The sequence below is a fragment of the Bubalus kerabau genome, chromosome 7 (assembly GCF_029407905.1).
Source record: "Bubalus kerabau isolate K-KA32 ecotype Philippines breed swamp buffalo chromosome 7, PCC_UOA_SB_1v2, whole genome shotgun sequence".
Lineage (NCBI taxonomy): Eukaryota > Metazoa > Chordata > Mammalia > Artiodactyla > Bovidae > Bubalus > Bubalus kerabau.
The window spans coordinates 101,435,863-101,580,041 of NC_073630.1; the positions used below are offsets into that span (position 1 = coordinate 101,435,863).

The window sequence follows — 144,179 nt, forward strand, 5'->3', positions numbered from 1 at the left end:
AAAATCCCCTAGAGAAGGAAATGGCTATCTACTCCAGTATTCTTGCCTGGAGAATCTCACAGACAGAGTAGTCTGGTGGGTTACAGTCCATGGAGTTGAAGAGTCAGACACAACTGAGCAACTAACACACACACACACACACACACACACACACAGAGTGGGGCCCTAATCCAGTGGGATTTATGTCCTTATAAGAGGAGGAAGAGACCCCAGAGAGCCCTCACCAAAAACTGAATTGGCCAGAACCTTGATCTTGGACTTGCCAGCCTCCAGACTGTGAAAAAATAAACTTCAACAAGCAGCCTATGCTTTTTTTTTTTTTAAACTGCTGCTTGAACTAACACATAGGTCAAAGCAAACAGCCACAATTCTCAACAAATGGGGTCCATTTTTCTGCTCTTACCTGTACCAGAAATATAGGCTGTTACTGTCAAGGCCACCCTTGAGCCTGGGAGCAGGGCTGGGACCAAAGAGTTAAAACACCACCACACTCTCTGTTTTTACTGAGATTCAGCTGTTTTTGCCTTACGCCTTTCCCTCTGGGCTGCTGCAAGGTTTTACTTACTTTCCAGGATTTTGAAATAGTTGATTCTGACAGGTTTTGCCAGTCTATTTGTGCTTCCTTGGAAGGAAGGACTTGTTTTGTAATTAATTAATGTGTTTATTTGGCTGCACTGGGTGTTAGGTGCGGCATGTGAATTCTTAGTTGAGGCACGTGAATTCTCAGTTGCAGCATGAGGGATCTAGATCTCTGAGGAGGGATTGAACCTGGGACCCCTGCATTGCATGCTTGGAATCTTAGCCACTGGACCACCAGGGAAATCCCTTGGAGGGAAAGACTTGAGGTTCCTTGTGTGTTAGTTGCTCAGTCATGTCTGACTCTTTATGACCCCATGGACTGTAGCACGCTAGGCTCCCCTGACCATGGGATTCTCCAGGCAAGAATACTGGAGTGGGTTGCCATGCCCTTCTCTGAGGTATCTTCCCGACCCAGGGATCGGACCTGCGTCTTCCCACATTGCAGGTAGATTCTTTACCATGTGAACCATCATGGAAGCCCCATACTGTCATACCAAAAATAACACTTTGACCCCAACGTGATTTAAACACACAACCTTCTGGTCTGGAGTTAGATTCGATATTGTTGCTCCAGGAAGCCTTGACTTACTCCTCCATTTTCCCTGCTGTCACCCCACCATGCTCTTCAACAATATGACGTTGACACTCCTCCCACCAAGAAGGTGGCGACCTTTGTTCCCTCCTTGAGTCTGGGCGGGAGCTTAGGACAGCTCCAACCGAAAGAGGCCCACAGAGGTGACACTCGGACTTTCCAGGCTAGACTGTGAGAAGGATACAGCTTCTCTAGCCTTTTTTCAGGAGCTAGGGGTTGGACACTTGCCTTGGGGAACCAGCTACCACGCTGTGAGAGCCCAAATTAGCCCAGGTGGAGAGGCTCCCGGGGAGAGGAAAGGACGCCCCAAGCTGGGACTGCCCTGGTGGTCCAGCAGCTAAGACTCCAAGCTCTCAATACAGGGGACCTGGGTTCAGTCCCTGGTCAGGGAACTAGATCCCATGTGCTGCAATGAAGAATTCACATGCCACAACTAAAGAGCCTTCATGTCAAAAAGGGAAAGTGTTAGTCACTCTTTGCGACCCTATGAACTACAGCCCACCAGGCTCCTCTGTCCATGGGATTCTCCAGGCAAGAATACCGGAGTGGGTTGCCATTGCCTTCTCCAGGGGATGTTTCTGACCCAGGGATCAAAGCTGGGTCTCCCAAGTTGTAAGCAGATTCTTTACCTTCTGAGCCAACAGGGAAGCCCAAATAAATAATAATAAATAAACTAAGACCCAGTTCAGCCAAGTAAATATTTTCATAAAAAGGTCCCAAGCTGACAGCCAGCCTCAATCTGCAGACATATGAATAAACCAGCCTTCAGAGTCTTTGAGTTCCAGCTGAGACCTCAGACCTCATGGAGCAGAAATGAGCTGTCCCTGCTGTGCCCTGTCTGACCCGCAGAATCTGTGAGCATAATACACAGTTGTTTTTATGCCACTACATTTTGCGGTAATTTGCTAGGCAGCCACAGTAACTGGAAATTCACCAAGTGAGTCATACGGTATCAAGCAGTGGACAGACAAGTTGTCCCTTTCAGTGCAGATGGATTTAAAGGGCCCGTGTTCAAAAGTGTAGGGGGTTGGGGAAGTTGGGGGGAGGGGATGACCAGCAGGATTGTATCACAGGTTCCCTTTTCCTCCCTCCAAACAGCGGCCTCTCATCTTCCTCCATTTTCACAGTGTCCCCACCTCCCCAATCATCCAGGCTTGAAACCTCAGAATGTCTTTGTTTTTTCCTTTCCCTTTACCCTCCTGGGGCTTTCCTGGTGGCTCAGATGGTAAATAATCTGCCTGCAATGCAGGAGACCCGGGTTTAATCCCTGGGTCAGGAAGATCCCCTGGAGAAGGGAATGGCAACCCACTCCAGTATTCTTGCCTGGAGAATCCCATGGACAGAAAAGTCTGGTGGGGCCATAAAGAGTCGGACACAACTGAGCGACTAACACTTCACCCTCCTGGAGTAACAAATCACACCCACTGTCTTTTTCATAGCGCCTCACAAATTTGTTCTTTCCATTCCTAACAGTCTGTGCTTGAAATTCCAGGAGTTCATTGTTACCTACAGAATACAATGCAATGAGATGGAAATAGACACCCAGTAATAATAGGCATGAGGCTTTCAGGTTTCATACTAGAAAAGGGTAGGGTTTAAAGCTTTCCAGGGGCAAGTGATAATAATACTAATGGACACTACGTGGAAGTCTGCTGTGTTTTGAGAAAGCGCCTCCAGGGCTCTTTGAGAAGCAAATCAGTGAGTAGTCTCTGGAGTACTTCTTTTTAAGTTAAGTTAAAGGCAAAATTTTATTTATTTATTTATTTTTGTTGCAGCCTGTGACTTGTGGGATTTTAGCCCCTTGACCAGGGATGGAAACTGGACCCCATGCAGTAGGAGCTTGAAGCCGTAACTAGACTACTGGGGAAATCTCTGGAGTGCTTCTAATCCCTGGATCCACTTGGTTCCTGTGTTTAATCCAAGCGCTTTTTCTCCAGCCTCTCTGAATGACCTTGGCTACAAATTTAAACTTGGTTTACAGACATCTAGAGGTGTTAGGTGTTGACTGTTAAATAAATCTCTTAGTTCTAGCTTATACCCTTTTGTTTATCTTGACCCAAACTATCTGTAAGGAGAGTTTTTGATGAGCTACATTTTAAAAATCTGAGTATGGGACTTCCCTGGCAGTCCAGTGGTTAAGACTCCATTCTTCCAATGAAGGGATTTCGGGTTCAATCCCTGTCAAGGGAATTAAAATCCCACATGCCATACGGTGTGTGTGGTGGAGGGGAATAAAATTTTTTTTTAAATCTGAGTATGACTTGCAGGCTCATCTCAGCTTCCTGTCTTAAAGCCATGAAATAGATGCAATTTTCTTCAGGTAAGTACCCAGTTATCCAAAAATAGTGATTTTATTTTTGAAGCTCCAAAAGAGAAAATCAGGTTCTGACACAGAGCTTGCATGAAGATTACTTCAGGTCCTAATTAGAACCTGAGTATTTAATGTGTTCTACTTGCTGCAGACATCATAAGAAATAACCCTTTTTATAATCTGGAATTTCCTCCTTAAGACACAGGAAAGCTGTTTGCTATGAGAAGTGGAGGAACAGTTGCATCCTCTGAAATCTGACCGTTACCATTGTTTCCTAAGTGAACACTGAGTAGCTCGTATTTACAAGACTAAATATTAAAAAAAGAAAAATAAGAATGATAATAAAACTAAAAGAGAGGGCAGGGTTGTCGCTAACAGCCACTTACTTAAAAAATACTTGCTAAGCACTTAGCTGTACCAGGCACTGTTCTAGGAACCAGGTATGAGGCAGGCAAAAATCCCTGCCCTCATGGGGCTTGCCTTGTAGGGTAGAGAGGATATGATAATAAGATAAGTAAAATGTGTTAGTGTTACGCATGTAAACATTTTCATAATTACAGGACCATGTTTTTTAAAAAATGCTGTGGAGCAAAATAAAGCTGAAAAGAGTGACGGTGCTGGAATGGACTCGAAGTGGGTGAATTCTAGAGGCCAGAGAGGCCCCAGTGAGAAAGTAACACTTGAGGAGGTGAAGAAGGTGAGAGTTTTACATATCTGGGGGAAGATTGTCAAGTCAGAGGTTTTAACAAATGCAAAGGTCCTGAGGTCAGAGCATGCCTGGCTCTTAGGGGAACATATGGAGTCAGAGGGACTAGATCGGAGAGAATGAAAAGTAGAGAGGCAAGGACTTCCCTGGTGATCTAGCAGTTAAGACTTCATGCTCCCAATGCAGGGGACCTGGGTTCCATCCCTGGTCAGGGAATTGGATCTTACACTCCATAACTAATCCCTCATGTGGCAATAAAGATCTCAGGTGCTGCAACGAAGACCTGGCTTGCAGCCAAAAAAAAATTTTTTTTTTAAGGTGAGAAGGCAGGTCCTATTGGCCTTTGTAGGGCATTTCAGTGAATTGGGCTTTTAGTCTAAGTAAAAGAGAAGCCATTGGAAGATTTTAAGTGGAGTGTGATGATCTAAGATCATTTTGAATGCTGTGTTGAGGATGGTCTGAAGGGAGCAAATGAAAAGGCAGAGAAACTAGTTTTTGTAGGCTATTATAAAAATCCAGGAGAGATGGAAGTGGTTTGGACCAGATGGTAGCAGGGGATAAACTCTACTATAATTTAGAGATAAAGCAGAATGAATTTGCTGACAGATATGGGTGTGAGAGAAGAAAGAGATAAGAATGACTTCAAGGTTTCAGTCTGGCAACTTGAAGATGAGTTGTCTTTAACTTATACGGGAACATGCCTGGAGGAATGACTTTAAAGGGATCAGATCAGGACTGTTAAACTTGAGGTGCCCTTGAGGGGAGATGCCACAAAGGTAGTTGAATATATAGGCCTGGCATTTAGGATAGAGGTCTGGGCTGGAGAAGCTGCGAGAGGTGAGTAGATGGCAACAGTTCAAACTAGAAGACTGGACGAAGTCACCAAGAGCAGAAGCATAGACGAGAGGGAACAGTTCCGAGGCCCGAGCCACGAGACCAGCGTTAGGATGGTCATCTGACATTAGGATGTCTGGGAGAAGGCAGCCCAGGAAAGGAGACTGAGGAGTGGACAAGAGCAGGAAGGAGACTAAGAGTGTGATGTTCTGGAAGCCACATGAAGAAAGTGTGGGTGATCCAGTTGTGAAGCTATGTAAAATATTAAAAGAATGAACTGTGTCTACAACATGACAAGGGGAACTTGAGGAAAGCAGGTCCAGTGAAGTGGTACAAGCAACAGCTTATTGGAGTGGGTTCAGCAAAGAACTGGTCCTACTGTGTAGCACAGGGAACTATATTCAGTATCCTGTGATAAACCATAATGGAAAAGAATATGAAAAAAAATATATATATATGGGTAACTGAGTCACTTTGCTGTACAGCAGAAATTAACACAATATTGTAAATCAACTGTATTTCAATAAATTTTTTAAAAAAAGAAGTGGGAGAGGGGCTGGGAACAGCAAATATGGACTTTTTGTTGTTTCTTTTGCTTGCTTTAAAATTTATTTATTTATTTATTTATGACTGGGCAGGGTCTTCATTGCTGCCTGGGGGCTTTCTCTAGTTGCAGCCATCCGGGCTCCTCTAGTTTCGGTGCACGGGCTTCTCGTTGTGGTGGCTTCTCTCGTTGCAGAGCGTGGCTCTAGGGCACATCGGCTCAGTAGTTGTGGTGCATGGGCTCAGTTGCTGTGCAGTATGTGGGATCTTCCCGGACCAGGGATCGAACTCATATTCCCTGCATTGGCAGGTGGATTCTTAACCACTGGACCACAGTAAACAAGGGAAGTCCTTGTTTACTTTTTAAGATAGGAGAAATAAAATAATATTTATGCTAATGAAAAGATCTTTGCTTTTCCAGTGATGGACCTAACCTTCTTACTCACCTTCCCTTGCGCTTCAGATATGGATGTTTGCTGTTTCTTGGAACCCTCACTTTGAGGAATGTTAACAGGCAATCTGAACAGATAGAGAACTAGTTATCGTCGCACGATAACTAGCAAATTGCAAATTTCAGGATATGCAAGTTTTGCTTTTCTATACCATGTGAAAATCAACTTGCTTCATATGTGGAATTCTCTTTCTCCAAACTTCCCACTACTTTGGAGGACATGACACATTTTAAATGTGGCTGAGAGTCCTTAGACTTGGTGGAATTGCACTTCTGTCATTTAGCTGCTGTTTAGATGCTTCTTCACACTTGTAATTAGGTGTTTAACCCAACCCCACAGTTCGCCTCCTTCCTCCATTTCTGGATGATGATGAGTTTCTTTTTTTTTGGCTGCACTGGGTCTTAGTTGCGGCCTGCAAGATCTCTCATCTTGGTTGTGGCATGTGGGATCTTTAGTTGTGGCATGCAAACTCTCAGTGGCAGCGTGTGGCATCTCGTTCCCTGACCAGGGATCAAACCTGGGCCCCCTGAATTGGGAGCGTGGAGTCTTAGCCACTAGACCACTAGGGAAGTCCCTGTTGATGAGTTCTCTAACAATTCTTCTCCCATTTCAAAGGAAGGATAGTAACTCAAAAAAGTCTTTAAAACTTAATGTGCATCAATTAGATTTCAATAAAAGTAAATCAATAACATCCCACCTCCAACCCCCCTAAAAAACCTAAATATGAATCGTGGCAGTAAGTTACAAGGTTGTTGACAAAGGCTTCTCCCACTCTGGGCACATGGCCAGAGAGCCACCCTTGGCTATGATGATTTGCTCTCACCAGTGAAATGTAAGCTAAGTGATGTTTGTCCTTTCATAGTGGTTTTAAGACCACCAAGCAGTCTCCCACATCTTCTTGGCTGTCAGCAGCTATGGAAAGGGTTAAGATGAAGACTTAGAGGTTCCTTGGCAGCCCAGTGGTTAGGGCTCTACGATTCCCCAGCAGGAGGGCTTGAGTTCGATCCCTGGTCAAGAAACTAAGATCCCACATGGTCCGTGGTTGCGGCTAGGGGAAAAAAAAGATGAAGCCTCTATCAGCCAGTATTTGAGTCATAATGATGAGCAGAGCCTCCTTGCTCATCCAGGATAGACACCTAGTATGAAAAATAAACTTTAGTTTCATTAGTTTTATTTTGGGAAGGCAAAAACCTAATTCATCCTGACACAGTGCCTAAGGACAAAAATAAGCAGTGATGTACCAGTCTCCACGATAACCAGCAAAGTGCAAATTTCAGGATATGCAAGTTCTGCTTTTCCATACCATGTGCAAAGAAAATCCAATAAATAACACAGGTAACACAACTTGACCTCACTGTCAGTTCTCCACTGAATCAAAAACGATTGAACCTCGAATGTTGTTTTTGAAATATTTCTCTCCTAACCAGGAAGGGCACTTTTCAGGAGACTTAGCTGGACTACCAGAAACGCAGTGTAGTGTATCTCCTATTGTGTTCTCTGGGTCGTCTGCATTAGCTCCTGTAAGAATGCTCACTCCAAATGCAGGCTCCCTGGTCTTGTCCTCCTAGATGAATACTGTGGTCCTTAACTCCTAGGAGGCTCTGTCGTCTGGATCTTTACGGGTCTGTGTGCTCTGATACAAAATTTTATTTGGTCTTTGTCTTTGGTTCCTGCCAAGAGCTCCTAAAACTCTTGGAATTTTCCAAGTGATAGGGGGAGCTTTTGTTTTTCATAATGAGCCCCTTTGATCACACTTGAGTTTATGCTCATGAGATCACTATGGGTGGGGCCTCTAGATGGCCTCAGGGTGAAGCTGGTCACCAGGAAGACCAAGTAGCCAGATCTCCTGCCGGACTTCCAGGCAGGGGTGGGGGAGGGGGCTGGAGGGGAAGGTCTATACCCTCTCCAGCAGTTGAGATTCAGAGAGCTCTGTGTTGGTGAGCACATTGAACCCTGGGAGGATGGCGTGCCCCTGCGTCCCTCGCTTTCCTTGTCCTGTGCATTTCATCCACTCGGCTGTTCTGAAGCTATAGCTTTTCTTAAGAAATTGATTTATTTATCTTTGGTAGCACTGGGTCTTTGTTGCTGCACCTAGGAGACTGGGATTTACTGTCGTCATGATGCACGGGCTTCTCATCGCAGTGGCTTCCCGTGTTGCAGAGCACAGGCTCCAGGCACACAGGCTTCAGCAGTTGCAGCACGCAGGCTCAGTAGTTGTGGCGTACAGGCTTAGTTGCTCCGAGGCATGTGGAATCTTCCTGGACGAGGGATCGAACTTGTGTCCCCTGCATTCGTAGGCAGATTCCTATCCACAGTGCCACCGGGAAAACCCAAGCGATATCTTTTATGATAAACCAGCAAATTGAAGTAAACTGTCTTCCCAAGTTCTGTGAGCTGAAACCACTGAAGGGAGGGGTAGGGAGTTGCGGGAACCCTCCAAATTTTATGACCAGGTTGAACCTAAGGTAATCTGGGGACCTGACACTTGTGACCAGCATAGGAAGTGAGGGCAGTTTTGTGGGACTGAGCCTTTAAGCTGGTGGAGTCTGGCAATAACATTGGGTTGTGTCAGAATTGAACTGAATCGTAGGACACCCAGTTGGTGTCTAGAGAATCAGAGACTTGGTTGTTAGTGTTCCCAAACACCCTAGAAATATGCTATCGGTGTAACACTGAAGTTCATTTTCAACATAATGTCTCATTGGGTTTACCTATGTTTCAGTATTAGAGAAGAAATGTTCTTTGAAGAGGCCAAAAAAAAAAAAAAATCACAATTCTGCATAAAAGAATTTTATTTAGCAATCAGATCTCAATGAATAATGCCAGTCATTGCTCGATTCTGTTAAAATGTGCTATTAGATACACTCTTAAAAAGTGTACATTGCATCAGCAAAAGCTATTTAACTTGGATTGTGTAGAGTAAAAGCAAACTTCATAAATCTTTGTTCCTTGATAAAATTTTTAAAATATAAAAATGAAAAAAACCTCCAAAGCAGTATTCAAAAATAACAAATGTCCCCTTGGACTATTTACAGTAAGATGCCTTTCTAATAGGAGAACACTCTTTTTCTCACATTTTACTTGGCTGTTAGAGGTATTCTCCCTCCCCCACCTCATGATTCCTTCCATTCCTATCTTGCAGGAAACGGTCATCTTCTCTCTCATTCATCTTTGAGTCTTTCTCTGATACACCCTTTTCCTACTCTAAATTACCAGGAATTCTAGTCAGCAGATGTTGGTTGAGCACCTAAGGTGTGCCAGGCACTGTGCTAAGAAGTGGGGATAAATACAGAAGTGAAAAGTCATTGAACCCCCTCCTCAAGAAGCTCAGAGTTTGTGTTGAATTAAAAAACATTGTTCACATTATAGTCCTTGAAATCTCAAGTCCCTGCGAAGTGAATTTGGGGATTTCTTGAAACAAAGTGCACTCACAGCGTCTGTCAGCTTGGCCCAAAACTCCAAGACGTTTTGAATTTAGAATTCTGCTCATTTTTATGAAACACAGCCTCTATAAAGCCCAGGCCTACAGTTTGAGTTCAAAACTCTTTGCAGGTGGAAACTGCATGCTGGGTTGTAGGGCTGAACCAATTTGTTTTGGGGGGGAGGGTACCCTTCTAATTGGCTCCTACAAATTCTGAATATGAAAAGCCCTTAACCTCCCCCACCCCAATACAAAATTTAAGTGATAGGTACATTTGAGAAACTCCCCTCTTATTTGAACCTCCAACAAGATGCTCTAAAACTCCTATCTTTGACAAATGTCCAGGAGTTCTTTTTATTACCTTTGTGCTTTTCTGTGAATATTTTCTTGGCTTCAAACATAAAATTGAGCCTACAGGTGACCTTCCCCTCCCCGCTTTATCATGGTTAAACCCCAAACAAGTTTAGTTCTTGCATTTGGTCTACATCCTCTTTATCCATGAGACCTCTGAAAGACCCATGGTAGTTACTTACCAAAAAAAAAAAAGGCAAATCATGAAGTAGAAAATAAAAACCAAACATAGCGTACTATAGAAGTAAAAACGAAACCACACCCTGGCTGCCCCCATCTCTCCATGCCTGGCAGACCTTGGTCCTGCAAATATTCACACTGGGGAATATTTCTCAGTCACAGGAAAGTCCAAATCACGTGGTGGACTTCCCTCTCACAGCTTATAGCGTCGAATCTGGTCAGCCAACCGCTGAACAATGATGAAGGGAGTTTCTTTGGGAAAGTTCCATCCTTGATCCCACATCGTCCACAGGTTACGAGGGGTCACATCTCTATACAGTGCCTGTCCAAGTAAATGATACTCGGTCCATTCAAGAGCCAGATTCACAATTTCTTCATGAGCTGGTTCCAAGCCCTTTGGATCTGAAGGCAACGTTGGGAGTTGGCATTGTTCCCACGTCACATTTGGCCTGCCCTACCCAAGGTAGGGTGATCACGGTGGCTGGAGTACATGAAGAGGACAATAAGAACACGGGTGTTGGGAGAGAGGGGAAAAGACGTTGATCATGCACAAGCTTCTTGCTCTGTCGTGCATTATATTTTCAGTGTAACAGCATGTGTTTCGACACACAGGGCTTGTGCTTTTTCGTTAAATAACTCGCCCTGAAAAGCTCATTTGGCAAATGTGGCCATGAATGTGTGTGTGTGGTGTGTCACGAGGTTGTGTGTCAAGTCCTATGGGTGTGTCCTGGCCCCTCCCTCGCTGCCACACCCACCTGCCCAGCAAGGAAAAGCTGAAGGGTTACACCTGGTCGGTTTGATATTCAGAAGCTTCAGACAGGCTTTCTGAGAAGCTTAGGAAGTTCTCCTGGTATTCGGAGCAAACAATCTCGTAGCGATAATGCCGGAACTCCACAGCAAAGGTGCCAAAGTAAGACAGGAAGCACATGACCAGGCCCCACTGGACCCTGGCGGCGTACATGTGGATGCCTTGCGCCATGAGGATGAAGTCTGAGGAGAAGTGGTCAAGGAAAGTACCTCCGTCAGCCACGTTAAGGCTGGGCTCTTCTCTGGGCAGAGACAGGTTACAGGAAAGAGCCAAAGAACTTGACGGGGCCAGCCGAACTCTATCTACATAAATAATATGAGGCCACGTCATGCAGCCCTTCCTTTGTGCCAGACATGCTTCTAGGTGCTTTCATGGAGCACCTAGCTGGATCCTCACAACATCCTGTTATCTTCAGTTTGTTTAAAATAGGGAGCACAGACTGATGAACCTATTTTCAGGGCAGCAGAGGAGACGCAGACATAGGGAACAGACTTGTGGACACAGCGGGGGAAGCGGAAGGAGAGGGTGGGACGAATAGAGAGAATAGCATGGAAACACCGACACCACCATATGTAAAAGAAACAGCCAGTGGGAATTTGCTGTATGACTCAGGTAACTCAAACCGGGGCTCTGTGACAATCTCAAGGGGGTGGGATGGGGTGGGAGGTGGGAGGGAGGTTCAAGAAGGAGGGGACGTATGTATATCTATGGCTGATTCATGTTGATGTACGGCAGAAACCAACATAATGTTGAAAACAATTATAATTAATTATCAATTAAAAATAAGTAAAAATATTAGGGAGTACAGGGGCATGTGTGCATGCTCAGTTGCGTCCAACTCTTTGAGACCCCATGGACTGTAGCCGTCTGTCGCTCAGTCACATCTGACTCTGAGACTCCATGGACTGTACCTTGCCAGGCTCCTCTGTCCATGGAATTTTCCAGGCAAGAATACTGGAGTGGGTTGCCATTTCCTACCCAAGTCTCTTGCACTGCAGGCAGATCTTTACCTATTGAGCCATCAAGGAAGCCCTTAACATAAGGAAATGGAGGCCAAATGGGTAACACACGTATTAACTGGTGGAACTGGGGCTCAAACACAAGAACTCTGACTCCTTGCCCATGCATTTGCCCACTATTCTCCATGGCGACCTAATAAACTGTGAGACTAGCTAAAGACTTATAATTCCAAAGTAATTATTTGGCCAGAAAAATAATGTTATATTTTTAAAAGACACTGCAAATGACTATGGAACAATGTGTACTTACCAAATAGTGAACTACATCCATATAAGCTGTGTTTGTCTTTGCAATGTTACTAACAATGTTTAAGTGGCACTCCTTCCTCTCTCTAATTTTTATTATTGTTTTTCAGACAATATTATGTAGGCTGGTTTCATTCCTGGTGTTGCATTTAAACTTGTGCCCAAATAAAAATAGGCAACTTAAGAAACCAAAGGAACAGATGATATGTCTATGCCTGAATATATATGAAGTATATGCATATATGTGTATATATATACACACACACACACACACTTCGGGATATATAAAGGTAGGAGCTTGGAAGAAGAAAGGTTCACAATATTTTTGATTGCAGGAGTTTGAAACCCCAGGTCATGGACTGCTGCTGGTCCATAGCCTGTTAGGAACGGGGGTGCACAACAGAAGTGAGTGGCAGGCAAGGGAGCGAAGCGTCATCTTTGTTTACAGCTGCTCCCCATTGCTCTCATTACACCTGAGCTCCACCTCCTATCATTAGATTCTCATGAGAGCGTGAACCCTATGGTGAACTGCCTGTCCAAAGCATCTAGGTTTGGCACTCCTGATGAGAAACATCCTGAAACCATCAGCCTCTCCCCCACCACCCCAGTCCATGGAAAAACTGTCTTCCGTGAAACGTCCCTGGTGCCAAAAAGGTTGGTGACCAATGCTCTAGTGAAAGGCTAAGAGGTCAAGGACTAAATAAAGTTATTTAGAAAGTCAGAAATGTTCCCTTAGAATTAGTTCTACATTCAGAACTTAGACTTAAAATCTTGGGTAATTTTTAGAGAGCAAAAAAGTACGTGAGAACTACTTCAGCTAAACTTTGTTCTCCTGACTAGACTTGGATCCATTCATCAGGGAACCAAGGAATGGTTCCAAGTCTTCAGAAATAACATGGATCAGAATTGTTTAGTATAAGCTCAAAATTTAAAATAATTCAAAACCTTCACATACTCTTCTGATTGACAGTTCAAAATATTGCCAAAACAATATTATTATTACTTAATAGGGGAGGGATACATCTTCAGATCTCACACTGGCAGAATTCTGACCTGTTTACTCATAAAATAATTGTGACTTATTTACTCAGATTACTAGTATTTCTCAGATTACTTGAATTTCAAGTCCTTTGATGTTCTCTATCTAATGTGACCATAGAACTTCAGAAAACCCCTAAAATGACTGAATGGCAGTTTGGAAAGGAAGAAGAAATAAACACCTCTAAATAATCCACTAACTAAAGAACGTCTTTGAAGACTAAATGTTTTCATATTTTAAAGCCACTCTATGTAAAAGAACTGAGCCTGAGTTTAAAACAAACTGACACATTTCATGTGTGATCTTGGGTAACTAACGTCTGTTACTATTCTTGTTAAGAGAGGATTAAAAGCGTAGACACATTTAAAGTTGCTTGGAATAATGTCTAGCACATTATAAGTGCCCAATAAATACTGGCTATTCATGAAGACTGTAATAGTGTTAGTTTACAGTTGGCCATCTAGGAACCTTATTCCCTTCTTCTCCACGGTTTCCAGAGGACCTATTGGAGTGAACACTTAGGAATGATTGACTGATCTGATTGGTGGGCTCGGAACTGGCCTGCTTCCACTGGGCTCTGCTATAGTAGGTGGGGTCACTGTTCTCCACCCTAGACTAGTCCTTCTGCAATCTGTTTGGGGTTCAACTGAGTGAAGTGCTGTTCTCTGTCTTTCCCTGATTTCTCTCCTTGTTACTGGGTGGATAAGTTGAATTCTAAGGTGTGAGATAGGAGGCCTGCACAATTCTCCTTCCAAGTTTACTAGGAATAAAGGCTGATTTCTTCACACCCATTTGGCACCCATTTGGCTCCTTGTGACTGTTCTCCTTGGTTCAGACTCCAAGGGAGGAAGGGAAATAGCACATCAAAACCTCAAAATTATTTGTTTGGGACACCAGTGCATGCTGTGGTAATCTAGTTCTTGAATTTCTGTTCCAGAAAAGCTTACTTGTTTAGAAATGTATTTTTGTCTCCTGAAATTCATTTTTACAGTTTAATAAATTAAATGAAATAACAGAGCCATGATAAAGTCACAAATGAAAAAAAAAATTGTCAAGATGGAAGAAATAAAGCACAATTCTCTCTTGGATTATGCATTCTGTCTATTTCACAAAAGGAAGCCTTATGCCATTTGTGATAAGGGGAATACATGACACCATTCCTACAGATTGAAACAGTTTTGAGCAGGCAGTGCTTGTTTTATTTTTAGTTCTCCATCTCCTCTTTGGCACGAAAAGTAGGTCTGAGAGTTTTCAGTTTTTACTTTTACTTTTCGTTTTTATCTAATATTCTGAGATGATCTGACAGTATATCCTAAGCAACTGAGAATGGCAATGTTCTCATCTTCTACAAGGACAAGTCATCCGTGTTTTAATCTCACTGGCAGAGACCCTTTTCACACTCAAAGGATACAGAGGACCACGCAGAGAGTGATAGACGCTGAGAGAATAACTCGTGGAATTCCAACCTTCCGTCCTTCATTCTTGATGTTGACTTTGAGTGTCAATGCCGCCTGAATCCAGCAGGTCAACGTGCCAAATCCAAAAGTCAAGGAAGTTCCGACATTATGGATTTCTTCATCATTTGTGAGCTAAGGGATGAACAGATAATGACCTGTGGAGGCCCATTCAGAAAATACATACAGGCCAGTGGAACACATGAAGGAGAAAGAAATAGGTAAAGAGATGTTCTAAGAGTGGGCTAACAGACTGTAGAAAGCAAAATCCTTTATCTCCACCAGCTCTTTGTGTCTATTCTCCATTGGTTTGAACTCTGAGGGAAAGAAGGGAAATGACTAGTACCCTCAAACCTCAAAACATTTGCTAAGATGAACCAATGAATGAACAAGCAGTGGTAATTTAGTTTTTGAATTTGTTTTCCAGAAAAGCTTTGGAGAAAAGTAAAAGAAAAAAACAGGAAAGTTACCCATAAAAGGAGCAATGTCAAGTTTCTACAGACATAAACCCTGAACTCTGTTCTCCAGGTTAAGAAATGAGACCAGAATCTGGCTGTGTATTTACTTATTGAGCATGGTCAGTTCTAAGCAGGTCAAGATTTCATTGGCCTGGACAACTAACAATGCTGGTTGTTATCTATTCTTACAGAATTGTCCATTTTCTGTAATATGGCCAATTATTGTTAAGGGGGTTGAACCCATGCCCCCTGCAGGGGAAGCGTGGAGTTCTACCTACTGGACAGCCAGGAAATTCCCTTTTCTCCCCCATTATAGTAAGAAAAATGCACTTATGAGCTTTTGCCATATCTGGAGACCCATTAAAAGGCAACAGTGTTTGAAGATTCCTGGTCAAGGCCTTCATACAGTTAATAGGTTAAAGGAGACCCATTTGGGTTGTTCCAGTTGGAAGTCAGAGATGTAAACTGCTCAAATCACTGCCCACTGATTAAAAAAACATACAGTAGTACAGTAGGATTTTTTTCTTCTTTGAAAAAAACCACCACCCCACAGGTCAAAACACATATTTTTAAAACATTTAAGTAATGATTCCCCAAGTCAAATTTTACTTCTAGAAAACTGGCTTTCCATGCTATACATAATCTGTTTATTTTTTAAATCTAATTTTAAAAATAGATGGTATATTTAGTTACATGGGTCAAATTTTAAAAAATTATGAAATGAGTATAGGCAACTGCATTATTTGTTCCCTGTGTAATCTCTGTAGATACTCCTGAAAATGTTCTGTGAAGAACATGTAGTGTCATCATTGATGGTTTTGAATATTTGTGGTTCAATCAAACAACCCCATCAATGGATTCTTTAGGGAACTTAAGTGAAAGACAAAATGTCTACTCAGTAACTTCCATCCAAGACTCAGTTGAAAGAAATGATAGTTATTGAGCATTTTACAACATGCCAGCCCTTGTAGCACAGAAGCATAAGTGGAAGGAAGATTCCCACCAAAATCTCAATAAAAAATGCTCTGTGCCCTAACATTTTGGAGCTCAACAGATAAACTCTCAAATATTCTCCTGATAATTCACTGTCTAAGGCTATAGGTTCTAAGAATGCAGCTTTCTCATTATTGGGGTTGATATGGAATGAGACCTTGGATAATTAGAGGAACTGGTGGCATTGCATGCCTGTCTGTCAGACGACCCATTAAGTAAAAAAATACTGTACCGGGGGTGTCCGGGGGAATGAGATGCTAATTTAACGGATTATCAGCACTGAGGACTCAGGGCGAGAGTCAGTCTTAGAAAACCCACTGCCCTATTTTCAGTGAGAACATTACGAAATGCTCACTGGAGTGCTGAGTGTCTGGAATGCCGTCACCATTTGGATTTCACTCAGTAGACAAGGGAGAAGTCTAGGATCAGCGTTTAATTGCAAGAAAGAGGTTTCTAGTAGCAGTATTTAGCAGAGGCTGGAGGATGCTGGGGAGGAAATGGAGGCAGGGAAAACAGACAACCACTGTAACAACGCAGTGGTCTCCATGACTTAAAAATGAAGTCAAGAGTTGGTGCTGACAAGGGAAATTATGCTTAAATGACCTTGGGTGTGTGTTTTAGTTGCTCAGTCGTGTACACCTCTTTGCGATCCCATGGACTGTAGCCAGCCAGGTGCCTCTGTCCATGGGATTTTCCAGGGAAGGATACTGGAGTGGGTTGCCATTTCCTCCTCCAGTAATCCCTTCTCTAGGGATCAAACCTGAGTCTCCTGCATTGCAGGCAGATTATCTACCACCTGAGCCACCAGAAAAGTCCCTAAATGACCTGGCACTTTTATATTTCTGGGAAGCAGAGTTAGGGTTAGTACATCTTTATACAAGTCACATTCTAAAGAAATTCTAAAGAAATTCTGGATTTTCAAACTAACTCCCACGTGAGCCTGCTAATCTGAAACACAAGCTTTCATCCAATAAGGATGTTCAATGTTTAATTATAGAAAGGCAATGGTCCTATTAGTTTTCTAGAAAGATAGATTCGGATACAATTTATTATGAAAGAAGTATACAGTACTTTGAAAGCCCTTGTAGAAAATACACAGCTATTTTAGTGGCTGCGTTTCCCAGGAGCTGTGCTATATGTCCGATGTACAGTGAGGACTTTCCCATGTATGGACAAGGGGAGCCTGGCATGCTGCAGTCCATGGGCTTGCAAAGAGTTGGACACGATTGAGTGACTGAACTGACTGAGGTGAGGCTCAATGATCAGACAGGCTGACTGCTGGAGAACCTGTGCATATTAGGAACCACTGTTAGAATGTTTTTAAAAGTCCATGGAGAATTTTATGGGCCACAGAGTGACTATGCCTCACTGGCTGTGATAATCATATAGGTGAAGCATGATATGGAGATGAAAAAGGCCAAATGAAGTACCTGAAAATTACCAAGTAAGGTCATTCCAAAGGAAGCCAGACAGAGAGCCACCAAGCCACTAATATTCAGCCACGGATTTAAAACCTTTGGTTTCAGTTGTATGAAGCGCAGAACAGCTACCACAAGAGCTGGGAATAAAACAAAATGTTATAATTGGAAAATTGAAATCACGCAGCCAGACTAGGAAATAGCACTCTAAAGCCACAATGTGCTAAAGTAAACTTCTTGCCATTGTACATTTTTAAATCTCTGAAATGACAATTTTTAAAAGAAAACTTGCAGGCAATGTTTCTGATTATTGAGATGTTTTATTCTAGCTAACCCGGGGAAAGCAGAGAGGAACTGAAGCAGCAGTGTTACATGTTACTTGGGTGATGCAAGATGATAGACTGGTAATAGTGTTGTTCCCAGAGTTTTCAAAAACAAGGTCAGCACAGGACAGACTGGCTTAGGAGAGCACTGCAGAGGCTTGGAACACGACAAATCAGATGCAGAGAGTCGGCCCATGGCACGAGAATTCACTGATTCAATCACCCTTTAATTGAGAACAGTGTTAGGACAGACGGGGCAAGAAAACATGGGGAAGAAGACATGGTTATCAGTCTAGACAAACCTGCTGGTGCCTGTGCCAGAAATCATTCCTGGGTATGGGAAGGAAGATAAAGCAAGTATACAAATCCCTTCGTTACTAGTTCACTCCCTCTCCTCTGATTCTACCTGTGGGTGTTCATTGTCAAAAGACAAAGATAGTTCATCCAAATTAGGGCGCTGACAGTAAGAAGATCATGGAATCTGTATTTTAACATAGCAGATCTGGGGGTTTGGTATGTATTAAAAAATCATACTGTGATTATATTAAGAAAGCTCAGTTCTTCCAAATGATGTTAATTACTCATTTTGAAAGCTCACTCTTTTCAACCAAATTGTCATCGGAGAATCTGAAGAGAGAATGAAGGAAGTTACTTAGATTTCAAATCTGACTTCTAATAGTGACCTTAAGGCTAGTCCATACTCAAGCCATTAATTTAAGAATCCCCTTTTATTAATTGCTTACTGCAGGGATATTTTCATATTTATACAAAAAGCTGGGAGAGCCTAGTCTACAAATGATTTTTAAAAAGCACTTGCAGTTAATATGTTATAGCTAATATAGGGAAAGGCAGTTACTACTTCCTAAGGCAATTTATTTTGACATTAAGGTTTAGCAGGGAAGATGATTAGGAATTCAGGAATTATCCTATTTATACAGCAATTCAGTAGGTAATTATTTGCTAAAAGTCTACCTTGATTACTGTCCAATATTCAGTTCAGTTCAGTCGCTCAGTCGTGTCCGACTCTGCGACCCCATGAATCGCAGCATGCCAGGCCTCCCTGTCCATCACCAACTCCCGGAGTTCACTGAGACTCATGTCCATCGAGTTGGTGATGCCATCCAGCCATCTCATCCTCTGTCGTCCCCTTCTCCTCCTGCCCCCAATCCCTCCCAGCATCAGAGTCTTTTCCAATGAGTCAACTCTTCGCATGAGGTAGCCAAAGTACAGGAGTTTCAGCTTCAGCATCGTTCCCTCCAAAGAAATCCCAGGGCTGATCTCCTTCAGAATGGACTGGTTGGATCTCCTTGCAGTCCAAGGGACTCTCAAGAGTCCTCTCCAACACCACAGTTCAAAAGCATCAATTCTTCGGCGCTCAGCCTCCTTCAGTCCAACTCTCACATCCATACATGACCACAGGAAAAACCATAGCCTTGACTAGACGGACCTTTGTTGGCAAAGTAATGTCTCTGCTTTTGAACATGCTATCTAGGTTGGTCATAACTTTCCTTCCAAGGAGTAAGCGTCTTTTAATTTCATGGCTGCAGTCACCATCTGTAGTGATTTTGGAGCCCAGAAAAATAAAGTCTGACAATGTTTCCACTGTTTCCCTATCTATTTCCCTTGAAGTGATGGGACCGGATAGCCATTAATAAGAAACCATCCACAAATTTGCATTTCTCAAATCTGCCGAATTTAACAGTTTCAAGCTACGAAGATAGTTCATCGAATTGACTTTCAGTTCCAAGTACCTCTGATGAAAGAGTGGTATACAACTTGGATAATATTTGGATTTTGGAAGCAAAATAGAAAGAAACCATAATTTATGAAATCGTAAATTGTTTGGCTCTGATTTAGCTTTTAGTATATTTATATTTAGCCCATGATTTATCGTTTCAACCTAATGGTTTGAGGGATCCAGTAAGGAGCTACAGTGGGATATTTTCAGAAGTCTATTAACAGTGACAACAGTTATTCTTGTTGTTTAGTCGCAAAGTCGTGTCCAACTCTTTTGTGACCTCATGGACTGTAGCCCGCCAGGCTCCTCTGTCCACATTAGGAGATGAAAAAATTTCTATTACTTTGGGGATGGAAATAGGAGGAAGAAGTGGGGAGAGGAGAAATTCACTACAAGCACCTCAACACAAAGTGACCTTTAGAAAAGGAAGCCATTAGATTTAGACCAGAAATCTCCACACAGGCCATCGGGGAGACACTTGCTAGTTACCTGTACGTGGATATTAGTCAGGGCATAATGACAAAATCAATCCTAAAGGAAATCAGTCCTGAATATTCATTGGAAGGACTGATGCTGAAGCTGAAACTGAAACTCCAATACTTTGGCCACCTGATGCGAAGAACTGACTCACTGGAAAAGACCCTGATGCTGGGAAAGATGGAAGACAGAGGATGAGATGGTTGGATGGCATCACCGACTCGATGGACCTGAGTTTGAGCAAGCTCCCGGGAGTTGGTGATGGATAGTGAAGCCTGGCATGCTGCATTCCATGGAGTCGCAAAGAGTCGGACACGACTGAGCAATTGAACTGAACTGAATGACAAAATACCGAGGCAAATATGACAAAATGCATTTGAAATACATTTCAAATGTGCTTTTAAAAATGACTAGTGGGGGGTATGACTCTGGGAACTCTCTGGTTATCATTCAGTTTGGAGGGCTAGGATGGTGCTGGAACTCCGGCCAAAGCCCTGACTCACTGCTGAGGCAAACACCAAAATGGCTCTTCACGTTGGCCATCCAGGTAGTTGGTGCCACTGTACCCCAAGGGACACAGTCCCTGCCACTCTTTGTGTTACTCATTTATCGCCAATGAACTCTGGACATGTACCATTCCCCTGGCTCCAGTCATTCTAGCCTTCTCATTTGTAATCTGGATGGTAAGTCATTTCATCAAGAATAGATAATGAAATTAAGCAGGAAGCAGAAACCTTCCTGAAGACAGGAATCAACCCAAAGTGCCTAACTTCCAGAATTGCATTCCAAACACCACATTTTGCCCTTTTCACCTATTAACTCCATCATAAATCAGCTGAAGGCTTCCCTGGTGGTCCAATGGTTAAGAATACTCCTTGCATGCAAGGAATACCAGTTTGATCCCTGGTCTGGGAAGGTCCCGCATGCCATGGGACAACTGAGCCTCTGTGTCATGACTACTGAGCCTACGCACCGCAACTCCTGAAGACCGTGGACTTAGAACCTGTGCTCAGTAACAAAAGAAGCCACTGCAATGAGAAGCCCACCCACACGAGAGAGCAGCCCCTGCTCACTGCAACGAGAGAAAAAGCCAGAGCAGCAACAAAGACGCAGCACAGCCAATAAATAAACAAATCTTTAAAAAAAAAATCAACTGAGACAAGGCATACTTTCCTTTTAAAATAAGATCTAGTTGAAATTTTATGGTTGTGGAAATAATAAAGTTTCTGGTCTGTTAACAGTTTTATTAAAAGGTTTAAATGGAGGCAGATTCAGACTATCTGTAATGAAGTCCACTTACAACCAAGTAGTGATTTAATTATAGCTTCTTGAAAGGGTCTTCTGGGCAGTAGGGCAATTTCAAAGCTATCTTTACATATGCAAACCAATTTTACCACATTAACATTCTGTTCAACAGATCATTTTAAAGTTTCCTTAGATTTTTAAAATTTTACTTACAGTTTTAGAAAAGATTTAAAAAACCCACCCATCTGTGGTTTTTGATACTTACAGCAGTTCTTTGCTATACATCTGCTATACAGATGCTCTTTTTAATTTATCTCTGTTAAAAAATACAAATATTAGAGAGTAATTGCTTATTTTCTTTGTTAAATTTTTTATTTTGAAGCTGATAGGGTTCTTCAAGTTCAAACCCAAAATAGCAGCTCTTCACTGCAGTTGTAGACTGGTGCCTGGCCAAATTCTTCTTCATTTTGTTTAGTCTTACTGTTTATGCATCAATAATACCTATTTATGACACCAGTAGAACATAACAATCAATATGTTTTGGCTGAAGGAGGGAGAGAGGCTGCTGCTAGGTGACCAAATCATTCAGCTATTAACTTTATCCTCACAACCTCTCCAGGGCAGAAATATTTCTATTAAGAAATGTGTCTTACAGCAAAAGAGATGCAGATGTAAAGAACTCTGTGGGAGAAGGCAAGGGTGGGATGATCTGAGAGAATAGCAGTGAAACATGTATATTATCATATGTGAAATATATCACCAGTCCAGTATCGACGCATGAGACAGAGTGCTCAGGGCTGGTGCACTGGGATGACCCTGAGGGATGGGATGGGGAGAGAGATGGGAGGGGGTTTCAGGACGGGGAATACATGTACACCCATGGGTGATTCATGTCAATGTATGGCAAAAACCACCACAATATTGTAAAGTAATTAGCCTCCAATTAAAATAAATACATTAATTTTTTAGAAAAGAAATGTATCTTAGATCATAAAAGTGCAGATTTAGAACAAACAATATAAATAATTCCGTAAAGAAAATCACTGAGCATTTATTTGACCTTTGATTCAGTTCAGTTCAGTTCAGTTCAGTCGCTCAGTTGTGTCCAACTCTTTGTGACCCCATGAATCGCAGCACACCAGGCCTCCCTGTCCATCACCAACTCCCGGAGTTCACTCAGACTCACGTCCATCGAGTCAGTGATGCCATCCAGCCATCTCATCCTCTGTCGTCCCCTTCTCCTCCTGCCCCCAATCCCTCCCAGCATCAGAGTCTTTTCCAATGAGTCAACTCTTCGCATGAGGTGTCCAAAGTACTGGAGTTTCAGCTTAAGCATCATTCCTTCCAAGGAAATCCCAGGGCTGATCTCCTTCAGAATAGACTGGTTGGATCTTTGATTAGTCCATCAAAAAAACACAAGATTTTTGCTAACTGATTTTAATAAATACCACACCAACGCATTTGTGGGTTGAAAATGATAATCTATATGGCTGCCAACAAGCAGTGACTTATATGAGGTCTTTGTTGTTTCTTAGGGCTTCTTCCATGGCTCAGTAGTAAAGAATCTGCCTACCATGCAGGAGACACGGGAGTCACAGGTTGGATCCCTGGGTTAGAAGACCTGCTGGAGGAGGAAATGGCAACCCACTTCAGTATTCTTGCCTAGAAAATCCCATGGACAGAAGAGTCTGGCAGGCTACAGTCCACGGGGTCACAAAGAGACACAACTGAGTGAATACACAGCATGCAGGCTGTTTCTTATAGTTAGTTACGTCATCTGAAATGATAGTCTGAGATCTAAAAGGGACAGGCCTGGGGAGACAAAAGCGACCACAGTGTAAGGCAAGAATTATTAGGAAAATGATTCATTTTCACTCCCAGATAAGTAAATAATAGATGGTTCACTCTCACTGAACACTAATCTTACTCAGTTTTGTGTCTACCAGCTGGCACTAAAAGTGATGAGATATAATAAACACCGGATGCTGCAATACCTTAGAGCAAAAGCCAGTAAAAACCTAATTGCTTCTTGATGGAGCAGGGGAGGACTGGAGAATCAGATGCTGACGGATGTCATCTGCAAGAGGGGAACTTGTTCTCATGACTGTGTTTTTGGAACTGCTTTTATAATGAGTTAATCATCAGCTTTGTAAAGGGATAAATTTGTGGGCTGGGAAAACTGGCATATTTTAGATATTGCGCTAAGGACTATTGGGACATATCGATTTGTCTTAAGAATACAAAGGGTAACATGTGGCTTCTAACATGTTCATGGTTTCTTTAAAGCCCCATGGCGGACAGACATCCTGTGACATTTCCTCGTAAGGGAAGTCTCCAGTGTATTATGATTAAAAGAGGTAATGTTTGCAAAGCACTTAGCATTGTGCCTGGAATATTAAGGGACTGTCATTAATGACTGTTATTGCTGTGCTCCGTGGGGATGAGGGTGTGAGTTGGTACCAACCTGCCTACGTGGTGTGATTGCTAATGGACTGGGAAAGGTCTCTGATCCTGCAAGTCCAGAGTCATTCTTGGGACTTTGTGTTCTATTAGATGCACATATCTCCTTAGAGGTCATTTATGCCTTAGTATGAGTACATTTATTACATCTTTTCAGAAGAGTGGTATGAAGAGTAGGAAAAAAGAGTGAGTACTGAGTTCCTATGCAGGAGACGCAGGTTCGATCCTTGGGTCACGTAGATCCCTTGGAGAAGGGAATGGCAACCCACTCTAGTATTCTTGCCTGGAAAATTCCATGGACAGAGGAGCCTGGCTGGTTACAGTCCATGGGATCTCAAAGAGCTGGACACAGCTGAATGACTAACAGGAAGACTGAAGGCAGTGAGGACAAAACCAGACTGCCTAGCATTTCCCTTGGGGCTCAAGGGAACATTCGCTATGTTTCTCTGCCTTCTGAACCAACTAAGATTCTGCCTGTGCTGCAGGTTGGACCAACCATCTCCCTTGATTTTCCAGGGAATTTTATAGGTCTTCCCTTTTCCTACAGCAAAAATTTAAAAAGAACATGTAACAGCCAGTAGAAATTTTTTAGGGGGAGGAGAGTTATAAATAGATGAAATAACAGGCCACCTCTTTGGGGGACAGGTGCTACAAAGGTCAAATACTCCCTCAGTAATAAACATCATCATTAGCTCTCACTTGGAGTGAAAGTCTCAGTATCCAAAAGGACCATGTGCAGAAAACTGCTGTTGAAGGATTTAGCTGTCACTGACTGGACCCAACAAAATACCAATGCTGATAATTGGTTGACTTTTTTTGGGTGCACTGCATGGCATGTGGGATCTTAATTGCAGACCCAGGATCAAACCCGTGCCTTCTGCATGGAAAGCATGGAGTCTTAACCACTGGACCACCAGGGAAGTCCCAACCTGTTGAAAGACACAGAGCAGTCCTTGGCCTGGAGGAGATGAGCTCTGCAATTTGAACTGTGGTGCTGGAGAAGACTCTTGAGAGTCCCTTGGACTGCAAGAAGATTAAACCATTCAATCCGAAAGGAAATCAACCCTGAATATTCATTGGAAGGACTAATGCTGAAGCTGAAGCTCCAATACTTTGGCTACCTGATGGGAAGAGCCAACTCATTGGAAAAGACCCTGATGCTGGGAAAGATTGAGGGCAGGAGAAGGGGACGACAGAGGATGAGATGGTTGGATGGCATCACCGACTCGATGGACATGAGTTTGAACAAACTCTGGGAGATGGTGAAAGACAGGGAAGCCTGGTGTGCTGCAGTCCATGTGGTCACAAACAGTCAGACATAGCTGAGCGACTGAACAACAGTGAGGCTGATTTGGAGGAAGACAGAGAGTGTGGCTGGTTCCCACAGCCCCCGGAGAGAAGCACTCACAGAACAAAGAGGACAGGATATTAAATGAGAGCTTTAGTCCCTAAAGGAAAAGGGAATTAGGGCCGGACATGAGTACAAAAGGTTTCTTTCTGTTTTTTATAAACCTGTGTTCCCATTTGCCAGCTTGATATGTGTACAGGAACAGGGGAGGGCATGACCCTAATGATAATGCCAACCTTTAGACTGAAAGATGATGTCTATACACATCAATATTTATCTCAGACCCTATGCATTTTTCATGCTTGCCAGTGAAAGAATATATAAAGCATTATTTTTAAAGAAAACATATTGCACAATATTATAGTCTCATGCAGGATTTTTATGGTACATGAAATACATTATTTCATGCAGCAAAAGAAATAAAGTCAAGAATTTGCTATAATGATTGAAGATGGTAAAGAGAAAAGAAAACGGAAGGTATGCAGGTGAAAGGGATTTATGAAAAAAAAATGACCCTCAAAACAAAAAAAGCCCACTTTAGCATACTGACATGATATGACACTAAATTACCAACTAAGCCCACCATACTTTTGATATGAGTTTTTGGAGAATTTAAAATAAAAAAGAAATACCCCAAAGCACGTAAAGCATTCTTCATGTTCTTCTTACCTAGGAATGCTGCCATGTTCATAACTTGACTAAACACACAGCTTGCAGGAGGTTCATCACCTGCAATACTTGAAAAATATGAAATGTTTTATTATTTCTATAGTAAAATCTATGACTGTTTGCAATGGACTGAATGTCTATGTCCCCTCAAAATTCATATGCTGAAATCCTAACATCCCACGTGATGGTATTAGGAGGTGCGGCCTTTGGGAGGTGATTAAGTGATGAAAGTAGAGCCCCAGTGAATGGGGTTAGTGCCCTTATAAAAGGGCCCCAGAGAGCTCTCTAGTCCTCTTTCCGCCATGTGTGGACACAATGAGAACGCAGCAGTCTGAAACCCGGAAGAGGGTTCTCATCAGACCCTGACCATGCTGGCACCCTGATCTTGGACTTCTGCCTGCAGAGATGTGAGAAATAAATTTCTGATGTTTGTAAGCCACCCAGTCTAGGCTACTTTGTCCTAATAGTCAGAACTAATACACCCTGCTAACGTTGCCTAAGATACAGCAGATCAGAAGAGAATGATCAAGTTACCTTATATATGGTGCATGCTTCACACCAGGTTTCCTGGATGACAGAAAAAACCCAGAAGCTCAGGTTAACACACAGTTAATTTTGCATAGTTTACCTTTACCAGTGGCAAAGTTTTGCTAAATCTACTGATGAACAGAGTTACCCAGAGATAAACTTTACCTTTCAGCTGAATTTAATGGGAAAATTTTGTCATCTTCCACAGCTATGAAGTATCTATGAAGAAAAAACAATAAACTTTATAAAACAAAGAATTAAAAAAATAATTATCTGTTTCCCAATATTACTGGACTAACCACATTAAATCATATTTTCTTGTTTAACATTCATCGAATATAAGGACGTCCTTATACTCGATGACTGTTAAACAAGCAAATGTTCAAATATATGTATGTATGTGTGCTCAGTTGAGTCCGACTCTTTGTGACTCCATGGACTGTAGTCCACCAGGCTCCTCTGTCCATGAAGTTTTCCAGGCAAGAATACTGGAGAGGGTTGCCATTTCCTTCTCCAGGGAATCTCCTCCACCCAGGGACTGAAGCCTCATTTCTTGAGTCTTCTGCATTGGCAGGCAGATTTTTTTTACCAGTGCATCACCGACTGCTGCTGCTGCTGCTAAATCACTTCAGTCGTGTCCGACTCTGTGCGACCCCAGAGACAGCAGCCCAACCAGGCTTCCCCGTCCCTGGGATTCTCCAGGCAAGAACACTGGAGTGGGTTGCCATTGCCTTCTCCAATGCATGAAAGTGAAAAGGGAAAGTGAAGTCGCTCAGTCGTGTCCGACTCTTAGCGACCCCATGGACTGCAGCCCACCAGACTCCTCCATCCATGGGATTTTCCAGGCAAGAGTACTGGAGTGGGGTGCCATTGCCTTCTCCAACTGCATCACCTGGGAAGCCCAAATCTGTAGCACATTAGCGTCAAATTAGCAAATCTTGCAAATAATGAGTCCATATCACCAGTATGCAATATATGCTTTGCAAAATTTATTACTCATACTTACTATTTACTTTGGGTGACAGAATAAAGAAAGGGAAATGGGGACTTCAGCAAGGTTGAGTTAGCAAACATTATTTTAAAGTATTTACAAATACATTCACGAGCATATGACATATACAGTTGTCCATCTGTATTTGCAGGGGACTGGTTCCAGGAGAAGCAATGGATACCAGAATCCGTGGATTCTCACGTCCTATAGTCAGCTCCACATCCTCAAACTCAACCAACCACGGACCACATAGTACTGTAGTATTTATTGAAAAAAAATCCACATATAAGTGGACCCTCACAGTTCAAACTACTGCTGGTCAGGGGTCACCTGTGCTCTCTGCACATCCTCCTGTACACTTTCATTTCTAAGTAACTGATGACACTTGATACAATAGTTGTAAAGATAAAGTAAAATGCTATATAAGTAGTTGCCAGTGACCAGCATATTCAAGTTTTGCTTTTGGGAACTTTCTGGAATTTTTTTTTCCTGAATATTTTTGATTAGGAGTTGGTTGACTCTGAGGGTGTGGAGCCTGCAGACACAGAAAAGGGGGGCTGTACTATCAAGACTTTACTTTTTTATCTACATTACACCTGAGTCCTTAAATAAGAGAATACTCACACTATCCACAATCCAGCAGATGTAAATAAGGTAAAAACAAGAGGTAAAAACATCCATACACTGCATTTCTTCCCATCCATGCCTGATGCCTGTACCCCTGAAATAAAATGAACAAGTGTTAATAACTGAGGCAAAACTTGGTCTCACCCTTTCAAGATAGAAAGGAAGCTTACTTTAATGAAGAAAAAACAAAAGCATATTTTATGAAACAAAGATTCAAATGAGTATCATTACTGTCAACTACACAGGCAGGAAATCCCTTGAGCAAGTAACATGTTAGACTGTTTTCTATCAGTACCTTAAATATTCCAGAATTTTAGTTGAGAATTGATGGAAAATTTCTCCTAAAGATGTGCATCCTTATACAAGCATCAGTGTATTCAAGAAAGGACCAAAGAGTTTGGGTTAGGAGTTTCAGGAGAAAATCTAGATACCAAAGGCATATAACCTACTTGTAGTGCTATTAATATTACTTAACATAGTTTTCTTTTTAAAAATGTTTATGTATTTATTTGTCTGTGCTAGGTCTTAGTTGTGGCATGTATGATCTTTGATCTTCCTTGCAGCATGTGGGATCTTTAGTTGAGTTATCCAAACACTTAGCTGTAGAAGGTAGGATCGAGTTCCCTGAGCAGGGATTGAACCCTGGCCTTCTGCACGGAGAGCGTGGGGTCTTAGCCACTGGATGACCAGGGAAGTCCCTAACATAGTTTTCTAGTAATATGACATTTTGAAACTATCTACATTCATCATCTTTTTATTTATTTATTGGCTGCGTGGCATGTGGGATCTTAGTTCCCTGACCAGGGATCAAACCCATGCCCCCTTCATCAGAAGTGCAGAGTCTCAACCACCGGACCACCAGTAAGTCCTAGTGCTATTATTAACACTTATGGATTTATAGATCTATGGACCTGGCTTGTACATATGTCTGCAACTTGGCAAACAAGAGTGTGAGAAATGGTTACTAAACAAATTAGCAGCACAGAAAGAAATGACGAATGCTTTGCAAACCTGGACTTTCCTCATGACATGTTATTGAGCAGCCATCTCAGAAGACTCTGAAGATGAATGCTCTAGAAAACAATGTGTTGTGGATAACTTTAAATTTGCTTCAACCAACACAATGAAAAAGAATACAGATGTCAGGCATTTTGGATATTGTATTTTAAAGGAAAAATATGTGAACAAAATATTCTCCACAAAAATGAAATGAAAACCAGAAGCTTCAGATATATCTGTGAACAGTTATTGGTATAGAACAGAAAGAAGTAACTAATTATCAGTTTCCTTCTTTGCCCAAAGCTATCAGACGAAATTGATTTGAGACACTGGATGCCAACAATCCTTAAGGCAAAAAGGAAAGCTTGTTCCAAGAAACTAAAATGTCCTAAGTGACCTCCACAGGTGACTTGACAAACAGGATAATGTGATTAAATGCACCTCTAACAGCGGCTGTTATTTTTGTTTGGCAAGGAAGGATATGTTCACAGGGAGCTAAAAGCTCTGAAAGCAGGTCTCTTGTTTGAACTAGAAGAAGGTAATGGAAATTTCAACAACCATCATCTCGCCTATTTAGCAACACTGTACAGAAGACATGATGAACTAAAAGTCTCATGGCCCAGTAGTAAGAGTGGATGGCTCAGACAGTAAGGAATCCGCCTGCAATGCGGGAGACCCAGGTTCGATCCCTGGGTTGGGAAGATCCCCTGGAGAAGGTAGTGGCTACCCACTCTAGTATTCTTGCCTGGGAATTCCCAAGGACAGAGGAGCCTGGCTGGCTACAGCCCACGGGGTCGCAAAGGGTCAGACACGACTGAGCAACTAACACTTTCACAAGGAAATATCACTGCTCATTATTAATATTTTGGGTTTTATAATTAACCACAAAAAGTGACTTGCTGGGTTTGAACCAGCGCTACCACATTTCTGATACCTCCACGGTACCCGCTTTCATGTGCTGAGATTCCCTGGCTCTTCCGAGTGTTGAAAACAGAGAGAGAAGCCAGACTTCCCTTCCAGGCTGCTAACCTGTGAGGACTCGGGAAGATCTTAGTTCTCAGAACTGACCTACCTGATTCGGTACGTCTTTCACACTAAGGCACAGACAACTGGACCTAACACTGTGTCAGTGAACAATCATGCTGTTGTCTAAACATCTATCTGAGTAGGGGTGTTAAATAAATTACAGAATCTAGAAGTTGAAACACATTAGAGCCCCTTTCAATCAATTTAATTCAATCGAATCCAATCCAAACCCGTTCATAACTATTGACAACCTACTCGTGACAGGTACTATAACGGGTGGTGGAAATACTCTAATGAATACAACTATTTATGGGTAGTAGTCTGTGTAATATATAAAAGCTGTTCTATGACCCAGTGGTGCATAGCTACCCAGTTAATATAATGTGAAAAATGAAGAACATTTTAAACGTTCACAATACAGTTTTTCAGTATCCATTCATTAATTTATGTACAGAATATTGTGGGCTCATAATAAAGCTACAAATAATGCTAACAAAAATAATTCCACCAGTACTCAAAATGCAATGGGAGTACAGAAAATAAGGACATTAATTGAGCATGTAAACCCATTTTTCTGGATCTGCCCCTGAAATAGGGTGCTCCGTCAGGATAAGTAGAGCTGAAATGGTTACACCAGAGTAACGGGTAGGAGACCTAGTTCTCAACCTTAGCTTTGCCAATAACTGATGCTGTCAGCCTGGGACAGTTCCTTAAATCAGTAACACCATCTCTCCATCTTGAAGACTGAATTCTGAGGCCCCACAGGGTGGTGGAATACCTTGGAAGTTAACCCAAGTTCAGTATGTTATATTTTTACAGTAACAGAATTCTCCAGTATACTCAGAATTAACAGCCATAGTAGAATGCATGCCTATTCACCATTTTTAAAATGGACTGGTGACAAAATCACAGTGTCAACCGATTCATGTGCAGTGAGAAACACAACTGCCCAAAAGGACAAACGCTCGCATTGGATCCCCTTTTAGGAACATCTACACGAGAAATCAAAACTTGCAAGAGAGAAGAGCGAAGAGAGTTACCAGGATGATTCCAGGACTATGGCATCAAGAACAATAGCTTTGTGCGCTCACTGCCTTTCGAGAGAGGCAGTATGGTGGGCAGGAGGTGGCGTGGCCAGGCAGGGGACTGAAGCCCAGGCCTGCCATTCTATAGCTGTGTGATCTCTGCCAAGTTTTTCCGTCTCTCTCGTTTTAAGATTGTGGTCATACTCCGAGGCACGCAGGACCTTGGTTTTTCCAACCGGGGATCGAACTCGTGCCCACTGCATTGGAAAGTGACGTTTTAACCACTGGACCACCAGGGAAGTCCTAAGTTATTTCATCTCTTAAGCCTTAGTTTCATTATGGAGATACTATTCTGTAGGGTTGTTCGGAGGATTAATGACAAGGCAGGTAAAGTACCTCATACATAATGCATATTCTGTAAGTGGCATCTCTGTCAACTCTAACTGCCAAGCAGGCCAGTGCTCCTATAAGGACAAAGTACTCTCCCTCCAGGGCTGGGGTGAGGACGGGTTAATGCTTTCTGCTCTGGGCTCATGCTTTTCTAGGACAATACAGACACCCCTCCTGGTAGTAATAGTTTCTTTCTGCAGATGACTCTCCAAAAGTTAGTTAATACCTTTTCCTTACATATATATTGAAGGCCCACCTTTCTAAGTGTTTACTCTTTGGTTATCTTTAAGTAAGCGTTGCTTTTCTTATTTTGTTTTGGAAGCAGTTAAGGTGGCTAATGGCTACTCTCCTGAAATGTTCTATTTTTACTAGCCTAATTCTCACAGGAAAACCTTAAGTTCAAATTAGGAAAAAACCAGACTGTATCCTTTGTCTAATGAGAAATGAAAATTTCCCTTTCTTAACCAAAGAGATGCCTTGGGAGGTGATAAGAATAAGTTTATGGATAATTGTTTTATTCGCTCCTAATGGAACTACTTTGTGCTTCTTCATAATATTTACTTTGGTTATGTTTTTTGTTTGTGTTAGAAAATTCCAAGTTCACGGGCAGTTGTAAGAAAGAATAGAGTGATCCTGTATAACCTTCACTCTTTATCCCCATCCTGTATAACCACAGTACAATATCAGCACCAAGATACTGACACTGATACAATGTTTTCACTTTATTCAGATTCCATGAGCTTTAAAACGTGCTCTCCTTTCTGTGTATGTGTATTTTGTTGTTGTTCAGTCACTCAGTCGTGTCTGACTCTTTGTGACCCCATAGACTGCAGCACGCCAGGCTTCCCTGTCCTTCACCACCTCCCAGAGTTTGCTCAAACTCTTGTCCATTGAGTCGGTGATGCCATCCAATCATCTCATCTTTTGTCATCCCATTCTCCTCCTGCCTTCATTCCTTCCCAGCATCAGGGTCTTTTCCAGTGAGTTGGTTCTTCACATCAGGTGGCCAAAGTATTGGAGCTTCAGCTACAGCATCAGTCCTTTCAGTGAATATTCACAGTGGATTTCCTTTAGGATTGACTAGTTTGATCTCTTTTCTGTCCAAGGGATGCTCAAGTCTTCTCCAGGACCACAGTTCGAAAGCATCAGTTCTTCGGTACTCAGCCTTCTTTATGGTCCAATTCTCACATCCACATATAACTACTGAAAAACCATAGCTTTGACTAGACGGACCTTTGTTGGCAAAGTAATGTCTCTGCTTTTCAATATGCTGTCTAGGTTGGTCATAGCTTTTCTTCCAAGGAGCAAGCGTCTTTTAATTTCATGGCTGCAGTCACCGTCTGCAGTGATTTTGGAACCCCCAAAAATAAAGTCTGTCACCATTTCCACTTTTTCCCAATCTATTTGCCATGAAGTGATAGGACCAGATGCCATGATCTTAGCCCTTTGAATGTTGAGTTTTAAGCCAGCCTTTTCACTCTATGTATTTAGTTTATGCAATTTCACATGTGTAGGTCACATGACTACCACCACAGTCAAGGCACAGGACAGTTTCCATCACCTCAAAGAGCCCTAGTGCCACCCTTTCATAACCACCCACTTCTCTCCTCCACATCCTTCTTAATGATCTCTGGCACTCATTAATCTGTTCTCCAATTCTATAATTTTATCATTTCAAGAATATTATACAAATGGGATCATGTAGAATGGAGCCTTTAGGACGGACTTTTTGTTTTTTTTAACTCAGCATAATTCCCCGGAGACCATCTAAGGTTTGTGTTGATCAATAGTTCAGTACCTTTTATTATTGGGTAGTATTCCATGGTATGGATGGACCAAGTGTGTTTATTCACCCCTACAAGATACCTGGTTTATTTCAAGGTTTTGGCCATTGCAAATCAAGAAGCTATGAACATTAGTTTACAGGTGTTTGTGCAAACATAAGTTTTTATTTCTCTGGAATAAACACCCAAGATTGCAATTTCTGGGTCATTTGATAATACATGTCTAGCCTTAAAAAAAAAAAAAAATTCGGTCTCCATGAGACTGTCAAAAATTGCCATTGCAAACTATATTTCAAGTCATCATGGTGGGGTATTGGGAAAAGTTTTCAATTAGCAATAATCACACCTTGGATAAACCTCATTGCCTACAAAACTGCCACTGTGCAAAGCTAATAAGCGTTCAGTTCTTTCTTAAAAATAATATATTTATTTTAATTTTATTTTTGGTTGTGCTGGGTTTTTGTTGCTATGCTCAGCCTTTTCTCTAATTTTAGCAAACGAGGGCTACTCTCTAGTTGTGGTGTGGTGGCTTCTCTTTGTTTCAGAGCACAGGATCTAGGCACGCGGGCTTCAGTAGTTGCAGAACACAGGCTCCAGAGCATGAGCTCAGTAGCTATGGTGCACAGGCTTAGCTGCTCTGCAGCATATGGGATCTTCCCAGACCAGGGATCGAACCTATGTCCCCTGTGTTGGCAGGTAGATTCTTATTCACTGTATTACCAGGGAAGTCCTACATGTTTAGTTTAAGGACTTGGTCAAACTGTTTCCAGCAATGGCACCCCACTCCAGTACTCTTGCCTGGAAAATCCCATGGACAGAGGAGCCTGGTAGGCTGCAGACCATGGCGTCGCGAAGAGTAGGACACGACAGAGCGACTTCACTTTCACTTTTCCCTTTCATGCATTGGAGAAGGAAATGGCAACCCACTCCAGTGTTCTTGCCTGGAGAATCCCGGGGACGGGGGAGCCTGGTGGGCTGCCGTCTATGGGGGTCATACAGAGTCGGACACGACTGAAGCGACTTAGCAGCAGCAGCAACAATGTATGATTGAGTCAAGGTCTTCATACCATTATCAGTACTGGTGATACCACTACCTGGTGTTATCATTAAATAATCGGTGTTAGCCACTGCTGCCACTCTTTTTCCTGTTAACCATTCTGATAGTTATATATTTGATATTTCATTGTAGTTTTAATTTGCATTTCCCTGGTGCTAGTGATGTTGAATATCTTTCCCTGTGCTTGTTTGCCATCTGGATGCCCTCTTCAGTGAAATGTCTATTCTTTTTACCCATTTTCAATTTGGATTTCTTTTTTTAACAGTTGAGAAAAACAGTTTGAGAGATCTTCATATATTCTAGATACTAATCTTTTTTGGGAGGATACATGGTTTGGGAACCTTCAAGGCTGTAGCATCTCCGTTCTCTTGAACAAAATCTCTTATTAAAGAATTATTTTAAGTTTTTTTATGTATGTATGGTAAAATATACATAACACTAATTTTTTTTTTTTACCATTTTAATCATTGTAAGTGTACTATTCAATGGCATTAAGTGCCCGAAAGTGAAAGAGGAGAGTGAAAAAGTTGGCTTAAAGCTCAACATTAAGAAAATGAAGATCATGGCATCTGGCCCCATCACTTCATGGGAAATAGATGGGGAAACAGTGGAAACAGTGTCAGACTTTATTTTTGGGGGCTCCAAAATCACTGCAGATGGTGATTGCAGCCATGAAATTAAAAGACGCTTACTCCTTGGAAGGAAAGTTATAACCAATCTAGATAGCATATTCAAAAGCAGAGACATTACTTTGCCAACAAAGGTCCGTCTAGTCAAGGCTATGGTTTTTCCAGTGGTCATGTACGGATGTGAGAGTTGGACTGTGAAGAAGGCTGAGCGCTGAAGAATTGATGCTTTTGAACTGTGGTGTTGGAGAAGACTCTTGCGAGTCCCTTGGACTGCAAGGCGATACAACCAGTCCATTCTAAAGGAGATCAGTCCTGGGTGTTCTTTGGAAGGAATAATGTAAAAGCTGAAACTCCAGTACTTTGGCCACCTCATGAGAAAAGTTGTCATTGGAAAAGACTCTGATGCTGGGAGGGATTGGGGGCAGGAGGAGAAGGGGACGACAGAGGATGAGATGGCTGGATGGCATCACCGACTCGATGGACGTGAGTTTGAGTGAACTCTGGGAGATGGTGATGGACAGGGAGGCCTGGCATGCTGCAATTCATGGCGTTGCAAAGAGTCGGACACGCCTGAGCAACTGAATTGACTGACTGAACTGACCTTCATATCATTATGCAACTATCACTATTCATCTCCACAATTTTTTCATCTTCCCAAACTGGAACTATATACCTGTTAAACAATAACCCTCTTTCTTCCTGCCCCAGCCCCTGGTGCCCACCATTGTACTTTCTATTTCTATGATTTTTACTAGTCTAGTTACCTCATGTGAGTAAAATCATACAATATCCGTCCTTTTGTGTATGGCTTACTTCATTTAGTATAAAGTCCTTAACGTTCATCCCTGATGTGGTGTCTATCAGAGCTTCATTTCTCTTTAAGGCTGAATAACACACCATTGGATGTATATACACACACCATATTTTGTTTGCCCATTCATCTATCGATGGACATGTGGGTTGCTTCCACTTTTTGGCTGCTGTGAATGATGCTGCTATATATTACATATAAACAAACTCATGTCCCTGTTTTCAATTCTTTGGGGTATATACCTAGGAATGAAATTGGTCACATGATAATTCTATGTTTAATTTTTTGAGGACCCCTCATGACAGCCACACCATTTTACACCCACACCAGTGATATACAAGAGTTCCAATTTCTCCATATCCTCATCAACTCTGGCTATTTTCTGGATTCTTGATAGTAGCCAACCTAATGGGTGTGAAGTGAAGTGAAAGTTGCTAAGTCATATCCGACTCTTTGCAACCCCATGGACTATACAGTTTATGGAATTCTCCAGGCCAGAATACTGGAGTGGATTGCCATTTCCTTCTCCAAATGGGTGTGAAGTGGTATCTAACTGTGGGTTTGATTTGCATTTCCCTAATGATTAGTGATGTTGAACATCTTTTCATTTGCTTACTGGCCATTTATATCTCTTCTTTGGAGAAAAGTCTATTCATGTCTTCTGCACGTTTAAAAATTTTTTTTAATTGTTGAGTTGTAGGAGTTCTTTATATATTCTAAACATTAATCCCTTATCAGATATATGACTTACAAAATTTTCTCCCATTATGTGAGTTGCCTTTTCACTTTATTGATAGTGACCTTTGATGAACAGAAGTTTTAAATTTTCATGAAGTCCAGTTTATCTATTTTGTTATTGCTGTTGCCTGTGGTTTTGGTGTTCCATCCAAGAAACCACTGTCAAATCCAGTGTCATGAGACCTTCTCCTTATGCTTTATTCTAAATGTTTTATGGTTTTATCTCTGCCTATTCAGATCTTTGCTATATCTTGATTTAATTTCTGTATGTGGTGCAAGATAACTTCATCTTTTTTTTGCATGTAAATATCCAGGACCATGTATTTAAAAGAAAGTCTTTTTCAATTTTGATAAATTCTAACTTAGCAAGTTTTCCTTGTGTGGATCATTATTCCGATGTCAAGCCTAAGAACACTCTGTTTAGTGCTTAATATAGAAGATCTCCTCCTGTAGTTTTTTCTGAAATATGTATAGTTTTAGATTGAAATCTGTGATCTAGTTATGTCTTTAAAACTATAGATCTTTACTGTTTTATTCAATTGGATTAGACTCCCAAAATCACTTTGACAGGAATCAGGAAATAAGGGATGAGCTAAATCAGTCTTCTGACCTAGTAATAAGTCGTAAAGAAGATTCTTACAATGAAGACCATCTACTTCAGCCATAATATATCCTAATGTCGAGTATAAGCTTAAGGACAACGGTGAGGTGTATGTGTGTAGATAGCAGAAGCCCCCTTCCCTCCTTCACCTCCCTATCCACTTTTGAGTTACCATGGAGGCCAGAAGATCAAAGTAAAAAGCTCTTTTAGGACCAGCTTCAGTTTTGTGGTGACTGAGATGGTAAAGAATCTGCCTGCAATGCTGGAGATTTGGGTTCAATTGCTGGGTGGGGAAGATCACCTGGAGAAGGAAATGGCTACCCACTCTGGTATTCTTGCCTGGAGAATTCCATGGGCAGAGGAGCCTGGCTACTACAGTTCATGGGATCGCAAAGAGTAGGATGCAACTGAGCAACCAACACTTTCTGGTTTTGTTAATCTACCAGTGCCCCATCTCATGTATCTTGATCCTTTTCCCTCTTTCTCTTTCCCTGGTAAGAGAACAACTGTGGTAACTGAACCTGGTAACTGAACAACTATGTTGTTGTTGTTCAGTCACTAAGTCCTGTCTGATTCTCTGTGACCCCATGCACTGTAGCACACCAGGCTCCTCTGTCCTCCACCATCTCCAGAGTTTGCTCAAACTCATGCCCATTGAGTTGGTGATTCTATCTAACCATTTCACCCTCTGCCAGCCCCTTCAATTTTTCCCAGCATCAGGATCTTTTCCAATGAGTTGGCTCTTCGCATCAGGTGGCCAAAGTACTGGAGTTTCAGCCTCAGCATCAGTCCTTCCAATAAATATTCAGGACTGATTTCCTTTAGGATTGATAGGTTTGATCTCCTTGCAGTCCAAGGAACCCTCAAGAATCTTCTCCAGCATCACAATTTGAAAGCATCAATCCTTCCTTGGTGCTCAGTGTTTCTTTATGGTCCAGTCCTCACATCCTTGACTATATGGACCTTTGTCAGCAAAGTGACGCCTCTGCTTTTTAATTCACTGTCTTGGTTTGTCACAGCTTGCCTTACAAGGAGGAAGCATCTTTAAATTTCATGGCTGCAGTCACTGTCTGCAGTGATTTTGGAGCTCAAGAAAAGAAAATCTGTCACTTTTTCCACTTTTTCCCCTTCTATTTGCCATGAAGTGATGGGACCAGATGCCATGATCTTAGTTTTTTTAATGTTGAGTTTCAAGCCAGCCTCTTCTCTCGCCTCTTTCACCCTGATCAAGAGGTTCTTTAGTTCCTCTTCACTTTCTGCCTTTAGAGTGGTACTACCTGCATATCTGAGATTGTTGATATTTCTCCCAGTAATCTTGATTCCAGTTTGCGACTCATCCAGCCCAGGATTTCACATGATGTATTCTGCATAGAAGTTAAATAAGCAGGGTGACAGTATACAGCCTTGTCATACTCCTTTCCCAATTTTGAACCAGTCAGTTGTTCCATGTCCAGTTCTAATTGTTGCCTGATAGTCCATGGGGTGCAAAGAGTCAGACACGACTGAGTGACTAAGCACAAGATACCCACATACAGGTTTCTCAGGAGGCAGGTAAGGTGGTCTGGTATTCCCATTTCTTTTAAGAATTTTCCTCAGTTTGTTGTAATCCACACAGTCAAAGGCTTTAGCATAGTCAGTGAAGCAGAAGTAGCCATTTTTCTAGAACGCCCTTGCTTTCTCCACAAGCCAATGAATGTTGGCAATTTGATCTCTGGCTCCTCTGCCTGTTTGAAACCACCTTACACATCTGGAAGTTCTGAGTTCACATACTGTGAAGCCTAGCTTGAAGGACTTTGAGCATCACCTTACTAACATGTGAAATTAGCACAACTGTTTGGTAGTTTGAATATTCTTTGGCATTGCCCTTTTAAGGGACTGGAATGAAAATGGACTTTTTCCAGTCTTGTGGCCACTGCTGAGTTTTCCAAATTTGCTGACATATTGAATGCAGCACTTTAACAGCATCATCTTTTAGGATTTGAAATAGCTCAGCTGGAATTCTGTCACCTCCACTAGCTTTGCTTATAGTAATGCTTCCTAAGGCCCACTTGGCCTCACACTCTAGGATGTCCAGCTCTAGGTGAGTGACCACACTATTGTGGTTATCCAGGTCATTAAGACCTTTTTTGTTTAGTTCTTCTGTATATTCTTGCCACTTCTTAATCTCTTCTGCTTCTGTTAGGTCCTTACTGTTTCTGTCCTTTATCATGCCCCTTCTTGCAAGAAATGTTCCCTTGATAACTCCAGTTTTCTTGAAGAGATATCTAGTCTTTCCCATTCTATATTTTTCCTTTATTTCTTTTCACTGTTCATTTAAGAAGGCTTTCTTATCTCTCCTTGCTATTCTTTGGGAACTCTGCATTCAGATGGATATATCTTTCCTTTTCTCCTTTGCCTTTTGCTTCTCTTCTTTCCTCAGCTATTTGTAAAGCTTCCTCAGACAACTATTTTGCCTTCTTCTGTTTCTTTTTCTTTGGGATGGTTTTGGTCACTGCCACTTTAGAGTGGTACTACTTGCATATCTGAGATTGTTGATATTTCTCCCAGTAACCTTGATTCCAGTTTGTGACTCATCCAGCCCAGGATTTCACATGATGTATTCTGCATAGAAGTTAAATAAGCAGGGTGACAGTATACAGCCTTGTCATACTCCTTTCCCAATTTTGAACCAGTCAGTTGTTCCATGTCCAGTTCTAATTGTTGCCTGATAGTCCATGGGGTGCAAAGAGTCAGACACGACTGAGTGACTAAGCACTCAGTGTTACAAACCTCCTGTTGTAAAGGAGGTACCTGTTACCTATTGTGCCCATCAGGAGTTCTTCAGGCACTCTCTCTACGAGATCTAACCCCTTGAATCTATTTGTCACCTCCATTCTGTAATCACAAGGGACTGTGTTATATACACCCAAAGAATGGGACTCTAAGTCCCGTTTTGTCCAAAATAACCTGTCTTTCCTTAGCCCATACCTAGCTGATAATGTGACCAAAAGAACCTGCAATAGAAAAAACATTGATGTGCTCTATTGTTTCTGTGCTGGAAGAAGATTCCTGGAGGTGCCAAGAGATGAAAAGTTGATTTCTTTAAAAAAATATTTCTTTATTTGGCTGCACCAGGTCTTAGTTGCGGCACGTGGGATCTTTAGCTGCAGCATGTGGGATCTAGTTCCCTGACCAGGGATGGAACCCGGGCCCCTTGCACTGGGAGCACAGAGTCTTAGCCATTGGACAACCAGGATAGTTCCTTGTTTGGTTTTATAAGCTGTTCTGACTTGGTAAGTTCAGATATTGACTGCAAATACCTTTAAAAGAAAAAAAATGAATAGGTCTATTCAATTAAGTCTCTTCACTGCCTCAGTGTTACCTGAGAGGTGGTTCTCTTTTTCCCATCTTTCCTGACACCATTAAAATAAACTGGCCCAGTGCTTTCAGTCACAGAAGCAAGTGTCACACAAAGTTTACTTACATTTCCCAGTAAGGACAAGTTCCACTGTTTCCCTGAGTTGCATCAATGTGCTACCTACCAGCTGCTGCTGCTAAGTCACTTCTGTCGCGTCCGACTCTGTGCAACCCCATAGACGGCAGCCCACCAGGCTACCCCATCCCTGGGATTCTCTAGGCAAGAACACTGGAGTGAGTTGCCATTTCCTTCTCCAATGCATGAAAGTGAAGTCTTTGAAGTCGCTCAGTCATGTCTGACTCTTAGACACCCCATGGACTGCAGCCTACCAGGCTCCTCTGTCCATGGGATTTTCCAGGCAAGAGTACTAGGAGGCCACATTTTTCTTTGCCTTTTTAAAGATAAGAGGGGAAGAAGGAAGGACTACACCATACTTCTAAGATAGCTTTATCTTTGCATTCTGAATTATGTTTCTACTTAACATAATATTTACTCCATTGATATTAATCTTCCAATAATATCTCACAGGAAAAAACAGGATAATTTCTCCCATGTCCCAAATAGTAAACTATATCTGGAACAATGTCACCCAATACATTTCTGACAAAAGGAAGAAAAGAACCAGAATTGCGTAAACCTTCTCAAAAGGGTTCTGGCATTTAGACTCGGTTTGGAAGATTCTCCTCCAAATGGTGTCATTTATCCAAATGATTTGCGAAGCTGTTATCCAGACAGTCAAATCCTCCTCGCATGCCAGTACTGCTAATCCTCTGTACATTTCTACTGGGTGTTTGTTTCTTCAGTAAATAGCAATTCCTCAAGTCTGAGGCTTCCCTAGTGGCTCAGACAGTAAAGAATCTGCCTGCAATGTGGGAGACCTGGGTTTGATCCCTGGGTTGGGAAGATCCCAGGGGAAGGGGAAGGTGACGCACTCCAGTATTCTTGCCTGGAGAATTCCATGGACAAAGGAGCCTGGTGGGCTGCAGTCAGAGGGGCTGCAAAGATTCAGACATGACTGAGCGACTAGCACACAAGTCTGAGCAGTCTTCACTGTCTTTCATGGCATCTGTGGTAGGAGTGGGACTGCACAGTGAGGACCGTCGAATACTTGGAGTCAGAGGCTGAACACTTCAATCTGCTCCCTGATACCCTGAAGCTCTCCTTCTTCCTCAGAGAGAAAAATGAACCCTGTCAAAGGTCTGCAGTGGCTCTGCCATCGCCACTTTTATCCCTCTGTAAATCTGATAGCTTTTTAAAAAATCTTTTGGCTGTGCCAGGGCATGCAGGATACAGGATCTTAATTCCCTGCGTGTGTGCTCAGTCACGTCCAACTCTGCGCCCCAGTGGACTGAAGCCCACCAGGCTCCTCTGTCCATGGGATTTTTCCAGGCAAGAATACTGGAGTGGGTTGTCATTTCCTCCTCCAGGGGATCTTTCCCACCCATGGATCGAATCCATGTCTCCTGAGTTTCCTGAATTGGCAGGCAGATTCTTTACCACAGAGCCACCTGGGAGGCCCTCTTAATTCCCTGACCAGGAATCAAACTCTTTCCCCCTGCATTGGCAGCACAGAGTCTTAATTACTGGACTTCCATGGAAGTCCTAAGTCTTCTAGCTTTAATGCTCAAGAGAACATCTGGTCACTTGAACATTTACAGTCTCATGGAAGCAAATAAAGCATTACCTTAAGCCCAAATTAGCTTGGCACCCAAGCCTCCACCTATGTGAACATGATCTGAAGAGGGGGTCTTGATAATGGTCATATATTCATATTTTTTATCATCAAATTCCAGACAGATGGCTCATACAGTATTATCTACTGAAGCTACTCAAGTCAAAGAATATAGTGTACTGTTACCATGGTAACCCTTGAAGACAAGCCTTCTGCTCTTTCAAGTGGAGGTAAAATTTCTCCAAGCCATGAATAGGAAAAAGCAAAGCCTACTGGATCACCTTCATTTGTGGATTTTATAATTTTACTTAATGAGAAACTACTTAGGACAGGGAAATGTCTCAGAAGTTAAGATCATATCTTCTGGAGCTGGAAACAATTTTCTTGTTATGAACTAGAAGGATTTTATAAAACGGAGGTTAGTGGAGAGATGCAGCTATAATTCATGGACTTGGGAGCCAGATACCAGAGCTTGGAATCCCAGCTCTGCCACTTGTTACAGTGGTTGTGTGACTTTGGATGTTCAGTCCCCTGTGTCTCAGTTTCTTCACCAGTAAAGTGGGTACAATAATGGTACCCACTTCATCGAGTTTTTGTGAGGATTGAAAATACATCTAAAGCTCTGATAGCAGTGCCTAGCATTTGATGTCTTTTCAATGTCTTAACTACATGCTACTGCAAGTGATATTTGGGGTCTTCAGTTATCTTTTTTTTTTTTATTTTGTAATTTATCAGGAAGTAAGCTCTCTGCCAAAGCAATTTTTCATTCTGCTCATAGAGCCAGCTGGCATGGAGCAAGAAAGATTAACAAGTCACTACTAATGACCAGGATTGTCACAGTGTCTATGAACCAAGCACATCCTTGATTTTTTTTTTTTAACCTTCATGGAATCTTGAGTTATTTTTCACATGTGTCGTAGACAAATGTGGAGGGTTTGTGTTATTTTATAATTCATTTACAAATCGTAATGACAAGGACTATTTGTTTTGTTTTGTCCTTAAAATGTTTACAGAGTCTCAGATATAAGCCAGCATAGAGAGACATCTGCAAAACAACAAACTCAATATACTGGTGGTTAAAATTCTGCTTCCAATATTCTAAATCTGGGAAAGCATGATAGCTTGAGTGACCTGGTGTCACCCTAAAAATACATGACTTCCTCTAATCATAGAGATATAAACAATACTATTCAGGCTATGAGGTCAATTTCCAAAATAATTTCTCTGAGCACTGGAAAGAAACAATATATTAGTTAAAGAGGGAAATCTGTGAAATATTACCATCTCCAAAAGAATAGGATAATTTCAATATAGAACCAATGGTGATTGGTTTTTTTTCCCCCAATGTACTCTTGATTTCTAAAATCAATCACTTTGGGACTACCCTAGTGGTCCAGTGGCTAAGATTCCAAGATCCCAATGCAGGGGGCCCGGGTTTGACACCTGGCTGGGGGACTAGATCTTGCAAGCTGCAACTAAGACTCTGCATGCCACAGTGAAGATCCCACAAGCTGCAATGAAGACCCGTGCAGCCTACATAAATATTAATAAAGAAATATTATAAAAGATAGTCAATCACTTTCATTCAATTGACAGATGACTTTTGGGATCCTTTCATGTCTGTGGCCGAAATGATTCTTTTTCTCAGAAATAGATGGAATGTACTGACCTCACATCATTCAAGAAATAATCCCAGAAGGAAGTCTCTTCTTCCAGTATTTCAATTCAACAATATCCTCTTAGAGTTTCTATGCCAAGAGCCTCCTCAGAGGCCATTTATATCTTCAATAATATTAAAAATATTCCCCATGTGTGACAGATAAAATTGCCAACCCAACAGTCATTTCTCTGCTTTGTCTTAGCTAACACAATCTAATTCTACTCAGGACAGCAATGTGTTCAACCCAAGGGTAGAAGTCATGACCTGTCTAAGCCCATCACAGGTATCTCATTTTCCTTAGACAAATATTTTTCCAGACTCCCTTGCACCTAGCCAATGAGATGCAAATGGGAAGGATTTGCATCCCTGATAATGGAAAGTCTCTTTTCTGCCCACTCTCCTCCTTTCCATTTGGGATGCTGTTGTGAAAGAAAGATACCTAGTGCTATGGCATCCATCATGTAACCATGAGACCACAAATCCAAAGAGCCAAAGCCAACATGCTGAGGATGGCAGAGTAGCAGATGGGAAGAACTGACTCCTTGATAGTATCATTGAGACACTGCACTAGATTCTAGCTATCACCAGCTTCCAAATTTTTTGTAATGTGAACCAATGAAGTCTTTATTGTTTTATTACTATAGGTTGGTATAGCATCAAAATCTACCCTCCCTTCTTTCATTATAGCTAGGGAAGTGGCCAAGACATGGAAACAGCCTAAATGTCCATTGACAGACAAATAGATAAAGATGTGGTCCATAGACATAATGGAATATTACTCAGCCATAAAAAGAATGAAATAATGCCATTTGCAGCCATACAGATGTACCCAGCGATTACCATACTAGGTGAAGTAAGCCAGACAAAGACAAATATCATATGATATCACTTATATGTGGAATCTAAAAAAAGAGATACAAGTGAACTTTTTTACAAAACATAAAGAGACTCATAGACATAGAAACAAACGCGGTCATCACAGGGGATGGGGAGGGATAAATTAGGAGACTGGGGTTAACAATACATGCTACTATATGTAAAACAGATAAATTACAAGGTTCTACTGTATCGCATGAGAAACTGTATTCCATATTTTGCAATAACTGAATCATTTTCAGGTGCTGTACACCTGAAATTAACATGACATTGTAAATCAACCATACTTCAATAGAAATAAGATAATTAGATAAAACTGTTAAGAAAAAAAGAACAGACACAAGAAAAATGTCTTCCAAAATTTGGTCTATGCCAAGAAAGTCCCTTGATTGTTTTAAAGAGAAAAAGAAAACAAAAATCATTTGATATGTCTGATGGTGACTGCAGCCATAAAATTAAAAGACACTTGCTCCTTGGAAGGAAAGTTATGACTAACCTAGACAGCATATTAAAAAGCAGAGACATTACTTTGCAAACAAAGGTCCGTCTAGTCAAAGCTATGGTTTTTCCAGTCATCATGTATGGATGTGAGAGTTGGACTATAAAGAAAGTTGAGCACTGAAGAATTGATGCTTTTGAACTGTGGTGTTGGAGAAGACTCTTGAGAGTCCCTTGGACTGCAAGGAGATCCAACCAATCCATCCTAAACGAGATCATTCCTGGGTGTTCATTGGAAGGACTGATGTTGAAGCAGAAACTCCAATACTTTGGCCACCTGTTGCAAAGAGCTGGCTCATTGGAAAAGACCCTGATGCTGGGAAAGATTGAAGGCAGGAGGAGAAGGGGATGACAGAGGATGAGATGGTTGAATGGCATCACCGACTCAGTGGACTTGAGTTTGAGTAGGCTTTGGGAGTTGGTGATGAACAGGGAAGCCTGGCGTGCTGCAGTCCACAGCACACAACTGAGCGATTGAACTGAACTGAACTGAACTGACAGGTGGGAAATGCCAATGGCTTCTCTATCTCAGACATTAGGAGATTAGAGATGAGAAAATGCACGTTGCCTTTCTCCTGAAGTCTACTGTTCCAGAGGCCTGCATAGAGCTGCCACTGATTTCAGTGTGGGAGGCAAGGAAGTAGAGAAATAAGGCTCAAGACCCAGGGTTTGGAAAGGATTTGTGAGAGACCTCTGGTCTGTGAACTGCTGAGAAGTTAATACATCAGAAGCCAGCTGAGTCTCAGAGGGATTTGTATTTGCAAACGTACTACAGCCAAGCCCATAAACCCTGTGACCGCTGTACTGCGACCTCCGGCTGTCAGCATGTAGAGAAAACAGTAGAGCCACTAACAAGGGCATGTCTCTAACGCCCGCTTCAGACATGGCTAAAGGGGAAACTGAATAGGAAGAGCCTCCCCTCCCTCAAAGACGAGGCCAAGGGACACACAGAGCCATGGACGAGAGGGTCCTCCTGAAGAAGAGAACCAGGGTCTAATCAGGGAACGCCCTCCTCTGCCAGGGCAGGGCTCTTGCCCACCGCCCGCTCCATACCAGCATTGCTATGGGCCAGGGGCTGCTACGTGCATTTCTTTCTCCTCTTTTTCAAATGGGAGTTCCAGCTGCGGTTTTCTAATCCCTGTTCCGTCATTATATATCAAGTGTGAGTATGAGTGTACAAGAGGAGGTAACTTGTATTTGAGTTCACAGGTGGCCAGGCCATTAGAAGCATATCCAAACCTGATGGAAGCGATTGTGCATTCCCCAGAGACCATGGACTTTGAGCTGGTATGTTTACTGTATGGGCTCTTGTCTGTCTCCCTTGGGATGGAGCAGTTGGGTTCTATGTGTTGGAAAGAGGGTATTCATGATACTTGGTGGCCAGAGGGACTGACTGTGGCAAGGCTTTAGCCATCAACCTAGGTGTCCATCAATAGAGGGATGTATAAAGAAGATGTGGTATATATACACAATGGAATATTATCTCATCCATAAAAAAGAATGAAATGTCATTTGCAGCGATACAGATGGACTCAGAGATTATCATACTACGTGAAGTAAGTCAGACAGAGAAAGACAAATATATGATATCACTTATAAGTGGAATTTAAATAAATGACACAAATGAATTTATTTACAAAACAGAGACAGACTCATAGACTTAGAGAATGAACATATGGTTACCAAGGGGGAAGGATGGGAGAGAGGGACAGATTGGGAGTTTGGGATGGATACGTACACACTGCTATATTTAAAATGCATAACCAACCAGGACCTACTGTATAGCACAGGGAATTCTGCTCAATATTATCAACCTAAATAGGAAAATAATTTGAAAAAGAATAGATACACGTACATGTATAATTGAATCATTCTGCTGTACACCTGAAACTAACACAACATTATTAATCAACTATAATATAAAAATTAAACATTTAAAAAAATGATACAAATGAAATTATTTACAAAACAGAAAGAGACTCACAGACATAGAAAACAAACTTATGGTTACCAAAGGGGAAAGGCTGGCTGAGGTGGGAATAAATTAGGAGTTTGGGAATAACAAATATACACTACTGTATATAAAATATTAATAGATAACCAACAAGGACCTATTGTATAGCATATAAGTAAGTCTTAGTTGCTCAGTCATGTCTGACTCTTTGTGGCCCCATGGACTGTGGCCCACCAGGCTCCTCTGTCCATGGGATTCTCCAGGCAAGAATACTGGAGAAGCCATTCCCTTCTCCAGGGGATCTTCCTGACCCAGGTAACGAACCCAGGTCTCCCACATTGCAGGCAGACTATCGTCTGAGCCATCAGGGCCATAGCTGTAAAGCATAGGGAACTATATTTAATATCTTGAAATAACCTACAATGGAAAAGAATCTAACAAAGAATACACACAGACATACACTAATATATATATAGACACACTAATATATATATATATATATATCTATATCTGTATCACTTTGCTGTACACATGAAACTTACACAACACTGTAAATCAACTATATTTCAATAAAATTTTTTAAAAGACTGTTAGCTAGCTGTCTATGAAAATCCATTCTCCCTTTCTTCCATCATGTTAGAAGAGCTAGGCGTTTGGCTGCCCAGCCTCTGCACTGGGAATTATCCACCAGATGAAACTCCTGCTAATGGAATGTGAATAGAGGAGTGTGTGCCACTCCTGGCCCAGTGCGCACCTCTCAAACACTCATTTCTCGTGGGCTGAGCCGACGAGGATCAGAAGAAAGAAGTTACGTTGAGCATGGCTTGTCATGAAAGCCTCCTCTCCCACTAATGTGGGACACCCGCCAGGGACTGATACATGAGGAAACAAACCTTCATTTTTAAGGCACATTATTGTTGGGTTTCTTTTAACAGCAGCTGAATCTTTTACTATAGCTAATACATTCAGATACTCTGTTAACCACAGCCCAAATATCTTATCTGATACTTGCCATTATTTCCCACAAAAATAATGAAGTGACTGTCCAGAGCTCCTGGAGAAGCACATGGATTCTGAGGTGATGATCATTTAACAGAACCTGCCCTGATGAATCAGATCATACCCAAGAGCTCCAAGTGACCAGGTGTTTGCTCTAAGTACGGGAAATAATTAAGGCCAAGGAACGGCTTCCTCACTTAGCAGTGATTGATGCTATATATAATTTTTTTTAAGACCTTACAAATACTCAAAACATATGTTTTTCCTAAAGAGCTAGTTGTACTTTATAGATCTGAAATCAAATGAATCCTCAGGACATCCTGGGAGGTATAATAAAGGTTGGGTAACATTATTAATTTTATAGATGACAATGAAGTGATTGCTTTTAACATTTGTGATTCACCAGTTCTAAAGAATCTTTTCTAGACTTTTCGCCACATGCAATTATTTTATGAGCCTTTCGGTCCCTAAAGGCAAAAAACAAACACATTAAAAAAAAAAAACTGTAAAGCAGTCTGATCACAGGCTAACTGAAAATGAAATCCTTGTGGTGGGAAGTCCCTGATCCAGAGCTTTGAAATAGCATCGTAACAAGCCTTTCTAACCCAAAGCCGAAGCTCCAAGAACCCAAAACAAATGACTCCTCGTGATGCTGGCACTCTCTTGCCAGGCTTTGACACCAACTCCTCAGGCCTGAAATAGACGTGAAACAAACCAGAGCATAAAAGAAATCCGGGAAGATAGGTAAGTTCAGGAAGTTCAAGATCTGCGAAGGAAATGCAGGGAGAATCTTATGTGGCTTGTGGTAGGACACTATGGCCAAGAAATGCTAGGTTACTACTGCATATGATCGTCAAGCCCCAAGCACGGAACTTGGATCTCTACATCCTACAAACTGACAAGCTGCTCATGGGCTAAGACCAAAAGTGACGGTCAAAAAGGTCCTTCTTCCACTCTCCATTACAGCGGGGACACAGAACTGAGCTGGATCCCTGAGAATGTGCCCCTGATCCAGAGACTCCAGTTTCAAATCTAGGCTCTGCCACTGAGTTGCTGGGTGAGTGAGGGATAGTCGCTCAGTCGTGTCTGACTCGTTGCAACCCCATGGACTGTAGCCCACCAGGCTCCTCTGTCCATGGAATTCTCCAAGCAAGAATACTGGAGTGGGTAGCCTCTTCCTTCCCCACGGAGTTGCTGGGTGATGCTGTGCAAACCCCTTAACCTATCTAACCCTTGATTTTCTCATCTATAGAATGGGATCATAATAGTACCTCCTTTCTAGCGATGCCATGATAATTAAGGAAGTTAATCCACATCAGGCTCTTTGATAAGTATACGGCTAGAGCTCAATAACTGGAAGCCCATTTTTATAAATTGCTGTCTTACTGTCGCTAGAGCCCACACATTTGTGGTTGAGAAAAAGAAAGTAGAAATGCAGATTTATTCCAGCTTAACAGTGACTGCCTAGGAATTCAATGAGGAAACTGAAAGAGAAAGGAAGATAGGCTTTTAATGTTCTCTCAGTGGAGCAGGGTATGACCTTGTACAAAAATCCTTCAAACAGTCTCTTAGAAATTATGCTGATGATTTCTTTGGAAGGACAAAAAAAAAAACAACATAAAATATCTGAGACCAGAGGTTGCTTTGCAGAGTTCAGACAGGCACCAGTAAAGGTCATATATCATCTTGCATCTTTCTCAAGGCCAGAGGAACTAATCAACAACTCAGAACCTGAGCTCTCTCGAATACTCAGAACCGCTACATCACCAGAATAAAACCCAGTGAAACCAAGGACTTATAAAATGTCGGTAACTTGCCTGATGCCTAGTCTTCCACAGCCAGCTGGTGTTACACACACACTGCATGAAAGGTGACCTAAGGCAGTTTCTCATTTCATACAGTTCCCTTGCACACAAAAAAACCTGGAAAAGACCTCAAAAATCATCAACCTTGGGGCTTCCCGGTGGCTCAGTGGTAAAGAATCTGTCTGCCAATGCAAGAGGTACGGGTTCAATCCCTGGTCCAGGAAGATCCCACATGCCTCTGAGCAATTAAGCCTGTTTGCCACAACTATTGAGCCCGAGCTGTAAAGCACGGGAGCCATGACTACGGAGCCCATATGCTGCAACTACTGAAACCCGTGCGCCCCAGAGCCTGTCCTCCACGACGAGAAGCCACCATGATAATAAGCCTGCACGCTGCAATGAAGTGTAGCCCCTGCTTGCCCCAATTAGAGGAAAGCCTGTGCAGCAATGAAGACCCAGTGCAGCCAAAAATAAATAAATAAATAAAATTATCAGTTCAGTTCAGTTCAGTTGCTCAGTCGTGTCCGCCTCTTTGCAACCCCATGGACTGCAGCATGCCAGGCCTCCCTGTCCATCACCCACTCCTGGAGTTTACTCAAACTCGTGTCCATCTCATCCTCTGTTAATTTTAAGCACTTTGAAGGCTACCCTGGTGGCTCAGATGGTAAAGAATCCGCCTGCAATGTGGGAGAACTAGATTCCATCCCTAAGTTGGGAAGATCCCCTGGAGAAGGGAAGGGCGACCCACCTCAGTATTCTTGCCTGGAAAATTCCACAGACAGAGGAGTGTGGTGGCCTACAGTCCATGGGGTTGCAAAGAGTCAGACTCAGCTGAGTGGCTAACACTTTCACATTCAGAAGGCTACAGGGTATACTTAAGGGGCATGATCGCAGAATTCAGTGCAAAATTAGGAAAATCACCAACAAGGGTGGCTCCATAGTGAACAATGACATTTAGTGTTTAGAGGAGTAACACATCCGTCCAACCGTCCAATCCATACACAATCCGTACAGCCTAGAGGCATCTGCTAGGAGACCGGTCTGCTTCCCAACCCTCAGAAAGTAATGACTGGCGTGCAACTGGAACTCTAAACTGCTCAAGAGGGACTTCCCTGGTAGCCCAGTGAACTGCACTTCTAGCGTAAGGGACGCAGGCTTGATCCCTGGTCAGGGAACTAGGGTTCCACATGCTGGGCGGCCAGAACAAGCAAACAAACAAAATTCAAATTACCTAACTTGCACAGTATGCTGGGCCCAACGGCTGGTCGTGCCCCTCGGTGGCTCTCTGAAGGCGCCAATGTCCGTCACCACACCAAGGATGCTTTGGCTTGGGTCCTGGGTTATTTTTTCAGGTCAGTGCTCTCCCAGCTGCCCCCTTCCCAGCTCAGATGCCAGCTCCCTTCTGTGGTCCATCTCTACTTCCCTGTGAAGATGGGTCAGACGTATCCTGCATGCTATCCATTTCCTGACAGTGAGAGGGAGGAGCACAGTGGAGGAGGGGAATCACCCCCTATGACACTCACACCATCCCTCCCAAGTGCCTCCTTTTGGTTTTGTTAAAATCAAACACAAATGGGACCAGACTTGAAAATGCCCTGAGCAAAATCAGTTTAGTTATACAAGCAGAACTTAATTTGGTGTGTTTTGCAAGACAAGCAAGGCTAACATGACCTGAGTCACTTCTTGCTTCTGCCTCTGGGAAAGTCAAAAGTGAAACTTCAGTCGTTCTCTGAAACTGATAATGAGATCATCACTAACCAGTTCCCTTTCGTTTAAGAAAATTCTAATATTGTAAACAACCACTGTGAAGAATAAACAGCCAATACTATATAAGTTGGGCTTCCCAGGTGGCATGGTGGTAAAGAATCCAACTGCCAATGCAGAAGATGCAGAGGACTCAGGTTCGATCCCTGGGTCAGGAAGATTCCCTGGAGGAGGAAATGCAACCCACTCCAGTATTTTTGTCTGGGAAATCCCATGGACAGGGGAACCTGGCAAGCTACAATCCCTCTGGGTCCCAAAGAGTCAGACACGACTGAGCACACACATCACACTGTGTAAGCTGCTTTATAACAATCTACCTCTGAACCTTGTTCCATGTTTTGGTTTGAGGGCTCCTGTCTTGCAAACTCTTTATTTTTGGTATGTGCACAATAAACTTAAACTAATATGACTATTTCAGTGATTCACTGGTTTTACTTCTGCTTTTTTCCTAAACTTTTGACAGTTCACAGCATCAGAAGTAGAATCCAGAGAAAATCCCCAATGACGCCAAGGTCGATGAGCAACAGGTGCCAGGACCCAGAGCCCACCGTGTCTGCTCCCTTCTCATGGCCCTGGAGTTTGAGGGGTAGGCCTGTCGGATCTGAGCTCTCCTCTCCTTGCGTTCTGAGTTCTCCGACGTGACTGTGCACAATGGCTTTCTGTTTCTGTATGTGTAAGCTTCTTAAGAAGTCTGACTCGGAGGGGAGAAACGTGTGATTCCCCGGGGGTTTAGGCAGCAGCAGGATTACTGGGCTCCGCATAGATTATTTGTTTCAGGAAACCTAAAGGTAGAAATAAGTTCCACCTGATCTGAATCTCCTTCTCCCTTTAAAGACTCCCTCTTTTGTATGTATGCCCACTATGGATCAGGATCTTGTGCCTTTCCGGAAAAATGAGTGAACTTTTAGATGATTTAAAATGATAGTGGCCACTGTGGAGAAGTTTCAGTTTAGATAAGGCCACCTTAAGAGACACTCTTGCAAAGAGAAAATCCCAAACTTCTCAGGGACAATGGAATGCATTCTTTGACTAAAAGACAAGATGACTCCAAAAGTATCCTCTCTAAAAGAATCCTTACAGGATGCCCCAGAAACCTTTTGTAAAAGAAGACTTTATCCATCTAAGCAGGTTATCTTAACTTAGTCCACCTGCCAGAAACACAATTTGGATCCAGTTTTTCTTTTGAGTTTTGTATCTGAGACACGGCTAAAAATTTTAAATGAAGGCTAAAAGATCTGTATTCATGTCTGTCTGTGTTTATGTGTGTATATTATGTGTGCGTGTATATTATTTTTGTGTGATATTTTAAAAAGAGTTATATTTAGTTGAGTTAAAGAAAAGTAACATTTATATAAATTAAATTTTCCTAAACTTCTCAGAATATAAAATCTAACCCAAATGTTTTTCAAGCTAACATGATATGAGATGCTGCAGCTGCTGCTGCTGCTTCTAAGTTGCTTCAGTCGTGTCCGACTCTGTGCAACCCCATAGACAGCAGCCCACCAGGCTCCCCCATCCCTGGGATTCTCCAGGCAAGAACACTGGAGTGGGTTGCCATTTCCTTCTCCAATGCATGAAAGTGAAAAGGGAAAGTGAAGTAGCTCAGTCGTGTCCAACTCTTAGCAACCCCATGGACTGCAGCCCACCAGGCTCCTCCGTCCTTGGGATTTTCCAGGCAAGAGTACTGGAGTGGGGTGCCATTGCCTTCCTGTGGTCATGTATGGTTGTGAGAGTTGGACTGTGAAGAAGGCTGAGCGCTGAAGAATTGATGCTTTTGAACTGTGGTGTTGGAGAAGACTCTTGAGAGTCCCTTGGACTGCAAGGAGATCCAACAAGTCCATTCTGAAGGAGATCAGCCCTGGGATTTCTTTCGAAGGAATGATGCTAAAGCTGAAACTCCAGTACTTTGGCCACCTCATGCAAAGAGTTGACTCATTGGAAAAGACTCTGATGCTGGGAGGGATTGGGGGCAGGAGGAGAAGGGGACAACAGAGGATGAGATGGCTGGATGGCATCACTGACTCGATGGACGTGAGTCTGGGTGAACTCCGGGAGTGGGTGATGGACAGGGAGGCCTGGCGTGCTGCAATTCATGGGGTTGCAAAAAGTCGGACACAACTGAGCCACTGAACTGAACTGAAGATAATCTTTGATAAATGGAAGCTAGTTTAACTCCTAGAAGAAAACATAGGCGGAGCACTCTTTGACATAAATCACAGCAATATTTTTTTTTGGATCCACCTCCTAAAGTAAAGGAAATAAAAGAAAAAAAAAAAAGACCTAATAAAACTTCAAAGCCTTTGCATAGTAATGTGAGCTATTGACAAAAGAAAAGGTAACCTACTGAATGGGAAAAATATTTGCAAGTGATATGACTGCAAGGGGATTAATATCCAACATGTATAAACAGTTCATACAACTCTACATAAAAAAGCAAACAATCTGATTACAAAATGGGCATAGAACTGAGTAGACATTTTTCCAAAGGAGAAATGCAGATGACCAACAGACACATGAAAGGATGCCCAACATCACTAATTAACAGGGAAATGCAAAACCATAATGAGATACCACCTCACACCTGTCAAAACGACCATCGTCAAAAAGAACACAAGTAACAGATGTCGGTGACGATGTAGAGAAAAGGGAACCCGGTGGACTTACTGATGGGAACGTACATTATTGCAACCACTGTGGAAAACAGTATGGCGATTTCTCAAGAAACTGAAAATAGAGCTACCATACAACACAGCAATTCCACTCCTGGGCTATATATCAGAAAACACCAAAGACACTAGTTCAAAGACAACATGCGCCCCAATGTTCATAGCAACATGATTTACAATAGCTAAGATATGGAAGCAAGCAGAGTGTCTGCCCCTCAACAGATGAACAGATAAAGAAGATGTGGTGTACACATACAATGGAATACTACTCACCTATAAAAAATGAAATATTACCAACTGTAGCAACATGGATGGACTTAGAGGACATTATGCTAAGTGAAATAAGTCAGAGAAAGGCAAATGCTGTATTATATCAGTTATAAGTGTAATCTAAAAAATACAACAAAAACAGTTGTATTGAACTGTTACAGTGAATATAACAAAAAAAAGGAGTCTCAGAGATAGAACAAATTAGCAGTTACCAGTGCATGGGGGAGGGGCAACATCAGGGTGAAGAAGTGGGAAGTCCAAACAATTAGGTGTAAGAGAGGCTACAAGAACGGATGGTACAACTTGGGGAATGCAGTCAACATTTTGTAATAACTGTAAATGGAAAGCAAGTTTTAAAAATTGTATAAAACTAAAAAAAATTTTTAATAAAAGAATACTTTGGAAAAAATGTAGTTTATCGGTTCAATAAAAACATGTCTTCAGAGTTGTTGACATTAAATGTAATAAAAACATACAATTTTTCGTACCTGGGTTTGCTCTGTCACATAAGCTCATGCTAGCTCTCTGTTACAAAATTTGTCAATAAGAAAAATAACTTAAGAGGATGTTTAGTTGTTTGATGTCTAACAACTAAGAATGATTGTTAAAAACAAGTAATTTAAATAAACAAGATAAAAGTTTATACTAAGTTAAACTAAATAATAGATATTCATTAAATATCTAGATTATTTCCAAATAAGATAATATACTGAGACATTGATCATTAAACATGTTCATCTACTTTTGGCTTTTTAATTTTTATTTTACAGACAGACAAAAGATAATTGGGTCTATTAATAAATGTCTTTTACCACAGTAAAAGTTATACTATAAAAAACATATCTTTAAAAAGTACAAGTTTTCATAATTATACATTTATAAATTTGCTAAACTACTGGAGGTGGTGCTCAGATGCTCAGTCATGTCTGACTCTTCGTGACCCCAAGGACTGTAGCCCGCCAGGGTCCTCTGTTCATGGGATTACTGGAGCAGGTTGCCATTTCCTCCTCCAGGGATCTACCCAAATCATTCCCAAATCGGGGATCAAACTGGTGTCTCTTACTGTCCCCCCTATTCTAAAGGAGATCGGTCCTGGGTGTTCTTTGGAAGGAATGATGCTAAAGCTGAAACTCCAGTACTTTGGCCACCTCATGTGAAGAGTTAACTCATTGGAAAAGACCCTGATGCTGGGAGGGATTGGGGGCAGGAAGAGAAGGGGACGACAGAGGATGAGATGGCTGGATGGATCACCGACTCGATGGACGTGAGTTTGAGTGAACTCCAGGAGTTGGTGATGGACAGGGAGGCCTTGGCATGCTGCAATTCATGGGGTCACAAAGAGTGGGACACAACTGAGCGACTGAACTGACTGACTGTCTCCTGCATTGTCAGGCATGTTCTTTACCTCTGAGCCACCTGGGAAGCTAATCCACCACAGGATGCTAATATGTGATAGACAATTGATAAGTACCTCTTTCCTAGCCTTCACTGGAAGGCAAAAGCTACTAAAGGTTAAATTTTATAATTAATATGTAGGACAAAACTATAAGAAACAATGAATGAAGGGAAACAACTTTCCATACAAAATAGGGGAAGAAAATGGGATGTATTTTTATATGCAGAGTATGCAAGGAATATAAACTGTGTTTTTGTTAAGGAAAAAGAGGGTAAAGGTGTCTAAAATAAAGTAACTACTTGTTCCAGAGTAAGAAAGGAAAAGAATAAGACAAAACCTAAATGAATATAGAAAGTCACAGGTTTGTGGAAAGGAATTTTATGTTGTGAAGTGAAAGCTGGCTGAAATTGAATGGACTTATTATAAAGGTTTTAAAAATAATCTTTAGTAAGTAGTGTCCTATGTAAAACTAAAACTTAACATGCTTTCATCTGCTAAAAGGACAAAATTGTATTAGACCATTGGTCTGCTCCTAATAAGCTCTGCAAGGTCTTTCTTATCCTTAAAGTAACCTGCCTAGAAAACAAGGACTCTGTGTTTTATCAAAATACTTTCTGGGGCTTCACATTGTCTTCATCACATTTTTGATTAAGAAAACTGAGTTCTCTCTATTAAAAGAGCTAAGGTTTTTTACAACTATATAACTTCCTTGATTATTCTTTGAAATCCTTTGTCACTCTGGTTGAATAGGTAACTAGGTATTGTTTACAATGACCTGTAATCCTATTTGTTCAAGTGTTTTAAGCCTTTTGACATTTTGGACAAACTTCCCCAAATCAAATTCTGAATTGTCTTTTTGACCTTAAACTAACTTTGGGATTTTCCAGAGAGGGCCCATGGAAGATCCCAAGAGATACTCTCTCTCTCCTTATAAAAGAAAAATGTTAGTTTGTTTAGGCTTATTTGATATGTTAAGTTGCATGGGAAACATGGTAAAATAAAAAGTAATGTTTTTTTAGATTACATCTTAGATTACATTTACATGGCTATATAAGTGCTCCAAAAATTACACAAAATTCCTAAAAATCTGATATGTCCTGGTACAATGTTCTTAGTCATAATTCCAGTTATTATAATACTGTATATCATAAAAATAACAATTTGTTTCTCAATTGTATCATTCAGGTGAACTTTCTCTCACGAGATCCTGAACGATGGTATTTTTAAATCTTTTTATACTCCATTCTTTTCTGAAAGCATTTACAATCAACTACATTCAGCAAAAGGAATCTGCAAACAGATTCATGGAAAAGACGCTGGCAAGAACTTTAGAATACAGGTTTCTGATAACTTTAAGATCATAATACCGAACTGGGCAAGAATTTCTGAAGTTTAATGGAAAACTGATAGAATCATAAAGCTTCAAGCCCAAGATGAAGCAAAATAAAAATTAATTACAGGAGACTGAATGAACCGATGAAGATTGAGGCTCGATCCCGCCTTTGCGTATGCCGAGCCTCCTTCCGGGAGCCGGCAGAAGATGATTATAATTTTTATGACTTCATTTAAAACACTGTTGGTTCCTTAATGTTTTGCTTTTTTTTTTATTTTATTTTTAAACTTTACATAATTGTATTAGTTTTGCCAAATATCAAAATGAATCCGCCACAGGTATACATGTGTTCCCCATCCTGAACCCTCCTCCCTCCTCCCTCCCCATACCATCCCTCTGGGTCGTCCCAGTGCACCAGCCCCAAGCATCCAGTATCGTGCATCGAACCTGGACTGGCAACTCGTTTCATACATGATATTTTACATGTTTCAATGCCATTCTCCCAAATCTTCCCACCCTCTCCCTCTCCCATAGACTCCATAAGACTGTTCTATACATCAGTGTCTCTTTTGCTGTCTCGTACACAGGGTTATTGTTACCATCTTTCTAAATTCCATATATATGCGTTAGTATACTGTATTGGTGTTTTTCTTTCTGGCTTACTTCACTCTGTATAATAGGCTCCAGTTTCATCCATCTCATTAGAACTGATTCAAATGTATTCTTTTTAATGGCTGAGTAATACTCCATTGTGTATATGTACCACTGCTTTCTTATCCATTCATCTGCTGATGGACATCTAGGTTGCTTCCATGTCCTGGCTATTATAAACAGTGCTGTGATGAACATTGGGGTACACGTGTCTCTTTCCCTTCTGGTTTCCTCAGTGTGTATGCCCAGCAGTGGGATTGCTGGATCATAAGGCAGTTCTATTTCCAGTTTTTTAAGGAATCTCCACACTGTTCTCCATAGTGGCTGTACTAGTTTGCATTCCCACCAACAGTGTAAGAGGGTTCCCTTTTCTCCACACCCTCTCCAGCATTTATTATTTGTAGACTTTTGGATCACAGCCATTCTGACTGGTGTGAAATGGTACCTCATAGTGGTTTTGATTTGCATTTCTCTGATGATGAGTGATGTTGAGCATCTTTTCATGTGTTTGTTAGCCATCTGTATGTCTTCTTTGGAGAAATGTCTATTTAGTTCTTTGGCCCATTTTTTGATTGGATCATTTATTTTTCTGGAGTTGAGCTGTAGGAGTTGCTTGTATATTCTCAAGATTAGTTGTTTGTCAGTTGCTTCATTTGCTATTATTTTCTCCCATTCTGAAGGCTGTCTTTTTACCTTGCTAATAGTTTCCTTTGATGTGCAGAAGCTTTTAAGGTTAATTAGGTCCCATTTGTTTATTTTTGCTTTTATTTCCAATATTCTGGGAGGTGGGTCATAGAGGATCCTGCTGTGATGTATGTCAGAGAGTGTTTTGCCTATGTTCTCCTCTAGGAGTTTTATAGTTTCTGGTCTTACGTTGAGATCTTTAATCCATTTTGAGTTTATTTTTGTGTATGGTGTTAGAAAGTGTTCTAGTTTCATTCTTTCACAAGTGGTTGACCAGATTTCCTAGCACCACTTGTTAAAGAGATTGTCTTTAATCCATTGTATATTCTTGCCTCCTTTGTCAAAGATAAGGTGTCCATATGTGAGTGGATTTATCTCTGGGCTTTCTATTTTGTTCCATTGATCTATATTTCTGTCTTTGTGCCAGTACCATACTGTCTTGATAACTGTGGCTTTGTAGTAGAGCCTGAAGTCAGGTAGGTTGATTCCTCCAGTTCCATTCTTCTTTCTCAAGATCGCTTTGGCTAGTCGAGGTTTTTGTATTTCCATACAAATTGTGAAATTATTTGTTCTAGCTCTGTGAAGAATACTGTTGGTAGCTTGATAGGGATTGCATTGAATCTATAAATTGCTTTGGGTAGTATACTCATTTTCACTATATTGATTCTTCCAATCCATGAACATGGTATATTTCTCCATCTATTAGTGTCCTCTTTGATTTCTTTCACCAGTGTTTTATAGTTTTCTATATATAGGTCTTTAGTTTCTTTAGGTAGATATATTCCTAAGTATTTTATTCTTTCCGTTGCAATGGAATTGAATGGAATTTCCGTTGAATGGGATTGTTTCCTTAATTTCTCTTTCTGTTTTCTCATTATTAGTGTATAGGAATGCAAGGGATTTCTGTGTGTTGATTTTATATCCTGCAACTTTACTATAGTCATTGATTAGTTCTAGTAATTTTCTGGTGGAGTCTTTAGGGTTTTCTATGTAGAGGATCATGTCATCTGCAAATACTTAGAGTTTTACTTCTTCTTTTCCAATTTGGATTCCTTTTATTTCTTTTTCTGCTCTGATTGCTGTGGCCAAAACTTCCAAACCTATGTTAAATAGTAATGGTGAAAGTGGGCACCCTTGTCTTGTTCCTGACTTTAGAGGAAATGCTTTCAATTTTTCACCATTGAGGATAATGTTTGCTGTGGGTTTGTCATATATAGCTTTTATTATGTTGAGGTATGTTCCTTCTATTCCTGCTTTCTGGAGAGTTTTTATCATAAATGGATGTTGAATTTTGTCAAAGGCTTTCTCTGCATCTACTGAGATAATCATATGGTTTTTATTTTTCAATTTGTTAATGTGGTGTATTACATTGATTGATTTGCGGATATTGAAGAATCCTTGCATCCCTGGGATAAAGCCCACTTGGTCATGGTGTATGATCTTTTTAATGTGTTGTTGGATTCTGATTTCTAGAATTTTGTTAAGGATTTTTGCATCTATGTTCATCAGTGATATTGGCCTGTAGTTTTCTTTTTTTGTGGGATCTTTGTCAGGTTTTGGTATTAGGGTGATGGTGGCCTCATAGAATGAGTTTGGAAGTTTACCATCCTCTGCAATTTTCTGGAAGAGTTTGAGCAGGATAGGTGTTAGCTCTTCTCTAAATTTTTGGTAGAATTCAGCTGTGAAGCCATCTGGACCTGGGCTTTTGTTTGCTGGAAGATTTTTGATTACACTTTCAATTTCCATGCTTGTGATGGGTCTGTTAAGATTTTCTATTTCTTTCTGGTCGAGTTTTGGAAACTTGTACTTTTCTAAAAATTTGTCCATTTCTTCCACGTTGTCCATTTTATTGGCATATAATTGTTGGTAGTAGTCTCTTATGATCCTTTGTATTTCTGTGTTGTCTGTTGTGATCTCTCCATTTTCGTTTCTAATTTTATTGATTTGATTTTTCTCCCTTTGTTTCTTGATGAGTCTGGCTAATGGTTTGTCAATTTTATTTATCCTTTCAAAGAACCAGCTTTTGGTTTTGTTGATTTTTGCTATGGTCTCTTTTGTTTCTTTTGCATTTATTTCTGCTCTAATTTTTAAGATTTCTTTCCTTCTACTAACCCTGGGGTTCTTCATTTCTTCCTTTTCTAATTGCTTTAGGTGTAGAGTTAGGTTATTTATTTGACTTTTTTCTTGTTTCTTGAGGTGTGCCTGTATTGCTATGAACTTTCCCCTTAGGACTGCTTTTACCGTGTCCCACAGGTTTTGGGTTGTTGTGTTTTCATTTTCATTCGTTTCTATGCAAATTTTGATTTCTTTTTTGATTTCTTCTGTGATTTGTTGGTTATTCAGCAGCGTGTTGTTCAGCCTCCATATGTTGGGATTTTTAATAGTTTTTCTCCTGTAATTGAGATCTAATCTTACTGCATTGTGGTCAGAAAAGATGCTTGGGATGATTTCTATTTTTTTGAATTTACCAAGGCTAGCTTTATGGCCCAGGATGTGATCTATCCTGGAGAAGGTTCCATGTGCGCTTGAGAAAAAGGTGAAATTTATTGTTTTGGGATGAAATGTCCTATAGATATCAATTAGGTCTAACTGGTCTATTGTATCGTTTAAAGTTTGTGTTTCCTTGTTAATTTTCTGTTTAGTTGATCTATCCATAGGTGTGAGTGGGGTATTAAAGTCTCCCACTATTATTGTGTTATTGTTAATTTCTCCTTTCATACTTGTTAGTGTTTGTCTTACATATCTTTAATGTTTTATTTTCCAGATTTAAAGGACCCTTTTTCTCCTCTCTTAAAAAAGCTATTTATACTCATACCTGTTTGATAAAGCATACTTCTGTAAACACGAGTTAAAACATTTTTTTCTCTCTATCTAATCCTTCCAGAATTCAGAAACCTTTATTAAATATATTTTTTTTCATGACAATATGTGTTTATATAAGTCCAATAAGAATCTTTTCTTCTTGTAGCAGGACACAATTAGACAAGTTCTTAGCTTGGTTTCTTATCTTAAAGAAACTTTAAAAATTTAATCTGAGATTCCTTATTACCAGACAGTGTAAAAGAACTAAGGTTGACTTTAATCAATAAAACTTAGGCTGAAATGTTATATTTGAGAATATGCATAGGATTACTATTGTTACTACATTGATATGAATATTAAGGCTAGACCTTTTGTTTTAACAAATTAGTTTCACTGTCAATATCTTTGGCAAAAATGGGTAACTATAAAAATTGTGTCTCAATAGAAAACTGTAGCATACCCATTCTCAGATTCTGGTCCAGTTTGTTGTCTTGGGGCTGTGTTATTGACTTTAAACTTCAGAGACATTAGCACAGTAAATTTCACATGGACAACCTTCAGGCCTGTTGCTGTGTGGGCCACTCAAGCATGTTTAACAGAACAGCTGACGACTTCATCAAAGATAGTCAAACTGCTTGATGTATGATGCAGGGAACCCAAGTCAGTACTCTGTAACAACCTGGAGGGATGGGGTGGGGAGGGAAGTGGGAGGGGGGTTCAGGAGGGAGGGGACAAATGTATGTCTGTGGGCTGATTCATGTTGATGTATGGCAGAGGCCATCACAATATTGTAATTATCCATCAATTAACATATATATATAGTCAAACTGCAAACCAGGGAAATCCATCCAACTGAGACTGCCACCCTCATTCCATCTGCTAAAGATGCTTTGAACTCAAACCTAGAAATATTCTCAACTAGCTGTTCTCCAAATTTCAAAACTGAATGTATAATTTGCTGAAACTATTACCCTTGGTTTTCTTTCTGTTTCCATAGAAACATTTCTTATTAAATTACCTGACAGTTCACATTACACAGATGCGCAATTTAGGTGAAGACTCACCTGTAACACTCCCTCCTGAAACAAAACACCCTCACATTCATCCTGTTCTACGTAGTCAAGAGAATATGTGATTGCTCATACATTATGTTGGGCTATGTCAATCACTCAAAAAAGGTAGACTGACTTAGAAAGGTAAAGTCTGAATCTGATTATAACCCATTCGAGTTGTTTCATTGGTGAAATCTTGGCCTCTGAAAATCTCTGCTCTGGGGAATTTTTCAATCCTTGGCTACTGACCTCAGTATTGTCATTATATTAACCTTTCTAGTGTGTTGTATCCTCTTAAGGGTTTAAAAAACTTTTCGGCAGCCACACACACATCAGTGATATCCATCAGAATTAGACAACTTGAGGAACACAACGATCTGACCTCCCAGGTCTGTGATGTTGATGCAACTGTTGGTAATAGCAAATACAGGATCCTCAATCTTGATGACTATTGGATTCAGTGAATATGTGAATCAAAGATTCAGTGACTCTTCAGCCTGGCTACACCAAGAGTGGTAATTAAAAGTCACCAATTTGCTCATACTCTGTGCTATACTCCAGTAGTCTTGCCTAGAAAACCCCATGGATGGAGGAGCCTGGTAGGCTTCAGTCCATGGGGTCGCTACCAGTCGGACGCAACTGAGCGACTTCACTTTCACTTTTCACTTTCACGCAATGGAAAAGGAAATGGCAACCCACTCCAGTGTTCTTGCCTGGAGAATCCCAGGGATGGCAGAGCCTGATGGGGTCGCACAGAGTTGGATACGACTGAAGCGACTTAGCAGCAGCTGTGCTATACAAGTTGCTCACATTCTATGGCATACAAGTTGCTAGACAAGTTGCTCAGACTCTGAGCTTGCTGAGAGAAAGAACAAAGGAGGTAATTGTTAAAATCAAACACAAACGGAAACCAGACTTGAAAATTCCTTGAGCGGACAAAACCCGTTTAGTTATAAAAGCAAAGATTAATTTACCTCATTTTGCAAGATGAGTGATGCTAACTTGATCTGGGTCACTTCTTGCTTATGCCTCTGGAAACCATAAGTAAAACTAAAACTGTTTCCCTAAACTGATATGAGATCATCATGAACCAATTTCTTTCATTTAAGGAAATTCTAATATTGTTATGAAACACTGTGAAGAATAAACAATCACTGCCTCCACATTGTATAAGCTGCTTTATATTAATAACAATATACCTCGGAGCCTCATTCCAAGTCTTGGTTTGTGTGCTCGTGTCTTGCAAACTATATTTTTGTGGTGTGTGCACAATAAACATACTAATGATTGCTTCAGTGATTCATTGGTTTTACTTCTGTTTTTTTCCCGCCTGAACTTTGGACAGTTCCCTTTACCATACGTAGACCAAGTCTCTTCCCAACCGTGGTTTGACTGCTCAGTTTCTGGACAAGTACTGTTCTGTCTTTTAGGATGTTCCACTGGCCTGTGTTACTTTTCCTTTTGCTATGGTATCTGCAAAATTCTCCTTGGAAGGTTCTGCAGCACTTGGCCCTCTTAGAAAAAACAGATTGAAAAAATAGTTTTCTTTTAGAAAGAACTCATCAGCAAATAGACAATCTATTCTCTCTTTATATAACTAATTTCTAGCATATTATTCACATTTTCAAGTCAGTAATATGTCCCTTAATATCTTGAATTGTTCCTTGCCTGGTGTAAATTAAGGACAGATTCTTTAACTGAGCAACTTGAACCATTAGAATTCTCAGTATGTCTCAGTATGTCAAAGTTTCTTTGATTCTAAAAGTGATTAGTTTTCTGGGGACAAACAGCTTGACAGAAAAAAATAGCAATTTGCCAAAGTAGTCTTTTTGGATAGAAATATCCTCACTTCTCTTATTCTAAATCTATATTTACCAAGTCACATTTTGGCTTAGAATATGGTATTCTGAACGGAGTTACAAGAAAGAATTTTCCTAAGCAAACAATTAATGCTACTTTCACCCCATTGTCCATACATTTCTATTCTGATTTAGAAACGTTTCCACAGTTTGAGCACTTTCTGGTGAATGATGAAGGAAACCTGCAAAGCTGAGAGCTTATACCTTGGTCTGACGGCCCTATCTTATCCATCTTTGCTGTTCGCCTTCTCACATGCACTGAGGGAAGGGCCACGTCGTGCATTTTGTGCTCCTCATATCACTGGATTTGTAGATTATATGCACATGAAAAATAGAAGGTGAAGTCCCCAATAATGCTGCGTCCTAATTAGTTAATTGGTGGCACTTAAACATATGTTTTCCCAGGCTCCCCACCTCCATATGTCTAAGTGTGAAGTTTTTTTACTTAATATATTGTGGGCAGCTTTATACATCAGTAGACACAGATGTCCTCCTGATCTTGTTTCCCCAAACCTGCAGTCTCCACTCATTAATGGTGGCTCCATCCTTTCTGATTCTCAGGCAAAATCCTCAGGGTCTCCTTCAAAGGCTCAATTTCTCACCCACCCTACACTCTGTGAAGAAAGCTGAGCACCGAAGAATTGATGCTTTTGAACTGTGGTGTTGGAGAAGACTCTTGAGAGTCCCTTGGACTGCAAGGAGATCCAACCAGTCCATTCTAAAGGAGTTCAGTCCTGGGGGTTCTTTGGAAGGAATGATGCTAAAGCTGAAACTCCAGTACTTTGGCCACCTCATGCGAAAAGTTGACTCATTGGAAAAGACTCTGATGCTGGGAGGGATTGGGGGCAGGAGGAGAAGGGGACGACAGAGGATGAGATGGCTGGATGGCATCACCGACTCGATAGACGTGAGTTTGAGTGAACTCCAGGAGTTAGTGATGGACAGGGAAGCCTGGCATGCTGCAATTCATGGGGTCACAAACAGTCGGACACGACTGAGCGACTGAACTGAACTGAACTCCACTCAGTGTGCCAGGAAATCCTGATCTGAAACCTAGCCACTTCTTTCTACAGTGGTCTGGTCATTTTAAAACATAGATCAGATCACTGTTTAGCTCAACTCCTGCTCAGGCTAAACACGAGCCCCTACCTCTGAATGCTCACTCTGCTCCGACTTTGTCCATGTCTTTCTCCTGGCTCCAGACATGCCACCCTCCAGGTGAACCATGGATACCTTTAGCATTTCCTGCGCTACCCCCCAGAAATGGACATGATTGCCCTCTTACCCCCATAAATCTTCACCCAAATGGGACCTCCTTGGGGAGAACGTGAAAGTGAAAAAGTACACGTGTTAGTCACTCAGTCCTGTCTGATTCTTTCTGAGAGTAGCCTGGATTGTAGCCCACCAGGCTCCTCTGTCCATGGGATTCTCCAGGGAAGAATACTGGAGTGGGCTGCTATTTTGTCCTCCAGGGGATCTTCCCGACCCAGGGATTGAACCTTGGTCTCCTGTATTGCTGGCGGATTTTTTACCGCCTCCCTGAAAACCCATTTTAAATTACCCTCACGCCTCACCTCCAGAATTCCCTGAATCATCTTGCTTTATTTTTCTCAACAGAACCCAGAGTGATAATTTATCTATTTTATTAATAGACTTTCTTCTTTGGCTAAATATAAGCTCCATGAGGGTAGGTTTTTTTTCTTTTTGGCCTGGGTGTTTTTTAAAATAGTAGCATAGTTGATTTACAACCTTGTGTTAATTTCTGCAGTACAGCAAAGTGACTCAGATATATGTATGTTCTATGTACATATATGTTCTACATATGTATGATATATATATGTATATATTCTTTTTAAGATATTCTTTTCCATTATGGTTTATTCCAGGACATTGAGTATAGTTTCCTGTGTTGTACAATAAGACCTTTTACCCATTCATTCCATATGTCATAGTTTGTATCTACTAACCCCAAACATGAGGGTAGGAATTTTTATATTTTATTTCTGGCTCCATCCCCAGTGTCAAGAACAAGGCCTGGCCCATGGTGGGATGAATACCTGGTAAAGAGTGAATGAAAGGCAGTCCGCTAGGAAATGGGAAATACAAAAATTTAAAAAGGCAAAAAGCAGAAGCCTTGGCCCAAGAAATGTAAGTGTGAAAACAAATAACTACACTCTAAGGAATAACCTGATCATTGCTACACACAAGTTGAAAACAAAGATCTATACCCATACTACAGTAAAAGTGCTTCATGCTGACCATAGCGATCAAGACCATGGTGGAGAGGGAGGCATTTGAGCTGGGTCTTGATGGGGCAAGATGCTGGAAGGAAAAGGAAGGTTATCAAGCAAGATAAACTGTCTAAAAAGGACAGAAAATATTTGTGGAGAAGAACATGTGAGGCAGTGGGGCTGAGAACAGAGAGGTGGGAAGTGGGGTCCGGGAGGGTCTGCAGCCAGGCTGTGTGGGCTGGAAGGCACACTTGGGAGGGGACTACATTCTTGGGTAATGGGGAGGCACTGGCGGGTCCTCTATTAGCAATAATATGGTAAGTGAAAGCATTAGTCGCTCAATCGTGTCAGTCTTTGAGACTCCATGGACTGTAGCCCACCAGGCTCCTCTGTCCATGGGATTCTCCAGGCAAGAATACTGGATTGGGTAGCCATTCTACTCTCTAAGGGATCTTTCCGACAGTGGTTTAGGAGGATGACGTGTGCTATTTGTCCATAGTATTCTCCAGAAACATATGCTTGATAACCTTCCTTTTCCTTCCAGCATCTTGCAGTTCTATGCCCCATCAAGACCCAGCTCAAATGCCTCCCTCTCCACCACGGTCTTGATCGCTATGGTCAGCATGAAGCACTTTTACTGTAGTATGGGTATAGATCTTTGTTTTCAACTTGTGTGTAGCAGTGATCAGGTTATTCCTTAGAGTGTAGTTATTTGTTTTCACACTTACATGGGAAAAAGGCTAGAAGGCTGTAGGAAGGGCTGCTATTCCCATTTCTAATCACACTTCTCTGCCTTGGGAGTTGTCTGGTTAAGAATGGTGAGCTAGGGACTTCCCTGGCGGTCCAGTGGTTAAGACTTCACCTTCCAATGCCAGGGGTGCAGACTGGGTCCCTGGTTGGGGAGCTGAGATCCCATATGCCTTGGGGTCAAAAACTCCAAACATAAAACAGAAGTAATATTGTAACTTTTCCAGTGGTCATGTATGGATGTGAGAGTTGGACTATAAAGAAAGCTGAGCACCGAAGAATTGATGCTTTTGAACTGTGGTGTTGGAGAACTGCAAGGAGATCCAACCAGTCCATCCTAAAGGAGATCAGTCCTGGGTGTTCATTGGAAGGACTAATGTTGAAGCTGATACTCCAATACTTGGCCACCTCATGCGAAGAGCTGACTCATTTGACAAGACCCTGATGCTGGAGAAGATTGAGGGCAGGAGGAGAAGGGGACGACAGAGGATGAGATAGTTGGATGGCATCACTGACTCAATGGACATGAGTTTGGGTAGGCTCCGGGAGTTGGTGATGGACAGGGAGGCCTGACGTGCTGCAGTTCATGGGGTCATAGAGTCGGACAGAACTGAAAACTGAACTGAACTGAACTGAATATTGTAACAAATTCAATAAAGATTAAAAAAAAAAAAAAAAAGAATTGTGAGGCATACCCTGTCCTTGTTACCAAAGTCCATAACTGACCAAATGAAACAATGTGGAGAAATCAAACCATTGAATATTCTTGAAATAGTTCTGATATAATGGAAGTAAGCGCCAACAAAACACCCCAGAATATATTCTGAAAGTTAGTGGGGGTCATAGCACATAAACTTTTACTTCCTGTTGCATTAAATGATGGATTTACAAAGATAAAGAGGTGCCTCTAGGTTTATTTGGGGTGCAAAGAAAATCTGGCATCTTGGTGCATGAAATCAAAATGTGTACTGTCCTGAGAGGCATCAGACAGCCAACTGTAGGGTCCTGAGCATTCTCTATGATGGTGATAGAGTGGCAGGAAGGACTTCCCTGGTGGTCCATGTAAGAAATAAAAAACTTAAAGTGGTTCATTTCCAAGAATAGCTAGCTCTGAGTGACAGCGTGCTGATGTAATAGCCGATAGCCATAAGGCTCACAAACTGGAAAGTCCGGGCAAACAAAGGGAGGGAGGGGTGCCTAGGATTTTGGTGCGAGTTCATTCTATTGGCGAATTCAAAACGTAAGAAGGAGAATAGGTGCGCAGGGAAGGGGAAACAGGATGTCAGGAGGGGGAAGCCCATAAAGAGGGAGGGAACAAATTTATGCAATGTCTGGCAAGATTGTTCTCCGCATAGAATTCAGCCATTGAGGAACTAGGGGAGGGACCTGTGTGCTAGGGATAAGATGCTCTGTGGAACCACTCTGGGTGTGCCTGCCCATCAGACACCTGACCTTGTTAACACCGTCATTAAAGCCTCGCTCTTCGCTGCACCTCATGTCTCCAAGTCCATTCTTTGAGTTTGGGCTGGTGAGCATGTTTCTCACATCCAGAAGCTAAGACTCCAAGCTCCCAATGCAGGGGCCTGTGTTCAATCCCTGGTCAGGGAACTAGATCCCACATGCAGCAACTAAAGACCCTGCACGCCGTAATGAAAATCGAAGATCCTGCATACTACAGCTAAGACTGGTGCAGCCAAACAAATAAAAAAATTTTTTTAAAGAGAGGAAAGAGTGGGTAGGGTCAAAATAGCCTACTTTATTAAAACACAACACCTAAAAACATGACCATAATTCAAAACTGGGTCGCAGAAACTAAGATTATCTCAGATGTACTATTTTGTTCTTTGATCTTTTTTGAACAAAAACAAAATCTGTTTTTTTCTTTCTACAAACACATTCATTGTATATTTAGGCAGATATTATCCATTTCTAAAAAGAGTGAAGTATATCTTGGGAGCCCTGCTTTTTATCCTCTGACTGTGAAAGAATAACCCATTTCTTTTAAATTGCAAACAAGTTACTTGCAGCTTTCTCTAGTTTCTTCAGAAAAATATACAAGTGATTGTCTCCTTTACTCTTTCTTATTTATATACCAACCTAAAAAAAGGAGGGTTTTTTTTAATTTTAAAGGAGATTTTGCTTTCATTTGCTCAACAAGTATTTACCAAGTGCCTATATTTATGAAGAAGGCAAGGATTCTGTTATCAAGGAGTCTAGAGGAGGAGTGGGACAGCATCAGATAATTACACATGCAAATGTCATAGCTTTCATAATACAAACAAGCTCTACAAGCCCAGAGTCAGGCATGCCTAATCCCCCTGAGGAAGCTAGGGAGAGATGAGTAGAGAAGGTGACATTTAAGATGGTCTGGAAGGAATTCACCAGGCAGACAAAGCTGAAAGGGGCTGGGCAGAGGAACAAAGCCATGGAAACAGGATTAGAAAATGAACTTGTTTTACCATCAAAGAGGATTTCGGTATGGCTGTGGTACTGGGGGAGCCAAAAGCTCTTGCACTTGTCTCTCCAAGAGAGACACGAATCAGTTCAGTTCAGTCATTCAGTCGTGTCCGACTCTTTGCAACCCTATGGACTGCAGCATGGCAGTCTTCCCTGTCCATCACCAACTCCTAGAGCTTGTGCTGGAGACACAGATATATTGAACCAAAGCAGTAGCAGCTGGGACATTGTGAAACACATGAATTCAAGACACTTTTTAGTAAAATTTTTGGCTGTGTTGGGTCTTCATTGTTGTGCGCAGGTTTTCTCTAGTTGCAGTGCGAGGGCTTCTCATGGAGCATGGGCTCCAGAACATAGGCTGAGTAGCCCCACAGCATGTGAGATCTTCCCAGACCAGGGATTGAACCTATGTCCCCTGCATTAGCAGGCAAATTCTTAACCACTGAACCACCAGGGAAGTCCGAGAATATTTTGAAGGTGGAAGGTGAAAGCATAAAGAATGCTTGAGGCATTTCATTCTTGGAAACAGCTGAGATAGGGTCTGCAAAATACACCTTTCAATGACTAGGAACCCTTTATTCTACTGAAAGAATTTTTGTAATTGGAATCAAATCAATTTGGGCTTAGAAAAAACATGATTTTTTTTTAAAGAAGAAAAAAATGATTTCTTTGAAAGGACCCATAGATTTTGTTTTAAAGGAGAAGTATATAAATGAAAATACATTCTGGGGATCCAATTAGTACTGAGTTAGCTTGAAACTCAACATTCAGAAAACTAAGATCATGTCATCCGGTTCCATTACTTCAAGACAAATAGACGGGGAAACAGTGGAAATAGTGACAGACTTTATCACTGCAGATGGTGACTGCAGCCATGAAATTAAAAGAAGCATGCTCCTTGGAAGAAAGGCTGTGACCAAACTAGACAGCATATTAAAAAGCAGAGACATTACTTTGCCAACAAAGGTCCATCTAGTCAAAGCTATGGTTTTTCCAGTAGTCATGTATGGATGTGAGAGTTGGACTATAAAGAAAGCTGAATGCTGAAGGACTGATGCTCTTGAACTGTGGTGTAGGAGAAGACTCTTGAGAGTCCCTTGGACTGCAAGGAGATCCAACCGGTCAATCCTAAAGGAAATCAGTCCTGAATATTCACTGGAAGGACTGATGCTAAAGCTGAAAACTCCAATACTTTGGCCACCTGATGCAAAGAACTGATTCACTGGAAAAGACCCTGATGCTGGGAAAGATTGAAGGCAAGAGAAGGGGACGACAGAGGATGAGATGGTTGGATGGCATCACCAACTTGATGGACATGAATTTGAGCAAGCTCTGGAAGTTGGTGATGGACAGGGAAGCCTGGCGTGCTGCAGTCCATGGGGTCGCAGAGAGTTGGACACAACTGAGCAATTGAATTGAATTGAACTGAATTGATATTGAAACTAAGTAATAAAGCCAGAAGGAACTGTATTACTTCAAATTCCACTGCAGTGATTTTTCTCCAGTTAAAATGGTCACAAGCCAGGAAATCTAATTAAAGATGGTGAGGGGCGGGTGGTGGTGGTGGAGGGAGCGGATGAGACTGCAGATTTGCAGGACATAAAGATTTATGAAAACTCAATGATAATCAAGTAAAGAAAGAGGTTAGGATAGCTCTTTAATTAAAGGATAACATTTTGTTTGTTGTTTTTAATTGTTTAACAAAGATAAAGAAATATGCAGGTCTTTCTCTCAGGCAGAAAAAGGCTTAACAGCTTCTAATTATGGTTGTAAATTGAAACCCACGGCTGTGGGCGGACATCAGTCTATTTCTCCATGGCTCCACAGAACAAGTCTCTACACCCTGCTTCAGGGAAGACCTACGATTGCTTTATTTTTGTTTAATTTTTAGTTTTTTTATTTCTTAATTGGAGTATAGTTGCTTTACAATATTATGTTAGTTTCTGCTGTACACCAAAGTGAATCAGCCACACATATACATATGTATCATCTTCCTTGGATTTCCTTCCCATTCAGGTTGCCACAGAGCATTGCCCTTCAATAGCTTTAACCTCATCTCCTTCCTTTCTGCTAGCACCTGAGGGTGGGTCAAGTGACCAACTCTGGGGGGTGTGCACATGGACACCTAAGTCATGAACAGGCTGGGAGGCTGGGGCTCTAGCCATATTAACTGCTGAGCTTTGGGCTCTCAAACCATCCTTGCCCAAGGCTTTGTAGAGCAGGTAGTAGAGAAAAGTTGCAAAGTCCATGACTTAGGCAAAGCAAAGAGAAGATTTACAGGAAAGCAGAGGGATGAATTTTGGGATTGAGCTGAAGAGACAAAGGCAACAACATTTGAATTCAAAGGAAAGATAAAAATAACAAGAGCAAATTTCTTCTGGTAACAACAATCTTGTCTGCTGAGATCAAAGGTATCACTGAATCTTTGGAGGCAGCCTGCCTGGAAAGTATTTCTTAGAAAAACAATAGCAGTATCAGTAATAACAGCACCAACAATAACAATGAGATACTGGCAGCAGTTAACATACTTATGTGCCTAATATTCTGCCAACTAAGTACTCGACATGCATTCCCTTATTAAGTCCTCACAACAGCTCTGTGAGGTAGAGACCATTATTAGTGTCAATTTACAAATGAGAATACAAAGGCTTACAAAAGTATAATATCTTGCTTCAAGTCACAGGGCTATTAAGTGGGGAGTCCAAGCTCTCACCCACTATATTCTACTAAACTCTATTATCCGTTATTACACTCACTAGTATTAAAAAACCTCACTAAACTATAACGCATAAAGGATATTCTAATGAGTTAAATTTAGATGGCTTTAACTTTTACTGATAATCTTTCTAAAATCTGTTCTTCCTCAGTAAAGATAATGTCCTCAGCATAATTATGCCTTTCACTGGTGATTGAGGATCTTGTGTTGAGAATCATGATTTGTCTCCCCTGGGATGTCTTCATCTTCCCCTATGTAATTCTTATCCATCTTTCTGGGACCAGTTCCACTGCCAGCCAATCTAAGCAGAGTTTTCCTTGACAACCCAGCTCACAGTGTGGTTTTTCTTGCGAAATATTGCCTATATTGCAGAGCTTTCAGTTCAGAGAGTAAATCTCAGGTATTTCAGAATCAAGCAGAGTACATCATGTGAAAGGCTGGGCAGGATGAATCACAAGCTGGAATCAAGAGTGCTGGGAGGAATATCAATAACCTCAGATTTGCAGATGACACCACACTAATGGCAGAAAGTGAAGAGGAACTAAAGAGCCTCTTGATGAAAGTGAAAGAGGAGAGTGGAAAAGTTGGCTTAAAACTCAACATTCAGAAAACGAAGATCATAGCGTCTGGTCCCATCACTTCAAGGCAAATAGATAGGGAAATAATGGAAACAGCAACAGACTTTATTTTTCCTGGGCTCCAAAATCACTGTGGACAGTGACTGCAGCCATGAAATTAAGAGACGCTTGCTCCTTGGAAGAAAAGCTATGACCAACCTAGACAGCATATTAAAAAGCATAGACATCACCTTGCCAACAAAGGTCTGTATAGTCAAAGCTATGGTTTTTCCCGTAGTCATGTATGGATGTGAGAGTTGGACCATAAAGAAGGCTGAGCACTGAAGAATTGATGCTTTCAAACTGTGGTGTTGTAGAAGACTCTTGAGAGTCCTTGGACAGTAACAATATCAAACCAGTGAACCCTAAAGGAAATTGGTCCTGAATATTCATTGGAAGGACTGATGCTGAAGCTGAAGCTCCAGTACTTGGGCCTCCTGATGCAAAGAGCTGACTCACTCTTTCAGAAAAGACTCTGATGCTGAGAAAAATACAGGGCAGGAGGAGAAGGAGGTGACAGAGGATGAGATGGTTGGATGGCATCACCGACTCGATGGACATGAGTTTGAGCAAGCTCTGGGAGATGGTGAAAGACAGGGAAGCCTGGCATGCTGCAGTCCACGGGGTCAGCAAAGAGTCAGACACGATTTAGCAACTGAACAATAGCAACAATTTCAGAATCAGACTCATGGATATTGTGATGACTTTGTAAGGTGTCAGCTTGCTAGCCTAAACTAAGTTTTCCCAAATTTCTTCCTGGTCTGTTCTTGGTGAGAATGGGGCACAAGGCAAATTTTCACGTGAGATTTGGAGGCAAAAGTGAAGCAGCAACCATTTAAAAAAAGTTTCTTTTGGAGTTCTTTTAGAAGCACAGAGGCATTTTATTTTCACTCTCGAAGGTCAGGGCAGGTGTTTTGTTTTTTTATTTTTGGCCCCGCTGCGTGGCATACAGGATCTTAGTTCCATGCTAGAAGGTGAACCCATGTCCCTTGTACTACGGGTGGGAACTCTGAACCACTGGACCACCAGGGCAGTCCCTGAGGCAGGCGCTCTTGTAGCTCCCACTTGGGGTTGTTTATCTGCTGGCCTTCTCTTCAGTGAGGGGCACCCACTGGCCAAAGCTTCCCCCCTTTCCCGGATTCTCCTTTAGTGCCTCCGACTGCTGGGTTGGGAGTGTGTTTAGCTCCATGGCAGCGGCACTTGCTACACATGTGGGACATCCATATCATCAAGGTTTGAGGCAGAACTGTCCTGTTCCAGTCTGTCCTTGGGTTCAAGTTCATGCTCATGAGTTCCACCGTGCACTTGTGGGGTCTGGTTTTCCTTCACTTTCCCCACACACTCACTCCCTTTACAGCTCTCTCTCCCTTCCCAAATGTTGGCCCAAATGGACTCAAGTTCCAGCATGCAAGTGAAGACAGGAGCTTTGCACAGTTAGTTTAATTAGCTTATACTCGTATGAGCTCAAATCCCTGTAACAATTATCCAAACACGCATACACACACACACCTCTATATCTCTATTTGTGGTTCTGCTCTCTTTGAACTCCACCTGATAGATATGAACGGGTTGAACCCTTGAATCCAATGAGAACATTGCTTTTAAACAGTAAGATCTCACTGTAATGATTTATTCATACCCAGAAGCCAGGTTCAAGGCAAGGAGGGAAGAAAAAGAATGGGTAAGAAGGGAGGGACAGGATGTCATGCAGGGCAGAATGAATAAAAGTAATTTGTGATCAAGTAACATGTCTACCTCATACCAGGCACCATGCCTAGCGCTCGAAATATGAAGATCAATAATAAGCCTGGACCTTATAATCTGCTGGAGAGGAAGGATTCTTAAAAAGCTAACTAAAATAGAATAAGTGCTATATAATTGGCATGGATAAAGTACTACGGGAAAACAGAGGAAGAAGTCATTAATTTTGTCTAAGAGGACTGGGGAGGGCTCTGCAGATGAGGTAACACTGATGCTGGGCCATGAAGGATGAATAGGGAATTCACTAGGTCAGGGATTTTCAAACCTTAGCAGGCCTCAGAATCTCCTGGAGAGCTTATTTTTAAAAAAATATATTTAATTTACTTATTAATTGGCTGCGTTGGGTCTTGGATGCAGCATGCGGGATCTTTAGTTGCGGCATGTGGGATCTAGTTCCCTGACCAGGAATTGAACCCAGGCCTCCTGCATTGGGAACACAGAGTCTTAGCCACTGGACCACCAGGGAAGTCCCTGGAGACCTTATCCAAACACAAAACATAGATTTTTGGACCTCACCTCTGAGTGTCTGATTCAGTAGGCCTGGTGTGGGGCCTGAGAATCTGTATTTCTAACAAGCTCCCAGGTGACGCTGGCCGGGAGACTAGATGCTGAAAACCACGGCTCTAGTGTGGAAAAGTGGGTTGGGTGGTGAGCATCCCCAACACAGCTGGGGCAAAGCAGGAGAGGCATAAAAATTCATTGACAATTTTTTCCTTCCCAAGACCCTCCTTCTTTGGTCTCCCATTTCTCTTACTATTTCTACTTTCTTTGCCCTCTCGGCCCATTATCTTGGACAAGTCAAGCTTTACGGTGTCTCTGAGGGATGAAAGCAGACTTGTTAAGAAGGCAGGAGATGATACAGGCCTGGCGTTCAGGAAAGCAGGCAGTCTGGACATACTGATTTGGGAGTTAAGCCTCCTGGTGATGGGGGAACCATGAAAGTGCAGGGGAGAGATCACTTAAGGAGAGTGTGGATGAGGGCAGGGGATGAGCGAGCAGGGAGGGAGCGGGAAGAGGGCAGAGCAGAGGGAGAGCTCAGCAGGGCCAAAGACAGAAGACCCCGGCACATCAGGAGGCAAGGACAAAGGGGATACTGCAGAGGCGAGCGAGTGTGAGTTATCAGCCAGACAGGAGGACAAGGGAGAGTTTGTTGCAGAAGCCAGGGAAAGGGTTTTTGTTGTTGTTGTTTTATTGGAGTATAATTGCTTTACAATGTTGTGTTAGTTTCTGGTGTACAAAGTGAATCAGACAAGAATAGCTGAAGGAAAATCAAAATGCCCAAAGAAACGAAAAAGTAAGATAATATGGACAAGCTGCATTTAAGAGGCCTTCGGGACATTCAGAAAAGAAATACACAGCTCAGAACTGAGGGCGACGTTAAAGACAAGAGGTTTGGGAGTCAGTTCCACAGAGGTTCAAGTCAAGATTCAAAGTTCAAGCCAAGGCAGCCATTGCAGTAATTCAGACAGCGTAGGATGAGAAGAATCGACAGAAAATTAACTTGTCTATCAAAAAGAAATGAAATTTTTAATTTGAGGATTAAAATCCAGGAACAGCATCTCAGAAAGCTCCCATAACTGTTCCACCCCTTACAAGTCACATAACAAACACAGTTATGGAAGTTTTCTGAGACAGAAGGCTGAACATTAATGACATATTGACAGTTTGCACAATCCAGATCTAAGCATCATTGTGGTCTCTTACAAGTTCAAGAAGGAATGTTATTTTTAAGGAGTTGTCTTGTTGATGCTGGGAAAAGGTTCCTGTTTATGGCTGAATGGGTATTTCTGCCAATGGGGGAGCTTTGCTCCTTGTATAATGCAGATATACAAGGTATGGTAGGGGAAAGAGAAGAGGCCAAAAGGCGGACAAAATGTTTCATGTTTAAATTTTTCTTGTCGTGCTATAAAATATGAATTTTATTTTATGGAAAAAAAGGTTGCAGAACACTCATGTTTAGAGGCAAGGGAGGAAGGGAAGGTTGCTTAGTGGATAAAGAATCTGCCTTCAATGCAGGAGATGCATGAGACATGAGTTCGATCCATGGGTGGGGAAAATCCCCTGGAGGAGGGCATGGAAACCCAGCCCAGTATTCTTGCCTGGAGAATTCCATGGACAGAGGTGCTTGGCAGGTTACAGTCCACAGTTGAAAAGAGTCAGACACGACTGAAGCAACTGAGCACGCACACAGAGAAAGAGAGGCTGAGAAAACAGTCACGGAGGCTGAGCAAAAGGAAGAAAGAATATATTGTTAGAAAAGATGGGCAAACAACATCAAACGTTTTGAGAGCTCAGCAAAGACAAGAAACAAGATGAGATTATTGGATCTGACAGTTCAGAAATCATTGATGACACTGGCATGAATGGTATTCAGAGTATGGCTCAGAAGCTAGAGTACAATTGGGTTGAGAAAGGAGTGGGGTGGGGAGTACTGTTTCAAGAGGTTTGGCTCTAAGTAGACAGATGGAGCAATAGTTCCAAGAAAAGCCAGAATCAAAGATCTTTTGGGATGGGAACTATGGCAAGATCAGCACAATGGATTATATAAGCTGAGAATAAGAAGCCAGTGGAGAACATAAAAGAGGAGTATAATTAAGACAGTGAGATAACATGCTTGCTTCTTAAGTCAGAAAAATTTTAATAAAAAATGACAAGAATTAGTGCTGGTGATAATGCATACTGGCATAATCTTTATAAATTTCTCAAATATTGTATGTAGGAAGATGCAGGTCAAGTTATACTCAGGAATAAATGGGTGACCTTAAATATTTTCATTATAAGAACAAACCGGAGAAAGAATAAAAGAAGCAGTCTCTTCATGAATTTAGGGGGAAAAAGACAAATATAAGGAAACTAAGAGGGAGAATTATAATAAAGCTAAGAGCAACAATCAATGCATTATAAAAAAAGAGCAAATTAGCACAAAGGAAAATCCAAGAGCTGGTTCTTAAACCACCATTACTTCCCCCACAGAAAATTAAATAAATCAAATATCTTAAGAATAAAAATATGCAAAATACTGCTAGAAAATGTCTACAATATGTATTTACATTGACTGGTGTTATAAGAGTATCACTTCCCACCAGGCTCTACATCCTGTACCAGCAGTTCAGGCTCTGTCCTCCAACACACCCTGAAAGGAATTCAGGGCAGAGATCAGCTCATTCTGTGTTCTGAGGGAAACTGGCAGAACAGGCCTTCGGAGAGTTGGATATTTTCAGAAGAAAATTTTATGAACCCAAATTCTTTCACCTTCTCACACGTAGAAAAGCACTAGAACCATTAATGGTGACATCTGCTCCTTGTGACTACCAGGAAGCCTCCGCCAAAATGTGTGCTTGACTGCACATACCCCCTTTGCCAAAGTCATATATATACTGACCTCACGCCACCCCCACCTCTCCAGAGCAGGTCCTTGGACCTATTAAAGAGGCTGTCAGCCCCAAATAAAACTGAAGTCATAGCTCTCGTTGTGCGTCTTTTTTCCCCCTCTACACTGTGTATATATATGTGTCTATAGTTTTATACACACACACCATATACAAAACAAATAGTAGTTACTTGTTGGGAGGAATGAGAATTAGGCAGATAGAGGACATAGATGAGAGGGCTTCCCAGGTGGCACTAGTGGTAAGGAACCCGCCTGCCAGTGCAGGAGATGTAGGAGATCCGGGTTCGATCCCTGGGTCAGAAAGATCCCCTGGAGAAGGAAATGGCAACCAACTCCAGTATTCTTGTCTGGAGAATTTTATGGACAGAGGACCCTGGCAGGTTCCAGTCCATAGAGTCGCACAGAGTAGGACATGACTGAAGTGACTTAGCATGCATGCATAAACGTTTAGGAAAGATATACTTCACTATATAACTTCATAATTTTTGATACTTGAATCATAGGACTTCAAAAATAATTTAAAAGAAAATTCTAGAAGATAGAGAAGAAAATACTGTAAGCAATTGAATACTAATACATTTGAAAATCTCAATGAAATGGACTATATTCTGGAAATACATGAATTTCTAAAACTGAATCTAAATGTAGGCAATCCAAATGGATCAAATTTAGAAAGAAATTGACACTGGATAGAAATTTAAACTTTTGTTGAATAAATGCATTTCTTTAGCTTTACTAATGTGTCACTTCTGTAGGAAAAAAGTTGTGCTCAGTGGAAACCTGTATCATCTAGAGGACAGCCTTCCAGGTTATCTGATTCTATGAAAGCTATTTTATAATTGTAAATTATAGGTAATTAAGAGTAACACAAAACCATTCCTATCAACAGACATGCATATTCTGTTGTGTCTGGAAGAAGCCCAACTGATTCCCTTCTTACCTGTGAAAAAACACTTCACGTTTTCATTTGTACATTTATTCATTCATTTCAATACTGAATATTCATTCAATATTCAATACATTCATTTCAATATTCAGTATTGATCTGTAAATGTGTCCATTTGAAAAAGTTTACTTTGAACTGGTTATAACATCTGCCTGGCTCCCTCACTGACTACTGAGTATGAGTGACTGAAATCGCTCAGTCGTGTCCGACTCTTTGTGACCCCATGGACTGTAGCCCACCAGGCTCCTCTGTCCATGGAATTTTCCAGACAAGAATACTGGAGTGAGTTGCCATTTCCTTCTCCAGGGGATCTTCCTGACCCAGGGATCAAACCCATGTCTCCTGCATTGCAGGCAGATGCTTTACCATCTGAGCCACCATGGAAGCCCCCTTTATAACAAGGCAGGAATATAATAAAATAACACATGTTCATTTTTCTATCTGTGTGAGTCAAAATTTTCCTTTTTTCTGAATATTATCCCTTTAACAGTTGCAAAATTTTAAGAAAAAGCGAATTCTAAAGCTGAATATATTATATCAGAACATGAAAAATATGAGAAGTTACTCAAAGTTTTTTGAAAATTGGGTATTTTTGATACCAAAAACATTATCTCCAAGAAAAACTATAGACCAATTTAATTTCTGAATAAAAACAAAAGACATCAACTCTCAGTTTTGAATTGATGAAATTTTATAATTCCTTACCAAAAATTATAAATTCTTCATTTTTCCACATATCCACAGTTTATGCCCTTATACAAGAAAAAAAGGAAAAAAAGAAAAGACAATAATCATTTCTGTCCCTGGATCTTGTGTGTGAGTCTCCTGAGTGGATCAGAAAGATCTCTTTGGCTCCATCTTCCCAATCCACAGATTGACCATTAGGGAACCACCCCAAAACATGCCAGTAATCTTCTCAATGATAATCTTCTCAAATGACCGCAGTTTAAGAAGTATTTAGCTAAATTTATAAAAACAAACAAAGGAGACTCCAAGTCCAAAGCACACTCAGTTTCTCAATGAATCAGGAAACCACAGAAATGTTTTCTGATCAATTAGATGGCACAGTGGTAAAGAATCCACTTGCCAATGCTGGAGACGCAGATTTGATCCTTGGATCGGGAAGATCCCTTGGAGAAGGCCAGGGCAACCCACTCCAGTATTCTTGCCTGGGAAACTCCATGGACAGAGGAGACTGGCAGGCTACAGTCCACGGGGTTGCAAACAGTTGGACACAACTGAGCATACACACAAACACACACAAAGAATGTGAATCAGGAAAAAGGTTTATCAACACAGGTTTTAGCATCAACAAATCTGGTTTGTGCTAGAAGATGTTACCACCTAGAACTTTCCCTTTGAATTTGGCTCCATATTCAAAACTGAAGTTGGTACCTTGCTCCAATCTCCCTTTTTTTTTTTTAACCCCCATCCCTTTTATTTTTTACTGAAATCTGCTTTTACACCTTGGTCTTGACAACTGTAGTTGTGCCAGGCAATGAAAATTCTCACTGTTGGAGAGATTGCTTTTGTAAGGAATAAAATTCAGAGTGCAAGAAAAGAATAAGCTACAATTAGATATGAATTGGAGAAGGCAATGGCACCCCACTCCAGTACTCTTGCCTGGAAAATCCCATGGGCGGAGGAGCCTGGTGGGCTGCAGTCCATGGGGTTGCAAAGAGTCGGACACGACTGAGTGACTTCACTTTCACTTTTCACTTTCATGCACTGGAGAAGGAAATGGCAACCCACTCCAGCGTTCTTGCCTGGAGAATCCCAGGGACAGGGGAGCCTGGTGGGCTGCTGTCTATGGGGTTGCACAGAGTCGGACACGACTGAAGTGACATAGCAGCAGCAGATATGAATTATTTCAGAAGAGTGGGGATGCCTTAGGAATTATATTAACATACTTTTTCTTTTTTTAAAAAAAGAAAATAATATTATCACTTAAATAGACACTAAAAAGGCACTATGTGAGATTTGAGGGGACCAGTATATGCCACCCCCAAATCTACCCCTTTGATATAGAACTATTGTGAAGGTTTTGGAGTTCCTGAAATCCTTCATCTGCCTAAGGGATTTCCCAAAGAACTCGATTGTCCTAAATCCTCTCAGAAGCAACTGTAATCTTCTTTATGCACAGTAGATTCAACCAGAGTCATTTGCTTTTCCCTAAGTTCCCCTTCCCCCCTCCCCTTGGAAGTTAGGTATATATTCCAAATTCTTCTTTTTTTAAATTGAGGTGTAACTGACATACAACAAAATGCTTTTGTTCAGTTGCTAAGTTGTATCTGATTCCCACGCACTGCAGCATGCCAGGATCCCCTGTCCTTTACTATCTTCTGCAGTTTGCTCAGATTCATGTCCATTGAGTGACGCTATCTAACCATCTCATCCTCTGCCAGCCCCCTTCTCCTTTTGCCTTCAATCTTTCCCAGCATCAGGGTCTTTTCCAATGAGTCGGCTCATCACATCAAGCGGCCAAAGGACTGAGCTTCAGCTTCAGCATCAGTCCTTCCAATGAATACTCAGGGTTGATTTCCTTCAGGATTAACTGATTGAATCTCCTTGCCATCCAAGGGACCCTCAACAGTCTTCTCCAGCACCACCATTCAAAAGTATAAATTCTCTTCTTTATGGTCCAGCTCTCACATTTGTACAGCTCTCACATTTGTACAGCCTCACATTTGTACATGACTACTGGAAAACCATAGCTTTGACCATGCAGACCTTTGTTAGCAAAGTGATGTCTCTGCTTCTTAATATGGTATCTAGGTTTGTCACAGCTTTTCTTCCAAGAAGCAAGTGTCTTAATTTCATGGCTGCAGTCACCATCTACAGTGATTTTTGAGCCCCCCAAAATAAAATCTGTCACCGTTTCCATTGTTTCCCCATCTACTTGCCATGAAGTGATGGGAAAGGGTGCCATGATCTTCGTTTTTTGAATGTTGTGTTTCAAGCCAGCTTTTTCACTCTCCTTTTTCACATTCAAGAGGCTCATTAGTTCTTCTTGGCTTTCTGCCATAAGGGTGGTGTCATCTGCATATCTGAGGTTATTGATATTTCTCCTGGCAATCTTAATTTCAGCTTGTGCTTCATCCAGCCTGGCATTTCACATGATGTACTCTGCATATAAGTTAAATAAGCAGGGTGACAATATACAACCTTCCCAATTTGGAACCAGTCCATTGTTCCATGTCCGTTTCTAACTGTTGCTTCTTGACCCGCATACAGGTTTCTCAGGAGACTGCTAAGGTGGTCCGGTATTCCTTATCTCTAAGAATTTTCCACAGTTTGTTGTAATCCACAGAGTCAATGAAGCAGAAGTTTTTCTGGAACTCCCTTGCTTTGTCCATGATCCAACAAATGTTGGCAATTTGATCTCAGGATCCTCTGCCTCTTTGAAATCCAGCTTGTACATCTGGAAGCTCTTAGTTCACGTACTGCTAGCCTGAAGGATTTTGAGCATAACCTTACTAGCATGTGAAATGAGCATAACTGTATGGTAGTTTGAATGTTCTTTGGCATTGCCTTTCTTTGGGATTGGAATGAAAACTGACCTTTTCCAGTCCCATGGCCACTGCTGAGTTTTCCAAACTTCCTGACATATTGAGTACAGCACTTTAATAGCATCATCTTTTAGGATTTGAAATAGCTCAGCTGGAATTTCATCACCTCTACTAGCTTTGTTCATATTAATGCTTTCTTGCGCTTCCCTGGTGGCTCAGACAGTAAAGAATCTGGGTGCCAATGCAGAAGACACAGGTTCAATCCCTGTGGTGAGATGATCCCCTGGAAAAGGGGATGGTTACCCATGAGCAACTAAGCAGAGCAGCACGAATGTTTCCTAAGGCCACTTGACTTCACACTCCAGGATGTCTGGCTCATTGGTCCCTAGATCCTAACCACCCTTGTGAGTTATTCATCTCTGCTCACTCCCATGTGTAAGCAGGATGCACATGCTAATAAGCTCGTTGGTTTTCTCTTGTTCATTTGCCTATTGTCAGTCCCATTTATCAGGCCTCAGCTGGAACCTAGCAGGATAGAAGGAAAAAGAATTTTTCCTTCCCACAGATTCTACACCCATTTCTTCATTTTTTTAAAAGGCAGCTTTAAGAAGAGTAGGAATAGAAGGCTATTTCCTTATCATGATTTTGTAAAGGTCCATAGAACAAGCAACCTGGTGGCTCAGATGGTAAAGAGTCTGCCTGCAGTGCAGGAGACCCAGGGGTCGACCCAGGTTCGATCCCTGGGTCAGGAAGATCCCCTGGAGAAGGAAATGGCAACCCACTCCAGTATTCTTGCCTGAGAATCCCATGGACAGAGGAGCCTGGCAGGCTAAACCCCATGGGGTCGAAAAGAGTTGGACACGACTGAGCGGCTAACACACAGAAGAGCAATGGCCAAAACCATTCTTAACCATGAAACCATAGTAGAGACATTTCCTATAAAATCAGGAATAAATTAAGGGTGAATCCTATGAGTGTTCAGCTTCCCTTGTAGCTCAGTTGGTAAGAATCTGTCTGCAACAGGAGATCTGGGTTCAATTTCTGGGTCAGGAATATCCCCTGGCGAAAGAAATGGCAAGCCACTCCAGTTGGACATGACTTTGTGACTAAACCACCACCTATGAGTGTTCATTTAGCATTGTTTTAGAAACTCTAGACAATGCAGTGACACGTAAACTAGATATAATAGTTTATGCTAAATTTAACGTAAAGAAGGAAGAGAAAAATCAAGTGTTCCCAGGTGCTGGGCTGGTTTACCAATCTCACTCTCCCCTTGTCCTTACAAAAGATTTAACTGAAAAACTATTAGGCTTAACAAGAGGACTCAGCAAGGTGGCTGGATAAAAAACAGACATCTAAGAAATCAACAGCTTTCCTGTGTACTAGCAATAACAATTACAAGATATAATAGGAAAAAAAAAAACCCACTCACAATGAGCAAGATGTAACATACGGAGCGAAAACCTGACTAAAAGATAAAAAGAAGACCCAAATAAAGGGAGAGACAGTAAAAAGTTGTCAGTTTCATGAAAATTACTCCCAGCAGTGTATCTTTAACTGGGGTCTAGGGATACTGGTTTACAATCCCTCAGATGCTTATTAAAATTCAGATTCCTGGGCTCAGCCCAGACTTAAAAGAAAAACAAGAGGGGTAGGTTTTCAAGAAAATTATCTTCTTACCCAGCCCCAAGTGATTCTAATACACATTAAAGTTTACCAACCACAGTTTTATGCAGGTTTTATAAAACTTCAAAGAAGATTCCAACTTCATCTGGAATGAGAGACAAGAAGGGGATGCCCTGACATGTTACAGTGTATTACAAACTTTAAAAATACACATAAAAACATCAAAAACTTTAATAATAAAAATAATGTGGCCTTTTGCAAGAAACAACAAACAAATCAACTGAATAGAGCAGTCCCAAGAGAAATTCCTGCATTAAGTTACAGAAGTATAACTGTTTCTGTGTGTTAAATGATTACATCACCAGAAAACTGCTGCATCTTTTTTTTTCCCCACCCACTTTGAAGGTTTTGTTTGGAATGATCTGATGCTACATCCAGAAGATGTGACTTGGTTGGGGAGGCCACAGGTACCTGGGTTGTAAGGAAGAATTATATGACTTAAAACGGGTTTTTGGCGATGATTAGTGCGAACTGCTGTTATACCAGTTCTGATGATCAGTGCGAACTGCTGTTATACCAGTTCGCACCAGTTTTTGCTGGTGCGAACTGGTATAACACCACAAGGAAGTGTTTGAAAGTGAAAGAGACGGATTATATTCACGGGTTCTAGAAGGGGTAGGCATGGCAGAGGACTACAAGGGAGAAGGGGCTGGCAGTCAGTAAGTGGGTTCAGTCAAGCCGGGTAGGGAGCAGAGAGGGGGGAAGAAAGAGGAGACCTTTGGCAGATGACTTTACTGGGGGCTAGGGGAGTGTGCACAAGCAAAAGACATGAGGGGTATCATTGGTGCTTTTGAATGTCACTAGGCCAAAAGCAGGGGAGAGGGTTTCCCTGGTGGTTCAGTGGTTAAGAATCTGCCTGGCAATGCAGAGGACACGGGTTCAATCCCTGCTCCGGGAAGATTCCACATACCGAGGAACAGGTAAGCCCACACACCACAACTACTGAAGCCCATGCACCCAGAGCCCGTGCTCTGCAACAGGAGATGCCACCGCGATGAGAAGCCTGCACACCACAACTGGGGACCAGTCCTGCTCGCCGCAGCTAGAGAAAACATGCTTGCAGCAATGAAGAATGCAGCACAGCCAAAAATAAAGAAAATTTTAAAAAGAAACAAAATGAAATCAGAAGAAAACAGGAAGAAACTTGTGGTAGGCACCAGCCTATTTCTAACCTGGCCACCCAGCCGGGGGTGCACATAACCTGTTTGTGGGGATGTTGAGGCAGTAGGAAAATGTTAACTTTTACAAATTTATAATAGTATACAATCGGTCTTGTGACGCTGCAACACCACTGACAATACCAGGCAGGCTTGATGACATTTGTCACCTGGGCTGCGCAGATGTTAAAGTGAGTGGGACAGCTTGATTGGCCGTGGAAGGCTAACTCTGCTATAGGTGACGATATATGATGAGAGTGCGGAACCCAGTCCCACAACCAGGCATGTCACTTTGTTGGCAATAGCCAAGAAGAGAACAGGACAACATCTCTGATTCTAAAGAAATCTTTTAGAAGATGCTGGTATGAGAGAGCTTTACCTCTCGGCCCATGCCTTGTAGTCTGGCCTGTATCTGAGTTAATAATGCCATACAGCAGGAGGTACTATGTGTGATGAGAAAACAGCTATTTGAGTTGCTGCAGGCATTTTATAGCATATTTTATATACTGATAGTAGGCATTTAGGGCTTCCTAGGTGGCTCAACAGTAAAGAATCCACCTGTAAATGCAGGGAGATGCGGGTTTGATCCCTGGGTCAGGAAGATCCCCTGGAGAAGAAAATGGCAACCCATTGGCCTCCTGCAGTGCAGGCAGATTCTTTACCGTTTGAGCCACCAAGGAAGCCCCAGATAACTAGTGGGAAGCTGTGATATAATTCAGGGAGCCCAGCCTAGCACTCAGCCCAGCACTCTGTGATGACCTAGACGGGTGGAATGTGGGGAAGGTGTGAGAGAGGCTCAAGAGGGAGGGGATATATATATATAATATATATATAGTTACAACCGATTCTCATTGTTGTACAGCAGAAACCAATACAACATTGTAAAGCAATTATCCTGCAGTAAAAAATAAAGAACCATTTAGAGTTGAGGCCCCAGAAAAGTTGTAACCTTGGCCCCAACCATCTTATCGGTAAAAGGTGCTTGCTACCCTGCTCTCTATCTTCTGCTCTCCCCAACCACCCCACTATGGAGGGCTGCCCTTCCCCTGGCTCACTGCCGCCCTTCCCCTCCCCCTCAAACACCCCCATTTCTGGGATCTGTAAGTAATACATCTTGTAACTTTACTTTCATTGTGTGAGTGTACTGAAACTGAACCATCAAACAAAAAAACCCAGGCTTTTACTTTCCCAACATGGCAGCTCAGATGCTGAGGTATGGGTGGCCTGTGCCTTCTTGTATTTGCATGTTTCTTTTAAAAGTATTTGTTTATTTCTGTTTATTTATTTCGCTGCGCTGGGTCTTAGCTGCAGCATGTGGGGTCTTTTAGTTTCGGCATGTGGGATCTAGTTGCCTGACCGGAAATTGAACCTGGACCCCTGCACTGGGAGCATGGAGTCTTAACCGATGAACCACTAGGGAAGTCCCTGATCTGCATGTTCTTAATTTAAGACAATAGGTGGGAAGAAAGGCAGAAACCCTTCCCTGGCTAGTAAGTAGTCAAGAGCCAGTCTGTCATCTATCACCATGTGGGTTAGGGACTCACGGGCTTGTTGCCTAAGGTAGAGTATTTTGTCCAGCCTCTGAGCGATCTGAAAAGGCCACAGAAAGGTGCGGGGTGGCAGTCAGGACTTGGCTTTGTTTGAGAACGGCCCCTATACTGGTGCCAAGGCTGGATGCTCTTGAGACGATGACAAACCTTATCAGGATAGGAATCAATATCGTCCTTGGGTTGACAGAAGCCAGAAGCACCCGGTGGGTAAAGAACTTGGAAACCCTAGTGTAACCATTGCACCCTGGGGTATGGTTTCCTTAGGAAAAATGTTGGTGGGGGAGCCAACCAGGAAAAATATATAAGGTGCTGTGCCTTTGAGTCCGGGTCACAATCATACCCGAAGGTGCCACTATTTAGAGCACAATGTACTGTGTTTAACCCATGGGGAGGGGAAAGAAGGTCACGATTGGAGAAAGAAGGCAAGAGACTGGTTGCAAGCTGGGTGCGGGGAGGGTATAAGAAAAGGCATTAGGGAGTGGGTGGTCCTTTCCCCAGGAAGTCAAAGGGCTGGCTGACATGAGACAAGTGCCTCTTGGAGAAAGCAACAATCTATATCAATTTTTTTTTTTTTTGGCTGCACAGCACAGCATGTGGAACTTCCCTGATCAGAGATTGAACACGAGCCCCCTGCAGTGAAAGCATGGAGTCTTAACACCGGACCACTAGGGAAATCCAAAGATTCTCATTTTGGCTGTGCCACTTGGTTTGTGGGATCTTATTTCCCAGACCAGGGAACAAACCCAAAACCTCTGCATTCAAAGTGCAGAGTCTTTCTTAATCGCTGGACCACTAGGGAAGGCTCTCTGTTTATATTAGTAACCTCGATCTCGTCCTTTAGCCATGGGGGCACAGGGTGTACATTTTAATAGAGAGCAAGGAGTATACTAGAATCGAGGGCTAAGCGGACAACAGGTCAGGAAGGAAAGAAAAATGTCCCATGTCCACTTTGTGCCACAGGAGAGGTGGTCCGTGGGTGCCCCTGGGGTGGAGGTTTTAGTGTAAGAAGTGAAGACATCTCAGACACCGAGGGTGAAGTTGTCTCCAATGCTGTGGTCTTGGGTTGGGGTGATGTCATCTCCAACCATGAGATTCTGGGCCAGGACAATGTGGTCTGGAATGTGGGACTCGGGGGGCTCTTTCCAAGTGGGTACCCATTTGAGCTGCTGAGAACTTCCAGACTGTAAACCAATGGAAATGCCTAGGCCAGTAGTAATAAGACCAACAGTCAACAGAGTGGTGTGTGGCTGTTTTAGTTTTGGTGAAAGTTTTGGTTCAAATGAGTCCTATATCAGGTGAGCAGGGGCCTGGCCTGTGGAATAAGCTGTGGTTAATGACTCCTAGGAAAGTATGTGCCCTTGATCTGGCCTCCAGCCTGAAGTGGTGAGAGGTAGATTGAACATTTTTTTTTTTTAAACTTTACATAATTGTATTAGTTTTGAACATTTATAAGAATAAGTTAAGGCTTGGGGCAACATAGAGAACTTGAGAGTTTACTATTGGTTGTACTAGAATTTGAAAAGGGGTTGTTTGAGAGACCAAAAGCTGAGTACTCAGTCGTGTCAACTCTTTGTGACCCCATGGGCTGTAGGCCATCAGGGTCCTCTGTCCTTTGAATTTTCCAGGCAAGATTACTAGAGTGGGTTGCCATTTCCTAACCCAGGGAGCAAACTCGCGTCTCTTGTGTCTCCTGCATTGGCAGGCAGATTCTTTACCACTAATACCGCCTGGGAAGCCCATTTGAGAGACCAAATGTCTCTCAATTAAACTGTTATTTGAAATCTGTCAGGGACATAAACGTTCTATGGGAGACTTCCCTGATGGTCCGGTAGTAAGGAATCTTCCTTGCAATACAGGGGACTTGAGTTCGATCCCTGGTCAGGGAACTAGGATCCCTCGTGCGGCAGGGCAACTAGGCTGGCAAGTTGCGACTACTGAGCCTGTGCTCACAAGCAGAGTCTGTGTATCGTACTGAAAAGATCCCATTCAATGCAATGAAGATCCCATATGCCACGACTAAGATCTGACAGCCAAAAAAAGGACGTATTGGCTAGTTTTCCAAGTGTCCCATGTTGCGAATTCTGAAATGTGAGAATGTGCATCTTGGTTACTGCCAGTCACGTCTGTAACTCTGAAGGCAAGGAGTGTCCTGGCAAAGCCTTGTACTGTGGCCTTAGCAAACGCAGTGTGTGCATGTGCTACATCATTTCAGTCGCATCAGACTCTTTGCTTCCATATGGACTGTAGCCCACCAGGCTGCTCTGTCAATGGGATTCTCCATTCTCCAGGTGAGAATACTGGAGTGGGTTGCATGCCCTCCTTCAGGGGATCTTCCCAACCCAGGGATCGAACCCGTGTCTCTTATGTCTCTTGCATTGGCAGGTGGGTTCTTTACCACTAGTGCCACCTGGGAAGCCTCTTAGTATATGCAGAGACCTGTGTAACTGTGGTTTATATTCTGGGTATTAGTGAGGCAAGAGATTTCTAAACTATTTTACCCTGAAGGGGATACTTTTTAGGCTATAGCCCAACAGTTTGTAATAAATATGAGGTGGAGCCATTGTTGGGTTGGGTTTCCAGACAGCGAGATGACCCCTGGAGTGTGGCTGAGTATGCTTGGGGCCCCTCCTTTATTGGGGACAGTCTGTCTCAGGACAATCTGGAAAGGAGTAGCATCCCACTGAGCTCCATCCTGTCTGAAGCGAGAAGTGACATCTGTCCAGTACGTGAACCCCACTGCTCTTCCCTCAGTTAATCCAGACGCCTTCCAGGTACCCAAGTGGTCTAGGGATGACCTCCTCCAGTACCCTGGCATCTGGCAATGGACAGAGGCCTAGGGAAACCACCCCCTCCTGTAGGTGGAATACACCAAAGGGCCCAAGTGGGGCTCCATCTTGTCTTAAGGAGGCCTTGGGAGCCGTGCTAAGCTTGTGGCATGCTTAGGATCCAAAGCAGAAGCACTCACAGTGGCTCAGATGGTAAAGAATCTGCCTGCAATACGGGTGACCCAGGTTTGATTCCTGGGTTGGGACAATCCCCTGGAGAAGAAAATGGCTACCCACTCCAATATTCTTGCCCAGAGAATCCCATGGACAGAGGAGCCTGGTGGGCTACAGTCCATGGGGTCGCAAAGAGTCGGACATGACTGAGCAACTAACACACACATACAAAGCAGAAGGGACAGCTGGGTATAGAGGGTCACAGGCTCGAGGTCTGTGAGAGCCTCAGTTTTTAGGAAAGCTCAGTAAGTAGCCATCACTTGTTGTTTTAATGGTGTATAGCATGAGACCAAGGGGCAGTGTCTTGCATCAGAAGCCCCGGGGCAACCAATGGCCATTATATTAATAAGTGGTCTGGAGACTTTTGAGAGGCATGAAAAGAGGCTGCCAAAGCCTCTACAGTGAAGGAATTTTTGAAGACCCCAGTAGGAGTGCCTGTAGATTTCAACTTGTAAGTAAAATTCATAAATGAGAAGTATGTTGTCATCAGAATCCAAAGAAGACGAGATGATGTTTAGCTATTATCATACACTATAATGCATGTCCTATGCATGTCCTTGGAGGAGGCTGTAACTTCTTATTTTTCCTCTGCTTAGTTCTATTGGTTTAATCAGTAAGTACTCTTGGACTCGGATGATGTTTGCTGCCTCTGGTTTTTGCTGGGTTTGTAAGGTTTGCAGCTCCTTCCTCCCTCCCTCCCTCGTTTCCTCCCTTCCTTCCTTTACCCTTGGGCTTGCAGCCACCAAAAGTGGCAGTCTGTCTACCCAACACTTTATTTGTTTAGCTTCCTGCTAGCACTGGTCTTTAGTCGTGATAAAGGGGAAGGGAGAAGAGGAAGGACCGGCTTAATTCCAGGCAGAAGCCGCTCTCTGGGACTGCCTTCCCCTCCTGCTCCCAACCAACCACAGGATAATCAGCCCATTTTTTTGTTCCCTCTTTTTTTTTTTTTTTGCTGTTTTGTTAAAATCTTTTTGAGTGTTTTGTATCTCCCAGCAGCTATTTTTTTTTCCCCCTCTATCTTTGGACAAATTCCTGGTGGTCTCCAGTGATTGCAGCTGTGAGGAAGGGGGTGGGAGATGTCCTCTCTTGGGGTGGGGGTCCCCATCTACCTCCCTCTAGAGGGGTTGGGGTCTATAAGCAGGAGATCTGGAGCAGCCCCAACAACTTTGTTTTGTGCAATTTAATTCTAAGGAGACTACTAGCATGTCAATAGCACTTAAGTGGACCCAGAGATCTCAGGCAAACTGAGGAACAGCCTCAAGTATTTTGGGGGGGCAGGATTAAAGTGCTCCTACCCTCCCCCTACACACCCCACAGCCTTTTTTTTTTTTCCCACTTGGGCCACCTGTCTGCATAAACGGGATCCCTGATACTCTATGGGCTTGGGGGCTGAAAGAAGAATACTGCAGACGGGATTGCCAACCCCAGCAGGGCGGATCCTTACAGGATCTCATGGCTGACACTCTGTGGGGGGGTCTCCTGACACCGAATGAGAAGGGAGGGGTACTCCCGGTGTCACTCAAAGCCACAAGGGCAGTGTGGACGGGGTCATGGGCCAATACCACGGGACACAGTGACCCCTCGGCTGTGGGCGCTGACACAGCCCTTGGCGCCACTTCACAGTGCTTAACCAAGATACAGGTGGTAGAAGGAAATGGCAGCCCACTCCAGTATCCTTGCCTGGAAAATCTCATGGAGGAGACTGGCAGACTACAGTCCATGGGGTCGCAAAGAGTCAAACATGACTGAGCACAGCACAGCCCTTCCCTAATTAGTCTGAGCTCCGTCTAGTCAAAGCTATGGTTTTTCCAGTAGTCATATATGGATGTGAGAGTTGGACAATAAAGGAGGCTAAGCGCAGAATTGATGCTTTCCAACTGTGGTATTGGAGAGGACTCTTGAGAGTCCCTTACACAGCAAGGAGATCAAACCAGTCAATCTTAAAGGAAATCAACCCTGACTATTCATTGGAAGGACTGATGCTGAAGCTCAAGCTCCAACACTTTGGCCACCTGATGCAAAAAGCTTACTCTTTGGAAAAGACCCTATTTCTGGAAAGATTGAGGGCAAGAGAAGAGCGGGCAACAGAGGACGAGATGGTTGGAAGGCATCACTGACTCAATAGACACAAGTTTGAGCAAACTCAGGGAGACAGTGAAGGAAGGGGAAGCCTGGCTTGCTGTAGTTCATGGGGTCACAAAGAGTCAGACACGACAGCAACTGAACAACCACCACCAGGATACAGGGAAAATGATAGGCTAGCTGCCCAGCGGCTCTGCTTACCTGCAGCCCCACGATGACCAGCTTCTCCTGTGAGGCTCGCGACTGGGAAACGAGATCCTGGGACGTTCTACTGGGCTCAGGGCATGGTCTGCACTTTAGCATGGGGATTCTTGGAGTCTAGGTGGTGCCTGAATGCCAAGACACAGAGCCTTCCAAATGCCTGAGCCCAGGTGCCACAGCCCATTCATCAGCCAGAGCGGTCCCGGGGCATCTCCGTGGGGCTTTCCATCCCTGGCTTAGATCATCCCATCCTCTACGCCAATTGTGTTGCAAGGAGTCATAACATTACTTAAACTGTTGTTGGGGTGTTTTTTGTTTATGGAGGATCGGTCTGACAAGGACATGGAATACCATCACGGGGAGGGGTATGAAAGTGAAAGAGCTTGGTCAGATGAAGGAGTCCTAGAAGAGGCAGATGCGGCGGGACACGGAGGGGACCACATGGGACGAGCGCCCAGGTAGCGGCTCAACCAGGCAGGTAGCAGCCGAGACAATGAGGCCCTGAGGGCAGTGCCTTCAGAGGGGCTTGGGGAAAGTGCACATGCCAAAGCCGCCAGGGGATTTCACTGGTGTGTTTGAAGGTCATGAGGTCACAGTCAGGGGAGGGTCAGAGGGGCACTTGTGGCACCACCAGCCTATCACATTGACTTGGTCATCCAGGCAGGGTGCCCACAGCCTGTCTGTGGGATGTTGAGGCACCAGGAAAACATGAAATTTTTAACATTTACAATACAGTACACCTCAGATAGGGAAAGGAGTCTGTCAAAGCTGTGTATTGTCACCCTGCTTATTTAACTTATATGCAGAGTACATCATAAGAAACGCTGGGCTGGAGGAAGCACAAGCTGGAATCAAAATTGCAGGGATAAATATCAATAACTCAGATATGCAGATGACACCACACTTATGGCAGAAAGTGAAGAAGAACTAAAGAGCCTCTTGATGAAAGTGAAAGGAGAGTGAAAATGTTGGCTTAAAACTCAACATTCAGAAAACTAAGATCATGGCATCTGGTCCCATCACTTCATGGCAAATAGATGGGAAAAAAATGGAAACAGTGAGAGACTTTATTTTCTTGGGCTCCAAAATCACTGCAGATGGTGACTGCAGCCATGAAAGTAAAAGATACTTACTCCTTGGAAGAAAAGCTATGACCAACCTAGACAGCATATTAAAAAGCAGAGACATTACTTTGCCAACAAAGGTCCATCTAGTCAAAACTATGGTTTTTCCAGTAGTCATGTATGGATGTGAGAGTTGGACTACAAAGAAAGCTGAGAGCCCAAGAATTGATGCTTTTGAACTGTAGTGTTGGAGAAGACTCTTGAGAGTCCCTTGGACTGCAAGGAGATCCAACCAGTCCATCCTAAAGGAGATCAGTCCTGAATATTCATTGGAAGGACTGATGCTGAAGCTGAAGTTCCGATACTTTGGCCACCTCATGCGAAGAACTAACTCATTGGAAAAGACCCTGATGCTGGGAAAGATTGAAGGTGGGAGGAGAAGGGGATGACAGAGGATGAGATGGTTGGATGGTATCACTGACTCGATGGACACTAATTTGAGCAAGCTCTGGGAGCTGGTGATGGACAGGGAGGCCTGCCATGGTACAGTCTATGGGGTTGGTCGCAAAGAGTCAGACATGACTGAGCGACTGAACTGACTGACAAACTGGGGAAATATTTACAAGCAGTGCAACCAAAGGATAATATTCTTCATGTATAATGACTGTATAAATAAGAAAACAGCAAATGCATTAAAATAAAAATGGGCAAAGACATTACAAAAGATTTTACAGAGGTATTTCTCTGGTGGTCCAGTGGTTAAGATTCTGTGCTTCCAGTGCAAGGGACACAGATTTGATCTCTGGTTGGGGAACTAAGATTCCACATGCCACTTGGCCAAAAAAAAATTTTTTTTTACAGAAAAAGAAATTTCCATGTTAAGTACACAGAATCTTGTCAAATTTATGAACAATTCATGAAATGAACTTTAAAAAATCAGTTTCCATTTGTACCCAATCCAAAAAAGGTGGGTTTTTTTCCAATGGTAATACTTAATTTGAGCAAAGCTGTAGGTAAATGAGTACTCTACAATGCTGATGAACCAAGCCATCTTACGCATTTTGGAAAACAATTTGGTAATAAGTATCAAGAGATACTTTGATACTTTTTTTTGGCCTTTGTATTTCTACTCAAAAAAGGTGTAGTGCGTTAAATATTGTCCCTCTCAAGTAAGATAAGCCCAAGTCCTACCCCTAGTTACCTATGAATGTAAAAACAGGCCCTGTGCAGGTATAATTAACAAAGCATCTTAAAAACAAATCATCTTGAATACATACTGATGGCCAACAGGCAAATGTAAAATTGTCCAACACTGCCAATGATAGGGAAATGCAAATCAAAATACACAGTGAGGTTTCACCTTATGCCCATCAGAAGGGCCATTATCAAAAAGATAAGAAATAACAAATGTTGGAGTGTCGGAGAAAAAAGAATCCATGTACCTTGTTGATGGGAAGGTAACTGATGCAGTCAGTATTGAAAACAACTATGGATATTTCTCAAAAAATTGACAATAAAGCTACCATATGATCCAAAAATTAAAAAAAGAAAGAAATCATCATAGATTTAAAACATGGCTTAAATTCAGTGACTGATGTTCTTATAAGAAAATGAGGGAACACAGAGACATACATAGAGAAGGCCACGTGAAGACAGGTAGAGACTGGAGTGATGATACCACAAGGAACGCCAGGAGCTGCCAAAAACTGGAAGAAGCCAGGAATGAGTCTCCCTCTAGAGCCTTCAAAGGGAGCATGGCCCTGCCAACACCTTGGTTTTGAATTTCTGATCTCTAGAACTATGAGAAAATAAACTTCTGCTGGATTAAGCTACTGTGCATGCATGCTAAGTCCAACTCTTTGCAACCCTATGGGGTGTAGCTCATCAGCCTCCTCTGTCCATGGGATTCTCCAAGCAAGAATACTGAAGTGAAAATAATAATAATAATAATAAAACAATACTGAAGTGGGTTGCGTGCCCTCCTCCAGGGGATTTTCCCAATCAAGGGATCCAATGCATGTCTGTTACATCAAACCTGTACTGGCAAGCAGGTTCTTTACCACTAGCGTCACCTGAAAAGCCCTAGTTAAGCTACTAGGTTTGTGTAATTTGTAGTGGTAGCCTTTGGAAATGAACACACTACAGAAACAATCAGCAGTAAGAACAAATGTTTACACATAAAGATGCTCATCTTTGCATGATTTAAGCTTTTGTTGTTCAGTCGCTAGGTTGTGTTTAACTCTTTGTGACCCCATGGACTGTAGCCCAACAGGCTTCTTTGTCCTTCACTATCTCCCACAGTTTGTAGCAGTCCAAAATTAGCAGAAACTTAAAGCAATGAAAAAAACAGGAAGATAAAGGAAATTATGATAAACCGTAATATATTGTGCAGCCATTGAAATACGTTTTGAAGAACTTCTAATGCCATAGGAAAATGCTATTGTATTTAAGTGTCAAATTCAGGATACAAAAGCATATGTACAATGTCATTCCCCAAGTACAACTGTATATAATACACATATTTATTTTTTGAATAACAGTGATGAACAACATGAGTAAAAAGTTCTAAATAGAAAATAGCACATAAAGTCAACAATAAAGTAAAAGAAAAGCAAATCATGGCCTAGGAGGGTTTATCTCAGGAAATAAATAGTTATTATTATGAAGATAATGCAGTACACTATTGAGTCAAATAAGATTAACCCTATAAGGATGTTCAAAAGGCTGACCAAATTCAGTGCTCATCCCTTTCAAAATATCTAGGAAAACTAAGGTTAGAAGGATTTTATAATGGGTATCTCTCATAAGCCAACAGCCAATATTATTTTTTTGGCATGAAAAGGGAGCTTTCCTACTAAAACTAGGATGAATCGATGATGATGTTAAAAAAGAGACAACAGTCCCCAAATGGAGTCTCTTGTACTAAGCCCACATCACCAAACCAAGAATTAATACCAAAGCTAGCTGCTATTTCAGCCTCTCCCACGACATAACCTTTAACCAGTCTGTCTGGAATTACTTGGTTAGCACCTCCACAGTAATCTGCTTGACAGACCCCTGTCTTCTCCCCAAAGAAGGGGACATTGCCTGAAACAGTCCACCCTGTGCTGGAATAAATTTTGTGTCCTGCCTCCTTCTGCCTATAAAGTCTTCCATTTTGGTACAGCTTCTTGGAACTCCTTTCTATCTCCTAAATGGGATGATGCCCAATTCAAGAATCATTAAATAAAGCCAGTAAGGTCTTTAAATTTTACTCAGTTGAATTGTTTTTTTGAAAAAAACAACTATCAACACTGCTTGGGCAGGTTTTACCAATTCATCAAAAAAGAAACAGAAATAAGGGGCTTCAATATAAGAAATGCAGAAATGGAATTATCTGCAACAATAAGGCCAGAGAATTGATTAAAATACTATTTGAATTAATGAGCATTCATATAAAGGGCTGGATAAAAGATGAAAATTCAAACCATTTTTTATTATACAGTAAAGAAAGAAACATAATAGGTTTACAATAGCCACAAAACCCATAAACTATCTAGAACTATCTGTGATGAGAAATGTACATGAAAAAAACTCACAAAATTCTGAGACAGAAAAGCTTGAATAAACGCTTCTGGAGAGTTAATTAGAATGCTGTGAAGAAAGTCACTCTCACCAAATTAATTTAGAGATATCAAAGAATTCAATAGAAAAAAATGCAAGGGGATTAATTTGGAATTTGACAGTGTTTTTAATGTTCATCCGAAATAATTGCTGAAATACACAACTATATATAAAAACCGTGTCTAAGTCCCCTTTTGCAATCTACTTAATAAGCCTAAAGAAAGTTAGTTTTATTTCAAGATTCACAAAATAATCATTCAACATCTCTACCTGTTCTTTTAGTGTCAAATTAATAGAGAAGATATTACCATTCATTACTCAGGAGGTTTCAAAACTGAAGGATATTTTCTTTAAAGAGTTTTTTTTCCCCTTGTGCATTACATCTTTTAAACTTTATTCCCTTTTATCCTGGCTAATTTCCTCTAGGGAAATGCCAACCTCTGCAAAGCTTTGTGGTCATTTTGAAGTACCCAACAAAACATTTTTATTTACATATTAAACTTTATTTTTATACTGGCATAAAGACAGGCTGGTATAATAAAAGACTGGGCTATATTTGAATCACAGCTCTGCCTCTTTTACAGTTTGCTTCAATTTATTTGGTTTTGAAAAGTAGATTAATATATCCAACTCAAATATTTGTCAGGAGGATATATTAATAGGAACATAACTATGACCTAGCACAGACCTTGGCACTAGAAAATTAGTAAGTGTGATTAACTATGTTTATATACTTTCTAAGCTTGGCCTTCTATCTCTGTATTTACCCAGTTTTCGAATGTAACTATTTACCCTTATTTAATCCAATCTCATTATCGTTAGACCACCATTGTTCACATACGTTTCCAGTGCTAGGCTGTGATCTCTTAGCAGAAGGCCATGTTTTACTCACAGAGCTCCGTCAAGACCAATGCTGTCTGCATTTCAGATGCCCATTGATTGAAAGAAAAGAAAAATGAGAGAGGGAGAAAGGACAGAAGATGAAGTTGGTTTTCACAATGTATGTAGCATGTTTGCACTCCAGCAATAAAATTTTATTTCATTATGGTGGTGCATGGTGCTCAGTCACTCAGTCGTGTCCAACTCTTTGTGACCCCATGGACTGTAGCCTACTAGGTTCCTCTGTCCATGGCATTTCCCAGGCGAGAACACTGGAGCGGGTTGCCATTTCCTTCTCCAGTGGATCTTCCCAACACATTATATCTTAAGTTTAATAAAAGTCTAATATTTTAGCAGATCTACTAAATTAGTATGGAAAGGCAAATGGACACATACAGATCAGACTAAATCATTGAAGGGCCCCAAATAAACCACAAACCAATCTGTCCATAACAATTATTGAACTTCCACTATGTATTTAAGTGATTTCAGGGTTCTGGCTCTTTTATTCTATCACCTATCTGTGGTTTAATAGTGAAGAAATGTTGATGTACTGAGACAGCCAAAGTCTCATGTATTATAAAAGTCAAGAACTAGAGACTTATGAGTCCCCTAATAGCAATAGTAGTCCTGCCTTGCTCTACAATATTATTTTGTTTTACTGCATATAGCCTGGACTCCAGGGCTTTATTTATGAGCAGTGGGGTGGAATTACAGCTGCCAAGAGGAGAAGGTTACATTTTTTCAAAACTTATACTACATATAAAACAGGTATAATTTTCCTGAATGCCTAACTGGTAAACTTACAATAATTTTAATATTATCAAGTTAACGTCTGAGTCATTATGAGAAGATACTAATTTTCAAAATGGTACCTAAGAAAGCTCTAAATTACATATAATCAAATACAAAAATACAGGAGATGCCAATCAATGTTCAGGAAGAGACAGGGTTTAGGAAAAAGGTGGGCAGAGGGCCTTAAAGCTACAGGCACATGTCAGGTCTTCCCTGGTGGTCCAGTGGTTAGGACTTCTCACTTCCACTGCAGGGGGCATGAGTTCGATCCCTAGTCAGGGAACTAAGATCCCGAGTGACAAGTGGTATGGCCAAAATAAAAAATAAAAACAAAATAAAAAATTTAAAAGCTATTTAAGTGTAAATAGAAGGGACAGGGAGGGCATTTCAGTGTGGGGACCTTGAAAACAAAAGAACACAAGCGAAAGTGAAAGAAAGTGTTAATTGCTCAGTTGTGTCTGACTCCTTGCGGCCTCATGGACTGTAGCCCGCCAGGCTCCTCTGTCCATGGGATTCTCCAGGCAAGAATACTGGAGTGGGTTGCCATTCCCTTCTCCAGGGGATATTCCCAACCCAGGGATGGAACCCAGGTCTCCTACATTGCAGACAGATTCTTTACTGTCTGAGCCACCAGGAAAAAGATTAGACCCCAATGAGTGGGAAGTAAAATTCTACATTAGAGAGGAACTGGAAGTAAAACATGGATAGATAAAATGGGCTCAGATTATGCATGGCCTTGAAAGGCAACACCGGGAGCTTGGATTTGATCCTGCAATAAGATACTATCTCAAGAGAGTTCTTGGACTGGGAAGACCTGGCAAGAATGAAATAGTGGGGGGATGAGGCAGATAGCACTGTGTGAAGGAGACTCTAATGGCCCAGAGGCAGAGAAACCAAAGTGGAAGCTACTGCAGTGTTTGCACATAAGAAATCAGTATTATTTAACAGCATCTTAAAAATCTCTATTGCCTAGGAATTGACCAGTTATTTCTACATAGCCCTTCCCTGGTGGCTCAGACGGTAAAGAATCCATCTGCAATGTGGGGGACCTGGGTTCAATCACTGGGTTGGGGAGATCCCTTGGAGTAGGAAATGGCAACCCACTCTAGTACTCTTGCCTGGAAAATCCCATGGACGGAGGAGCCTGGGAGGCTGCAGTCCACGGGGTTGCAAAGAGTCGGACACGACTGAGCGACTCCACTTTCACTTTCTTTCACTTCCTTTCACTTTCATATAGCACTTAGGTGTTCAGGCACATTGACTACAACCCTAGGAAGTAGGTAGCATCATCCACTTTCACAGATGCCCAGAGGAGAGTTACTGCTACTTCCTGGGGCCAGAACCAGGACTAAGGGACTGTGTTCTTAACACTACACTCTACTGCTGCTCATCCTACTCGCTCTTTCAAACAACCTATGAAATAAGTGAGACGAATCTGATTTGTGTGAAAAATATTTATAGAGTTCTTACTCACCAGGCCTCATACCACACACTGAGTTTCCAATGATGGATGAACCATACCACCCCTACTTGAAGAAGCTTACAGTCCAGTAAGCAAAACTGACAGATAATCCACATTTTCCTGATGAACAACAGAAACTCTAAGCTTCCATAAATTAAATATCTTATCCAAGCACACAGCCAGCTAGAGCGTGGTCAGGCCAGGGCTTAAATGCTGAAATCACATCTCTGAGTCTATTACTCCAGGTAATGATGTTACTTCCTTTGCTGGCCTACTAGGCAAAAACAAAAGAAAACAAAACAACAATATCATAACCAAGCCAATCTAGTCTAACTCAACTTTTATAAAAAGAGCCTGATCTTGGTAAGAAGGAAACATTAAACCAAGCTATTGTGATTCTGATGCAAACAGCACAGACCACCTATGCCAATTTACAAATTGTTTCAACAGCTGGAAAACCTATCATTTCAACCATTAATTGTCCTATCATCAAACATTTTGGCTAAAAATATTTCAGATACTTCGGGTGAATCGCTTACATTGGGCCACTTTTCTCAAGGAAAATCAAGGTAAATTCTTGTGGTCTGTGAAGCTAAAGATGACCCCAAAAGATTCAGCTGCACAGTAATTATAACTTTTTCATTTTTCCTTCTGCTCTTTTAATGCTCCCTAAAGGAGGCCTAGAACCTTTCTTTCGTATGTAAGAGAATTGTCCCAAACGACCTAACTACACCAGCCTGCAAAATCTTTTTCACAAAACTTGGCCCATTACAGCTTTCAGAGTGAACATTACACAGTAAGACTTTAAGCCTCTCTTGGCCCAGGAGTAACTGGCAACAGCAAGTACAGCAAGGATTCATCAGCTGCTTTTACACACAGGATGTTTAAACACTGCACTCAAGCCATGCCAGTAGTAGATCTCTTAAAACTTCTTTGTTTTTTCTCAAAAGGGTCCTGACTGGGATCAATCATACATGCGGTGTAGGCAGCTAGTCACAATCATATGACTTGGAGGGTGTTAATAATGGCTTCCCAGGCCCCTAAATAACCCCCCTCCCAGCCTCTCAAAGTAGCCAAATTTAAGGAAGAGAAGTTTGATCACGGGGAGCTACTAGGGTTATTAAGGTGGTTAACAGGTATTTGTCCTTGGGATACTGGAGAAGACTCCTGAAAGTCCCTTGGACAGCAAGAAGATCAAATCAGTCAATCTTAAGGGAAATCATCTCTGAATACTTGTTGGAAGGACTGATGCTGAAGTCCAGTATTTTGGTCATCTGATGCAAACAGCCAAATCACTGGAAAAGTTCATGATGCTGGGAAAGATTGAGGGCAGAAGAAGAAGAGGGCATCAGAGGAAGAGATGGCTGGATGACATCACTGATGCAATTGACATGAACTTGGGCAAACCTCGGGAGATGGTGAGGGACAGGGAGGCCTGGTGTGTTGCAGTCCATGGGGTCACAAAGAGTCGGACATGACTGGGCGACTAAAAAACAATAGGTATTTACCAAATGTGTGTTATGAGCCCAAGACAACAGGAGACCAATATCAGTAAGACATAAATGCAGTGCATTTCAATAATTTTAACATCTCTTTTTGTTGTTGTTTGTTTAGTCGCTAAGTCGTGTCTGACTCTTTTCCGAATCCATGGACTGTAACCCAGCGGCCTCCTCTGTTCATGGGATTTCCCAGGCAAGAATACTGGAGTGGGTTGCCGCTTTCTTCTCCAGGGGATCTTCCCGACTCAGGGATTGAACCCACAACTCCTACGTCTTCTGCACTGTTCACGAAGGGTATAGTAGCATGAAGGGCCTTGAGGGAGTCTTCCATCTACTCTTCCAGCCTCATTTCTATTTTTTTTTTTTAGGTTTTGACTTTTTTTTTTTTTTTTTAAACTTTACATAATTGTATTAGTTTTGCCAAACATCAAAATGAATCCGCCACAGGTATACATGTGTTCCCCACCCTGAACCCTCCTCCCTCCTCCCTCCCCACACCATCCCCCTGGGCCGTCCCAGTGCACTAGCCCCAAGCATCCAGTATCATGCATCGAACCTGGACCGGCAACTCGTTTCATACATGATATTTTACATGTTTCAATGTCATTCTCCCAAATCTTCCCACCCTCTCCCTCTCCCATAGACTCCATAAGACTGTTCTATACATCAGTGTCTCTTTTGCTGTCTCGTACACAGGGTTATTGTTACCATCTTTCTAAATTCCATATATATGCGTTAGTATACTGTATTGGTGTTTTTCTTTCTGGCTTACTTCACTCTGTATAATAGGCTCCAGTTTCATCCACCTCATTAGAACTGATTCAAATGTATTTTTTTTAATGGCTGAGTAATACTCCATTGTGTATATGTACCATAGCTTTCTTATCCATTCATCTGCTGATGGACATCTAGGTTGCTTCCATGTCCTGGCTATTATAAACAGTCCAGCCTCATTTCTAAGCAGCCAGGGAGCCAGCCCCTCTGAACAACCAATGGCTCCCCAGGCTGCCCAGCATTGTTGCCCAGGCTCTGTGCTAAGGGCTGCAGATACAAAGATGTAGGCACAGTCCCCAGCCCCAGGCGGCCCACAGGCAATCAGGAAACAAGTGCAGTGACATGGGAACAGGGATTAGGGAGCCCTGAAGGGAGGAAGCTGACTCTGCACTGAGGGCAAGGGGAGGGCAGGTGAGGAGGAAATGGCCCTGAGCTATGTCTCCAGAGATGCAGGGGGTTCCCATGCAGCTGTGGAGGCCCATGCAGGTCATCCCACCACTGTGGGCACAGGAAGCAGAGTTCTGTGGTGCTCAGAGCAGAATGGGTCAGGCTGCGAGTGGTGAGTGAGACGCTGGAGGAGGGCAGCACCTGGCAAGGCGGGGACGGCTACAGTGAGCTGATGCGGCTCCACTGAAGGTTCCTTCAGCATTTACGACAGGGAAGTGTGCTCACTGCAAAGACTTTAAAAGGTGCACATCAGGAAAAAGAAGATGAAAAGGGTTCCAAATCCCATAGTCTAGAACTGAAAAACCAATCCTTTCAAACATTAAATACCCTGTCATCAATCATTTTGGCTAAACATTTCAGATACTTTGGGGGAATCATTTACACTGGGTCACTGTAAGGAGGGCCTGTTAACATTTTGATGTACAATCTTTTATACATATATGTATGTATTAATATGTTTATATATTATATATTTACCTATGCTGTGCTGTGCTTAGTCGCTCAGTCATATCCGACTCTTTGTGACCCCATCGACTGTAGCCCTCCAGGCTCCTCTGTCCATGGGATTTTCCAGGCAAGAATACTGGAGTGGGTTGCCATGCCTTCCTCCAGGGGATCTTCCCAACCCAGGGATTGAAGCCAGGTCTCCTGCATTGCAGACGGATTCTTTCCAGTCTGAGCCACCAGGGAAGCCCAAGAATACTGGAGTGGGTAGCCTATCCCTTTTCCAGGGAAACTTCCTGACCCAGGAATCAAACCGGGGTCTCCTGCACAGCAGGTGGATTCTTTACCAGCTGAGCTACCTGGGAAGCCCAAATTTACCTATACTAACAAATACTTTTTTCTTTAAAAATGAAATCATTTAAAGTGTGGTGGACAGTTATGTAAAGTTTAAAAATAAAATAAAATTAAAAAAAAAAAAATAAAGTGTGGTGGACTTCCCTGGTGGCTCAGACAGTAAAAGATCTGCCTGCAATTCAGGAGACCTGGGTTTGATCCCTGGGTCAACAAGATCCCCTGGAGAAGGGAATGGCTACCCACTCCAGTATTCTTGCCTGGAGAATCCCATGGACAGAGGAGCCTGGTAGGCTGCAGTCCATGAGGTTGCAAAGAGCTGGACACAACTGGGTGACTAACACACACACACATATACATACAATGAAATATTATTTAGCCTTAAAAAGAAAAAACGTTCTGGGACTTTCCTAGTGGTCTAGTGGTTGAGACTTCACCTTCCAATGCAGGGGGTGCAGGTTCTATCCCAGGTTAGGGAGCTAAGATTCCACAGGCTTCCATGGACAAAAGAACAAAACATAAAACCGAAGCAATACTATAACAAATTCAATAAAGACTTTAAAAAAAAATGGTCCAAGTCAAAAAAATCTTAAAAAAGAAAAAAAGGAAAATTCTGACATGCTACAAGATGGATAAACCATCACGACATTGTGCTAAGTGAAATAAGCCAATCAGAAAAAGACAAATGCTGTACAACTCCACGTCTATGAGTACCTACAGTAGTCAAATTCATAGAGGCATAAGTAGATGGTGGTGACAGTCGCCTGGGGGAGGAGGGGGAGAAAGTCAGCAGTTGTTTAATGGGTAGAGTTTCAGTTTTGTGAGATGGTAAGATTTTGGAGATTGGCTATACCTATGTGAATATACTTAACACTCCTGAACTGTATACTTAAAAATAATTAAGATGGTAAATTTAATGTGTTTTTTTTAACCACACAAAAGAAAAATAAATAAAATGTGAAAAAGAAATTCACTCATTAAGCTATTTTAATACTTTTTTCACTCATTTTTTGTGATCACCTTTCCACATGATTATTTGAAATACCGATAGCAGTGTATATCGCTATCAATATTTCAGATAACTCTACAGTATTCTAACGCTGTTCAGTCGCTCAGTCGTGTCCGGCTCTTTGCAACCCCATGGACTGCAGCATGCTTCACCCCATGGCTTCCCTGTCCTTCACCATCTCCTGGAGCTTGCTCAAACTCATGTCCATTGAATCAGTGATGCCATCCAACCATCTGGTCCTCTGTCATTTCCTTCTCCTCCTGCTTTTAATTCTAGTGTAGAGATCTACCTTAATTTACTTAACCCAGGAGAATTACTTAAGATGGATGAAACCTGCAAAGTCTTGGTTGATAGGAAGGAACCGTGACAGCTGATGGGAAGGAGCCAGTAAAGCGTTAAGAAAGATGCAAGACCACAGAAGAGAGAGGAATGTTAATAGAGCAAAAGTTCCAAAGAAACCATGAGGGACTCCCCTGGTGGTCCAGTGGTTAAGACTCCACACTCCCAGTGCAAGGGGGCACAGGTTTGTCCCAGGTCAAGGAACTAGATCCTGCAAGCCTCAACTAGGAGCCTGTGTGCCACACCTAAGACCTGGCACAGCCAAATAAATTTTTTTTAAAAGACTATGCTTATTAAAAAAACAAAACAAAAGTGAAACAACAACTACCAAAAAAAAAAAAAAAAAAAAACCCACAAAGATAGCATGAAGAGATGGCATTCAGGGTTCAAGTATTGCTGCTAAGTCACTTCAGTCGTGTCCAACTCTGTGCGACCCCATAGACGGCAGCCCACCAGGCCCCGCTGTCCCTGGGATTCTCCAGGTAAGAACACTGGAGTGGGTTGCCACTTTCTTCTCCAATGCATCAAAGTGAAAAGTGAAAGTGAAGTGTCTGAGTCATGTCCAACTCTTAGCGACCCCATGGACTGCAGCCTACCAGGCTCCTCCGTCCATGGGATTTTCCAGGCAAGAGTACTGGAGTGGGGTGCCATTGTTGGGCCAACCTTAAACATGGGTCAAAATGGACCACATCTCCTGAGCAAAGGAAATGAAGATGAGTACGAATATATATATTTGGGTTCGATTCCTGGGTTGGGAAGATCCCCTGGAGAAGGAAATGGCAACCCACTCCAGTATTCCTGCCTAGAGAATCCCATGGACAGAAGAGCCTGGCAGGCTACTGTCCATGGGGTCGCAAGAGCCAGACATGACTTAGCGACTAAACCACCACCACGAATATATTTGCACGTGTAGAGAAAAGTCTGGGTAACTGAAGAAGTCAAGAGATGACATCTTAATGAAGATAAAGAGGTAGAGAAGTAGGGCGCGAAAGAGTTGGAAGGATACACAGCTACGTTCAGAAATAAGACACTGAGGTTAAAATTCCTGAAGGTGAAAAACTACCAGCTGGACAAGGATCTGGGTGGAGGGTTGGGAGTGAGTAGCTGAGGTTCTCAGAGAACTCACTGAGCAGGTCTAGTGATTTTTAAGCCAGATTCACAACTAGATCACCTGGGATGGTGCTGTCCCCAAGGGTTATGACCAGTCAGGAAAGGGAGGTATGGGAAGACCAGGTATTCAGTTTTTCAGGCAACAAACGAAAGTGCCTGGAAGCTGGATGGAGAGTAGCGGTGAGAAACAGTAAAAGGTGATTGACCACATTTAGCCTCAAAGTTGAGGATAACAAGCCTTTTCATTCAGTGACCCCTGGAAGAGGGTGACAGAGCAATCAGCCAAAAGGTTGAGAACTTTACTCACCCTGGGGCAAAGAGGAAAAGTGGAAGAGAGGGAAATCAACAGAGGACCGGAAGAGATGATGCTAAGAGACAGTGAAAATACAAGACATGACGCATGGTGGGGGGAAGGTGGGTTTGAGAGGTTGTGTTGGCACAAGTTACGGTGCTGCAGAAGGACACAGGGTTATGGACACAGGTAGATGTCCAGGCTTGAGCAAAGGAGGGAAAATGACTATGGAATCCAGTCTCAGAAAAGTGGTAAGAACTGTTACTAACGGACTTCCCTGATGGTCCAGTGGTTAAGACGCTGTGGAGCAGGAGGCCTGGGTTCAAGCCCTGGTCTGAGAACTAGATCCCACATGCCGAAACTAAAGATCTCTAATGCCACAGCTAAGGCCCGGTGCAGCCAAATATATACATGTATATATATATGTATATATATATATACACATTGGAGAAGGAAATGGCAACCCACTCCAGTACACTTGTCTGGAAAATCCCATGGACGGAGGAGCCTGGTAGGCTACACAGTCCATGGGATTGCAAAGAGTCAGATACGACTGAGCAATAGGTTCTACATATATAGAGAGAGAGATATAGATAGAGATAGAGAGAGAGAGAGCGAGAGAGAGCAAGCTGCTACTAAGTTCATAGAGAAATGTGATGTGACTTCTGTCTGGTTCTAAGAGCACAGTCTCCAGAATCTCCAAGTTCCTCGCCATGTTTTATTTTTTCTCTCTAGCACATCAGCTGTATACTATACCATTTCCTTGTTTATTTCTGGCTAGCTTGCTCCATTAGCATATAAAGCTCCCCGAGGGCAGGAATGCTATCTGCTTTGTTCACTGCATTTTCACCAGCACTTAGGTCATATCTGCACAAGTAATGCCTCCATAGGTCACACTTGTTGAGTGAATGCATGAATGAGTGAACAAATAAATGATAAAGGCCAGTTAGGATAAGGATATCCCGTGAGGTTTGCTAAAACAGCAGGTAGGGTCTCTGCCAGGAGGAAGCCATCTTATGGTATTTAGTCCTAAAGGGACAGAAAATGTTGGCCAAACTCCGCTCCCAAACTCTATCTTCTCTTTTTTTCCCATCTCCTCCTGTTCTCATGACTACTTCTGATCCTCCAAGACTCAGCTTGGTGTCACCTCCTCCGGGAAGCCCTCCCTGATGTCTCCTCTTGGGTGCTCTCAAGGCAACCTATAATTCTTCTATTACTGTGCTTACCCTCCTGTATGATAACTGTTTACCTGTTGGTCTCCCCCATTAGACTGAGCAAGGATAGCAAATCTCATATACTCAGTAGGAACTCCATACACGAGGGCCAAATATACAAATGGAAAGTACTGGACATGTGAGTTGGTCAATAAAAGCCTGTACTTTTCCTCCTTTGAAGTTCAACTCGGCCACACACAAATTCATACTTTGACACCACTGAAAAAGAGGGCCCTTGTTGCCAGGGCATCCAGGTGTGAAAACAGCTCAACTCCCAACACTAAAAGTAAGCTGGAGCCTTTCTGTTTAAGGTAAGATGGAGTTCCACTGTCTTTCATGCATCTGCTCCCCTCTCTATCTGATTCTGGGCATCCCTGTGATACTATGGGTTGCCTTGCTCATCTGTGATGCTTCCCAAGTGAAAGAGTATGGTAGAAGACCCAGTGAGCCTTGTAGAAATGTCTGCTTTAACGATCTGGGGTGCAGCCTGCATTTTTACAGATTTTCAGATGATTCTATTGCACAGCCAGAGTTGAGAACCATTAACCTCTGGTTCTTTGCCATTTTCCCCTGGCTTGTGGCGCTGTCCAAGGTAGTAGTTCACCAAGCGCTTATTCACCCCAATGTCTGCCCAAACCAGCCATGGGCAAGGGTCAATGGTCTTTTGACTAACCCAAGGGAAGGGTGCTGCACCTTAGGACTTAACATAAGCCAAATTTATACAGTTAGCTGTGCTGGAGAAGGCCACCGTTGGGTGTTCAAACTAAAACTAGGCTGTCCAATAACCACACGTGACTACTTAAATTTAAATTAATACAAATTTGAAATTGCTCTAATTAAAAGTTCCGCTCCTCGGCTGCACATTCAAGTGCTCAATAGCTAGTGGCTGCTGTACTGGATTGTTCAGAAACAGAACATTTCCATTAATGTAGAAAGTTCTGTTGGAAAATGCTGATACGAAAATATTCCTTTCTTCAGAAAATGACCTATGTGGTTATATTCATCTTCTGCTAATCACGGGCAAAATGAGCCACACAATATGCACAGTGTGAACACACTGAATCTCTGGTCATTCCTTTTCAGATGCGTGACAGTGGCCCTTTACCTCTTTTCTTTTCTTTTTTCGGCCACACTATGTGGCCTGTAGGAACTTAGTTCCTGGACTAGGGATGAAGCCCATGGCCGCTGCAGTGGAAGTATGGAGGACTAATCACTAGACCACCAGGGAAGTCCACCCCTTTCCGAGAATAAGAACAAAGAAAGGAGTTCTATGCTCTCTTGAACAAAAGTTTTTCTGGACAGTTCCACCTATGTATTAGGGCAGCAATGGCTTTCCAACTTTTTTGACTGCAACTGATAGTAAAAAATACATATTTTACATCATAATCTTGTATACAGATATATACATATATAACAGAAATTAAAAGTTTTACAAATCAATATTTATCCTTACTACATATTTTTCACTTGGATACTTTATTATTCTATTATTTTCTATTTTCTGTTTTATTAAAAAAAATAAACCTACTTAACTGTTCTCATAGCTCTGGTGGCCAGTAGTTTGAAAAACTACTACCTTAAAACATAAGTGGTCCACACAAAACTGGGACTTGAATTTCACACTGCAGAGTTAATAGCCAGCTGGATAATAATAGCTAACATTTACTGGGCACTTACTATATACCAGGCACTGTGTTAAATGTTCTATATTTATTGCTTTGTTCAATTCTCATAATAACTCCATAGAACAGTTGTCCAAGAACTATGAAAGAATTGAGATTTACTTGCAGAGGTTAGCAGAAGACACAAGACTCCCAGGGTGGAGACAAAGGACTTTAGCATCCATAGCAATAGCAGTAGCCAAAGCACCAGCATTTCCTTGCACTAATTCCCCAGCTCCAATTCCTAGGGCATTCAAAGAGGGCCATAACACCTGCATAAGCAGTTAGCAGCTTTACTGGAGAGGACTCTGAGCTGCAAGAACTCAAATCCATTATATTGAATATTAGCAAGCCTGCTCTGCACTTCTGAGGAAAACAGTATCTCAATCAGCCAAGACTGTTTGCTACATAAACATCCTTGTAAAGACAATCTAGACTGAAAGGGGAGTCAGTGCCTCACTTTGTAAGTCCTGTCAAAATGCATGGGACGCAAGAACTGTCTCCCAACAGCAGGTACTGTACTTATCCCCACTTTGTACACGAGGAAACAATGATTTTAAAAGGATTAAGTAGCTTATTTAAGGTTACACAGGTCAACTTGACATCTAAGTGTATGATGATAACACCTTCTTTCACAGCCATTGACAGTGAAACAGGAAGAGAGAAGGGATGTCATTCATTTAGTCATGCAGCTATGAAATTTGCCCCTACAGAAAGTAATTCACTATATATAATTTGTAATAAGCTATTTTTTTTTCATCTTTTCTTCCAGAATCCCATAGGAAGAATATCAAATGAACAAGTCTTGGAGTATCAAATGAAAGGGCCAAAGAGCAGAGATTTTCAGCTTTATGGGCCAGATGGATTCTGTTTCAGTTGCTCCTTAACTCTGTAGAGGGAGTGCAGAAGTAGTCACAGGTAATTCATAACCAATGGGTGTGGCTATTTTCAAAATAGTGCAATTGGCTAACTCCTGTTCTCAGACAGCTCAGTGGGATACAAAAAAAATTTGCATAGTAATTTCTACACACAATGATTTAATTGGAAAAAGATGGTAAATAAGCAACAAGCAAGCAAACCTAGAGTCATATGGAAAGGAAGCGAGCCTGGCTTCTATGTTGGAGTCCTCTTAAGTCAGCCTGGATAAACAGTATGTCAAGAACTAACGTAAAATATTCATAGATTAAAAGTAGAATAGAGTCTATACAAGGGCCTCCCTGGTGGCTCAGTGGTAAAAAACCCGCCTGCCAATGCAGGAGACATAAAAGATGCGGGTTCCATCCCTGTGTCGGGAAGATCCTCTGGAGAAGGGCTTGGCAATCCACTCCAGTATTCTTGCCTGGAGAATCCCAAGGACAGAGAAGCCTGGCAGGCTACAGTCCATAGGGTCACAAAGAATCAGAATCGCTGAGCAACTGAGCACGCACACATGCAAAATCTACACATCATCTTTCTTGTGGTCATGCCAAGACTCTAAGAAATAAATTATGTGACTTCAAAAGGCTTTTTCTAGCTCTTAGATGCTCAAGAGGGGAGCAGTTATCATCCAGAACAATCCTCTTTAATTTTCCATGTGATGACATCAGTTAAAAAACCTATGTTATGAATAAGGGGGAAGTAACAGTGAAAAAAAAAAAGGTACTCTGGGCCAGGGACCATTCCACGGATTTCACAAATAATGCCCAATAACTAATAAAGAATACCATTTCTGAATTGCCAAAATTTATGGCTCAGTGAGTGAACACTCATGTGGCCTGATCTTAAAAAAAAAAAGAACCACACACACACACACAACGGGCCACTATTTAATCACAGTGGTATTTTTTTCCCCAAATCAGTTTACTGGAAAATTTTGTCTTTATTTTTACATGCATACATATACAATCAAAATTTTGTTGGTTCTTCTTTTTCTAATTCTCTTAGATGATAGACTAGGTTGTTATATTTTTCTTATTCATACAATCAAAATTTTGGCATACAAGTGGTCCACTTTTCATAGAATCAATTTTTATGTCACATATAAGCTCAAATTAAAATGGAAAAACACCAATCAAAATGTCACAGAAAAGATAATAAGCTTTCTCAAGAACAATTCTATTAGCTACAAAAATTATAGGGAGATAAATATGATTCTTGTAAACATTGTGCTGTCATTGACAAGACCAGCAAATTTTTCAAAATGACATAATTTTAAAGTCTAGCCTATGTGGGAACATAATACCACAAAGAAGAAAAACTGTCATCCATAAGTTAGTATTTCTGTTATAACAGTTGGTATAATTTAGATACTATTGTTTCTATGTAAATATACTTTTTATTTTATTTTATTTTATTTTTAAACTTTACATAATTGTATTAGTAATTTTAGTGAAAAGTAGAACTTACAAATTCCAGGAGATAGATTGCCATTGAAATTCCACAACAATTACATTTCATAATTCTAAGTATAATTCACAAACAAAACACTCCAAGTTCAGTATAAAAAAAAATCATATTTCTATTTGGCTTGCTTTACCATGGTATCAACACCTCTTAATTAACACCTTTCACTCATGAATCGATAGAATGAAAAATCATTTGAAGACTATTTTATTAACCAGCCCAGTTTAAAAAAATACAATACTCATTTTAGCTATGTATCAGTTCAGTTCAGTTCAGTCGCTCAGTCGTGTCCAACTCTTTATGACCCCATGAATCGCAGCATGCCAGTCAGTTTTAATTTATGTTTCAAAACTTCCAGTTATTACCATTTAAAATATCTCTTTGGCAGCTAAGTCATCATAAGTGTAAAAAAACCAGGAAGACATCTACTTTGCTAATACATGAAATGCTTGATGAATACTAAGGCTATGCTATTTTTGGAGACATTTATGTTTACATTTAGTTGAAAGCCATTATAATTCATTATAATTACTTCAGAGTTAAATAACACCATTTAAACTACAGGCTAATTTCCGCTACTGCCATAGTTAATCACAATTACTTCTTAAGCTTTGTCTACATTAGCCTAAAAATATTACATGACTTTCAATGTCTTGTCAAAGACACTTCATCTCATTCCTTTGCATTCCAAAGATAGAGCCTGTATCACTGTCCTCAGAGATGGACAGTTCTGAAGCCCTGAACAAAATCTGCATATCTTATGGGTTTTTAGGATGTTAGACACAGCCTCTGTAGTTTTTAAAGAAGAAAAGTAACCATGATGACAAGCTGTTGCCTTTTCTATTGGACCTGACAAAGTCTATGAACAAGTGATTGCTCATATTTAGTTTGACCTTTAAGAAAAACTGAACTCTGCTTCTAAAGCAAAATTAGTTTTACTTTTCAGATTGTTCTGGAGCCAAGGAAGGGTACAAGGAGATTCCTAGCCTCAGTTTTAGGACATATCCTTTTATATGAAATTCTTAAAGCAACATTGTTCTCCTTTTATTATATTGAAAACTAGGTCATGAAGCACTTACAGGCAGAAAGTGATTTTGAAAAAGAAATAATTTAGAATCAAGTAAAAAAAGTGGGGGGTGTATGGGACGGACATATTTAGACCTGTTGTGACTATTTGCTACAAAGCAGTGTGTAGAAGTAAGGAAGTGATCAGGAGGGACAGAAGACTGAGTTCTCAGCTTCTGGGACATCTGGGTTTCTTTGGGCCCCAGACTGCCTGTCCTTTAAAGAGCATTCAACTTTAGAGGCCACAGGCCGGCAGCAGTGAGGTCTCCTCCAGCCAAAATGTACAACGACTCCCCTCTCACTCATCAGGCCTCGTCTTACACAGAAAACAACTGCCGTCAGCTCGTTTCCTCACTTGTGCAATGCTGTACAATGTTGGAGTCTCACAGGTCTGCAAGACGTGCATCTATGTATCCCTACTGCATTGCAACATGAGAGCCAAAACAGTTGGATCATGGAAAAAGCAAGAGAGTTCCAGAAAAACATCTATTTCTGCTTTATTGACTATGCCAAAGCCTTTGACTGTGTGGATCACAATAAACTGGAAAATTCTGAAAGAGATGGGAATACCAGACCACCTGGTCTGCCTCTTGAGAAATTTGTATGCAGGTCAGGAAGCAACAGTTAGAACTGGACGTGGAACAACAGACTGGTTCCAAATAGGAAAAGGAGTACATCAAGGCTGTATATTGTCACCCTGCTTATTTAACTTATGTGCAGAGTACATCATGAGAAACGCTGGACTGGAAGAAACACAAGCTGGAATCAAGATTGCCGGGAGAAATACCAATAACCTCAGATATGCAGATGACACCACCCTTATGGCAGAAAGTGAAGAGGAACTCAAAAGCCTCTTGATGAAAGTGAAAGAGGAGAGTGAAAAGTTGGCTTAAAGCTCAACATTCAGAAAACGAAGATCATGGCATCCGGTCCCATCACTTCATGGGAAATAGGTGGGGAAACAGTGGAAACAGTGTCAGACTTTATGTTTTGGGGCTCCAAAATCACTGCAGATGGTGACTGCAGCCATGAAATTAAAATACGCTTACTCCTTGGAAGGAAAGTTATGACCAACCTAGACAGCATATTCAAAAGCAGAGACATTACTTTGCCAACAAAGGTCCGTCTAGTCAAGGCTATGGTTTTTCCTGTGGTCATGTATGGATGTGAGAGCTGGACTGTGAAGAAGGCTGAGCGCCGAAGAATTGATGCTTTTGAACTGTGGTGTTGGAGAAGACCTTTGAGAGTCCCTTGGAGGGCAAGGAGATCCAACCAGTCCATTCTGAAGGAGATCAGCCCTGGGATTTCTTTGGAAGGAATGATGCTAAAGCTGAAACTCCAGTACTTTAGCCACCTCATGCGAAGAGTTGACTCTTTGGAAAAGACTCTGATGCTGGGAGGGATTGGGGGCAGGAGGAGAAGGGGACGACAGAGGATGAGATGGCTGGATGGCATCACCGACTCGACGGACGTGAGTCTGGGTGAACTCCGGGAGTTGGTGATGGACAGGGAGGCCTGGCATGCTGTGATTCATGGGGTCGCAAAGAGTCGGACACAACTGAGTGACTGAACTGAACTGAACTGAAGGCTTCCCTGGTGGTCCAGTGGTTAAGAGTCCATCTTGCAATGCAGGGACAGGGCTTTGATCCCTGATGGTGGAAGATTCCATATGACAAGCAGCAACGAAGCCTGGGCATCACAACTACTGAGACCACTCTTAAGCCCGTGGTCCGCAACACAAGAAGCTACTGCAATGAGAACACCACGCACCATAACCAAGAGTAGGTCCTGGTAGCCACAACGGGAGAAAGCCCGCTGGCAGTAACGAAGACCCAGTGCAGCCAAAAATAAATAAATGAATGAACAATGAGTAGGTTTAAATAGTGCTTACTGCACAGAGAGTCAGAATTGGAACCCAGAGGCCTTGATTCTGTAGTGCTTTTGACCACCGCTCTCCATTGTCTCATGGCCTTGCACTTATATACATGAGGGAACCAAACACTTTATCAAACCCTAGTAACTCCCACTAAGAGGGCTGCACAGTGATAATTCCTATTCTAATATATATCCCATCCCATTCCCTGGTGGCTGAGTGGTTTAGAATCTGCCTTCCAACACAGGGGATGTGAGTTTGATTCCTGGTCAGAGAACTAAGATCCACATACCATGGAGCAACTAAGCCCGAGCGCAGCAACTACTGAGGCTGTGTCCTCTAGAGCCTTTGAGCCACAAGGGAAGATCCTGTATCCCGAAACTAAGACCTGACGGGAAGTGAAGTGAATTGAAAGTCACTCAGTCATGTCTGACTCTTTGCAACCTCATGGACTATACAGTCCATGGAATTCTCCAGGCCAGAATACTGTCTTGGATAGCCATTCCCTTCTCCAGGAGATCTTCTGAAACCAGAGATCGAACCCAGGTCTGCCAAATTGCAGACGGATTTTTTACCAGCTGAGCCACCAGGGAAGCCCAAGGCCTGACCAAATAAATAAATAAATATATATATATATATATTTTAAATGCTGATACAAACCTGTTAAATCAATTTTCTGACTCAGAACATGTGGCTTGAAAAATACTATGGTAAGTGCTGTATGAAAAATTTTTTTGAAAAACCTCAACAATAAAAAAGTTAAATAAGTATATGCATCTCATCTTAGAAACTTAACATGAGGTAGTGCATTGAAAATCTCCAAAAAGAGGGTGGATTATATGGAACAGTTCCTAAATTCACTCGAGCATCTCTATCCTCTCGTGGAATGGACACTAATTTGGGAAATCTTATCCTATAGTGTTAAGACCTTAAGGGTGGGGACAAATTGGGGGTTAATTTACTTTATATTTTGTGCTTTCTTAGTCACACAGTCTCTTCTGACTCTGTGACCCCCTGGACTGTAGCCTGCCAGGCTCCTCTGCCCATGGGATTTTCCAGGCAAGAATACTGGAGTGGGTTGCCATGCTCTCCTCCAGGAGATCTTCCCAATCCAGGAATCAAACCCGCGTCTCCTGCATGGCAGATGGATTCGCCATCTCTATGCATGAACATTTGTGTCACATTTTAAAATAACTGATTGAAGGAGAGTCCCTTCCAGAGAAGGGGAGCGCCCAGGACCCCGAGCTCTGGGCTGGGGAGAGGTATTCCAGGTACCCAGGCTGAGTGAGGCAGCGACTTTCTGCCTCTCTAAATCCCCCTCCCCTTGGACTTACCTGACAGTGCAGTGGATGGGAGTTCATCTGACACTGCAGGAGATGGGGGTTCGAGGATTCCATGTGCTTAAAAGCAATTAGGCCCGTGGGCCACAACTACCAAGCATCAGTACAGCAGCTACTGAGGCCCACGTGCCTAGAGTTCATGCTCCCCAACAAGAGAAGCCCACACACCACAAGAGTAGCCCTCTACTCGCCACAACTAGAGAAAAGTCAGCGCAAAGCACCGAAGACACAGCGCAGCCAAAAATAAAGCAATAAATAAAATTATTTAACCCTCACCTTGAAACACTGAAAAGTATAGAAACTGACTTTAAGAATGAATGATTCCATAATGGGTAAACAAGCAAATAATAAAACAAGTTTAAGAACTCAGACACATGGGGCCAAGCATCTAAACACATCTGAGTGCTGCTTATTTTTGTGGCCAGCAGACATATGGAAATTAAAAAAGAAAAACTACTTTTAGAATAGAGTTGAACTTCAGCATGACACACTTTCTTCAGGGTAACTGTGAGTATTTTTTCATAACAACAGGATTAGAGTCAAATCTTAAGTCCCGGTTCTATTAAGGTTGATCTCTACTTTCTTCTAATTAAGGGTAATTGCCATTAAGTACTATCTCTGCAGGAAATAGGAGGGGGGCAGAATTTAAAGCTGCAGGGTCCAGTAGGTAGCCACAAGCCCCGTGTGGCTATTTAAATTAATTTAAATGAAATAAACTTCAACATTCAGTTCTTCAATTATACTAGACACATTTCAAGGATTCAACAGCAACATGGGGCTCTTGGCTACCATGTTGGGCAGACTATAGAACATTTCCATCATTGTGGGAAGTTTTATTGGACAGCACTGATCTAGAGAAAGGCCATTCGCAGATGTTAAAAAGAAAATTATTCATTTCTCCCTTCATAACGAGTTCCGAGTGCTACCTAATGGAGCTGGCATGACTTAAAATACTGTGAGGTTGATTGTGAAGGCTACTGCCAAAGATTTCATTATTATTTCAAAGTATCATTTCAATTGGCCAAATATCTCTTTGCATTAAGGTTTGCCATTTCCACAAGTTATCTTTCAAAATTCATACATGCCAGGAAATGATATTTGGTGATAATAATAACTTGTTAAAGTTCTACTAATTTATGAGCTAGTGCTAAGAGCAAATTATGAAGGAAAAAAATAAAACCATAAAGATACATGGCACCATTAGCTCTCAGAATAAAAGTTTATAGTTAAAACAAGTAGGGATGCCCTTAGGATAAAGAAAATATTTATTACACACATGGGTGTGTTTCTAGCCTTTTCATGAATTTAGACTCAGATTCTGTAACATTTGGTTTTTGCATCACATGTTGAGAACTTTAGCTCATATATCATTTGAGCTTCACAGCACCTAATCAGCACTCTAGTGTGGATTCTGAATGTTGTAGATTCTTCTCCTGAAGGGGAAAACAGAGGTCATGCATTATCTTGTCAGTGTCTGTCTTGCTTAGTCAGTTACTGAACTGATCCCAAGCGGCCAGATTACGCTGAAACCAAATGGCTAGGATTGCAGGGGCCAGCTAGCTTTTCATCCTTCATGTCTCCAGGCTGCCCTGCTAATCTGGCTACTGTACTGCACAGGTACGCCTAGGTCACAGGGAAAACAAAGCAGAAAGACACACAGGAGTGTCAAGTCAAGTGCCATCACTCTTGATGATCACAAGCAGATAAAATGAGTACGAGAAATCCCTGCAAGGTCATCATAAGCATGACCATGGTAGTTCTAGAACAAAGCCTAAACGTAAGGCATTACTGTGTTCATGCAAAAAAAAAAAAAAATGACTCCACAGAGTAACCTATCTCCCCCACAAAGCAACTGGTGAAAGGCATTTGATGAGAAATACATAAGTTAAACAACTGCTATAAAGACACTTTAAAGTCAATTTAAATAATCCAAACAAATTGCCTTCAGCAAAATGGCAGGTTATAATAAACATGCGTTTCCCAAATACTTTAATATGTTTATTCAATGTCATAACATCTACCAACTGTCATTATTGTTAGCAAAACTTCTTTATCCTTTTATTTACCATGTCTAGTTTATGAACTTGCAACCTGGGGAGCTTGCAAAATATTTATTAAATACTGTATAAATAAAAACCACCATTCAAATTCTTATGCTTATGCCTCGAAGATTAAACTCACATTTCTAGCTCATTAAGAGACGGTAGCTATAGTTAATCTTTGAAACATGGTGTTTCTGGGACACACAGAAGAGAAAGTTTGGGATTTAATGCATGAGAGCTGAAATTGTAAAATTCTTTGATCTGCAAATATCATATTTTTTATGATTAAAAAACTAACAATTTTTCCTTGAAAACTTTAAGTAGGTCAACTTATTAACTGTTGCCATGGAGTTTATACATTCACATTTGCCTATCCTTTTGATGAACTGCAGCCCAGGATGGAGTTACAGCCCTGGATTATTAAAAAATCTGCCTTTGATTCAAGCACAGAAACGGAGAAGCAGAAATTAATATTACCGTTTAGGCTGTGTTACTGTAACTGATCCAAGAACTTAAAAAAAAAAACATATTATTAGTATATTTGGTTGCCTAACAGGACCTCTCCTGGTCTCCCACAGGAAGTGGGAACCGGTTCACTCAAGGAGAAGGGTTTCCATCCCAACTGGGCTGTGTTCTCACATTTGTAGTCACAATCCTGGCTCGACCGGGAAAGACAGTCTGGTTGGGAAAAAAAAAACCTGACCACAAAAAAAAAAAAAAAATCGGGTAAGTGTCGGGAATATAATAAAGTGCTGTGGAGGTAGGGGTGGACGGAGGAGAGGGATGAGTAGAGAAAGGGAATATGGATTTAGATTGGGAAAATAACCCTCTGGTTCTCCGTTGGATTCGTTTAAGGAGGAGAGAATCGTTCCACAACGGCTCTCTCCATAATCCACAGCTAATCACTCTTTTATTGCAGCGAATGATCAGACAGCCTCGGTCGTCACCCACTCACCGGCGTCTCGCCGGAGAAACCGAAAATCCCATTTCTTTCTCAGGGCGCACCCGGGGAAGGACGGCGAGGCTGTTGGTTTTCGAGTGGAGGGCTGCGCACAGGGCAAGGCAACTTAGAGCCCCTGCCCGGCTCCCCGCGCCAGCCTGCCGCGGCGAACGGGAAAGTGAAGAACGGCGCGCGGCGCGGAGACCTGGGAGGCCGAACTTGGGGTCCCTTCCCACCCGCGTGCCCCCGACCACCACCGAAGGCCTGGGCACCCGATGGGGCGGAGGGCGGGGACACCTGTCAAAGGAACCGGACCCGAGCCGCAGCCGGCGGGCGGCGCCGGGCCCGGCGGACGGCACTGCGGCGGCGGCGGCGGGGACCGGGAGCGCCGGCGGCCACCGCGCCTCGCTCGGGGTGTGCGCCCGCGGGGTATCGGGGGGCGGCCTCGCGCCCAAGGCACTCCGGGGAGGGGGCTTAGCCGAGCAGGGCCCCGCGGCCGGGAGGACCCCGCCGCCCGAGCCCCTCTGCGGCGCCCGCCGCTCCCGGGGTCTCCGCCTCGGGGCTGGGTGCGGAGCCGAGCACGATGAGCCCGGGCTGCCCGGCGGCCCCGCGCGGAGGAGGGGGCGCCGCGCCTACCTGCTCCCGGTGCGGCGGGGCCGCGGTCGCCTGGCGGGGCCGTGACCTGCGGCGGCGGCAGCAGCAGTCGCGGCGAGGAGGGCGCTTCCTTCAGGAAGGGGTGGGATCTGCCCGCCCGCCCGCCGCGCCGCACCGCGGCCCGCCCCCGACTTATTCTGGGGTCCCGGCTGCCAGGCCACCGGGAGAGACTCCCCTCACCTCACCTCCCGCTCTCCCCACCCCGAGGTCTCAGACCCCCACCACCCCTGGGGGCCCCGCGTAGTTACCCGGGGCTGGAGCCGAGCGGCGCCGGTGGGACCGCTTCTTTCGCCTTTGTGGACGCGAACGCCTGGCGCTCGCCGCTCACCCAACAAAAGGAAGGACGGAATCTGGGATCCTCCGCCTGGCGGTTATTTATTCCTGACCTGTTGTAATATTCTGGCCGGCTCCCTTCGGTTCACACACCTAGGGCTTTTGCACAGAGCAGCTAAAATTCATTTTCGTGCCCATCGGCTGAATGCAGTTCGCCGCCGCTCGGCGCTCTCCCGCGGTTTTCTTTCATCGGGAAGAACCAACACAGGGCCAACTTCTGACCCTGGCGATGAGCGGCACTCCAAGGGCGCCCTCCCAGCGACAGCTGGCTGTCTTCCTCCCAGAGTCTCGTCTCTTTGAAAACTGTCTTCATCTGTATTTGAATAGCTGTCCCCACCCGGGATCGCAGCCTATCAGGGCACCATGTCAGTGACCTCTGGCAGCGGCGTGATCAACTATTTTTATCACACGCTCACGGGTTAACTTCTCTTCCAAAGGCATCCTTCCGGTGCTCCCACAAGAGAACCCCCTTTATTAACCTGCCGTAGGCTGACCTCCGTTCTTTTGCGGGGGGGAGGGAGGTCTCCCCAGGCGCTCCCTACCACACCTGCCTCTTCGCTGCTGCCTCTCAAAGCACATAGTTCAGATCCTCCAATTCAACCTTCCAGAACTGTTCCTTCCCCCATGATATACTATTACCCCACAATACACTACTATCCGTGTATTGATTTGTTTTTGCTGGTTTCTCCTGGCTACTAAACTGTGAGCTTCTTGAGGCCAGGAACCTGGCCTCTTCTCTTTCCCTTCCCTTAAAGTTAAAACAGCCAAACCAAAAACTTGAAATCCTCTGCTGCATTTTGTAAGGCTGAGTCTGCCCATTTTTCTGAGGAGAATGATTGTAGCTTTCATCAGCTCCTCGGTGATCTCTCTCCAGAGTTCAGAATTGCTTGAGGCCAGTTCCTGAATGAACCCCAGCTCTGAAGGGAGGACCTTCCCTAAATTTCATCTCTCCTAATGCCAATCATTTCTCTCTGGGATAACTGAAGGAACCCTCTAGTTACACTTGATTCCTGTCCCTTCTTTGAAAACTTCTGAATCTGTCCAAACAGTTAGTGGTCCCTTTCAACATTGTCTGCACATTTGAATCACCATTGGGAACTGTAAAAAACAGAAACACCTTGATCTGCCTCAGACCCCCCTAAGTCTGAACCTGGGGTGGAGAATGTTGAGCAGAGAAGAGCAAATTCAGCAAGGTTATGTTTTTTAAAAAAGAGCCAAAGGCGATTCTGACATGCCCACGACTAAGTTATTGCCCTTCTTTGAAGGGTTCCCTATTTGTAAAATGTCCTGACTTTTCTTTGTCTTTATGGAAGGATTGAGAACTCTTGCACTACGTTAAAGTTATTTGAACATTTTCATTTTCACTTAAAGCCAGGCCCACTTGTGCTTAAGAAACAAACTTGAATTTGTGGCGTCAGGCTCAGCGCCATTTGTCATTAGCACTAAATCATGGCCAGTTTCACCTCTAAAACATCCATCCAAATGTTAACTCAAAGAGTGGAATAAATTACCTTCCAGACTGGGATATTGACAGCTGAAATATTATGTTAAGATGCTGGCTATGAAGGAGAATTGGTTGTTATAAGCAGATTCCATTAATGTCACGAGAGTTCTAGTGAAGCTTCAAGAGGACCAAAGACAAACAAAATAGAAGTTTATCCATGCTTTGATCTTTCTTTTATTGGTCTTGGCATCTCACCTGTGAAAAATTCATCCACAATGTACTCAATATAATCTAGATATATTAAATCATCTATGGGTATACGAGTAAAAATCTATCCTGGAGCTGGTCCTCTTTTTTTAAAATGTATTTAAAGATCCATCCTTGGGACTTCCCTGGTGATCCAGTGGTTAAGAATCTGCCTTCCAATGCAGAGGATGGGAGTTTGATCCCTAGTTGGGGAACCAAGATCCCACGTTGCCTCATGGCAATTAAGCTCATGCTCCACACAAGAGAAGCCCACATGCCACAACAAAGACCCAGTGCAGCTAGGAAAAAAAAAAATCCAGGCTGTATTCCTTTTTTTTTTTTTTTTAAGTTTCTTTAGTTGTTAATTAATAAATTTTGGTTTTATTTATGTATTTTTGATTGTACTGGGTCTTTGTTGCTACGAGCGTGCTTTTTCTATTTGCAGTGAGTGGGAGCTACTCTGTTGCCTCACACAGGCTTCTCATTGTGCTGGCTTCTATTGCAGAGCACAGGCTCTAGGCTCATGGACTTCAGTAGTTGCAGTCTGAGGGCTCAGTAGTTACGGCACACAGGCTTTAGGTGCCCGCAGCATGTGGAATCTTCCCAGACCAGGGATCGAACCCATGCCCCCTGCATTGGTAGGCAGATTCATATCCACTGTACCACCAGGGTAGTCCCATCCTGTATTCTAACACAATCTGTTGACAACAGAGCAAACAGGGCTTAAGACCCAGGAATTAGAGGCCAGCTTAAACTTGGTGAGTAAGATGGTGATTGGTACTCAGGGACAGGATCGTATCCCAGGGCTACCACATGGCACTGTGATTCTGACCCCATGGTGCTCAACCAGTCCACGGAACTGACTCACAGCACAGGCATCCTGCATCTGAGTAGGGGTGGTGGTTTTGCATACAAGAGAACTTGTTATCTAACTGAAACCACTACAGAACATTTAGGGGGAAAAAAAATTCTATATTCTCATTTCCTTTCTCTCACCAGCCAATTTATTGTTGTTTAAGATTCAGATCATTTTCTTTATTCAGTTGGCAAAACAGACTTAAGAAGCACAACTCATAAATAACACTCCCAGGATTCTGGGAATCCTGCTGCTGGTTCAATTGCAGTGAATCTCGTTATAATAATAATCTCTGTATAACTAAATCATTGCCAAGCCTTATCCGGCTGCTCATCAGTCAGGTCATCTTTGTTGAAAAACAACCATACAAAGTTCATTGAAATGGTATTTGATCTTTACCAACATCTACTTTGGCCACCTGATAGGAAGACTCGACTCGTTGGAAAAGACCCTGATGCTGGGAAAGATTGAGGGCAAGAGGAGAACGGGGCGACAGAGGATGAGATGGTTGGATGGCATCGTTGACTCAATGGATATGAGTTTGGGCAAACTCCAGGAGCTAGTGAAGGACAGGGAAGCTGCAGTCCATGGGTCACAAAGAGTCGGACACAACAGAAACAACCTATTAAAGAAAATTTCATGGGGTAATTGGAAAGCCAATGAGAAAACATTGGGTGACAGAATGTTAAATGCGAGCTATTATTTCCACTTGGACAGTGGCCCCAAATAATAGTTGCCAACCACTCTCATATTCCAGACAAGGTGCAGAACCACCAAGTAGGGCTTAGAAGCAGTGTTCCCTTAACCTCTCACTCACCTTGAAGGTATACAAGGGTTGAGGTGGCAGCTGCTGAGGAAGGGTTTCTGTGGAAGGAGTTGTTAAGTGTCCCAAGCGGCCCTCCTGTGCAGCTGCTAGCGGGAAGGCGAAGAGGGCTCTTCTCTCACCTTGAGTCTGATGAGAGGGACTGAGAGCTTGAGGTGTGATGCCTGCAATTTGGGGAACGCCATGGACCATTGTCTGGCTCATGCCTGAGAAATCTAAAGGGCCAGCGTTGGCAAAAAGTGGCCTGAACACAGGGTAGGGACTCTGGTAGGGGAAGTAATTTACACCCACGGAAGACAAGTCTAAGATAGTGAGACAGACAGTGTGGGCTTGACTTTGATCAAGAGGACTGCTTGGAAGGGCAAAGAGACCTTAGCAGAAAGAAGCCAGGGGTTTGCCTCCGGAAGTCCACAGCCCAGGCAAAAGAATCTCAGGCAACCAATCAGAAGCAAAATGAACTTGCCCGTGCCAAGGATATGAGTGGTCAGAGGCTGCCCAGTGGGATGGTGGTGGTGAGGGTGTTTCTGACAAACTCAGGAAAGCATGGATGAGAGACAGTGTCACCTCCGCGGCCAGAGGAAGCTCTGCCCATCTGGAGCCAGCTTTCTGCCTCCTTAGCTCTCTCTCTTCCCCACTTTCCTCCTGGAGGAGGCAGACAGCCTCCCTCAGGTACAGCAAGGGGAGAAACCAGGCTTGAGATAGAGCCTACCATTACTCCCCTTGGCCACAAAAGGGTGGGGTTTTTATCATTACTCTATACCAGACATATTAATTACTGATATAAGACTATTTTTTAAAACAACATATGCAATCTGTTTTAGCAGCTAATGACTTTTTAAAAAATATATGTATTCATTTGGCTGTATTGGATCTTAGTTGTAGCACACAGGATCCTTGTTGAACTCTAGTTGTGCCACATGGATTCCAGAACTTAGTTCTCCGACCAGGGATAGAACCTGCATTCCCTGCATTGAAAGGCAAATTCTTAACCACTGGACCACCAGGGAAGTCCTGGTATAAGCCTATTTTTGAGTATAAGTAATGAGAGCCCTTTTGTTTTGTGTGTTTTTTAAATTGAAGTATGGTTGTTTTCCCTGATAGCTCAGTTGGTAAAGAATCCGCCTGCAATACAGGAGACCCCGGTTTGATTCCTGGGTCAGGAAGGTCTGCTGGAGAAGGGAATGGCTACCCACTCCAGTATTCTTGGGCTTTCCCTGTGGCTCAGCTGATAAAGAATCCGCCTGCAATGTGGGAGACCTGGGTTTGATCCCTGGGTTGGGAAGACCCCTGGAGAAGGGAACGGCTACCCACTCCAGTATTCAGGTCTGGAGAATTCCATGGACTGTATAGTCCATGGGAGTCACAAAGAGTTGGACACGACTGAGCGACTTTCACTCTCACTCACAGTTGATTTACAGTGTTTCAGGTGTACAGCAAAATAAATCAGTTATACATATTTATGAATATTTTCCAGATTCTTTTCCATTGTAGGTTGTTATAAGTTAATGAATATGGTTCCCTGTGCTATACAGTAATCCTTGTTGGTTATCTATGTTATATCTAGCACTGTGTATATGTCAATCCCAAACTCCTAGTTTATCCCTCTCCTCCCCCTTTACCCTTTGATGACCATGAGATTGTTCTCTATGTTTGTGAGTCTCTTTGTGTTTTATAAGTAAGTCTTTTAATATCATTTTTTAAAGGTTCTACATATGAGTGATATCATATGATTATTTGTCTTTTTCAGAGGCTTTTTTTTCCTTAAATTTATTTTTTAATTGAGAGTGACCCCAAAGTCACCAGACCTACACATTAATTTATACAAGGGGCAGGAAAACAACCAGCCCCACAGAGCAGATTTGAGCAGGCATGATAGAAGGGCATTGAGCTGTTTTCTGATTATACCATGAGTCCTGCTGGGTCAATATATCAGCTATATATTCAAATATAATGTGTTCCCTATTATGCCTTAAAACCTCTGGGAATGTCTCAAGTGGCCATCTTATCTAAATTACAAATAACTGATATGTGTCAAGAAATTCCCTTCATGTGTAATAAATTATAGTTAAGCTTTCCAACAAGAAAGAATTAAGGATACTGGATTAAAAGATCCAAATGGATCTAAATGTTGGTTTAACCTTTGCTGTGATTTCCTCTTTGAGAGACCTGGGGTTCGATAAAAGGTCTCTTTTAGTCAGGAAAGTCTAGGTTTTGAAAAGGCTATGGCCACATACAGCATGCCCTAGATCAGGGACCAAGTAACTCTTCGGGAGATTTTCTTAGTGTTCCTGTGGTTAAGAAAACCCCCCTCTCCCCCAGTGCAGGGGACACAAGGTCAATCCCTGGTTGGGGAACTGAAATCCCACATGCTGTGGGGGAACTAAGATTTGGGCACCACAACTAGAGAGAAACCTGTGCACTGCAACTAAGACCCAATGCAGCAAAATAAATATTTTTTTAAAAATTAATTCTTTGGGTTCTGTTCCACCAGTCCAGCAGCCCTCAGGCCAGCATATCTTGTGCTAGAGGACTGCAATGCTTTGGAGTAGGGAGGGAGAAACATTTCTGAAATGCAGACCAGTAAAGGGAGATCAACGTGTGGCTGAGGTTGCCATGATTACCTTGGTGATGGTTTCCATACCATGTGCTTGGCAGCTGTGATCTGGGAATCCCCGAGCACTTTCCTGTATTCTCTTGAGTGCGAGGTATTATCATCTTGCTCTCCTCCTCCAGTGGGAAAACAGAGTTGCAAAAAGGTCTGTGTCTGGTGTTCAGAGGAAGAACCTCAAATAAACACCAGATTTTGCGTCCTGAAATTCACCCCATTTCCCCCATTTGAACTATGAGACTGTCCTTCACTATGAGAGAATCGGCCAAAAGAGTGTGAACAATTTTTATTTCAATTCATCCTCTCTCTTTAGACCTTTTGCCAACACACACTGTGTTTGTGAAAGGCATCCATTATTTATTTGATTTAAAAAAAGAGCCAAAAAACCCTTCCTCAGTCACAGAGCTAAAGATTAATCATATGACGGTATGATATTCTTTTTGTCACGAGTGACTGTTTTTAATCACTTGTATTCAGTCTTTTAAATTTCCAACTAGGAGATGTTGCTTCAGCCCCCATGTTCTGTTGTCTGCCTCGGCTGCTGCCCCAGCCTCTACCCTGAGACCTCGCTTTGACCAGTAACTAAAGAGTTAACACGGATGGAGGAGAGGGCCTCCATGTGGTGTCTGAACAGTTGGAGTCCACCCTGCCCTCATCATTAAGTATTTAAAATTTCACCCTTGGGATGGAGGCTCAACTTCTCTCCACCTAAAAACATCTTTTTATTTTCTATGATTCTTCTCCTCATCGTTTTCTCTTAAAAAGGAAATTCCTCACTTTATTTCCAAGCCTAGCTCTACCACTGGTTATTCTTTATTCTACTTCCAAGACTTTCTTAAGGGAATCTAACCTCTCCCTCTCAAATGGCTCGTTCTCTTCATCTATCAATGTGGACATATTTTACATTAAATATGCACAGTTTTCTAAACATTTATTTTCTGTTAATTGAAACATGGAACAACAGACTGGTTCCAAATAGGAAAAGGAGTACGTCAAGGCTGTATATCGTCACCCCGCTTATTTAATTTCTATTCAGAGTACATCATGAGAAATGCTGGGCTGGAAGAAGCACAAGCTGGAATCAAGATTGCCGGGAGAAATATCAATAACCTCAGATATGCAGATGACACCACCCTTGTGGCAGAAAGTGAAGAGGAACTCAAGAGCCTCTTGATGAAAGTGAAAGAGGAGAATGAAAAAGTTGGCTTAAAGCTCAACATTCAGGAAACTAAGATCATGGCATGTCCCATCACTTCATGGGAAATAGATGGGGAAACAGTGGAAACTTTTTTGGGGGGAGCTCCAAAACAGTGCAGATGGTGACTGCAGCCATGAAATTAAAAGACACTCCTTGGAAGGAAAGTTATGACCAACCGAGATAGCATATTCAAAAGCAGAGACATTACTTTGCCAACAAAGGTCCGTCTAGTTAAGGCTATGGTTTTTCCAGTAGTCATGTATGGATGTGAGAGTTGGACTGTGAAGAAGGCTGAGCGCTGAAGAATTGATGGTTTTGAACTGTGGTGTTGGAGAAGACTCTTGAGAGTCCCTTGGACGGCAAGGAGATCCAACCAGTCCATTCTGAAGGAGATCAGCCCTGGGATTTCTTTGGAAGGAATGATGCTAAAGCTGAAAACCCAGTACTTTGGCCACCTCATGCGAAGAGTTGACTCATTGGAAAAGACTCTGATGCTGGGAGGGATTGGAGGCAGGAAGAGAAGGGGACGACAGAGGATGAGATGGCTGGATGGCATCACTGACTCGATAGACGTGAGTTTGAGTGAACTTCAGGAGTTGGTGATGGACAGGGAGGCCTGGCGTGCTGCGATTCACGGGGTCGCAAAGAGTCGGACACAACTGAGCGACTGAACTGAACTGAACTGAAGAATAGTTGCTTTACAATATTGTGTTGGTTTCTGCCATACATCAACATGAATCAGCCATAGATACATGTATGTCCCCTCCCTCTTGGACCTCCCTCTACAATTTTCATTTTTAAAAAAGATCCAAAAATAAGTAATAATAAAGCTGAAAAAAATGTAAAAACCACTCAGTGTTCCTATTAATATTCATAAATAACCTATATGAGAAAAGAAACCGAAAAAGAATAGAATATATGGTCCTCCCAGGTGGTTCACTGATAAAGAATCCGCTTGCAATGGAGGAACATGGGTTCAATCCCTGGATCGGGAAGATCCCCTGGAGGAGGAACTGGCAACCCACTCCAGTATTCTTCCAGAGATAATCATATGGACAGAAGAGTCTCGGGGGGCCTATAGTTCATAGGGTTGCAAAGAGTCAGACACAACTGAAGCGACTGAGCGTGCAAGCGCATACATACAACGGAACCACCTTGCTGCACACCCAAAATCAATACAGCATTGTAAATCAACCACATTCCAATCTAAAATAGAAATTAAATTTAAATTTAAATATGTAAAAATTATTCTCAGCTTGCACCCAGCCACTATTTTAATAGCAATTACATTGAACCTATAGATCAGTTGAGGGGATATTGCCATCGTAGCAATATTTCTTAATTAATCATCTATTTTATACATAGTATCAGTTGTGTATATATGTCAATCCCAATCTCCCCAGTCATCCATCCCCCTTTTCCTGTTGGTGTCCATATGTTTGATCTCTATGTCTGTATCTCTGTTTCTTCTTGGCAAATAAGAGCTAAATTATTTTTCTAGATCCCACATATACGTAGTAATATACAATATTTGCTTTTCTCTTTCTGACTTACTTTATTCTGTATAATAGTCTCTAGGTCTATCCATGTCGCTACAAACTGGGTCATTTGTAGAGAGGTGGAGAGGGGACTTTCTTGTGGAACTAAACCCTTAACATGTGAGATCTAACACTACCTTCAGGTATCTATCAGTTCAGTTCAGTTCAGTCACTCAGTCGTGTCCGACTTTTTGCAACCCCATGAATCGCAGCACGCCAGGCTTCCCTGTCCATCACCAACTCTCGGAATTTACCCAAACTCATGTCCTTTGAGTCAGTGATGCCATCCAACCATCTCATCCTCCGCCATCCCCTTCTCCTCCTGCCTTCAATCTTTCCCAACTTCAGGGTCTTTTCAAATGAGTCAGCTCTTCACATCAGGTAGCCAAAATGTTGGAGTTTCAGCCTCAACATCAGTCCTTCCAATGAACACCCAGGACTGATTTCCTTTAGCATGGACTGATTGGATCTCCTTGCAGTCCAAGTGACTCTCAAGAGTCTTCTCCAACACCGCAGTTTAAAAACATCAATTCTTCAGTGCTCAGCTTTCTTTATAGTCCAACTCTCACATCCATACATGACTGTTGGAAAAACCATAGCCTTGACTAGATGGACCTTTGTTGACAAAGTAATGTCTCTGCTTTTTAATATGCTGTCTAGGTTGGTCATAACTTTCCTTCCAAGGAGTAAGAATAGAGTTAATAAGACTGGTGTCAGAGGACTATTTAATGTATGGAAAACCCACATGTCTGGTATCAAAAGTGAAATAGTGCTGAAGAGTATTGAGAGTACAGGGGACATTCCAAGGGGGGAAAGGGTGTGGATGAATTGGGAGATTGGGACTGACATATATATACATGCTTGATACTATGTATAAAATAGATGATAATTAAGAACCTACTGTATAGCAGAGGGAATTTTACTCAATACTCTGTGGTGACCTAAATGGGAAGGAAATCCAAAATGAGAGGGGATATATGTATACATATAACTGATTCACTCTACTATAAGCAGAAACTAATACAACATTGTAAAGAAACTAAACTAATAAAAATTAATTAAAAAAAAGAGAGCCCTCCCTCCCCACTTCAGATGCCCACTTCAAGTCCAGGTTATTATCAGTGCTTCTGACCAATAAACTATAGATTGGAGATTCCAGTGACCCCCGCCTCAGGTTCAGTTAATTTGCTAGAGCTGCTCATTGAACTCAGGAGAAGAGTTTACTTACTAGATTATTGGTTATAATGAAAAAGTGAAAGTGTTAGTTGTGTCCGATTCTTTGTAACCCCATGGACTCACAGGCTCTTCTGTCCATAGGATTCTCCAGGCAAAAATACTGCAGTGGGTAGCCATTCCTTTCTCCAAGAGATCTTCCCAACCCAGGGAATGAACCCAGGTCTTCCACATTGCAGGGTATTCTTCACCATCTGAGCCAACAATTGTTGTTGTTCAGTCCCTCAGTCATGTCCGACTCTTCGCAACCCCATAGACTGCAGCTGGCCAGGCCTCCTTGTCCTTCACTATGTCTCAGAGTTTGCTCAAGCTCATGTCCATTGAGTTGATGATGCCATCCAACCATCTCATCCTCTGTCATCCCTTTCTCGTCCTGCCCTCAATCTTTCCCAGCATCAGGATCTTTTCCAATGATTCAGCTCTACGAATCAAGTAGCCAAGGTGTTGGAGCTTGAGCTTCAGCATCAGTCCTTCCAATGAATATTCAGGGTTGATTTCCTTTAGGATTGACTGGTTTGATCTCCTTGCTGTCCAAGGGACTCTCAAAAGTCTTCTCTAGCACTGCAGTTCAAAAGCATCAATTTTTTTGTGTTCAGCCTTTTTTATGGTTCAACTCTCACATCATACATGACTGCTGGAAAAACCATAGCTTTGACTAGATGGACCTTGGTTGGCAAAGTGGTGTCTCTACTTCTTAATACGCTGTCTGGGTTTATCATAACTTTTCTTCCAAGGAACAAGCATCTTTTAATTTCATGGCTGCTGTCACTGTCTGCAGTGATTTTGGAGCCCAAGAAAATAAAGTCTGTCACTGTTTCCATTGTTTCCCCATCTATTTGCCATGAAGTGATGGGACCAGGTGCCATGATCTTCGTTTTTTTGATTGTTGAGTTTTAAGCCAGATTTTTCACTCTCCTCTTTCACTTTCATCAAGAGGCTCTTTAGTTCCTCTTCACTTTCTGCCATTAGGGTGGTATCATCTACATAGAGTGAGTGAGTGAAGTCGCTCAGTCGTGTCCGACTGTTTGCGATCCCGTGGACTGTAGCCTACCAGGCTTCTCCGTCCGTGGGATTCTCCAGGCAAGAATACTGGAGTGGGTTACCATTTCCTTCTCCATCATCTACATAGCTGAGGTTATTGATATTTCTCCTCACAATCTTGATTCCAACTTGTGCTTTACCAGCCTGGCATTTCATATGATGTACTCTGCATATAAGTTAAATAAGCAGGATAACAATGTGCAGCCTTGACATAATCCTTTCCCAATTTTGAACCAGTCTGTGAGCCACTAGGGACGGATATAATTAAGGAATAGCCGTAGGGAAGAGACAAACAGAGTAAGATGTATGGGAAGGAAAACGGAGCTTCTGAACACTGTTCTTTAAGCTTCATTACATAGACGTGATTGATTATATCACTGGCCATTGGTGGCTGATTGAATTTTCTTCTTCCAATTTTTTTCTAATGCTTTTACTGTTTTGTTTCTTACTGTTGGCTTTCTGATACACTTGGAATTTCTTACTTATATTGCAATGTCCAGGGATCTAACTTGATCTCTTTCCAGTTCAATTGATAATTATGTCAATACTTTTCATTAAATAAGCTGCCATCAAATTGCAGCATTTGTCATGGGACTAATTTTAAAACCAATTTGGATTTATTTCTGCATTCTTTGTGCCAGCATCATTCTATTTTTGATCATTTTAATAAAGTAAAGCAAATTCTCCTTTGCTGTCTTCTTTTGCATAAATTCTGTCCTTGTAATTAGACATTTATTTTGTCATATTGTAGTGAACATTGTTGGTTGCCTTCTCAGCTTTCCATACATCACTCTCCTACTGCGACGCAGCCATGAAGTTTGGATGGATTGATCCACTCTTGGCCATGAGGGTGGCCTCAGTTGTTCTAGGGCATAAGTTTAATCATGTTTCTCTGGCTCTGAATCATGAATTCATTCATGGAAGAATGAGAACTGTATTTGTCTAATCAGAGTGAAACTTTGGACTTTTCACTAAATGCTGGGAGAAATAGCAACTAGCCTTAGTAGCAGCAGTCTTGCAACCATAAAGATAAACTAGTCTGAGAATGATGCCAGCACATGGAGGAGGACAAGGCCAAGATAATCATAAAGAAATAAAACTGCGGTCTAATGAAAGTGTGCCTGTAGTCTGCCCTACCTCTGGAATTTTCAGCCGTATAAACCACTGAATTCCCTTTTTTTTATGTTCATGAGAATCAGCTTTTCTGTTACTCTCAATGAAAAGCCCCCTAACTAATACACATATGGGCTTTACAAGAATTTTCTTTTTAAAAACTGAAATGATCTTTTATTGTCCCCAAACCCTTCAATCTTCCCCATGGACACAAGACTAGATTCCATCTGTTTAGCATGGGCTTTCAGCCTCACTGCAATCTGATTCTATCCCACTTCCCAGGCTTCTTTCCCATTATTGTTGTCTGTCCCCCAAACCCCTACCACCTAAATCTAGAATTTATTACCCAATCCCCATCACTCTATTGGCACTCTTGTTGGCTCAGCCTCCTATTAAAGGTGTATCCACATTTTGACATACAGTCTCCAAACATGTATTGAGTGTCTAGTCCTATGGGGATGGCCTGTGTGAGGTGTTGGAGACACAGGCCTGAGTGAGACATGAATGCTGCCTTGTGGAGGGGGGTCGGACTCACAGATGGTTTTCACACAATGCGCTGAAGGCTCTTGTAGATACCTTCAGTAGACCTCATGTATGGTAGTGATGAATAAGTATTTGTTAAACAAAATGGGATTTAAGGCCATGTTAACTAACACAAACATGGATTCTAGATCCCTAAAATTAGATGTATGTATGTCAAGATAAAATTCTGCAAAGAAAAGCCAAGTAAACATAGGAAATGAATAGGACCCTTTAACAGAGTATGGTCATTTACAACTCTTTTCATGTGATGTCTTTGTCTGGTTTTGATGTTAGGATAATCTGGCCTCAAGAAAGGCAAGTTGAATATGACAGAAACCAGTACAATACTGTGAAGCAATCACCTTCCAATTAAAAATAAATAAATTTTTTAAAAATTAAAAAAAAGAACCATTGACCTAAAATATTTTCCCAGGAGATAGTTCTCATCATCTGATATGATCACACACCCTTAAACACATTTAATAGCACATTTCAATAACACCAAACTGAATCTTGTGACACCATGGTGAACTCTCAGCGCTAAAGTAGTTGTGAAATGTAATAAAAGAATCAAATTTAAAAAAAAAAAAAGGAGAATTGAGCAAAGATTTTTTTGAGAGCTTTATACTATTCCATAATTTGCCATCACAACTTCCCCCTCTTCCTTTCGGGACTGTGGAAGGCCCCAGACTGTTGAAGATTGCAGTAAGATGAGTAGAACCAATTGATACACAGGAGAAAGTATGCCTCAGACACATGCATTCAGAGTAGAGTGTGGACCAGTGGAAGGGGGGGCCTCTGCTTTGTTCACCTTACTAACCTCAGGCACCCCATACACCCCAGTGCTTCAGCACAGCTCCTGATATATAAAGCAGGCACCCAGGTATTGCTCTCCAAATTGCAAAAACACTTCTATCTTCCCCCTCAAAAACCTGGGCCTGTCTCTTGCTAACAAAGCCCTATTTTATCTCCAGGCTATTTGTTTCCTTCTCCAACATTTTTTTCTTATTTTATTTTAATTATTTATTTAGCTGCACAGGGTCTTAGTTGCAGCATGCAGGATCTTTGATCTCCATTGCAGCATGTGGGATCTTTAGTTGCAGCAGTGGGAGCTAGTTTCCTGACCAGGGATCAAACCTGGACCCCCTGCATTGGGAGCACGGTCTTAGCCATTGGACCACCAGTAAAGTCCCACCAAGGGAAGTCTTCCCACCAGGGAAGTCCCCTCCAACATCTTTTCTTGCCCTTCTCTCCTTGAAGGCTGCCTGTACATTCATTTCAACCACAATGACCAGTGGAAGAAGCTGTACAGGTCCAGACTGCACAGAATCTGACCCATCCTGGATTCCAGACTCACCAGGGCCCATCTCCTAGGATGAAGTTACTACCAAAACTTTGACTGTACCTTTCTGGAGAACAGGTTCCTGAGAACCAGACCATGCTGTCTCAGGCCGCAGCTACCACAATGTGAATCTGTCAGGTTTTTATATGCAGCTCAGCTCTGCAAATACACACCTAATTATCTCCTTCACCTTTTGCTCCTTTATATGTAATAACTGATCCTGGTGGCTTAGACGGTAGAGAATCCACCTGCAATGCAGGAAACCCCACTTGGAACCTGGGTCGAGAAGTTCCCCTGGAGAAGGGATAGGCTACCCACTCCAGTATTCTTGGGCTTTCCCTGGTGGCTCAGATGGTAAAGAATCTGCCTGCAATGCGGGAGACCTGGATTCAATCCCTGGGTTGGGAAGATCCCCTGGAGAAGGGAACAGCTACCCACACCAGTATTCTTACCTGGAGAATCCCCGTGGACAGAGGAGCCCGGCGGCTACAGTACATGTAGTTGCAGAGTCAGACAGGACTGAGCGACTAAGCATGGCACACGTGCTAACTGAAAGTTAGGTATCCAATGTGGCCCTCTGGCAGTCTTGGCTGCTGGCTTCCTCAGGTCCTGTTTCCGCAGCACCAGTCTTCCAGGTTCCCCTCAGAGAGTTCAGAACCTTGGAGAGGCAGGCTGGCCCGATCATTGCCCCAGGAGTGCTGGCTGGACCTCTCCTTGGCTGCCCATTGTTGTCAACAGTTTCTGTCACTATAGATACAGTACTTGGAAGTAACAGAACTGTCCTTGTTCTAATATCTTCTACAAATTCTTCCCCTTGGCTCTCCTGCTACTTTTAAGTCAATGAGACTAAGTTTAAGTTCAGTTCTCCATGAGTACAACTTAGCAAAAGGCCATTTTGCATTATGAACAGGTATGGGAGTTCTCATCCCCAGTGGCTCGGACAGTAAAGAGTCTGCCTGCACTGCGGGAGACCTGAGTTTGCTCCCTGGGCTGCCATGATCCCCTGGAGAAGGGCATGGCAACCCCCTCCAGTATTCTTGCCTGGAGAATTCCATGGACAGAAGAGTCTGGCGGGCTGCAGTCCATGGGGTCGCAAAGAGTCAGACACAACTGAGTGACTAATACTTTCACTTTCAGGCTCCCAGTACCTGGTAAGACTCCCGACTGGAGTCAAGCCAGTTTGATTAAACTCCACCCAACAGCCTCTTAGTTAGACTAAGTTAGTCTAAGATGGTTCTCGGGCCATCAGCTATTTGTGTCAACTTGAGTCAGCCAAATTCTCTGGGCCTCAGCTGTAAAATTAAAGTCTTATAGACTATGATTGTATTTATTTTTATTAGTTTCATTACATTTTTGTTTTTGTTGTGCAGTCGCTAAGCTGTGTCCAACTCTTTGTGACCCCATGGACTGCAGCACACCAGGTTTCCCTGTCCGTCACTATCTCCTGGAGTTTGTTCAAACTCAATTCCATCGAGTCGGTGATGCCATCTAACCGTCTCATCCTCTATCGTCTCCTTCTCTTCCTGCCCTCAATCTTTCCCAGCAACAGGGTCTTTTCCAATGAGTCGGCATTTCATATCAGGTGGCCAAAGTATTGGAGCTTCAGCTTCAGCATCAGTTCTTCCAGTGAATATTCAGGGTTGATTCCTTTAGGATTGACTGGTTTGATCTCCTTGCTGTCCAATAAAACATTTTTATTGAAGTATAGTTGATTTTCTATATTGTGTTAATTTCTGCTGTACAGCAAAGTGACTCAGAGATATAGATATATATATTCTTTTCCATTATGCCTTTTCACAGGATATTGAATATCGTTCCCTGTGCTATACAGTAGGACTTTGTTTTTCTATCCATCCTATATATAATGGTTTGTATCTGTTAATCCCAGACTCCCAGTTCTTCCCTCCCACCTCCCATCCTTTCAGCAACCACAAGTCTGCTCTCTATTATTTAGATTGAAAGTGAGGTCACTCAGTCGTGTCCGACTCTTGTGACCCCATGGACTGTAGCCTACCAGGCTTCTCAGTCCATGGGATTTTCCAGGCAAGAGTACTGGAGTGGGTAGCCATTTCCTTCTCCAGGGGATCTTTCTGACCCAGGGATCGAACCCAGGTCTCCCGCATTGTAGGCAGACACTTTACCCTCTGAGCCACCAGGGAAGCATTATTTAGATTAGTGTCACCCATTTGGTATGGAGCAGAGGTAAGTCACTGTGGGATCCCTTGTCCTTTGCCATTAATAGATTTACACACATGAAACTTGATTAGAAATAACATCAAGAGCAACTTGGGTGATTAATTAAAGCTTCTAATACTAAAAGGGGAGGGAGCATCATGGTTGCCAGATGACTATCAGACATCCTTTTTGGCAGAGGGGTGGGACCGGCTTGGGTCTTTTTTTAGCTGCAGTTGGAGGAGCCATTCTGTGGCTTTCTTCCTTATCTTTGAATCCTGTGGAGCTCCACCCAAACCATCCTCTTGGGAGTGTAGAGACACTCCTACTTCCTCCCTAATCCCAAAGTTTTCAGACTAGAGCAATGGAACTAATTTCTTGTTCTATAAGAGCAGGCCTGGGATTTCCCTGGTCCAGTGGTTAAGAATCCACCTTCCAATGCAGGGGACTCAGGTTCGATCCCCAGTCCAGGAACTAAAATCCCATGTGCTATTGGGCTACTGAGCTCACATGCCTCAACTAGAGGTCTCCTGGGCGTAACTACAGAGCCCATGTGCTCTGGAGCCCAGGCACCACAATGAAAGATCCTGTGCGCTGCAAGTAAGAGCCGTCACAGCCAAAAATAAATAAATAGATATTAAAAAGAAAGAAAAAGAGCAGCTCTAACAATCGTCTTATCATATGTGTATATATGTGTCTGCTTACTGTTTGAAAGTATTAATTAATGCAGCCTTCCCCATGGTATGGAATTCTTCCCCATTTGCCGCTGAGAGCCTGTCCCTGCCCTGGGTAGAGACAGGTGTCAACGACTTCTGAAACAGCAAACCAAGATTGCAAATACTTAGTCATTAAGTCTACCTGTAAAACAGAGATTCAAATGCCTCTTTGTGCAGCAAGTTCCCTATCACTACTGTGGGCCTGGGGGCTTCGCTGGTGGCTCAGACAGTAAAGAATCTGGGAGACTCAGGTTCGATCCCTGGGTCGGGAAGGTCCCCTGGAGGAGGGCATGGCTACCCACTCCAGTATTCTTGCCTGGAGAATTCCACAGAGAGAGGAGCCTGGCAGGCTATGTTGATGGGGGTCACAAAGACTTGAACACAGCTGAGTGACTAACACTTTCACTTTATTTTCACAGTGAAAATAAAGGCTCCCTGAAAAAGAGGAGGAGGGGCAAGGATAATGAGGACAGAAGATTGTAAGTCTAAGAAACGTCAATCCTCTTCCAGGGGAAGCCTCACTGCACACCAGCGCCAGTGGGTCTCCAAGTCAGCGCCCGGTCGTCTTCCCTGAGCTCCTCCAGTTGTCAGTGATCAGCACACACCCACCCATCTTTCAGCCAATGATGCTTGCCTCTTCCCTGACCTCCTCATGCGGACAACTCCCTCCCTGTTCAACAGCCCTGGACCCTTGTTGGCCACCCGGAAGCAGTACTTAGAGGTGAAGTGGGTCTCTGGATACGTCAAGGAGGGATGGTGGATTGCGAGGGCACTCAGCGGCCCCTGACCCAGGTGAGAAAATCTGGAACAGTTTGAAATCCTCCACTGAGGCAGCATAATGGTGGAGCACGTGGTTCTTATTACACACACACAGTTCATTGGACTTTTCTCTATTTTCTTTGCCACCATCCTCATTCAATCTATCATCATTGTTTACAACTGGTCTCCCTAAGGCTACTGTTGTCTCCCTTCAACCCACAAAGCAGCTGGAGTGATTAAAACATTATCACAGACAGAGAAAACAAACTTATGGTTACCAAAAGGGAAAGGGTGGAGCGGGGGTGGAGAGGCGTGGAGAGCGGTAAATGAGGAATTTGGGATATGCACTACTATGTATAAAACTTCCCAGGTGGTGCTAGTGGTAAAGGATCTGCCTGCAAATGCAGGAGACGCAAGAGACACGGGTTTGATTCCTGAAGTCAGGAAGATCCCCTGGAGAAGGAAATGGCACCCCCCTCCAGTATTCATGACTGGAGTCAAGAATCCCATGGACAGAGGAGCCTGGCAGGCTACAGTCCATGGGGTCACAAAGAGTCGGACACAACCGAGCAACTGACCACAGCACATGTCCAAAACAGATAACCAGCAAGGAGCTACTGTATAGCACAGGGAACTCTATTCAGTATCTTTTAAAAACCTATGATGGAAAAGAATCTGAAATGCTGAATCACTTTGCTGTACACCTAATTATAAATCAACTATATTTTAATTTTTAAAAAGTTTACAAAAACACCACATTATACCAATCATTTCTGTCTTCAATGGCTTCTCACTGCACTAAGACTAAAGCTCAAGAAACTTCCACTGTCTACAAGGCACCATGCGGTCTGGGCCCTGGCCTCCTCTTCAGCCTCACCTAAGCCCCATCCCCCTTGCTTATCTTGTCCTAGCCATATTGGGTCTATGAACCAGTTTAGAAAAAACTAAATTCTTTCCTTCCCCAGGACCTGGCACTAAGTGTTCTTACTAGCTGGAAAGTTCTTCTCACTCATTCTCACTGGTCAGATCTCAGCTCAGTTGTTCCTTCTTGCTCTAAGATACTTGTTTCTTCTAGTCTCTATCTCCTCACTCTGTTTATTTCCTTCATAGCATTATCACAATCTAAAATCTTATGCATGTATTGATATTTATTATACATTTCTTTCTTCAGAACCCAAGCTCAGCAAGTTCAGGAGCAATCTATCTTGTTTTATCCAAGTGTCTAGCTCACTGCCTGGCACATATCAAATAGTCAATAAATATTTGTTGAATAAAAGATGTGCTAAAACAACACATTCACATGCATTTGCACACATAATATCACTCATACTGTGCTTAGCTTTGCAGGTGGCTCAGCGGTAAAGAACCCACTTGCCAATGCAGGAGACATGGGCTCAATCCTCGGTCATGAAGATCCCCTAAAAAAGGAAATAGCAATCCACTCCAGTATTCTTGGGAAATCCCATGGACAGAGGAGCCTAGTGGGTTACTGTCCAAAGAGTTGCAGAAGAGTTAGACACGACTTAGTGACTAAACAACAACATCAAATACAGTGCTTATTATACCCCAGGCATTGTTCTAAGAATGTTCTACCTGTTAACTCATTCAGTTCTCACATAACTCACACAGTGAGTTAGGTAAAGCTGGGATTGAAGCCTAGCAGACTTTCTCCAGAGTCTGTGCTTTTAACCCATATGCTGTAAAACCTTGGAACAAAGAATAACATATTTAGCACATTTTTAGTTTTCTCGTGTGGAGACACTCTTAGCCGCCCACTCAATATCCACCACAACCTCCTGCACCCTTGACTCTTGCCAACAGAACCCCACTTTAGTCCAGCAAGGCAGTGTGGCCAGCCCCAGCACTAAGCCAGTCTTGGTAACTCCACTCCATTCGCTCTGTACTCATATACTCAGCCTCTTTTTGCATATGGGGGTGGCATGTGACCTGGTTCTGCCCAGTGAGAGATCAGGAGGAGTCGACTGGGGGACATCCTCTTATAAAAGAGACTGGTGCGAGCTAAGAACTTACAGACACCATTTTTCTTCTTGCCGAATATATGGATTTGTTTCCAGAGCTGCGGCTCCCGTTTTGGGGCCATGAAACAATGAGCATGAGGATCAGAGGCCAATGAGATCAGGACAGCAGACTTAAAGCACAGCAAGAGCATGAGTCTGATGACGTCGTGGAGCTGCTGGATGAAGCTGAGAATCACCTACTTCAGACATCCAGTTATAAGAGATAATTAAATATCCGTAGGCAGCTGTTTTGCTTTTTTTTTTAAATAAAGAGCTGTATTAAGGTATAATTTAATTTCGGCACCATACAATTCACCCATGTTAAGCATAATATTCTAGTTACAGAGTTGTGCAACCACTACGGCAATCCAGCTTTAGAACATTCCCATCACCCCCAGAAGATTCCTCGTGCCTGTCTACAGCCAATCTTCATTCTTACCCACAGTTCTGGGCAGTCACTAGTTTGTTTTTTGGTCTCTATAGATTTGCCTTTCCTGGACGTTTCATAAAATGACATATGGATGTACAGATGGTACAGAAACCCACACCCAGATGACAGTAAAGTGAAGGAAAAAGGATGGACACCAATATGGTGTAATAGAAAGAGCCCACAATATCCAGACGCCTCGTTCTGGCTCCGGCCCCTGTCCTAATCAAATATGTGCCTTGCGTAAGTTTTAAAATAATCTCTGAGCTGCTTTTCCTCATCCATGAAATGAAGGGATTCCAGTGAGTGGTTTTTGAACTCTCTTCCAAATCTTAGTTTCTAAACTATTTTCTTGAGGAATGTAGTTGAATTATTTCAGATAAAGCTGTATCATTCAATAAACACTGACAACTCCACTCTTGTATGAATGAGTTAATCATGGTCAGGTGGATAATTCTGTAGCTGGGAGAACTGAAGGTGCTATGAAATATCTATCAAGAAAGAGATCTGTGTTGGGCAGGAATGTAATTGTACGCAGGAGAGAATGAGTGAATTGTTACAAAAGGATCATGTTGGATTGGACCACTTGTTGGAGAGAAGGGTGAAGGATGCTTAGAACATGTTCTGTTCATGGTACATTTGAATGCCTAGATATGAACGTTTCTATTGTAAAAGGGACATTGTGAATTAGAGTGTTGCCTCTTAATTATAGATAAATAGGATCATGTTTATCTTTAAAAAAGTCTGTTTGTTACTGTTTTTAAAGAAGTGGCGGTAAGATGGTGGTTGTAGATAAAAAGCCTTCTGGGGTCATGGGACTCTTCTGTATCATGATTGTAATAATGGTTACACGAATCTACACATGCATCAAAATTCATGGAAATATACACACTGAAAAAAGGCAATTGTGCTGCGTGTTCATTTAAAGAGTAAAATTCAAAAGAGCCTTTACCTTTTAGAGATACATAGTGAAGTATACAGTATCCAGTATTTGCTTGAAAATAATGTGGGAGGGAGGCGAGCGGTAAGCTACAGATAAAGGCAGATTGGCTGTGAGTTGATAATTTTTGAAACTAGGTGTACTGTACTCTCCAGGGGTTCAGTATGCTCTCTTCTCCCTTTCTGTGTCTGTTCAAAGATTTTCATCATAAAAAGTAAAAATAAAAAGCATCGGTGAGCAAGAATAAATTTTCTTCCTGCTTGCATGTTTAAAATAAGCTTATTTTGATTTCCTGACTGATGACTCTCTCTAAGTAAAGATGTAGTCTATACAGGTAAAGTAGTGTCAAAAATATATCATCTCTTTATATAATCTATGCTCATTTCATGATGTGAGAATGGATATTTTTATGTATATGATCCAGCTGGGCTGAATACATTTTAAAAATTACCTTTATATTAAATCAGAATTAATAACTACCATTTATTGAGACTCTTGAGAGTCTCTTGGACAGCAAGGAGATCAAACCCGGCAATACTAAAGGAAATCAACCCTGAATATTCATTGGAAGGACTGATGCTGAAGCTGAAGCTCCAATGCTTTGGCCACCTGATGCGAAGAGCTGACTCATTGAAAATGACTCTGATGCTGGGAAAGATTGAAGGCAGGTGGAGAAGGGGATGACAGAGGAGGAGATAGTTGGATGGTATACTGACTCCACGGACATGAGTTTGAGCAAATTCTGGGAGATCGTGAAGGACAGGAAAGCCTGGTGTGCTGTGGTCCATGGGGCCACAAAGAGTTGGTCACAACTTAACAACTGAACAACAACAATTTATTGAGCACCTGAACATCCCAGGTGGCACAGTGGTAAAGAATCCACCTGCCAATGCAGGAGCCATAAGAGATGTGAGTTTGATTCCTGAGTTGGGAAGATCCCCTGGAGAAGGAAATGGCAACCCATTCCAGTATTCTAGCCTGGGAAATCCCATGGGCAGAAGAGCCTGGAGAGCTACAGTCCATGGGGTTGTAAAGAGTTGGACATGACTGAGTGACTGAGCACACTTGCATGCAAGCATTGAGTACCTGTCTATTATAGTCATCAAAATAATCTTCAAATAAAACACCTTGAATTTTTACTCCTCCCCCAGAAGATACTGTTCCCACTTCATGAAGGAGAGAGCCAAAGTCTAGCAGGACTTGGTTGCATGTCTCGCAAGTGAAGTTGGGATGCAAATCCACATCTACTTCTAGAGAATGTGCTGACTTCCTGGGCAGTCAGATTTCCCGACTGGATGCTGTTCCAAGCAGGATGATTTGTACAGGTTCTGTATGTCCATCCTCCACTTCTGCCTGCTTCTGATCTAGCATCTCACATCTGGGACTTTCTTCAGAGAGTTTCAGACTCCCAAGGGTTTGCTCTGCTGAAGCCCAGAGAGCCAACAGTGTGCAGAGTTTATTACATCCCCATAAACTGGCCCAAAGGCAGTGATTCTATACACTGGAGTACAAAAGTTCACCTTCCTTGCTTTGACGGAGACAAACTCCAAGGAATAATGAACATATCTGAGCTCCCCTGGGGATCAGGTGTGAGCAGAAGCATGGTCTGAAATCAGGTCCTTGCTCGGCATCTGCCACATCCCTGGCCCACTTCCCCCACTCCGTCACTGGCTTCTTCTGAAAGGGTTTCCCTAGCAAATCACTTGTTCATGAACTGTTGTGTCAAGAGCTGTTTCTTGTGAACCCAACCAAGGATAACTTGTTTTTCCTATTTAGATGCAGAGTTTTTTGCTAATAATTTCACCTAGGAAACATTTATGAGACTATGATGTGTTTTCATAAGTTAAGTTCATAAAGTTAAGTTCTTTTGTTAGAGAAAAAGATAGTAAAACTATTTTTTATGTTTTTTAAAAAATTTATTTATTTATTTAGCTGTTCTGGGTCTTAGTTGCTGCATGTGGGATCTAATTTCCTGACAAGGGATAGAACCCAAACCCCCTCCCTGCATTGGGAGTGGAGTCGTAGCCACTGGACACCCAAGGAAGTTGCCATATATATTTCTGTATGCAGTTCCCGCAGTGACTGGAAATAGACACGTCAAAGATAAAATATATTACCTGCTGTGAAGATCATGTGCATTCCTGTGTGCTGAGTCACTTCAGTCATGCCAGACTCTATTCCACCCCATGGACTGTAGCCCGCCAGACTCCTCTGTCCCTGGGATTCTCCAGGCAAGAATACTGGAGTGGGTTGCCATGTTCTCCTCCAGAGGTTCTTCCCAACCAAGGGATCAAACCCGTGTCTCTGATGTCTCCTGCATTGGCAAGGGTGTTCTTAACCACTTGTGCCATCTGTGAAGTCCTATGAAGACTGTTTTGACCCATAATGAGAGGCTAAAAATATGTGCTTTTTGTCGCTGCAGCATCCACACAAGTGATCTAGCAGCACAGCCGAGTCAGAATGGGCCTCTGGACGATCATCCAAATACCATCTGCCGAACCAGCAGAGCTTTCGCCCCTAAAGTTGGGGTGAGGGTTGGGAAGAGGGCCTGTTAGTGTGGGTTGAAAAGAAAAGACAGAACGGTTTGAGTAGACTCAAAACTCCATCCTTGGGACTTCCCTAGGGGTCCGCTAGCTATGACACTATACTCCCAATGCTGAGGGCCCAGGTTCAATCCCTGGTCAGGGCACTAGATCCCACACGCGACAGCTAAGAGTTTGCATGCCTCAACTAAAGAATCCACGTGCCACAACTAATACCCAGTGCAGCCAAATATATGAGTGAATATTTAAAACAAAACCAAAAACCTCATCCTCAAGACCTCCAAGCACGACAAGCACAATGCTTTCCAGTAAGCTCCTTGTTGGAAAGCAGGAACTGCGTTTATGGAGAATAGAGCTCAACTGAGTCCCATCTCTAGTGAGAAGGGGCTTTCCGTTGGTAAAAGAGTCTCCTGCTGTGATGTGGTGCAGGAGCACACTGTGGCGATTAATAAGAATGTGATTCTGCATCTCAATTGTGTGACTCCATAGAGTGGCTCCTTCACACCTTTGAGGTTCTGTTTCTTATTCTGTACAATGAGACAATAATAATAAAGACCTCATGTTGCTGTTGAGGGAATTGTATTAGGTCCATAAGCCCCCAGAACGTGATGAGAGCTTAGTAAGTGATTCTTACATTGGCAGAGCTGCACATGTTCTTCTTTGAATGTCTTTATCGAAGACATTGTGGTTGGAGAGACTGCAATGTACGCCCATGTATGCTGGGGGCAGGGACCATCGGCATCCTTTTAGAAAGAAATGCAGCAAATCAAGCACCTCCCAGACAAACTCCACCTGGGCTTCCACAGCAGT

General features: G+C 42.3%; 1 protein-coding gene and 1 non-coding gene across 4 annotated transcripts; both read right to left on the reverse strand.

Moving 5' to 3' along the window:
- Positions 1-8,797: 8,797 nt before the first annotated feature.
- On the reverse strand, positions 8,798-120,050 carry TMEM150C (transmembrane protein 150C). Of its 3 annotated transcripts, XM_055588926.1 has the most exons (9): positions 119,480-119,570; positions 27,808-27,904; positions 26,358-26,411; positions 26,199-26,231; positions 25,665-25,732; positions 17,417-17,544; positions 14,493-14,670; positions 10,725-10,959; positions 8,798-10,450 (listed from the first exon to the last, which is right to left on the reverse strand). In XM_055588926.1, the coding sequence occupies exons 2-8, from the start codon at positions 27,885-27,887 to the stop codon at positions 10,751-10,753; spliced, it is 750 nt and encodes a 249-aa protein (XP_055444901.1). In that variant the 5' UTR covers positions 27,888-27,904; positions 119,480-119,570; the 3' UTR covers positions 8,798-10,450; positions 10,725-10,750. The 3 variants fall into 3 exon arrangements, with proteins under 3 accessions (XP_055444901.1, XP_055444900.1, XP_055444899.1); XM_055588925.1 differs by lacking the exon at positions 119,480-119,570 and adding an exon at positions 119,746-120,050 and having other exon boundaries at positions 8,798-10,959; XM_055588924.1 differs by having other exon boundaries at positions 8,798-10,959.
- Positions 33,286-33,425, reverse strand: LOC129658229 (U4 spliceosomal RNA). The gene has a single exon (XR_008717324.1). It is a non-coding gene; the product is annotated as a U4 spliceosomal RNA (small nuclear RNA).
- Positions 120,051-144,179: the final 24,129 nt, after the last annotated feature.

Coding starts and splice junctions, on each gene's coding strand:
- TMEM150C (XM_055588925.1), bottom strand. CDS start 27,887: ATGGATGGGAAGAAATGCAGTGTATGGATGTTTTTACCTCTTGTTTTT. Junction 26,232..26,357: donor CCATTAAATTCAGCTGAAAG/GTAAAGTTTATC, acceptor TCTGTCATCCAG/GAAACCTGGTGTGAAGCATG. Junction 17,545..25,664: donor GAACATGGCAGCATTCCTAG/GTAAGAAGAACA, acceptor TTTTATTCCCAG/CTCTTGTGGTAGCTGTTCTG.